This window comes from Myodes glareolus, chromosome 2 (genome assembly GCF_982192425.1).
Source record: "Myodes glareolus chromosome 2, mMyoGla1.1, whole genome shotgun sequence".
In the NCBI taxonomy this organism is placed as follows: Eukaryota; Metazoa; Chordata; class Mammalia; order Rodentia; family Cricetidae; genus Myodes; species Myodes glareolus.
Window position 1 is genome coordinate 24,317,744 of NC_142027.1, and position 144,179 is coordinate 24,461,922.

Here is a 144,179-nt window from a genome sequence, read left to right on the forward strand (position 1 = left end):
AGCGGACACTGTGACTCCATCATTGCTCTTCTTGAATAACTCGCTGTAGTGGAGATTCACTTCCACATGATGGAGTTACTCAGGCAACCAGCGGAGACATTCTTGCTGTCCTGACCTGAGACATACTGCCAACGGGCATGTAAGGGGAACTTCCTAACATCGGGTCCTCCAGACCCAAGTAAACCTTAAGATATCTGCATTCAAAATGCAGCCTTACCAGCATCTTTCTCGCAACCACGAGAGACAGTGTATCTCATGAACATGAAACTAAGCAGTTCCTGCTTTTGTTACCCCCAGAATCTTTGAGATAACCTTTTGTGGTTTTAAGCCACTAAATTTTGAAGCAACTTGTTATGCAGCACCGCGACTTAAAAACTGAGGGTCCCAATTCCTCCCTGTGTCTCTGGCGGCACTATTTCTACCCATCATTACAGCTCTTCCTACTGAGTGTGAAGTTCTGTCACATTGGTGTTTTGATTTGTATTTTCCTAATAGTTAATTATATGAGGCATGTTCCCATGTGCTTTGTGTATGACTTCTTCAGGGAAAAGCCCATTTTGATACTTTGCTCATGAAAAAAAAGAAATTTTCTTTCTGTTTTTGAGTGTTGTGTGTTCTTTACATTCTCTAAAATAATCCCTTTATATATGTATGTGTGTATGTATGTATGTGTATATATATATATATATATATATATCTTTTGCTGTTCTATGTGTTGTTTTTCTGCATATTCTAAAACCACAAAGCATTTAGCTGTCAATCTAGGTCTAGCATGCTCAGGTTTTCTCTTTAGTCTCCAGTGCTTTTCATTTAGACCTCACAAGATTTTGTCTCACCAGGGATTTAGGTCATCAGGATTTACTAAGCTGTATTTTCTCCAGAGTTTTCTAGGTTAGTTCTTACAGTTAGTTCTCTGATCCATTTTGAATTCGTTTTTAATATGAGGTGAAGAGTGGCCCCCGTTTCACTGTGTTCGCACACAGGTATACACATATATACACGTACATCTCCTGCTGTCCTAACCTAACCTGTCCTGACAACCAAAAGCCTTTGTTGAAAAATTATTTTTTTCTATTGGAGCATTGAACTCTTGATGGAGGGTATGTGCATGCATGTGCCTGCTCTGGAGTATGTTGAGTACCAAGAATGAAGATAACCTGGCTTGGATTTGTGAAAAGATAATTTATATCAGACATTTTTTAATTTATTACATTTTAAAAAATACCAATTTAAGTTCCCATTCTCTCCCCACCTCCCTTTCCCTCCATATACCCTCCCACCCCATCCCAATCTAATCCTCAGAGAGGGTAAGACACATTGCTTTGGGGAAGGTCAAAGGCCCTCTCTACTGTATCTAGGCTGAGCAAGGAATCCATCCAAAGAAATTAGGATCCCAAAAAGCCAGTACATGCAGTAGAGATAATCCTGGTGCCACTGCCAGTGGCCCCTCAGTCTGCCCCAACCATGCAACTGTCAATCAACCACATTCAGAGGGACTAGTTTGGTACTATGCTGGATCCTTCCAGGTCCGGCTGCAGTTGGTGAGCTCCCATTAGCTCAGGCAAACTGTTCAGTGGGTGAATCCATCACGGTCTTGACTTCTTTGCTCACATTCTCATTCCTTTCACTCTTCAACTGGACTTTGGGAGCTCAGTCCAGTGCTCCAATGTGGGTCTCTGCCTCTGTTTCCATCTGTTGTTGGACGAAGGTTCTATGGTGATATTTAAGATAATCATCACTCTGACTACAGGGCAAGGCCAGTTCGGGCACCCTCTCCTCTATTGCTTAGGGTCTTAGGTGGAGTCATCCTTGTGGATTCATGGGAATTTCTCTAGATCCTGGTTTTTGCTAACCCTATATTGGCTCTCTCAATCAAGATATCTCTTTCCTTGCTCGCATCTCTGTTCTTTCTATATCTCAACTATCCTATTCCCTCAAGTTCTCCTCAACCCTCCCCTTCTCTCCTTCTCTTCCCCTTCTACTCTCCCTTCTTCTCCTACTCCCCTGTTCCCAGTTTTGTCATGCGATCTTGTCTGTTTCCAAATTCCAATTGAGGGTATATATATATATATATATATATATGTATATATATATATATATATATATGTTTTTCTTTGGGTTCACCTTATTACTTCGCTTCTTTAGAATCTTGAACTATAGACTCAACGTCCTTTGTTTATAGCTAGTATCCACTAATAAGTGAGTACATATCATATTCATTTTTGGGATCTATGTTACCTCACTCAGGATAGTGTTTTCTAATTCCATCTAGTTGCATGCAAAATTCAAGATGTTGTTGTCTTTTACTGCTGAGTAGTACTCTAATGTGTAAACATGTCACACTTTATTCATTCTCTGGTTGAGGGGCATCTAGATTGTTTTCAGGTTCTGGCTATTACAAATAATGCTGCTATGAACATAGTTGAACAAGTGCTTTTGTAGTATGATTGGACATCTCTTGGGTATGTGCCCAAGAATGGTATTGCTGGATCCTGAGGTAAGTTGATTCCCAAGTTTCTGAGAAACCGCCATACTAATTTCCAAAGTAGTTGTACAAGTTTGCATTCCCACCAGCAATGGATGAGTGTTCCCCTTCCTTTACATCCTCTCCAGTATAGGCTATCATTAGTGTTTTTGATCTTAGCCATTCTGACAGGAGTAAGATGATATCTCAGAGTTCTTTTGATTTGCATTTCCCTGAAAGCTAAGGATGTTGAACATGTCCTTAAGTATCTTTTGGCCATTTGAGATTCTTCTGTTGAGAATTCTCTGTTTGGTTTAGTACACCACTTTTTAACTGGGTTATTTAAAATTTTAATGTCTAATTTCTTGGACATTAATCTTCTTTAGAGATCAGTCCTTTGATAGATGTGGGGTTGGTGAAGGTCTTTTCCCATTTGATAAACTGCCTTTTTGTCTTATTGTCTGTGTCCTTTGCTTTACAGAAGCTTCCCAGTTTCAGGAGGTCCCTTTTTTTTTTTTTTATTATTGCTCTCAGTGTCTGCGCTACTGGAGTTATATTTAGGAAGTTGTCTCCTTGCTTTGAAGGAAACAACTTGCCCATGCATTGAAGACTACTTCCCACTTTCTCTTCTATCAGGTTCAGAATGGTAGGATTTATATTGAGGTCTTTAATCCATTTGGACTTGAGTTTTGTGCATGGCAATAGATATGGATCTATTTTCATTCTTCTACATGTCGACATCTAGTTATGCTAACACTATTTGCTGAAGATGTCTTCTTTCTTCCATTGTATAATTTTAGCTTCTTTGTCAAAAATCAGGTGTTCATAGGTGTGTGGATTAATATTCGGGTCTTTGATTCAAGTCCACTGGTCGACTTCTCTGTTCTTATGCCAATACCAAGCTGTCTTCATTACTGTAGCTCTGTAATAGAGTTTGATGCCAGGGATGGTGATGCCTCCGGAACTTCCTTTATTGTACAGGATTGTTCCTTTATTGTACAGGCTACCCTAGGTTTTTTTGTTTTCCATATCAGACTTTTTTTTAACAAAATGAATCTGGAGAATGTATGTGCACATATATTTCCATTGCTTTGAAGAATCAAACAAACTGCATAAATCATATGTGTATATTATACTTCCTCTACAGCTCTCTTCCTATAGACGTATGAATAATTTGGAAAACAAGATAGGTACTTTGTTTCGGTTGGAAGTTAATTTAATACATGTTTAAAAATTAGTTTAATTTTTCAAAGATTATGTCAGACTTTTTAGAAAAATAAGTCTGGAGAATATATGTACATATCTATTTCTGAGTCTTTGGAGAACAAAACAACAGTACAAATCAGGTGTGTGTGTTACAGCTCCTTTACAAGTTCGTTTTTTGTTTTTTTTTCTTGCTATAGACCTCTGAATATTTTGGAAAACAAGCTATTTATTATTATTCAATTTGTTTTAATTGAAGGTTATCTGAATACACGTTCAAATATTAATAGGATTATGTTTGTTACTGAACTGAGTCATGTTTAATGTTACATCATCACATGCATTTGTGAGACCCTGAAAATAAACTTTTGTGTAATATTTATTTTAATTGTTTATACGTTAGTAAACTGATTTACCATCAAAACTGGCAGATTTCTCTTGCTTCAGTGGGAACTCTTGGCTTTCTGGCCTCGTAAACTGTTCTATGTACTTCCTTGTTGGGGACAGAATGAGCCACATCATGTATGTATCTTTGAAATGTCTACCTTTTCCTTGCACACTTTCAGCTGCTTGTAGATCATCATTTCCATTGTCTTTCGTTGAGATTGCATTTTCAGGATCCATTTTAGTGGAGAAATAGAGCGCCCTAGTTTTGGCAGGTTTTGAGACTCGGGTGCCAATGAAAGAGAAAGGGCTAGAGACCCGTTAGCGAAAATGTCACAGAAAGAAAGTCAGGGCTTCTGTCTTCATTCTTGTTCTGCAGACTTTTTCCAGCAATCAGCGAACTGCCATGTTGTAATAGGCCACTTGTTGGTTCCCGGATGCTCAGATTCAAAAATAATCGCACAGAAACTGTGTTAATGAAATCACTGCTTGGCCTATTAGCTCTAGCCTCTTATTGGCTAACACTTATATCTTAATTTAGTCCATTTCTAGTTCTGTGTATCACCACGTGGCTGTGGCTTACCAGATAAAGTTCTGCCAGGCTCTGGCAGGGCTACATGGCTTCTCTCTCTCTCTTCACCCTTCTTTCTCCCAGCATTCAGTTTAGTTTTCCCCAGCCTAGCTCTGCTCTACCCTATCAACAGTTACTTTATTAACCAATGGTATTCACAGCACACAGAGGGGAATCCCACATCACTGCGGCACCTTCACCGAGGCAGCTCGGGAAAGCCAACCGTCTCCACCACTGCTGGCAAGGATCCTGAAGCCCACTTTTAAGTGCCGGTAGATGCCACCCCAGCGCTTCTACAGCTAGGGTGACATTTGACAGGAGCTAGCTCAGAGGTAGTCTTGTGTTCTAGAGAACTTTTGGACGTTTAGTTGTTGTTGTTGTTTAAACTTATTTAACCCAAAATTTATAGCATTTTATTTCTTCTATAAAAAGTTACATTTACCGTCTTCCACCAAAAGTAATAGAAATAGAAACAGTTAAGCCAGGTGGTGGTGGCGCACGCCATTAATCCCAGAACTCAGGAGGCAGAGGCAGGCGGATCTCTATGAGTTCAAGGCCAGCCTGTTCTACAAGAGCTAGTTTTAGGACAGGCTCCAAAGCTACAGAGAAACCCTGTCTTTAAGAAAAAAAAAAGAAAGAAAGAAAAAGAAAAAGAAATAAGAACAGTTGAAACTACAGTATGGCTAATGAAGACACAGTACAAACAATGTCAAGTCTGCTGATTCTCTGATTGGTATCAAAGCCTCCACGTAGCAAAGAGGACTTTGCTTAATAACACCGTATAAACACCAGTAACTGGCAAATAAATTCTTCTGCTTAACAAGCTTTAGATTTTCATTTAATGAATTTTTTTTCTCAATGCCATTAATGTTTCCTGCAGTGGACCTTGTGTAGAACTGCGGGACTCAGTATGGCAGTAGGTGACCACAAACCTGAATCTGGTGAGACCCCAAATGCCGTTTTAGCTGCCGAGTGTTGTGCGTTGAAACGACACCGCATTATGGAGACCTAGTGGTCTAAAGAGAAAAAGAGCTGGGAGCAGTGGTGCACACCTGGAACCACAGTACCGATCATGACTTCCAGGCTAGCCAGGGTCACCTAACAACATCCTGTTTAGTGGTGATATTTTGTTTGTGTTTTAACAAACAAAGCTTGCCTGAAGGCCAGAGTACAGAGTTAAGCCAGTAGAGATCAGGCTGTGGTGGCACACACCTTTAATCCCAGGATTTGGGAGACACAGGCAGAGGGATCTCTGTGAGTTCAAGGCCAGGGATCTCTGTGAGTTCAAGGCCACCTGGGTTACTCAGGGTGAAGGTGTCTAAAAGAGAAACAGAGTTCACACAAAGGTGATTCCAACACTTGGGATCACACGCCCTTAATCCCAGCACTAGGGAGTTGGAGCCTGGGAGGGCAGGAGCTCAGGGCTGTTTGAGGTCGCTTCTGAAGCAGTCGGTCTGAGGAACAGTTAGTCTGCGGCCAGGATGTCTCTGATCTGAGCACTGAGAGAGGTAAGAACTCTAGTGGCTGGGCACTCTGCTTCTGTGATTCTCTGCTTTCACCCCTTGATGGCTGATTCTGGGTTTTTATTATTAAGAACAATTAGAATTTGTGCTACACTGTTTAAAAAAATAGTAAGCTATCTAATTTTGTTGGTGTACACATTTAAATGTTTTGTATATACTGAATTAATTAGAGAATAAAATTCAAGTTAGCAGCATTTCTTTGTACCTGTTGAGAGGCAGCCATGAAAATTTTAAATTGCAGATGACTCTCAGGTTTGTGAGTCACTCTCTGTTTTTATTGGCGAAGGCTGCTCAAGAGGCAAACTGTTAGTACAACTGCACAGTGACTCCATTGGTGCGATCAGCTACACACACACATATAGCGCACAACATGCACTCCAGTCTTCTGGAGGGAAATTTCTACTCTCTCATCACTTTCTACTGTTAATGGTCTAGTTCCTTCCTGAGAACCCCTTTCTTGTTCCGCACATCTCACACAAATATTTAGCAAATTCTTCCAACATTTATTTCATCAGCCAGCAGAAACACCATCTTCCCCATAAAATGTTTTTTTGGACTCCCTGGCCTCATACCCACACCTCAGACAGAAAGAAACACTGTCTTCGAGGGTGTGCCAGTGGCTTGGCCAACAGCTAGTGGATGCCTACTGTTTGCTGAGCGCAGGCAGAGATAGGTGTTGGAGGTAGCTTTGTGTGAGCAACAGGGGGTTTAGGTTTTATACCTGCACAATTGGATCCTAGAAGGAAATGCTGATAAGTGAACATTTATAAAAATGGCTTGAAGGATGCTGGACATGAGAGATGTCGAGCACACATCCATATCTGTCTTAGACTGCTTGTAGATATTCATAAGACGATAAACTAAAATACTGAATTCCAGAGGAGTGACAAACTTTTTATAATACACCCACGTTTGGGTATATAAGCTGAAGGAGAGCTTTTCACATTACACCTGGTTCCAGTGAGAACTGGCTCTCAAATACAAATGCCTATAGATACATTTGTACATCGCATAATCCCAACATCCATGCCATGATCCTCTTAGTCCAGAAATTTAGATACTGCTCTTTTAGAAAGTAAAATTGTTGTGTAACCACTAGGAGATGTTGCTCTGTTGAAGAGACATTGATTAGCCAACAATGATGAGGTTCAATTCCTGAGAGCAGAAAAAAAATGTGCATATGAGCGTGTTTGATATGTGTGGGTTATGTGCCATGCACATTTGTGGAGGTCAGAGGACAGCTTTGTGGAGCACGTTCCCAGGATCAAACTCAGGTAACCAGGCTTGTGCAGCGAGTGACTTTATCCTTGCACCATCTCACTGACCCTATACTGGCATTTTTTTTTAAAAGGAAGAACAAACATAAAATGGTCTGCACACAATTAACATGGTACATTCAAATGAATCCTACACGAGTTATGCAATTAATTTTACACAAATAAATTCTCAAAACTTCCAGGATTTTAATTATTATATTAGGAGTGGGCGAGCAACCTCCGTGCACCATCTAACATCTAACGCTGTTGTTTCAGCCCTGATCTTGGATAAGTCGGACAAGATTTGGCCTGCTGGGCAGTGTCAGTGGTCCAAACCCTGGCTAAGAAGTGAGACCAACACTTCTCAGAGTGCCATTTGAGAGACCCCAATATCTGTCCTTAGGTCTGACACTGTGGTACATGACTTTACTTACTCCTTGGGGGGAGCCTCACTCTCTTGCATGGAGTCTATTACTTAGTTTAACTTTATATTAACTGTGACAGGCTCCCTGGATTCTTAGTCTGTTCCAGAAAGGAAATTGCCAATCAGAAGAGAGGAAAATGTTTGCTTATCGGTAACAGACACTTGAGATAAAACACAAACTCAGAATTCTGTGTGTGTGTGTTGCAGGGGCTTTATGCATGTAGTCAAGTATCATCACTCTTTGCTTCATCCCTAGTACTTAGTTTTACAAAACAGAATCTCTCATTTTGGAACTTATTCCTCGAACTTGCTAAAAAGTCCTGGCTGGCTTCTAACTTCCCACTTTCTGTCTGTCTCTTCCTCCCAATGACTGGGATTATAGGCTAGTATCACTATGGCTAACTGAAATCTCTTGTTGAATCCACTACAATCTACCACAATGATGATTTTTGAGACTGACCTTGAATTTTCAATAAAATGTCAAATAAAGCCCAATAAATTGCTTAAAAACACAGGCACATTTATAGTACATTTTAGAAAGTCCTTGTGTAATATCTAAAACAATTTTTTAATCAGAAGTGTGAAGATCCAATTATGCTGTTCATTTAATTGTAAATATTATTATTTTTTTTCAATCCAGGATAAATGATGCCCCAAAGCTCTGCTGCCTTAGCTAATTTGTCTGAAGGAGATTTTGAACTGTGGCAAACACACATGCTATTCTGTTCCATGCGGTCTACGGTACATTAAGTAACAACAGACTGCATAGGTGAATCACAGGAAGAGATGTTGCGTATCTTACAATGTACCATCACCATTAAGAGAAGTATTCCTAATGTGTGCTCAGGACTGTGCTAGGATATCTCTCTACTAAGAACTAATTTGAAAAACTGCCCTCGTTTTCAAGATTGGGAAAATACTCCAGACCTTACTCACTTGAAAAACCTAAAAAATAATTAGTTGTGAAACTATTACATAACAGTAAAGGGTATAGTTTGATGACTTGGGTAAATTTTGATTTCTTTGTGCATCAATAACTGTTTCCAAATGCAACCGAAAATGCATGGGAGTGGACAGCTTCATCCACAAAATTGTCTTATTCAGGGTGTAGTTTATCCCAAGCATACCACTTTAGAGTTCAGAGTGAACTGAAGATGTACGTTAGTGGTTTGTTTGTTTTTTTTTTATGTTAAACTAAAACCAACTTCTGCAACCACTCTCTCTCTGCTCATATTTCTTTTCATGGCTAGATGAAAGAGAAAAAGAAAGGTGGCATCTGGGGTAGGGGGAGCGTCAGAAGGAGTCTTCACAAGTAAGATGCCTGAGGAGAGGAGAGGATTATAAAGCGGAAAACACGAGAGGGCGAGATCATGGTTTCGTATTATTCTCTCCTCCCTCCACTTTCTCGCTTCACCAATCTGTAGCCCCCCTCAAATTTAGAGGCGGGTTCAGCAAGACGAGACTGCAGGAAACTCAGGTTTCGCTGCACTGCCACCCTGGCTTCGTGATGTAATTGTTATTTATTGAGACTCTGAACCGAGCAGAGCTGCTTAAAGAAGTGACAGCCCATCTCCTAGTCCTGTTGGGTCAGATCCTTCCTGGGGGTGGTGCAGATTAGCCGGCAGACCCTGCTTCGCAGGGACAAAGCAGCTGAAGATAAACCCGGTTTCCTGGGTCCAGCGTCCGTCTGGGGAGCTGAGCTGGGCACTCCTCAGGTCTCCTTCCCAGTTTTCCGCTTGGAATCACGCCACATTAATTACCGGGTCCTACTAGGTGCTGGGCATGGGGTCAAAATCGACCTAGAGTTATAGCGCCGTAGCTTCCGGAATTTAAGCGGGACACAGATTTCAAAGAGGTGGAAATTGAGGGTGGGTAAAAGGGAGCCAAGAGAACGCGTGCTGTTGGGTGAAATGGGAGGAAGGGAGACGCTTACGGTGCCAGCCCCTGGGGAAGGGTTAGGACGCCCTGATTCCCCTGCGGTGCCCCCAACGCTTGCCCAAGCCTGGGTGACATGGATGATCTCCTGGTCCCTAGGGACAATCTGTCTAGGCGGCTGGACGGAGTCGGAAAGCCAGGGCTCCGGTTCGGGGCGCAAGGCACCCACGTCTCCTGGTCGAACTGCGTCCTCTCTCTGCCTTAAAGGCCGCGCGGCCCCGGGGACCCCAACCGGAGCACCCGAGAGGAGGCCTGCAGGAGCTGGGTAGGTTCCCCAGCTCGGGCGAGCCGCCTGGTCCGCGAACAGCCGGGGTGACAATGGGAGGGAGGGGCAGAAAAGGGTTAAGAAACTTGGCTGAAGAGCTGAATGGCGTGGAGCAGCGAGGGGAGGGACCCGGCCGCCGCGAACTCGGCGGCGGAGGGAGGAGCGCGGCTGCGGCGGGCGGGCGGCGAGCGAGGCGCTCAAAGTCAGCCTCGCAGACATTGCAGCAGAGCCCCGAACTCGGGAGGCGACGGCGATCGCGGCGCAGGCGGAGGACGAGCCGGCCCCAGCCCGCCCGTGCGCACCGCCCGTGGCCTCGCGCGGCCGCAGGGCACGGCTAACCCGGGAAGGAGGGAGCGACGCGGATCGGCGGCCCGGAGCCGCGGCGGCCTCGGTGAGTGGCGATCGCGGCCCGGGCTCCGTGCGGAGCTGGCGGAGCGGACGCCGAGCCGCCCGGGCACGGCCTGGGTGCGCGGCCCGTGGAGGCGGCGGAGGCCGGGGAGGCCCACGGGGGGCGCCGGCGACACGGATCCCGGGGACAGCCTGCCGCCGCGCCTGGCTCCGGGTCTCCCCGGGAACTCGCGGGCCCGGCCGGCGCGGCCGCCAAGTTGTAGAGTTCCCAGCCGTGGGCTCGTCCGTGCCAGCCGTGGCGCGAGGGGCGCAGCCGCCCTGGGTGTTCTGCGCCGAGACCCACGCGGGTGGCCGGGTCGTGGGGCCCGGGTCGAGCCCGCTCGGCTGCCCCTGTTGGCCCCGAGCCCCGGGCGCTGGCTGCTGCGCCGCTCGGTCCTGCCGCCCAGCGGTGCCCGCGGTGGCGCCCGCGCTGCTCCCCGCCTCTTGCCGGTGCCTCCCTGCGCGGTGCTCGCCGATTCCGGCAGGGAAAAGTGACTCGGAACAGGGACAGCGCTGAGCCCCAGGCCCGGCCTGCTGGGCAGAAGGTCTTCGCCTACCGAGGTAGGGCGAGGCCCCCTTGTACCCGAGGCCTCAACCTGGTTATTCCCCAGCATCCGAGAGCTGGGTTCGCTTTTAGCGTGAGTCTGGTGAAGTCCTGGGAGACGCTCTTCTCTCGTGCCACTCTCGTCCTTACTACTATTGTTGTTTGAGGAAACCCTCTTCCGTGGAAACACTCCCCAGACCCTCCCATCCTTCCCAAAGTAGTTTCCAAATTTTAATCAGGAGTTGATGTTGAGTCTGAAGGAACAAAGGAATCCACTGTGTTTAAAAGGCGGACAGGCTGTGAGTCTGACACATGTTGATCTCTGAGGCATTCCAGGAGTTTCTACCTTCCATCATGTCAGTAATTTAATTGGATTCTGGCGGTCGTAAACGAAGAACAGAATGTTAGGTAATTTTATGTTGATACATATATATTTTAATTAATGGGTCAGTTTAGTTAGGGGGAAGTCCCGACGTTCTGAGGTGCAATAACTTTTAACTCATTTTTGTGGCACCAGGTTGGAGTCTGTCTGCTAAATGATTGTGACACAGGGAAAACCGTGTTTTTAGAGGAAGAGAGACACTGTCTAAAAGTAAAACAAGGTTGCTATGTCTGCGTCTGTGTACACCTATATATGCGTAAATGATATGTAGTCTTTGGATTTTGTAAAGCAAGGGGCTTCAGTAATTCATTCTGTAAAGTTATGAATTACAGTGAACCTGCTTATTAGTGAATCATGGGTTTTAGCAAGTGGGCGGCATCTTCCCGATGCTATTATTCAGAGTTTAATCATCAGTTTGCCACCTTTGTCTAAGAGACAGTGAAGTAAGTCGACTTTCTAAACAAACGGTGCTTCATGTGCGTGGCCCCTAAACGTGGCTGCTGTCTGGAGTGTGTTGAAATGTTCTCCCACTTCCAAGTGAGTTGCCCTGGTTTTGCCCAGCAGCTTGGTACTGTCCATAGGGTTTAATTGATTCAGGGAGCCTGGCTTCAACACCAATGGGAACTTTCTCTGTTTGGACTGAGTTCCTATAGACAAAGAAAGACAATCAGTTAGTGCAGCAGGCATTACCTGTGTCCTCTAGGACTGGATACTTAACTCCAGCCTGTTTTATACCGTGGTGGGGAGAGTGCTTTCCAAACTTAGCCTTTGAAGTACAGGAGGAGTGTGAGAGAAACATATTCAAGAAGTAAATTGGTTGCTGCTTTTATACCAGTGAGCTCCGTGCTGTGCCTTTGGGATAGTTGAAAGTCTGGCTTGAAGTCCAGGAGAAGACTGCAAACCACTTGTCTGTGTTTCCAAACTTTGTTGAACTTGAATTTTCCTTACTGAGATACCTGGAACTAGTGTGAGTTAGCCATGGAGAAGTGTTGGTGGATGAGGCTAGGGCTCCTCTGAGTTTTCCAGTTTTAAGAGCAAAACATTGTGATAAAAAATAACCTATACCACCACCTAGAGTCTGTTTGTTAGTTTATGGCTCCTGGAGTTTGCTTACATCGACATGTCCCTTATGGGTGCTGTTTAGTCCAAACATGATTGAGAACTTCAGGCTTTCCAAAGGCCGTCCAGGAGAACAATTATTTAAGTAGTAGACAGCCAGTGCCAATTTAAATTATCCACGCCACCTTCAGAATAGAAAATTATGACATATCAACTCAAGTGGGCTGTGCTCCAAAGATATTAATTCAGAAGTTTAGGACGCAGGCTTTTAAGCTTGTGCTGCATGTAAGGTGGCTCGGACTTAGATTTTTTTTTCTGTGTTTTCACAGATTCAAGAGACATTGCGAAATAAGTGTTCTCAGTGCCTTTTGAGGTTCAAGGGAAACGAAAGCAATGGTAAGAATATAGACGAAGGAGTATTGCCCCTGCAAACGTTCTAGACATTGAAAAGGTCAGAGAGAAGTAGACAGTCGTTGGATTTGGGTTCCGATATGTACAGTCACCGTGAAGCAGAGTGATAGTCTGTCCTGCTGGTGGCTTATAAGCAATAAAGCAGTCTGTTGAACAGGGGACCTTTGGGAGGCAGCCTCTGCCATGTGGCTTAGCACATTGTCCAAGGAGGAAGTAATGTTCCTCCTTGAAACGTGTAGCCTGAAAGATGGCCTCCAAGATCTTTAATTAAATATCAGTCGAACAGGGAGAACTAGAGCAGTGTATTAATTCTGTCAAACATCACTATTTTAGAACATTGAGGAGAACTAAAAATGAATTAACTCCTATCTGAAAGCCGAGCTTCGTAGAAGGGTGACAGATGCGGCAAAATATGCCAATCTAATGGAACACATAGGGAGAGCAGGATAGACGTGCCATCCTCGGCTTGTCACTCCAATGGAACACATAGGGAGAGCAGGATAGACACGCCATCCTTGGCTTGTCACTCCAATGGAACACATAGGGAGAGCAGGATAGACACGCCATCCTCGGCTCCCTGGATAGTTGAGAGAAAAAGAAGTTACTGCTAATTGTGCAGATTTCTTCTCAAAGCAGGACGAGAAGACCATGGCCTGGAGGTCATTTTAACTCAGAGTGGCTTAAGATCTAGGAGGTTAAAGGTGTTAGATTTTTTTTTTTTAATTTGTAAGCCTAAAGATTGTCAGCAATTTAGGTCTTCCAGCAAAGCACTAATAGTTTGATGTATGAAGTTAAAAGATCATTCAACTAAAAATACATTCAAGACATTTAAATTTGAATCAGTAAAAGGCGTGTTCGTTTTAAACCGTGAGTCCCTTTTATGTTTTCAAATTTAGGTATTTAGGTTGCGTAACAGTTTTTAAAGCCTGGGTCAGTTTCTTTCTCTGCCCCTACTCTCTCTCCCTCCCTTTCCCCTACACCCTCCTCTCCAGAATAAACAAATCCCGCATCTCTAGCCACTTTCCTCTCCTCTGTGAAAACGGGTTGAGCTTTCTTCCCCATGTGTGGCAGGCTGCCGGTTAGTCTGGCTGTTTCTCCTTCCCTTGCAGGGGACTGCTACAGTCTGAATGGGTTGTGGACTTTCTCATAATGACTTTTATTCTTACAGGGATGGTGACTGGGGCAAAAGTATTTCCTGCCCTTAGCAAAGCCCTGTGTGCCCATGTCTTCCCACTGGAGGCATACTTTCATTTAAAATGCCTTGACTTCTGCTGAAGAGCAGAGCTGTTCTCAGAGAGTGTGGAAGGGTGACATCCTGAATGGACAGAGGTGGGTCTGTGCATTACACAGTTTGGGATTGAGCTCCTGAAATTGTGGCTTTTCAGGAACCAGGGGGATGAGCAGGTTCATTCAGTAGTATTTACATAACAACAGTCAGAAACCGAACTCTACAACGGACCTGGACCTGAGGAAGGTAGCCACCAGGCATGTCAGGATGAAGCAGGCCCATGGCGCGCAACTGGGATCTGTGCAAAAGTTGGAATGAACGAAAACGTAAATGGAGGAGGGAGATCTTGTTTCCCATCCGTGTTTGTATCTGAGGCTGAACGGGGCCCTGAATTGCTGATGGTAATGGATTCCCTTTTATGAGGCCAGCAATATTATATAAACAGTGATTGTTTGAGGGAGTGGAATGGCAAGTTCTCCATTTGTGCAGATTCACAGCGAGTTTTGAAATGTTCCCTAAGTGTATCTGAAATGGAAGGTCAAAATTGGGTACCAGAATAGAATCAGGAGGTAGAGTTTACTCGGAAGAAAATGGATATTATGCCCTTTTCTTTCATCTCTTTTTAGGATCTGGGGTTTTGATAAGTATTGCTGTGGACATGGGAAACTGGGTCCTGAGGTTTGGGGGGTGGACGTCTTCGAGCAGACTCTGACAGAGATGGCTTGGTGTAACTGGCTAAGGGAAGACTGGTTTGTTTAAGTTACTGTCTCATTATTCAAGGGGAGTGGAGAGCAAAGAGACAAAAGTCTCATCAGGGTTCCCCTACAAACAGTGTGCTTAGATGCCCATCATTTTTCTTTTCCTTCTTCATCACTGATATTTAATATTCAATTTGTATATACACTAGATGTATAGAAATTCTGAAACTTGGGTTGGAGTTTGTTTTGGACAAAACTTGTGTGTTGCTCTGGGTATGTGTAAGATGCGTTTTTCATCAGGAAAACTGGTATGTAAACTCCTAGAAGGTCATGCCATTTCTTGTAGCTGTTACTATATATTCTGTATCGTGGGCCCCTGACATTCTGATTAGTCCCACACTTTCTTGCAGTCATGTCAGATAAGACATTATAAAGCTTGTGGTATTTATTGATCATCAATATGCCTTAAACATATTTTTCTATAGGTTCACATAACGGAGAATAGAAGTGGATTTTCAAAACTGATCCATTTTACAGTCATATTAGGAGTTTGAATCATGCTAGGGATACTAGCCTAGAACTCTAGGGGAGCTATAGAGAGAAGCAAAGCTGAAGGCTGGCAACCCAAAGAGCAAGAAGAAAAGCTACTTCCGTCCTGAAGGAGGGCATATTATCTGCATTAGTAGGCTGAAAATATTTTTAATATTATGTCAGTTTTTAAGACAGATTATTCTTGAAGCTAATCAGACGGATAATTAAAAGTTTTGATTCACCTGGTTTGTGGTTGAAGTAATGCCTAGCAGGGTGGCAGCCTACATTGAAACAAAGGCTGGGAAGGTAATTGTGACGTCCCAATCCTGGTCCCCATCCTGGCCCCTGTCTTACTCTCCTCCTTTCCTCTTCTTGGGCCTTCAGTTAAGAGGATGGGGCTCAACCAAGGGTTTTGTTTAGAAATCTGGAAACTGAATTAGCATTGAGCAGAGTGAATAGCTACATTTGAAATTTCAAAGTGTCCTTGTTCACTTTCCCCCAGATTTCTCACTTCCCACACTAGGAATGAAAAACTCTAAGTTAAAACCTACCTTTTGTTGTGGTGGGTTTTTTTTTTTTTTGTGAGCTTTTAATTTTTTTTTTCTCAAAAAGATCTTTAAGGATGAAAGGAAAAATATCCTTTATTTGCCTTAAATTTTGTGTGGCTAGCCCAGAGTTTCAAGAAACATTAAATTTCGAAGCCTGCTAGGTCCTTCCGTTCTCATCCTGAGTTTCCCACCCGGGACTGGGAACCTCATGCTGATGTTTACTGAGAGCTTCGGTGGGGGTGGAAGGGAATCTCTCACTTTGGACTTCTAATTAAGAAAGCCCGTTTAGTTTAATGATAGACAGGGTTACTCCTTTGGAAGCCTGCAATTTCCATCGGCTGGCTGCAAAGGATTGTGGGCAACTGGGGAGCTAAGGAGTTTGGAGCTTGTATTGTTAGTAGTTTGCTTTGAATATTTCCTTTCATGGTCTTCTGCTCTGTGAAGGTCCAAGGTAGCATGGTGGTGATTAGCAGAGTTGGGAGGAAGCTCATGATTGCATATGGTGGTCAAGCTGGCTGCTGTGGTTGTGAGCTTTTAATTATTGAATTTATCTAGACATAACATGTGAACATATTAAATATCATTGTGTTAAAAATGTCAGATGCTAATTTAGCATCGCAGGAGTGAGGTGTGGAATTATGCTTAGATACAAGCTTAGAGTGGGAATAATATTATAATATTGTTTTTAATGTGGTCTGTTAATAAGGTGGGGAAGAACCTGACATATACTGTTGGAATCAAATATTAAGAAGTGCTGTGCTAAATGGGACTTCTTGAGGAATTTCTCTAGAAATTGAAGAAGATGGTTCTGTCTCCCTTCTTTCTTCCCTCTGACCCTCTCTTCGTCCCACCCCCCTCTCTGTGTTTGTGTGTGTCTGTGTGTTGTTGAGGATTAAACCCAGAATCTTCTGCATGTTAGGCATGCATGTGCTCTCCCACTGAAGGACACCTACAACCTAAGAGATGGGACCTTTAAGGAGTGGATGATAACTGGGTGGGGAAAACCATAGTTTAAGTTTTTGATTCCTGAATTTTGAGTTTTCTGTAATCTAGTAACAGAGAGGTTGATTTATATACTGGGAAAAGAAACAAAGTAAGGAATTGGAGACAGAAGGAAAAGTCTTGAGAAATATGAGAAAACTCCAAATTAATTAATTACCCTCACAGTATTTCACCAAAATAACCATTTACACAAAGGGTCATGCAGGATCAAGTTTGATTTTTTTCAAAAAATGCATTAAAATAGTACTTTTTCATTCTGCATTTTCTTTTTTAGCATAATCTACTAAATCAGTATTGGATTCTGCTAAAAGGGAAGTCCTTTTGTCTCCCTGGGCAACAACATCCGTGGCATGAGAGGTCAGATGTGATTTTCAGTTCGGAGATTCTGCGGCTGCATGTCAATACATATTGTTGCTCAGGATTTCAAACTGGTGGTTTTAGAAGGAGCAGAGACGACTGAGTGAAAACTTAGCATGCGCAGAACTTGTGTTGCTACACGCCTTTTGCTGTTTGACCCCCTTCCCGCCCTCAGGAGGAGGGGCAGGAGCAGGGAAAGGAAGTGAACTCATCCTCAGGAGAGGACTGCTTTGTGGCAGGCACCATTCTGGCCAGTTTACATGCATTTTTCACTTTTAATCCTTGCAAATACCCCCGAGACTCATAGAGATTATTTCCTCTAGTTTATAGCTACAGAAACCCAGTTTGTGAGCTGCCAGAGTCACTTGCCAGAGGTCACACAGCTAATTTCATTTTCCACGAGAATATGCCGTCTTTGGAAAGGGAAAATAGCTACCAGCTGACTTTCAGGAAGCCATTAAGAACCATTGCTCTCCTACCTGATAGCCACAAGCCTGCGTTCCAAGGACAAATCTCCCAGCTTGATGCTCACAGTCCAGTTTCTCTGGAAAGGCCCCTCTTTCTTTGGTTCCTCGGCTTCGTACGCTTAACCAGAGGAAAATTGTCCCCGAGGGCAGCTGGCTACTTTCCCCAAACTCGGTCCCCAAGGGCAGCTGGCTACTCTCCCTCCAGCGCTAGCTCTTCTGAAGTGCACCACCGAAGTATTGCAGTGTTCTTCAAAGCCGCGAATGCCGCTGTGTTTCTCAACATAATTCATTAAAATAGCTTGTCATTCTCTTAATCCTGGTGCTCCCAAGACTAAGTATGTTTGTCCACTTCAGGGAGCTGCTGTTTAGCCTTCCTAGTTGAAAAATCGCAACCCTTGACTATCCTTAACGCGATTTTCTTTTTAGTACCTTTTCTTCGCCCACAACGGTTTGTTAAAGGCTATGATATGTTAATAAAGCACCGTCTGAGCTCCCAACAGGAAACAGATAATGCATTTCTGAGTTTATTGGAAGGCTAGAGATAAGGGACAATTGGCTTCATTGGGAGTAGTCCTTAGTGAGGAGAGAGCACTTTGACTTAGGAGGCTGGTGGCATAGAGTGCAGTTTTAAGTACACACCGGTCGTGTGCTTTTATTGTTGAGGCAATGAGAAACGGAGTTATAAACCTCTCCACCTTTTTTTTTTTTTTACTAGATTCATTTAAAATTTATGGAATTTGGAACCCCAAACCACTCTGGCTGAGTGGGTCCCTGTACACTGAAAGGTACAAGCTGAAATTGTGTTGGAGACATAGAGTGAGCTATAAAGTGAATATACATAATATTTTCTGGTGTGCTTTGAATGTTGGGTTGCCAAGTAAATGTTGGGCAACAAAGGATTCCCATAAAAGCTGCAGGAGAATGTTTTGCTTCTCTCTTTTATTAAGAGACTAGATATTTTATTCTGGCTAAGTAGGAGAAGAACTCTCAAAGTGAGCAGTCTGGCGGGGAGATCTTCTGGTTCAGATTATGTACTGGAATTTTTGTCCAACCCTTCCATGACTGTACTGAGTTCATTGAGATAGACCGAATCTATGTGAGAGCAAGCATAAGGGTGGACTGAGAGTTTTGAATTGACCATCTGGTACTTTCTTAGTGTGTCCATGCTTTGTATCATGGAGGCAAAACCACGGTGGAGAATAGCTCTGCCACAGAGGCGGTTCCCCCCGCCTCTGTGTGAATCGGTGTCGTGGTTTCTCCACTGAATTTTGAATCTTCACAAATTGAAATAATATCATGGTGCATTTTCAATGTGCAAGAGAACCTGATATTAAGCCGTAGATGGTGTGATGTTAATCAAGCACACTGTCTAGGGGGTCTCTCAGCCTGCTTCCTCCTTAGTACAAGTATGCTTGGGACTTAGCATGATTTTTTTTCTCTCCATCCTAATCCTTTCTGTTTAGTATTGCTTCCCTTTAATTTTGGAATTTCTCATCTACCCACCCCCGGGAGCCATACGTTTGGGCAAACGATTACTAAATCACTCAGTATGTTTTGTCATTGTTAACTTCAAAATTCCCAAGGGGAGGAAACTGAGCCTGTAGAAATTGAAGTTAACTATAAAAGTTACCTGGCTGGAGGTTGGATAGATCCAGGATGTGGAGTCATGGTGTGATTTTCTTTGAACTCTTTTGTTTCTGTTTTTGTTTTCTTGGTGAAGTTCAGGAAGGAAAGAGGGGAGTGGAGAGAGAGAGAGAGAGAGAGAGAGAGAGAGAGAGAGAGAGAGAGAGAGGCAGGTGTGATGGAATCCATCTTTGGCAGTGGATGCAGCAGTAAAGGACAAGTTAAGGCCAAGGCAAGATGAGTAATCCACACTCAGTGTTGTCTGGAGGGGTGAGCACACGCAGCTACATCTCTGTGGTCTTGGTACTCCGTTTCCCTGTGGTCCTCAGAGTAACCTTAGGATTCACTCTATAACTTGAATATAACTTCTCAGCCATTTTGTAGTACAGGTATGTGTGTGTTCATGCAAATGCTTTGTTCTGAGCCTTCATACGTTTTTCAGTTCTGCTTGAACAGCCACAGGACTGAGGTTCCCTGGGCCTTCTTCCTTATACATTAGTGTGTCTATTGGTGTCATCCTTTTCCAAGTCTTTCTTAGGAAGTCCTGTTGGTGAGAGTTCAGAGGCAGTGTCTCTGACACTTCTAGAAGACATAATCTCAAGGCAAACTCCCTAATCCTCCGGTTCGTACAGCCTTTGTACCTCATCTTCCAGAATGTTTCCCAAGCCTCCGGCGTAGGACTCTGCATTTTGATCAGTTGTGGTTTTATGTGCTTGTCTGTGTCTGTGCTGCAAAGAGAAGTTCCCTTGATGAGAGGGAGGCACTGCGCTTATCTGTGGGTATAAGGACATGCATTTAGGATCTAGTTAGGGATTATGCTGGGTTAGTAAAGTGGTGGTTTCAGGTTCCCCCAGACAAGGAACTACAGACAGCTAAGGAATGCTGAGAGTTGAAGAAGTAGTCTTCCCCAGGGAAGAGCACACCTATTGACTAACTTATACCAAATAGTCAGCTCTGAAAATGTACAGTTAGGTACCATTATATGGACTGAGCGGGTTGTATTTATGTATTTAAGAACACACACACGGGAATACACACACACACACACACACACACACACACACACACACACACGCACCATCACCACCATCATCACCAACAACCATTAAAGAAAAAGAGGCTATGAAGTTTGAAAGGGCAAGGCAGGATATGTGGAAGGAGTTGGGATGAGGAAAGGAAAGGAAGAAATGATGTAATCATAACCTAAAAAAGGTGAAACAAAAAATAATTTTGAAAAGCAACAGGAGAGCTTTCTGTGTGCAGACTTAGCAGAACCAGGCGCCGTTAGTTGACTGGTGTGACCAGGGTACTCCCCACCACCTCGCCTTATGATGACCAATGCTCTAAAACTATCAAAGGAGCTGCTTGGGGCCTTTGTAGACAGTCGAGAGCACAGCACCCGTGGTTTTATGTGCTTTGAGCCAAGGATACCTTACTCTGCACCCCTAGAAGTGAGGAAGAGAGCAAAGCTAACTGTAGCCCTGTGTAACAGGCCTCAAGCTGACAAAGTGCCTCACCCTGGAACAGTCTTGTTTATGGGGACAGTGGACAAGAGAGTTCAGGAGCTACCTGTACCCCCCCAAGCACGATCTTTCCCTCGCTGTTCTATTCACTGGCCCCAATAGCCCCATTTGTCTGTGTCCATTCTCAGTGGACTGTGAACTCCATGCAGAAAAGCTTGCTCATTGGTGCCTTAAAGGAGACTGTCCAGTCCATGAATACTGTTGACTAGAATTGGGCCAATCTCAATCTTTTGTTCATGACTGCTGCTAATTGTTATGTGGAACTTTCGAGTCATAGTGTTCGGCATTTCTTTGGTCTATTTAAATGAGCACTTCTTAAAGGAATAATAGTGTATGCTTAAAATACATCTTCTTTTCAGTTCTATTAATTATGAGAGAGAAAAGTGAACAGTACTGTTGGTGACATTATAATTAATTGACACTTGAAATGAGAATGTGTTTTATAATAAATACTGTCTTCAAATTATACAAATTAGATTAGAAAATATGTTTAGCAAAATCTGTAGACAACATTTAATTTCTTTCTTCATTATTTATTTTTAAGGAAGTGAAACAGTATTTCTGAGCCTTCTAAGCAGTTTTCTTAGTTCACTTCTGGTAGCCAAAAGGACTGACTCGCTGGACGCGCTTAATCATGTGGATTCCACTACTTAGGAAGATGGACACGTCTTTAAAACACATCTTACAGGCTTATGCCTAGCCAGATGTGGTGATCCAAGGGAGGCAGAGGCGGGCAGACTTCTGTGAGTTTTAGGCCAGTATGGTCTACAGAGAGTGTTCCCCAAGGTTATGGGTGGTGGGGAAGGAAGAGGAGAAAGAGGAAAAGGAAGGGGGAGGAGAGAGAGAGAACATGCACTTATGTGAAACAAAACAAAATTTCTGTATAGACTTAATTTTGAGGGTAGGAATGTGGTCACTGGGCAGTACTTCCATAGAGCTCCTTTGTCCCCCTGGTTTTGAGGTAGGGTTTCCTTGTGCAGCCCTGGCTATCCTGGAGCTGCCAGTGCACATCAGGCTGGCCTTGAACTCAGAGATCTGCCTTCTTCTGTCTGGTGAGTGCAGGGATGAAAAGCACGGCCCACTGCACTTGGATAGGTATCTAGGTATGTACAGATGGTTAAAACACTTATTATCACATTGATTTGTGCATGTGTTTGTGGGGGTGCCAACACAACAGGGCACACTTGGTTTTCTTTCACTTCTTGAGCTCTAGCGATTGAACTCTGGGTTGACACCACTTGATTTTACCTGCCAAGCCACCTCACCAGCCCAAGACAAAGTTTTTAGTGAGCACAACGTCACCGATACCTGACAGTGAATGTCAGGTGTTTCTTGAGTTTGACCAGCTATTCATCCACAAGTTTTCCGTTTTACTCGTTCTTGTATATTCCACCCAGTGATGCCCAGGAACTCTTTCCTTGAGGGACTTGTTCTACTAGCGTGAATACTTTCGCTGAGTTTGTTTTTTACCTTTTGTACAACTCCCATCCTTAATATTAGAATGGTTAGTTGTTTTGCACAAGTCTGAATGATACCGCTTTTGCAAACTTAGAAGTTCCATTGCATGGTAGATAACCTTCAACCTGTGAAGTCCAGAACTTAAAGTACTTAAGAATGTTACTTAATATAGAAATGAGTTTAAAACTTGGTCCTTTCGGCCATGAACAAAATGGTAAAATCTTGGTGTTAGCCCTTTGAAAGGCTAAAGGTAACATGTATTCGTTTATTTTTATTTATGGTTATACATGTGTGTCTGTGTGAGTTTATACGTAACATGCATGAGGGTGGAGGTCAGAGGGCATCAAATCCCCTGGAGAAGGAACTGCCCTGGCTTGTGAGCATATGATGGGGTGCTAGGAGCAGAACTTGGGTCCTCTGCAGGAGCAGAAGTTCATCCTTACCACCGAGTCATCTTCCCAGCCCCGCAAACTTGAACAATGCGCATGTCCTCATAGTTGCTGTAGACATTTTAAATTACATGTCTTTTATGTTGTCGTTGTTATGTCCCGGTGGAAGCCATGCAGAATTTTTGTCGTGGTGTGAAGTATATGGAATGAGAATTAGTAACGTCGATTACTGGGTGATAAATCTAGCTTGCTAATTTGGACTGGGCTTGATTTTATTTTACCGTGAAGTTTAAAAAAAATTTTTTGTTTCTGATTTTTGTACTTCTTGTTGCTGAACAGAAATCTATATTTATGGTTGCGTCGAAAAGATCTACTCAGAAATATATATGGGTGATAACTTTGTCTTGGGATGTTGCATGCTGTAGCTCAAATTATTGGCTCAGTTGAGCTTGTCAATGAAACATCAGAGAAAAATTACCTTTGCATGTTTTGCCTTGGGGGCGTTGCAGTCCTTGACTTTCCTTGATGACCAGGGCCCTAGGATTGCTGAAGAGGAAAAGGAAGTGAACCTAGAAGAGGAAGTATTGGTGTCTTGGAGGGGAAAGGAAAAAAAAATCACTTCTAAACTATACTGAAGTCATGCTTTGTTTCGGGAATTTTTTTTTTTTTTTTTGTATCCTAAAGGATCCTGAGAAGTAAAATAGTATTCTTAACGGTGTGCGGGGTAGTTTAGCTGTTCATCATAGGCACCGTGGTGTTTGATAGCCGTGGCGAAGCTATGAAATGGGTGAGTCATTTAATGTTTTCTGCCTTGTTCCTTTTATAAAATAAGGAGGTTGGGCGAGAATGGTAATGTGGTTCTTCTCGACTCTGTAAAATCAGCATGACTTCAGAAGCCAGCCTGATTCTTTTCTTCTTCTCCTCCTTTTTTTTTTTTTTAATGCTTTGAATATCAAGGTGCGCAGAACCTAAAGCTCGAATGATGCCCCTTGTGATTTTTTGGAGCTTGGCATTTAATATGTTACAGCAAAGTTTTTAGTTTAACATAATTGAACTTGTACTGGATAGGGTTAATAGGCTAGAACAAAAGGTCAAAGCATAAGGCATTAGGCTTAATTAAGGGAGAGCCGGAGTGGCAGGGGTGTGTGACAGTTAAATGGGTTTCCCACAGACTAATGTCGGTTACAGTGCAACCATGCCTCAACTTAAGTGGGTTATTTTGTGCAAAGGGCAGCGGTGATTAGCAGTTTGACATGCCAGACACTTCTGGCCAATCCCATCTGCTTTAGAGGTTAAAAAAGCACACCTTTATGAGCCGATGGATTGATTTGTGTGCCCGTCTGGTAAAGATTAGAAGTCCAAGGCCGGTGCTGTAAATGTCAGTTATGGAATATTGTACTTTCTTGGTTGGCTCATTGTTTTAACCGTCAACTGTTTTATAATGGGGATAACTGCTGTTTATGGAGTTGCCTGCGAGATGGGCGGGTGAACAGGTGAGGTACGACGGGGAAATAGTTCCTAGATGAAGCTGTGCTTTAACATAGTCTGTAGCAGGTGCTTCTCGTTGTCTGGAGCGTCTTTGAGCTCTCTCCACAGTCTGTGTCAGCCTTCTCTTGTGTTACCTGAGCAACACCGACAGTCCACGATTTCCTTTTGCCTATAGGCTTGATAGGCACCTTTCTTTAGGCACCTCCTTTTCAAGCATAGATGGTTTAGCCCCCATCATTATATGCCTTTTACCAGGTGGAAAGGAAGAGGAAAATGTGAAAGGCGTCCATACAAGCGGGCACCTCGTGCGCACACACGAGTCTGCATCGGGAATGTGTGGTCGCCAAGCATGGAGAGGCTCGGGAAAATGAAATTATGGTACTCAAAGTTTCCCAGTGCACATCAGGCCAGAGTACAATGATGTGGGAAGGCACCAATGCTGCCAAGAGACCCCATGAGGAGCTAGGGAGGAACCTGCACTTTGGGCTTCATTGGAATTTCCATGGGCCAAGCAATGTAGGGCTAGGTGGAGTAACCAGATTCAAGATCAGATAGATAGTTTTCTGTGATTAGATCCTAATAAGCTAGGCCTTCAGTACTACAGCTGGTGTTGCATAGGACTTAGCTATGGATATATAATTGATATACAGGAGTCATCTGAGTTTGCTTCAATGGTGTGAAGAAAGCAGGAAAATATTGTCTCCTGGATTGTAGGGCCAAATGAAGGGGAGTGGTCTGGATTGATCACTGTGAATCAGAGGCATGCTGGAATTGAGTCCTTGACTGTTCCAAGGGGGAAGACTTCAAGATGAAAAGACCTTTGTGTTGTTGAAACATCTTGAGCTACAGAAAAGGAATAAGAAAAGGAAAATGTATGAACTATATGCACGCATGCTTCATGGGTGGAGTTTCTTCAGTCATCTGAGAGGGAGATCGAGAAGCCCGGCTTCTCCACCTCCTCTGTCTGCAGAGAAAGGTCAGCTCCTTAACTGTGGTAGACCCAGCCCACTTCAGTGAATGCTTCTTCACAAAGTGCATAGGAGAGGAACGCAAACTTCAGTTACATTTCCAAATACACTCCAATACCAGGAGAGCACCTTGATCTCAGATTAGTTTTTATTTTGTGTGATTTTTTTTTCCAGAAAGCTGTGTGATACTGTTAGTATACTTGAATTTCAATTCAAGATTATAGCAATATTTAACAATAAACAGTGATGAAATTATGATTATAAAAATTGGCCTCTACATCTTCTAATGTCCAAGGAATGGAAAAATCCTGACCTTTTTGTGGATGCTTTAGAACTTAGGATAATGCCATCATAATTGACAGGTGACGTGCTAAGGAGCATAAATCACTGTCTCCTGAGATGGGCCAGAAGAAGCGTGCAGAGAAACAAGATGGCCTTTCTGTTAGAAGCTAATATTCCATCCAAGGTGTTAGTGCAAAGAAAACGTAACCAAGAGCATTGGGATCTGTGCTGGAGGCTTCTAGTCAGCCTCACACGCTCTGATGGAAGACTGTGAACCAGAAGTCCCTTTGGCACAGCGACGGGTTGTCTGACCTTGAACTGCATTTCAAAGCTAAGCTCCTCCAGAGCGAATTAATTTATAGACACAAACGAAGCCGTTTGATTTATTATTTGGAAAGGGTAAGGTGTGGGGCAGGGAGAAGAAGGCTCAGTCGGTGGAGCTCTTTCTGTGTAAGCCTGAGGACTTGGACTTAGAACCTGGGATCCGCAGTGGGGACACTGGGATGCGAGACCAGTTAGACTTGCTGGGTGGGTGAGCTCGTGGTCAGGGAGAAACTCAAAAAGTACTGTGCAGAGTAACAGAGGAAGACACCATCATTCAACCTCTGCCCTGCACCCAGAAAAATCACACAATGTGTGATCGCACGGTGTTGGAGTCTATTTAGAAATGTAATAGTAAGTCCACGTTCTCCCCCCATGTTCTTTGTGGAGAAGCCGTGGATGAAGTGGGCTGGGCCTATGACACATTTAAAGTCTGGCCCTTCAAGGCAGAGAGAGAAGGTGAAGTCACACAGATTTTGTAATGTCATTGTTTTCTCTCCCTAAGTCACTTTTAAATTGCAAAAGGTTGGCTTGGGTGATATCATATAAAAGTGCTCCGGTAGTGAATTAAATATGGGAGATTTCCCTAGCTTAACAGACAGAAGCTTCTTGAGAGGTTTTCCTGTGATTTGTATTAAACCCCAACCAAGTGCTTGATGCTCTGCACTGGTGCTGGTGTGTGTATTTTTATTTATTTGTATTAGTGCTGGTGTGTGTATTTTTTGTTTATAAGTAATGGTGTTAGTATATGTATTTTTTAAGTATCTTACAACCCATCTTTATAATTCCTTTCTTTTCTTGGGGTGAATTCAAATGTGGTATCTGATTTATTTTAGAATTACATTTCATTGCAGTTGAGGAAGCTTCTTGTACGGCTGGTGTTTTAGTGTGTTTTGACATGGTCCGGAATGTTGAAGAGCATACACCTCGCGCCCTGTCGTTTATGGTCATGGATTTCTTTCACCCCATGGTATTTCCCTTCTTTTATTAATGTGGGGTAGTTGGACTTGAGACATGGGAAGCGCATCCTCTAGTCGGTGGAATGTGTGCTTGTTCCACTTATTAAAAATGAGACAGAAACTCGTGGCTTCTTTTTATCCTGTTTGAACTGGGGATGGAAAGGTCTTGTGTGCGTTATGCAAGCACTCACCACTGGGCTACAGTCCTCGCCTCACAGATCCTTTTTCAAGGAAGAATGAAAATCTTAAAAGTATAGCTTCATCAGTTTTCCTAACCCCGCCCATGGATCCGCCTCTGGCTCCCATTCCAATTCATGGCCTCCTTTTCTTTGGTTGTTATCATTCTGGATGTTTAAACATGAAAAAAAAAATGTAAAACAACCTGCTGAGTTGCTTTCCTGTTGCTTGTGTGTGTAAGATTTCAGAACCGACCACTTGCTATGGGATAACCAATTAGGAGACTCATCCTGGGGAAGACAATTTTCCCCGCTCTTAGCATTTCCTAGTTATCTGTAGTTGTTTGTCTAGGGGTGGAACCCTGTAAATTTCCCCTCTTTCTTGTTAGCATGTTCACTGGTGGGTTCACCCTTCAGATCTTGTTTGGATTTTTGGTAAAGCTTCCCTGTCGTTTTTTAGCAGGTCCAGTTTCCCAGGAGACTTTTTTCTCTGGCTTTTTTTTTTTTTTTTAAGATTTAAACTGATTGGCCCATTAGCTCAGGTTTCATATTAGATCTTGTTGCTTTTGTTAACCCATTATTCTTATCTTTGTTAGTCAGATGGTTCAGTACCTTTTTCAGCAGGGCAGATCACAACCTGCTTCTTTGGTGATCTGGGCAGGACTGGGAATGAATGGGCTTCTTCTGTCCTGGAATTCTGCTTTCCTCATTGCCCTACCTTTAATTCCTTTCTGGTTGTCCCATCTATACTTCCTGCCTGGCCAATTAGTATTTATTGAAAACAAGATTGACAGAATACAGACAATTCTCCCACACAAATGATGTTAGTTTTTGACTAGGTGTTCCGTGTCAGTAGGCCTCAGGGTCTTCAGAATTCTGTTCCACTGAATAAAGATCCTTCTTTTTTTTTTTTTTTTTTTTTTTTGTTCTCTGGCTTTTACAATCCTTCAGCTCTGCTCTTCCACAATCTTCCCTGAGCTTTGGGTGAGGGAGTTGTCTTGTAAATGTGTCAATTAGGAAAACAATTATAAGCGAAGGGGATTTTATAAGTATTAGAGAGTTAGTGTTTTAGTATACATAACATCCTTTGTTTTCATTTTTTTCTCTAAAACTATAGCTTTTATAGATTGTTTTTAGTTTCCAGACGTTTGTGGGATGGTAGAAAGGAATAGCTGTATTATATGTTTTGGTTTTTTAAATGCCGCTGAAGTATATGGAATTATTCTTTGCCTCAATGTAGTTGGCGAATTTTACTAAGAAAGCTGTGGTATGTGATAGACTTATTCAAACATATTCTTACTGTTTTGTTTAGGTTTATAAAATCGGTGACTTCATGTGTGTGTGCACAGATGTCGGCACCTGTTGATTGCATTAAGCATTTGATGTCTCCTAATGAGGGATAGAAAAGGTGCTTCCGCGCAGTTTTAAGTGGATCTTTTCTCCGAGGTGAATTGCGTACATTCTACATTCTGTATTCTGTGACCTTGCAGTCATGACTTCAGCCCAGAATAGTTTCAAAGTCATGTAAATGAATGCAATTAAGGTATTGCTTATCATCGAACATAGTTCAGAGGGATCCTTACTGGGTAGAAAGGTTTGCTGGCCCTATGAGAAAGGTCAGAAGAAGGTTAAATTTTATTACATAAAATGATATGGCACTGTTTTTATTTAGCTGGCGAAAAACTAGTGTCATAATAAAAAATCATAATGGTTTATTTTTCTTCTTTTCTCTAGTTTGCTGGATGTCTTCCTTAAGTTTTGTTGTTGGTTGGTTGGTTTTTTTTCTTTGTTTGGTTTGCTTGACTATTTATTTTTTCTCTAGAAATAAACTCCTTTAAAGGAGATACTTTGTGTCTCCTTGTAAACGGCATGGGACATTGTACTCAGAGTCCTAAGTCTAGGTGTCTTTGAGTAACACATGCAAGCTGAAGTCCTGGCTGCTAATAGTAGGTGGCTCTGGGCTGGCTAGCGGATGTCCTTAGAGGACTTGTGACGTGCCAGTTCACAGAGCAGGTGGCACAGGACTTTGAGACGGTAGGAACTGGAGTTCCACCACGTGGGTAGACCGATTGTGGGGTGGAGAGACACTGGAGAGAGAACTGACCGTGGGTGTCAATGTGTGGATGGGAGATGTAGTGGTTGCGAGCTGGCTTGGTGAGCGTGGGAAAGCATCGCACGTGTACGATTCTAAGGAAGCTGAGAGATGCCAGCAAAATAAAGATGGACTAGCTGCCTCTTTTCGGTAGGTTTGTATTCTGGTTGATGGATTTCTGTTTAGTGTGGCTGTGATCCTGGAGAACTGATCATAAGTTATGTATCAGACACTGAAGAGGTCAGCAGTGTGAACTCCTCGTGTGTCCAGTGGAACAGGGCTGTAGTGAGATCAGGGTGTGTCTACTGTACCTTCCCCGCCTCTGGCTGACTGCATCGTTTGCTGGCCCATTGATCAGCATACCGTTTACAAAGCTATTGACTGGTCTGCAGTGGAGGTCAAGTCTCTGCTGGCCAAAGTTTCTGGCAGCCAAGCGTGTTCAGCTTGTAGCCCTTGGTCTGCCTGCGCCCCAAGATAGCTATGAATAGGGCCCAACACAAAATCTTAAGTACTTGAAACCCAGAGAGGAAGAGAAAGGGGTGGGGAGGGGAAAATGAGCCGCAGTCCTGCAGTTCTTGAACTTGGCCTTGTTGAGTTGGAATTTCGAAAGGTTGGACACACCTGCAACCGTTCCCAAAGCACTGTCATTCTGAATTGGGGATGGTTCTGATTCTGATGTGAGCTGACCTCCTCGGAGAGGAGCAGCAAGGTGTTTCAAACTCTTCAGTGAATGTCGAATACTTCCCAAGTGCTTTGTCCCAGAAATCCTCCCATGGTCCAAACTCCTCTGTACCCTCAACATTAACTTCTCACACCTTGGAGAGCGGGGGTTGGTGTCCTGTTAGTGTGAAGACAGGTGGTGTCTTTTTGCAAGTAATTCTATGCCACAGGTAGTTGAAGTAGATGTGGTCAGCAGCCACACTCGGGGAAGGCATGTGTGCGTGAGAATCTCTCACAGCAATACATTTATGTGCTGTTTCCTTGAGATTGTGCATTTTAGTCCATAGCTACTACGCCATTTTCAGACACATTATCGAAATCATTACATTACTCAAGGTAACACGTTATCTCTCCTTCTTTCTTTCAGAAGTGTGTGGATTGCGAGCTATTGCAGAACTCTGTTCTCAGGATCCATTATTTTAACATTTGGGAGAAACACATCCGAAAGGTATTGCACTTTGTCTCGTCGCTCCATTTTTAAAATAAATTACATATAGTGATAGGAACATGAGACTATTATGCTTTATTCTGTTATTTTCTTTAACTTTGATCTGTTGTTAAACTTCCATCCCATCCAGTCCCATTATTTCTTGGGCTGTTAGGAGGCGCGATGCAGTAGGTTCTGATGGCCTGGGTGTGATGGAGCAAAACCGCTCCCATCTTTCCGGAGAGGGAGCAGGTGTAAGGTGGGGGTTGGGTGGGGGTGGGAACAGAAAGATGTACCCTTGGAAGCCACATCCCTAGCAAACTTCTTCTTCTAGCCTAGCCAGGCCCACCCTCCTAATCACCCATTCAGTTGTGAATTCATCAGAGGTTTAATCCATTGATGAAGTTAAATCCCTCATGATCCATTTCCCTCTGTAAAGCCCTGAGCGCTGGAACAAGCCTTTAACAAATGAGTCTTCTTGGGGACCACTTCATAGCTAAACCCCAGTGAAAAGGTTTTCTTCTTAATGGCCTGTTCCGTCCTGCTTCTATCTAGTGTGTCTCCCTTAAACAACATTGCTGGCTCTCTTGCTTGGAACAGAAATAGATCATGGAAGACTACATAAATATAATTGGTGATATAATGTGTCTGCTAAGGTTACAGTGAATAATGAGCTGTTAAACTATGTGTTCACTAACTGAATATTCATGGTCCACACTCATGGGAAACAGCAAATACCAGTTTAATAAATTATCTTAATCAGTTCCCAGGCACTATGAATACTGAGGACAGGGTGAATATTGCTTTGTTTCCCAGAGTATGGGAAATCTTCGTTCTGAGATATTTTGCTCTGAAAAATTCTTAGAATTTTTACTTGGGGAGATTATATGCTTAGACATCTTGGAGTTTTAAGGAATTTGAAATTATTTTTATTATTCAAAAATAAGAATTACCTATTATAATTGCACATTTAAAGATAGAAGCATTCAAGTATAGAGGTAAAGAGAATTGTTCCACTCTCCAGCCCTCATTCATGGAAATGTATCATTATCCCAGGATAATCAAGGACTGTACGATGAGCCTCGAACTGGACGCCACTATTAAAGGGAAACTCAGTATTGAACTGAAGCATTAAGTGGAAAACCCCTCTTAAAAATTCAGAATAGGAATTGTTTTGAAGCAATGTCTTTGAAGATATAGTATGTGAGGCCTCTTTTTTAAGAAAAAAAAAAAACCAAACCAAACAAAACAAAAGCAAAAACTGTCCACTTATAAGACATTCTTTCCCTGAAGCATAACTTTAACCTGCCAAGGAGCCATCCTTCCTTGGGAACTCTGTGGAAGTGTGTTCCTCAGTTACCCGCCCACGGGTGTGTCCAAGTGTCTTCTATGCAGTGTGCAAAGCAGTCCCTCTGGCACTTGCTGAAAGACACGTATGACCGAGATTCCATCTGGTGAGCACAGAACGTCCCTTTTTTACCCTGTTAGCCACTCACTAGCACGGCCTCTCTGTGCCTTGGTTACTTTGATGTCAAACGCGGATCATTATTCAGACTTAACTTTTACACCCAGACTATAAGGAACAAATACAATCCTTCTCTGCAGTGGATTTGTCCCAATCCCCAGTGGATCACTCGGCGTTAATTTTGATTTCTGTGTACTGGCTTCACCTGTACGCAAAGCAGTGTGGTACCCTTCCTCTCTTAAATAAGCCTTTCTTGTACCCATGACGTCTGCAGTTTGAAGTATTACAGCAAAACCAACACAGATTTCTTCTTAATTTCCTGGGTAGATTTGTTTTTCCCCAAGACCACTATAGCAACCTCAGTATGAGTATTTTTCTTCTAAGTAAGGAATTTTTATGTTTTCACCGAAGGAAGCTCCTCATGGTTCCTTTGATGTACAAAGGGCCATTACTAAGTCAATAACGCGGTACTATGACAGTGACTCTGATACCGTGTGGTTTCCTGACGAGGGCACAGGTAACCTATGCAGAGTGGACACGCGGGACAAAAACATGCTTCTCCTCGTGGGAATAGATGGCGAATTCATCATGTTTTTCCGCCGTGTGTAGTTTAAGATTTAGGACTTGCCCGTCTCGACTTCTCCAGCTATTATTTTTAGATCATAGTCAATCAGAGAAAACTGAATTCACTGGAAGGGAAACTCTCATTCATTCTAGGTTCTTACATGAATTATCCAGAGAGCTCACTTCATTCTTACTGTATTTTAAATCACTTCTAGAATTACCCAATACACTGTAAGTGGCATGGAAATCGCTGTGTATGATACAGTTTAGAGAATAATATCATAGTTGTTATTATTATGCAATCATTAATATATAATACTTAGATGTCAGTACTCTAAACTGTATCGGGGGTCAGGACAATCTCTATGCTCTCAGGAAATAGACACCCCCACTAAATATTTTCCATCCAATTTGACTAAATCCATAGATGCAAAACCTTTATATATATATATATATGGGGATGGGGGCACCCCCCATATTTCTCTTTGACCTGTGCAGACATGTGGGGTAACCACATCACAGCCATGTTTACTTGAGGTGTATGGAGAATGCTGGCCTTAGGAGTCTGAAAGTTACAGTAAGCCCAAGTGCTTCATATAGACTCTTCATCAACGTGTTCTTGCATTTCCTGATATGTAAACTGAGGCTACCCCATACATCACTGAATCCTGTGACAAGTGACCAAGGTAACAGAGTGTGTTGTCCCCAGCCTACTGGCAGAGAAGAAGATGCTGCGGATACTGCGGGCCGCTTGGCATTTTAGTCCATCACTGTGACTCAGTTGCACATCCTTCTGAATCAGGACTTGTTCCACACGTCAGCTTTTCTTTCTTGTACTTTTTTTTTCTTTCCCTATGCTTACGAATGTGTAGCCTTAGTTTTTCGAACTTAAAAAGCCCATTTCCCTTTCACTACATTTTGCCTCCCAGCTTTTTACCTTTCTTTATTCTGTGTTTCTTGGTTTCCTTCTTACTCTGTGGCTGGCTGTGTGGCTGGGTGGCCAGGTGGCTGTCTCCCAGCATCCTCCTCTCCTTCTTGTGCTTTTAACGGTGGTCCCGACGCCGCTTACTCTGTGCTTTCTAATTCCTTTCAAGTTTGAGCCTGTGAAGTTTGCACGGCTGACAGACAGTTCCTGGCTCCTCGGCTGTCCTCCTGCCCCCTTGCTTATTGTGTAAACCAGCCCTGCTTTCAGCTCTGCCAACATCTCAACCGCACAGGGCTGGAGATGGCAGTTTCTTGGGTTCGAGCTGTAAAACAGAGCAGTGTATTGGAAACAAGGATGATTCTCCTTTTCCCTCCTAGGAAATGGTTTTCAGGTAAATGATTAGTAAAACCTCACCTGGATTTGATTTTCCTCTCATGGTAGGGTGCTGGTTTTCAAAGCGATTTCTTCTGACATATCCAGGTTAGAGGAAGCCTTTCAGTGTAAAGGGTGAGTTGGGAAGTTGACTCACTGCACATGGAACCGCTTCAGGACACATGCCCTGGACTACTGTTGGTGTTCTTACGGGTTTTTAGATTTGCTGACTGCAACAAAATGAAAGGCCCGTAGTTCTTACTGGGTCAAGATGTATTTTAAAATATCAACTTTTTTTTTTTCTTTTCTTTTTATCATACTTATAAAAATTCTTGGAGATTTCCCTGCAAACGTTTTAACCAGCTTCATTCCAGTAAGGAAAATCCAGAGTATGTGTTCCCTGGTAGTAACAGAAGCAATACATTCACTAAGTTTGCGGGTCGGAACTGTTGGAGGCAGAGTACTCTAAGAATGTGTTTTTATCTGAGGTGTCTAGAGGAATCATCAAGGACTTGGGTGTGTGTTTGTGTCTGTGATGTCGTTCTTGGTGCAGAATACAGTGGCTTGCGAGTAGGTTGTCAGTCTCTGACATGGGTGATTGGGGTGATGGGACAATATGGAGGATTTCTTTGTGGTGTCTGTGACTTGCATCACAAACCCAAACTGGCTCGAGTTGAAATCCTGGCTTTACCTCTCACCTACAAGCTACTCGAATTAACTGAGCCTTCTCCTTACCATTACTTGCCCTCTACTTTACAGTTAAATGAGACAGTGTTTGACTTCGCACCGTTGGCAGTGATTGACATCCCTGTTAGGGTCGCTGCCGCTGTGATGAAACAAATGACCAAAGCCCCTTGGCCAGGAAAGGGTTTTTTTCTGCTTACACTTCCAAATATGTCTCAGGGAAGGAAGTCAGGACAGGAACTCCAACAGGGCAGGAACCGGGAGGCAGGAGCTGACACCGAGGCCTTGGAGTCGTGCTGGTGACTGGCTTGCTCCCCACGGCTTCCTCAGTAACAGTCTTCAAGCCTCTCTGCAGAATTACCCGCATGCCGCTGTTTGCTGCCAGGGAGGATGACGAGAGAGTATCGATTGAAACAGCTGCTTTAAATATTGGCCTGAAATAGTTTTCTCTGTGCCATAATTAACCAAATAACTTTTTTTTTTAAGTGGTAGCCCAGGGCCAGTGAGATGACACAGCAGGTCAGTGCGCTGGCCACAAAGGCTGATGGCCTGAGTTCCCTCCCTCGGACCCCAGTGAGGAACGGGAGGACTGACTCCTGTGACTTCCACATATGTGCGTGCACACATACAAATACATAAATAAAGTAAAATCAAATAACGACAAAATATCATCAAATGTTTGTTAAAACATATGAGACCTATTAAAATATTGTTAAGTATTCGTGGTCTAAATTTACAGATAACATAAATATAAGGTTAAGTTGAACCTATAGTAAAACTTTTTAACATCGCCTTTTTGGGTTCAGTTATGTCTAGAATAAGTTCTTTTGCTAGTATAAGAATTATATAAATTTGTAAGGTTTTTTTCTGACATTGTGGTGCTTCGTTTCTTGTATTGAAACCTCTTAAGCCTGTTTAAATAGTTGAAGTTTGGGCCTTGTGGCTAACTAAAGGTATGGCTTTAAATTATTAAATTAACAATCAAAGGGCTTTTGACTTTATGGTCCAGGCTGCCTTGAACTCACAGAGATCTGCCTGCCTCTGCCTTTGCCTCCTGAATGCTGGAGTTAAAGGCATGCGCCACCATCCTCAGCTAATTCCTTAGGACAATAAACATCATAGGGGCATGATTCCATTAGTACCAGAAGAAGATGGCATCACATTAAAATGCCTTGCTTCCCTTGCCATGGCACGTGTTGTATTGGCATGCATCGTTAATTGAAAAGTCCATGCCCATCAGGTGAATGTATCTACTTTTTAATTTCACCTAGAACGTTGTCGGAACCTGCATAGTTGGAAACGGTTTCTGTGCTACCTAAAATGCATGCTTTTGAAGTCCTTGAAAGTAGCTTCCGTCGTGAGTGGTCCTCACCCCACACATGGAAACTGTGGGCAGCTAGTTTCCAGGGTGATGGAGCCTGGTGCTTTCCCTCCTGGTGACTGCTGCCTCGATGAGAAACTCATCATCGTTGCAAGGTGTCCGTCTGCCTGTGCTGTTTGCTTGTTATTTAAGAGTGAGAAAACAATTCCTAGTAGACTCAAGGGGCAAAGTCTCATTATCTACTCATACTATGACCTTTATGATCAGAGAAAACATTACTTGTCAATCATAGGTAACTCGACGTAGTTTGACTTAATTGGATTCACCTCCTAAGAGAAGGTGCCTGCTTTTGGCTGGCTAGTCGGGAAGGCACAGCACTGTTTCAGTTCTGTTGATTTCCAGAATCTGTCTTGTGTGGTCACAAAATGCCATCGTGTTTAGGCAGTGACACACTCTTCTGGTTGTTCTTTTAGCCTGTGGGGATAGAGAACTCAAAAGCCAAAAGCTCTGCTGTCTTCCCAGAGCGTGCTCGTTGTTGGTGAGACAGACAGAACAATTCAACCTTATGGTGTCTTATTAAGTGCTAAGTAGAAACTGAAACAGAATGCAGCATGGAGGACCCGGAGGACGGCAAGTGCAAGTTTAGATTGTCGTCCTGGAGGTCTCGCCTACATGAAGGCTGAGACAGGGAAGCTGGAGACAGCTCTTTGGATAGAAGCATTGCTGTCAGGAGGCGTGTGGCTGCTGCGGGTGAGTGAGGGGGAGTCACAGGGGATGTGCTGGGGATGGGGGGGGAGGAAGGGAAGCCGCTAGACAGTTTGCAGCAGCAGATTGACCCGATATAGCATCTTAATGGATCATTTTCACAGCAGTGTAAAACCATAAATAAACCTACTATACACATTTACAAAAAAAAATCCAATGTAAATAAAAAAGAAACTTTTATAGGGGAGTGAGTAGTCTGTGTTCCATGTAATAAATGGAAACAGTAGAAATCACTTTAAAGTAGGCAAAGAATTTGGATGTTGAATGTAGATTTTGGGCGCATTTTTTAGTCTTGTCTTAAAGATTACATATTAAATGTATTTATTTCAATCAGAGCCTCATTTTTGAGGGCACAAACCCTGTAATAGATATAGTAGTTTTTAATACCTCTCAGAACCTGTAGTATGGATTGTTATCATCCTTTACCTCAGTAATGAAGTGCAGTAAACCTACAAAATTATATACAGATAAAATCCCCACCAAGCTTTTCCTAGGTATTGCCTGTTTCCTTTAAGGTTGAAACATTCTATCCTACTGTGGAGCTCCTTAGACAAGAAGGTAAACCATTCAGAATAGCTTCAGGAAGTCCTTGAAACTGACCAGATTCACGAGGCCTCTTTCTGCCTAAGTAAGCACTGAAAGCAGAGAGTCCCTCAGACAAGCCATGCTGCAAAGACAACTTGGAGACCCTTAGAGAAACAGAAGCCAGTGGAGCTTCCGGGAAGAGGTTAAGACCCACTGAGTGTAGGGTAAAAGGTCCAGGGAAAGAACACTCTGACCCTGAGACCAGGGCTAAGGAAAGAACACCCTGACCCTGATTTGACCCCAAACACCTGGGCCAAGGAAAGAACACCCTGACCCTGATTTGACCCTGAGACCAGGGCTTAGGAAAGAACACCCTGACCCTGACTTGACCCCAAACACCTGGGCCAAGGAAAGAACACCCTGACCCTGACCTGACTCCAATCCCAAGACAAAGGCCAAAGGAAAAACACTCTGGCTTGACCCAGAGCTCTGAGACTTGGAAATCCCTTCACCCATGACTCAGACTCAGGGCTGACAATCAGTGTTTTCTGTGGTCGGATACTTTCCCAAGAAGCTCTCTCTGCACACAGTCTAAAAACCCTATAAAAGCCGTCCCTTCTGCCCAGACCTCCTCGTCTTTCTTCCCATTCAGAGGCAGCCAGTATTCTGTTCTCCCCAGGAAATCTCTTACTTGGTTTGACTTTGTAGTATTCATTGGCTCCCGACTGCCCAAATGCTCTTGTGCTGGAAAAACCCTTCCACGGAGGCACCTAGAAAGGACACTCTGCATCCCGCTAGGCTGCCTGCCCGCTGTGCAGTGTGCTCCACGTTCTCAGCTGTGCGAGCTGCCGCTCCAAGTGGCGTGGACCGCGGTAAATCAGCTGTCTTTGAGTCATTTCTGCTTCTGTAAGTAACCCCTCACCCCTTGTCCTACACGTAACCCCAATAAGACTCATTGGTTCACCAGGTTAAACTTTGGCTTCCCTACTTTGGTCTGTCATGGGATCCTGATCTCTATCTGGAGTGAGTAGACCTGTGTGTTGCGTCACCTCAGGAAAAGCTTTGTCATACAACATAATTGACATCAGAACAGGAACATAACAGAACCAAAGATGAGCTGGGGGGAATGAGTGGATGGTCCTGGCTATGGGGCTGCAAGGCAGGCGACCAAGGGCAAGTAGCCTGCGGTGAGAGCATCCACGAAAGGAATTCTGGCCCAGTTGTCTTTTTCTATGTGGTGTGTGTGAATGTGCTTTCGTGCTGTGACAGGGATTGCACGGTTCTTGCTGTGTATAGTGAGACCTGCAAGGAAGACTGAGTCATCGGATCGGGACTAGGAGTGTTTGTGGGAGGAATCCCAAGATGGCAGCCTTTGCTGTGTCGTATGTGATGGCATGCCTGCGGGATGAGTGGGGTCTAACACGTGAATATGGAGATGCCTTGGAAATAAAGGGTCGGAGGAAAATTTTCAGTCATTTTAGTGCACATTTAATTGTCAACAAGCAGCCGCAGAAGTTGCCAGGCCAATGTTATCTGTAGTTTGAAATAGGTCTTCGAAGACAGCCAAGATGTACTTGTTGTGTATGTCAACAATTGCAGTAAGGAAGGAAGATGGGGCTAGCATCCTCCTCGTTAGCTTCTAAATAGGCGAGTAAATTAGTTAAAAGAGAAAGCTGGTAAAATAACAATCGTAGAAAGAATGGGGACGTCTGTGGTCTGTTGTGCAGGTGGAACCCTTTATGATGGGCCAAGAGAAGAAACAAGTGTGACTAGGAAATACTCAGCCTTTGCAATGTTGAAATTGGGGGATACTTTTAAACAAGCAGCCAAGGCCTGTCACAACCATGGGAGCATACAGGATCCTTCTGACTGCTATGGAGGCAGAGAAACAGAGTAACATATGACTTTCCATCCTCCCTTAAGACAAAGGCTGTATAATCTGCGACAATATGAGGGAAGTTAGTACCTGATGTGTAAAAGGAGCGGCCGCCTGGCTCCCCTGCTAGTTTACACCTGGAATAATTACACGGAAATCATATTCATTTAGACACTGTCTGGCCCATTATATCTAGCCTCTTGGCTAACTCTCACATCTTAATTAACCCATTTCTAATAATCTGTATATCACTACATGACTATGGCTTACTGAGATGAGTCTAACCTATATATCTGTCTCGGAGAAGAGAACCATGGCATCTGCCTGACTCTGCTTTCTTTCTTCCAGAATTCTGTTCTGTCTACTCCACCCACCTAAGGGCTGGCCTATCAAAAGGCCAAGGCAGTTTCTTTATTTGACCAATGAAAGTAACAAATAGACAGAAGACCCTCCTGCATCACTGATGGACTGACTTATCAAATCCATTTGGAACACTTGGTTATTTCCATCAGAGGTCCCTATGAAGAGCAGGGACTGGAGGGCCATAGAGGAGGGGGCAGATGCTCCTGAGGACACTAGGAAGAAGAGAAGCTGTGTTGAAGCACTGAGCTGTATAGAGCAGTGCTAGCAGGGGAGTTGAAAGGTGATTCAGCAGGGAACGTGAGACTGGTGTTCAGAGGTAGTGGCTTTGCTGGCTCCATGGGTGGGACAAGATCTTTATAAAGTAGGAACGTCTTCGACAGATCTCAGTAGCTTAGACCAGTGTGTAAAGAGGGTTGTAAAGTGAGAGACCATCTAAGAAAAAGGTTAAACAGAGGAAGGTCTGTCTGGATTACTGGAGGATGCACCTGACAAGACTTGTGTCGAGCTGGAGATCACAGGGGAAAAATTGGTAAAAAGTCAAATTGTGTGCTAAGAGCTGCTGGAAGGCTTGAGAGCCGGGGAACAGTTCATGGAGGACACCTGTGATAGTGCAGTGTGGGAGAAAATGATTAAGCCGGTCCCGGTGCGGGGTGTAGCCTCCCAGAGTACGGGCGGGGGGGGGGGGGGAATACATTTCCCTCCATGAAGAGGGTGTGCTACGCGTGGAGATGGTTTCCCGATCCAGAACCTCCCTGACAGCCAAGTATGAGGAGGCAACTTCAGGTACAGCTGCTGTGCAAATCCCAGGGAGCCAGCAGGTACAATGGGGGAGAGCGCCCGGCCCCCTTCCCCCTTGACCCCGAGTAGGTCTGGGCAAATTAAATTGCACCCATGAGGTTCATCGTAATTGGGGGGGGGCATGGAAGAGCTGCAGGATAAGAGAGAATGACCGAGGGTTACAGGGAGCTAATTAAGTTAGTGCCTCCAATCCAGCTCTGATCTGTGGAGGACGCCACTAATAAAAGTGGATAAAACCATCCCATGCTCTATTAGACCTTGCTGTGTTCGACTCTGGGGTCCCCTGACCCTTGATTAGAACAGACGACACCTGACTAAGGCTAACCTTGTAATCCCACTGTTTGTAATTGGATGATGGTTCAGGGTGTTGGCTTGTCTGGCCCATCCTCTGGAAAAAAGATTTTGCTGTATAGGTGACATAATGATAGCCTCTGAGTGTTTCACAGATTTGGAAAGACAACCAGGGATGACCGTTTGCCCACCTCCCTCGTAATCAACCCTACTGGGACTGGGCTAATTGGGGAAAAAAAAAATCCAAGAGTGGGTGGAAAACGATACTCCCAGAAGCCATAAGGTTATTGAATGTAAACCTTGGTGCCAGGGGTGGGTTACCTCTCTGTGAATTGTTGGTCAGGGAAGACCCGGAAGCCCCCAAAACCTTAAAGGTTGCTGCTACTGCTGTGTTTGTATGCCAGAATGAGGAGGTGAGCCTTATTGCTTGCTGTGGTTGCTACAGGAGGAAATTAAGCTGGGACTGAACTAGAAAGCCCCATTCGGGAGACTAGCTTTCATGGTAGTAGACGCAGCCGTGCAGGCTGCTGTAGAAAACTGTCCCCAACACTCCTGCTTGGCTGTGGATCCTGCATGCTAAAATACCACATGTCAGGAAAGAGCGTCTGTTTGTGCAGTAGTGCCTCGGCTATCACGGGGAAGGCCAAAGCCTTCGCATGGAATTTAAGGCCTGTTCAACAAGGAGCACACCATGTCTGGTACCCTAAGTCAGGAGAAAAGCTGTGCCCGGAGAGGTCACAGAACCCAGTAGAAAAACTACTTAATAAATACATGTTTACACTCGTCGATCACTGTTGTTGTCAGTCTCACGGCGTCACCACTGGGAACAGGCGACTGTTGCTAGGGCACAATAGCCTGTTTCTTAGGGCCTCTTGCAGACAAACTAAGCTACAAAGAAGACTTGGAGACCCTGGAAGAAGCAGACAACTGAGCTGCCTGGAACATGTTTAGACCAACTGATATGTGTGTGTGCTGTGTCCCCAGGAAAACTTTTGCCACACAACACTGGCATAGTTCCTGGTTGACTTGCAATTCAGGACAAATGAAAGCCATCAGCGTGAATCACTGCCATGTCTTCGTGTGGTGTTGAGATGAGTGGCTTTTGTTCCCTTTCTTCTGGAGAGGAGTCGGTCGCCATGTCGGGTTCCTGTACTCATCTGGACTTGACTAGGACTGTACTGCAGTGTGCATATCCCATGTCATGCTCGGAGCCTTTCAAAGTACCTGTCACGTGATAGACACTGTGGAAATATTTAAATAGAAAACTTGACCTAGAACATTCTTATTGTTTCTTATTTAAATTTTTAAAAATAATAATAGGTTTCCTACAGTTTTTCCTTGAGTGAGAGGCCCCCACCTCTGAAGCAGTGCCGTTGGGAACACTGGATTTTATTTGCTTTGGGGCTAAAAGTAGTCTATAAGGAATTCTTTGTTGGGCAAGTCCTTTGCTGTAAAGGATGAGTTAAGCTTCTCTTCTGACCCTTTTGCTGACATTATCTATGACTGTGTCACCGACTGGGGAGGACAACCTGGGAAGACGTGGGAGCTCCTGAGGAGCACTGGGTGATTCCCATGACTGTCTCCCTTGAGATACTCTGGCATGAGCCACAAGCAAGCGGGCATTTATATCCTTTGGAGACCTCAGTGCCCCGATGCTAATGAGTTATCCTTATTCTTAGATTAGTAAAGCTGTAAGCAGGTCTGCTCCCATGTTCCTGTGAGTGTGTGCGTCTCTTCATATACTGCTGCTGTTATTTATTTATTGCTAATTAGGGAAAACCCTGTTGCCTGGTGGTTAGCGTGCATGTGTGGAAATTTTTGAAACGATGCCTATCTCAACAGCTTCTTATCACAGTCGAGTCCCATTTGCCAAATAACAGCTGCTCGTTTTATTTTTATTGTGGCTCACTGCACATGGGGACACACTTGACTATCCGCTGCCAGGGGTGCTCCAGACTTCAGAGTTCATGCCATTTTCAAATATGTGCATGGATTTTGCTGGGGCTCACAACCTAACAATATGAGATGCTCCAAAATTGGGATTTTTTTTCGATGTCATGCCAGGGGCTTTAAAAGTTTTAGGTCGTGAAGAATTTTGGATTTCATATTCTCAGATGAAGGATGCTCACCTGTGCTTACGTTATGAGGCACAATATTGAAATGCTATCCCAAGAACTGGCCGTCTACTGCGGAAGTCAGCGTCAGTCCTTCCCACACCTTTGCCCTACCACTGTTCGCAACCCCAGACCACTACTGAACTTTATGTAAATAACCTGCATTGTTCTTAATAGTGCTGCTTTCTTTTTTTCACCTGGATACTTAAATAGCTATGTAATTTAAATTGTGCTTTTGCTAAGTCTCGTGAAACATGGTGTTTTGTACATAGTCTCCTGAGATCTTTTCTTTTTAATTCATTGTGGGGTTTTTGGAAATCCTTTATGCTGCTGTATTTCTAGTCCATTTATTTTCTCTACTGGATAACACTAGGCTGTGTGATGTGTCTGTTCCCTTGTTGGTTGATGTGTGAGTGTTTTTGTTTGCTTGCTTCATTTTGGTCTTGTATTCGTGACATTCCTGTTGCCCTGATAAAGGACTTTACGGGAGAAAGTTCATTCTGTCCATGGCTGTTCCCAAGGTTAGAGTCCATTGTGACAAAGGAAGATGAGGTAGCAGGAGCAGGAAGCTGGCAGGTCACATCTTCCATCCACAAACAGGCAACAGAGAGAGAGGGAGGGTGTTGTCAGGGTTTCTGTCCTGCCCATCTCCCACAATCTTTAAGTCCCAAAGAAGTCACACAGAGGTCTACATAAACTATAAATTGATTGGCCTATTAGCTCAGGCTTCTTATTAACTCTAAAACTTATATTAGCCCATTATTCTTATCTGTGTTAGCCACATGGCTCAGTACCTTCTTCAGTGGCTGGGCCAGGAATGCAGAGGAATGGACTTTCCTCTTCCCAGAATTCTGTTATCATTGACCCGTCTCTATTTCCTGTCTGGCTGTCCCACCTATACTTCCTCTCTGGCTACTGGCCAATCAGCGTTTATTTAAAATATAATTGACAGAATACAGACCATTCTCCCACACCAGGAGCGCACACAGGAAGTGAGGTGAGGCAGTACATCATCAAAGCCTGCCCGAGGGTGCACTTCCTCCAGTGAGGCTGCACCACCTGAAGGTTCCATAACCCCCTTAAACAGTGCCACCAACTGGGAACCCAGTGTTCAGTTATGTGAGCCTGTGTGGGACGTTGCTCTTACAATGACAACAGCTGTATCTGTGTTGATATATACAATGCACTTCACACACACACACACACACACACACACACACACACACAATAGCTGTTAGAAAGCAATGGCGGAGTCAACATTGGTTTTTATGTGTTTTCATACAGGTAAGACTTGAGGTTATATACCCAGTAGAGAAGTGTAGACCGTATTTTGTTATTTGAGACTGTGCTAACTTGTTTTTAAAAAGTGTTAGCCCAATTTATCTTTCCTGTATTATAGCAGAAGGTGCCATTCAGCTATGGCATTGCCAACTCTAGGCACTATCAGGGGTGAACAGGATTTTTCTTTTTGTTTTTGAAGCCAGTTGTTATTTATTAAGTAAAGAAGTATTGTATTTATTTAGTTTTTTAAAAGGATAGTGGCAGTACATCCTGAGGGCTTTAAGAGAGAGAGTCCTGGGAGATGGCATCTTTTTGTGGTATTCATTTGCTTTTCTGTGCTTCCTAATGAGGCGTTAAACATTCTTTTCCATCATTGTTTATGATTGTTATGTTCTTCCCTGAAGTGTTTATACATGAAGTGTTTATACGTGGGTCGGGGAAGAGCTCAGTCGGCACAGAGCTTGCTTGGCACGCACAAGGTCTTTAATCCCCAGCACTACAAATAATAATGATTTAAAGTTTTGCTATTGTTGTTGTCTTGTTTTTGTTTTGTTTTGTTTTTCTTTTTAGTGGAGGAAAGAAAGACAGGCTCTTCTTGTCTACTAAAACTTTTTATTCAATAATGCACATACAAATTGAAAATTGCTTAAGGCTACCTTCTCTGCATTTTATTTTTAAAATAAAATTTTCTGGGAAACACACATGTATATTTGCATACAACATAGGTACTATTTTTTTTAACCATGAGTTTTATGGCTTATATTTTTGTTTTTCCTTATTATATTTATTAATGAATGGAAATTGTTAATGTTGATGCAATTGAATTTATTATGCTTTCAAGGTAGCCCTTCTTGTGTTTTTAAAAGCCTTCCCTGACCGTTTGTATTCTCTTTCTGTCTTACTCTCTTGCTCTGTCTCTGAGACAAGAGCCCAACTGCCCTTGACCCTGCTGTATAGCTGAGGACGGCCTTGAATTCCCCAATTTCTTTGCTCACCCTGCACAAGGCCCAGCTCAGGGTTCATAATCTCTTATGTATCATGTGTAAAATATTAGACTCTTACCTTCCTATTTGAAACTCTAATTCCTCTGGAATTTGTTTTTTTTTTTTTTTGTGATAACAGTAGGGATTCCGTTTCTTTCGTTCAGTCTGTAGGTAACTGATTGTTTCAGGACACGGAATGACTCTCTTCTCTACAGTGATCTACAATGCAGCTTGTGTCCCATGTGATAGCTCCTAGCCAGAGGTCACTTGTCTATTTCCCCAAGCACACTAACGTCACTAACTTCACTTTGAGAGCTCTTTAGTGAGCCCTGCCTGGTGTTTGTCAGAGTGAGGCCCCTCGGTAGTTAGCTGTTTACGGTCTGATCGGAGTCAAGTTTATAAAGCCTTTGAAAATTAGATTGACATTGTGTGGCACGTTGGCTGGGTTTAGGAGGAATTGTTTTCTTCCACTGGGGCTTCCTGATCATGATAAGGTAAGTTGTTTAGTTTCTACTGTTCACGTCTCCAACATTCTTTCCCAGACAACAGTGGGGCTGTTTAGAACTTACTTCTGTTCTTCAGGTATGTTTTGTTGAGTGTTTTCATGCATGTTTTGGTTTGTTTGTTTATTTTTCATACCAATGTGCTTTTTTTGTTAGCACTGTTTTTCGTAACTGTAATACAGTTAATGTGTTTGTAGAATGCCTGGAAGCTTCATTCGTTTTTTATGGTTGAATAGTATTCCATTGGTGAGATTGAACACGTATTATTTAACACATGTGTGGATAAAGGACACTTGGATTGTTTCCAGCTGATTGTTGCTATGATAACTCTGGTGGGATGATGGCAGTTCTTATGTGAACGAAGTTTTCATTTCTTTTCTCCATATAGCTAGAATTTCTGGGGAATATAGCAGCTGCTAATTTTTTTAGGAACTATTTAACTCTTTCCGGAGTGACTGTGCAATAGGCTGTGATCCCCCTGCAGTGTTCATGGAGAGCCAGTTTGAGGCTGCGCCAGAATTCTCTAAGGAGTAGTTGTAATATGTTGTATTTTTTCTTAGGTTGTGTTTTTTTCTTTAAATAATGAAAAAAAAGCATGACTTATTTTAATCAGATCCCTTTTAAGGCAGTTTAGTTTGCTAAACGTTGTAGTGTGTGTTTTCTCAAGTCTTTGTTCCAGCCAATGCTGTAATTGAAGCATCACATAGTTCACACTCTAGCAGATATGGAGTTTGATGATTTCAAGTAAGTTTTCTAGATATCAGTAATTCAGTCATTGCAACCGTCTGTGTGTGTGTGTGTGCGCGCATGTGTGTAGAAGACCAGGGTCTTCTCCCCAGTGCTCCCCTGATCATCTACAGTGATCATGTCCCCTCTCTGCCTAGGTAGTGATCTCCTTTCCCTACCTCAGATCAGCTCCTCTCCCTGTACTGTGTAAGTGGACTAAGGCAGTACAAATAAGGACCTTTCTCCTTAAGCTTATCTTTAATCTCTGAGCCTTGTTCCCTAGCCATTATTGACTTGGGTTTGTTTTTGTTTTGTTTTTGGTTGCCACCTTAGATTTATCCCTTCATCAGTGGATGTTTGTTTTGCTTACTGTCTTGGCTAACAGGATTGATACTGATCTCATTTGCATACAAGTTTTGAACGGGGCTTTGGTTTCTCTTGCTTAAATAACCATGTGTGACATTGTTGGGACATTGTGAATGTCCGCAGACACGTAACTGTATGAAATTGCTCTTGTTCCAAGTAGCCAGGCCCTTATGTTCTCATCAGGAGTGAAGGACTGGCCTGGCCACTTTTTTGTCAGCTTGACCCAAGCAGGTAGGACCTTCTGAAAAGAGGAAATTTCAGTTGAGAAACAAAACAAAACAAAACAAAACATCTGCCTCTACCAGACTGACCTGTAGGCAAGCTGGGGGCATTTTCTTACTTATAATTGTTATGGGAGAGCCCAGCCCACTGTGGGTGGTACCACCCTGGATAGGTGGTCCTGGGTAGGGGCGTAGGCTGAAAAAGTCTGGAGGAGCAAGCCGGTGAACAGCACTCCTCCATTGCCTGTTTCAGTTGCTGCTTGAGTTCCTGACTTCCCGCATTTATGGACCCTAACCGGATAAAATGAAGTGACGCTCTTCCTCCCGAGTGTGGGTTTTTGCTGGTGTTTTATTACAATAGAAAGTGAATTAGTACAACAAAAAACACCCTTCATCTTTTCCAACTTTGGTTTTTTTTAATTGAAAACATGAAGTATTCTCGTGTATTTGCACTTTGATTCCGTCATTTCATCTGCATTTCTAGTGCGTAGTTATGATGGCCACCTTGTCGCATGTAGGCTTAGCATTGTTTGAAGTGCTCTTCAGTCCCTGGCCAGCTTACTTATTTTTATTTGGTTAGGTTATCTCATTCTTCAGTCCTAGGATGTAATGTCTTTATCATGTAAAGAGTCGCAAACACTTTCTCCCACTCTGTTGCTGGCTTTTTAGATAGCAGATATCTCTTGAGGACTTCCGGTGAGGTTCAGTTGTTCGCTCTATGGGCTGTGTTTCTACTGCTCTGCATAATGAACCTTCCTCCAACCTAAATTCCCCCATTCCTTCTTCTCGAAGTACTGGTCTTTTTGTTGGCTCAAACAGTGGTCCAGATAATTAGTTTTATAGCTAGTAAACTAAGGCTTAGCACTTACTTATTTACTCCTGTGTACTTAATGCTTTTATGACCATCTACTTACAAGATTGTGCTTTCTCCCTGAAATTTCTATGGCACCTTTATCAAAAATAAAACAACCTTGGGTCTGAGTCTTTATTCTGGTGCCCCCCCCCACTTCTTTTTTATTGTGTAGATCTTGCCTTATGCCTGCACTACATATACTGTGTTGGTTTCACGCTAGCTTTATAGCAAGGATCTTAATGTTAACCTTCATTTTTTCAAAACTGTATTTGGTGTGTACTTGTACATGTGTATGGAGATATGTACACAAGAGCACAGGTTCCTGCAGAGTTGACAAAGGGTGCTGGATTCTCTAGAGCAGCGGGTTCTCACCCTTCCTAGTGCCTCCACCCTTTAACACGGTTCTCATCTTGTGCTGACCCCCAATCGTAAACTTATTTTCACTGTTACTTCATTAGCTGTAATTTTGCTACTGTTATGAATTGTAATGTAAATATCTGCATTTTCATTGGTTTTAGGTCACCCTTAAAAGGGATCAAGGTTAAAAGGTTAAGGACCACTGCTCTAGAGCGAGTTAGAGGCAGTTGTGAGTTGCCCAGCAAGGGAATCCAACCTAGGTTCTCTGCAGGAGCGGCCAGTGCTCTTAACCACCTAGCCACCTCTCCAGTGTTTATCTCCATGTTCAAAATGGTCTTAGATCTCCTTGCCTATGTAAGCTTCCACTTCATTCAGGTCTGATGTCTACTAAAAGAGTCATGATGATGTTTGCTGGGTCAGTTTGGAGTGACTGAGAAAAATCATAATTTTCCTTGCAGTCAGACTGAATCTATAGTCCCCTAGAAGAACAGTGGTGTGTGTCTTTCGCTAGATCATTTTCATTTCTCTTAGCAGGTTTTAGTAGTTGACAGAGTACTGTACTGATTTTTCACTGATGGCAAAGTTGTTCTTATCTTTTATTTATTATTTATTTTTTTTAACTTAAGCAAATATATCCAGTTTTTGCAATCACTTTATTGTTAGCAAGTAGATGAGGTGCAATTCTTAGATCTTGTTATTTATCATCTACACTTGTAAACTTTTTCTTAAACTTGTAAACGTTTTCTTAATCTCAGGAGATATACAGTAGATGATATACAGGATCACACTACCTAGAGACAAAGAGGATAATTTATAAAAAAAAAAAACTTTGTGTGGGTGTATGCCTGCACGTATGCCTAGGCACCTGCATGTGTGTGCTGGGTGCCTGTGAAGGCAGAGAAGGGCGTCAGATCTGGAATTGGAGTTACTAGTGGTTGTGAGCTGCCCTGTGGGTGGCTGCTGGGACTCTACCTCAGGTCCTGTGGACGAGGAAGTGTTCTTACCCACTCAGTCATCTCTTTAGCACCCAGATAGGATCATTTTAACTTTCTCCAAGCTGTCTGCATATTTCTTGTGTTCTGCATTGACTGTACAGTACTTTTCCACCTTAGGGAGCAAAGTATGCAATCTTCTACCATTGGTATGAATTGACCTGTTTTCAAACCAGCAAGGAAGGGTGGTTTTAACTCTGAAACAAATAATACAGTGCACATTAGTGATGGCAAACCACCTGACGTAAGAGCTGTATAGTAAGAGCAATTGGCGGTGTCCAGCACAGAGGTAAAGCAAGTGAACGAACGCAAAGCCGAGTGTGAACAGCAGCACACAGATCTTCTGATATCATAGCTGATAGTGAATGAATATTTTCCTCTCGAAAATGTGTTTCCTATTGTTATAGTTCAAAACACATCTGAACCATTGAACTCTGTTTGAGACTCACTTAAACATTTATTCCCATAACAACTTTTTCTGTGGTCCTACATAGCTCAAAAGACATATAACAATACTGGTGGAAAAAAAAAAACAATACTGGTGGAGAGCAGTCATTGAAATAGATAGATCTGATTTTTTTTTCCAGTGTCTTTGTTATTTGGGTAGGCTGTAGATAGATATTACTATAGAAGACTTACTATTAATGTTCCGGGTAATTTCCAAGGTTTGGAATTTTTTTCAAGTAAAATGTTCCCAGGTTTTGGTTTCTTCTTTTTTTTCTTTTGTTTTTGTGTGTGTGTGTGTGTGTGTGTGTGTGTGTTTTCAGACAAGTCTTAGGTAGACTAGGCTGACCTTGAACAGAGCTCTGCCTGCCTCTGCCTTCTAAAGGCTGAGGTGCAAACCTGATCTGGGTTTGATTTTTTGTTTAGCTTTCTTTAGCTTTGTTATTTGGGATTACTTAATTTCAGTTTTCCTATCCATTAAACAGCACTAATAGTTTTATAGGGTTCTATGTGCAGGAAGCTTCGGTTGTGCCGAATTGTGATAGCTCTCTGCCCTTGGAGTGTAAGCAAGATGCATGCTGTGGAGGCTCCTTATGCTCCACCATCATCACCAGACCCTGGACAGCCACTTAATGTGGCACATTACAAATCTTCCTTTTGCTCTTGTCAGGAGTGTGTGGTATTCTTCATAGAATATCCGTGTTTGGGGACCCTGCTAAGGACAGTATTCCTTGAAGCATAGGATTGTAAAATTTCATCTGTGCTGCATTCCTAAACACTGTCAGGTCATGCTCTTCTTCCAAATTTAAAGACCAATGGTACTTCTCAAGAAGAGAAGAAATGTAAGAGCACTCAAAGCCTGCATTTAGTAGGATGTCAGAGGTTTGGTATTCTCTTCCAAGGCAAGGTGGACTTAGAACTTTTATTGGGCACAGCTCAAAAGCTAAGCATTAGGATGTAGCGAATCTCCAAGGTGCCTACAGTATTCTAATAAATATAATTGCAACAGTGGGTTGTTTTTAAGTTCATATATAATAACTTCCTTCTGTATATAGTCAAGAAACGCGATCCTCCCATCTTACTTCTCTGAGCACTCCTTTCTGAATTTATCGTCAAGGTCTGCTTTGACTTTAGAATATAGAATTTGGGACCCTCCTCCATCTCTTTATATATGTATATCCTCACTATAACGATCAAATATGCTCAAGCCTAATAAACTGCTGGGTAACCGAGAAAACATGCGGCTTAATGACTGCTTCCATGTTTCCGGTTCGCCCTCCCCTCCCTATTTAGGTCACTCTGGTGGAGGCAGCAGAACCACCTCTGACTTGGGTTGCCTCTAGCTGCCTTTGTTTTATACCTCTACTAGGCAGGCACAAGCTTTCCTGGTTGTTATTTTCATTTTTTATTTGTCTGTTTATTGAAGAAATTACAAAATATATATCAACAGAAAGAATATTCTTTTCGAAAGGGGAAAAGATGCCTTCATTTTTGTATAGTTTTCATGCAAAAGTCCATTTATGCTAAACATAGGATTGTTTCTTTAATTCTTAATAAATATCGTTCAGTGTAATTTAGTTTCCTTATATAATCCTTTATACATAAGACACTATACCTTACATACTATCCAGTGGTATAATAGTTTGTTATTTAACTGGTTTCAGGAGTTTTTTATATCAACATATGATAACTATTCCTAATTTTTGCTGTTAGAAATAATGCATATTATAAACATTCTTTTTTGCTAAATGTTTTTACATGCCTTCCATTGTTCTTTTCTTCTAAATTAGGGTAAGTCTTGGGTTTGCAATTGACACATTAAGGGGCATAAACCATTTTGTGGCATTTTAAGTCAAAATGAGACCATGACCACAATTTAAGATGACACCTGTTGAATTCCCTCCCTGTGTAACATCCGTTTCCAGGAAATCCCATTTACCTCATTTTTTTCATAGTAGGCTAATTTACATTGTCTAGGATTGTATGCAAATGAAATTACAATTAGCATGTTTGCTTTTATCTAGTTTCTTGTTCAAGGATAATTTCTCTGTTCATCATTGCTGTATTGATATAGTAGTGCTGGGCTCTAATAGTTGCGTGGACATGAGCCTCAGTTTACCTCATCTGGGCAATGATGTTTTTTGTTTGCTTGTTTTGTTTTTCTAATCTGACACTGTTCACACCAAACCTGGTTCTAACTTTGCCCCACCGACTTTGTACAAACGTAAGGCAACTAGTGTTATTTTGGAAAAGTTAAACTGCTGGTATTTTGAAACTGAAGAAATGTAATGTAAGGCCGGGCAGTGGTGGCACATGCCTTTAATTCCAGCACCTGGGAGGTAGAGGCAGGCGGATCTTTGTGAGTTCGAGACCAGCCTGGTCTACAAGAGCTAGTTCCAGGACAGGCACTAAAGCTACGGAGAAACCCAGTCTTGGACAAAGAAAAAGAAAAGAAAAAAAAATTACTATAAGAAAACCTCCAGCCATTTTTCTTTCTTATATTCGTTTTGAAGATGTCTTTAGGGGTACATAATAGCTATGGGGTGGATCATAACGTATGAATTTGTCAGAACACTAGGAAATTTGCAATTAAGTAATTGAACAGCACTTTGTAGCAACAGCACATCCTTGTTGTGGTTCGTTTTGTCGTAGCACCTTCTAAGAAGCTGATGTATTTCTCCACAGCAAGATCCTTTTCATCCCTTTAATAATTTGATAGTCATAAGAATTTTACATTTGTCTGTCAAATATTTTTGCATTGAATTTGAACAATGAAAGATTCTGAGATAAATGTATTGAATGTCACAAAATAGTATTCCTAAATCCGGTTTGTAATGGTTGCCAACTGTCCTCTTCCTGCTCTTAAGGTGCACCATTGACCGAGGAGGCCGGGAGAATCTGAAGACTCCGATGACATCAGAGCCAGTTTTCAGCAACCTTCTCAGCTTCCTTTCCCACATAGCAGAGGCTCAGCCCGGAGACAGACGGTGAGAATCCTTCGCCTCTGTTCTTTGGCTTCCTCATTGTGGCTTTAATGTGTTTAAGACAGTTCTTTCTCAGTTACAGTTACCAGGTCTGTAGTCTGTGTTTTACCTGTTTGAATTATTTCTTTAGGCAGTGTGGTTAAGAAAACATATGAGATCCAGCCTAAGGAATTTGCAGTAAAATGTAAGCAAATGGTGAATTCTTGTGAACAGAGACGGGTAGATTACTTCTGTAGAGATGGCATGAACAAATAGGGTTTGTGTTGATGATACTTGATTTGTTTTCTGCCCTAATCCATAAAAAATGCAAGGTTAATATCGGAAATAGTAATGTAATTTCATGCAAAAAGTTATTGTTTGAAGAAGAAAATGGAAGTGTTTAATTATTGTGAGCATGTCATAGGCTGGGTCTGCCATTGCTTGTATAAAGTGGTTACCTCCTGTAAGGCATTTTTGAGAAATGATGAAACATTTGGTTTGAGTTAACAAAGGAGGTGAGTGACCAGTAAACTCCAATCGAAACGACAGACTAGTAACGAGTGACTAGTAAACTCCAGTCAAAACGACAGACTAGTAACTAGTAACGAGTGACTAGTAAACTCCAGTCGAAATGACAGACTAGTAACTAGTAACGAATGACTAGTAAACTCCAGTCGAAACGACAGACTAGTAACTAGTAATAAGCGACTAGTAAACTCCTGTCGAAACGACAGACTAGTAACTAGTAACAAGTGACTAGTAAACCCCAGTCGAAACGACAGACTAGTAACTAGTAACGAACAACTAGTAAACTCCAGTCGAAACGACAGGCCTGCTCTTCAGCCTTGGTGCTCCCATGATTTATTCCGGGTCTTCAGCAGTCCGTGCGAGCGAGAGAAAGGAAAGCCATCCATTATTGTATTTGTAAGTTCTCAGGAGGAGTTTGCGTTCAGCTAGAGAACTAGAGACCTCTCTGGTCAGAAGAAGTAGCTGCTGCACCCCAAATCCATTTTGTTTGAACTGATGTGATACTGGGAAACAGGAATGGTAACTTTGAGCCAACTTCTATTCAGAAAACCTAGCAGTGAGGGTAACTTAACTGTTCTCCTTAATGTTTGTCTTCTCGCCAAGAAAATCCATAAAGCATTGTATTTTGAAAACTGCGTAAAATTAGCAGTGTTTGGTTGCTTCTCATTTTTCACATCTGCTCGCTTCCTCCGAGGAAGAATTTACATGGACCCTGCTGCTGTTTATTAGCAAGAGTTATTTTGTTGATGCATGTTATGTGTTCTCATGCCAAACTTTATTTATTTATATGGTGAAACCTTGGACTCCCTTCTCAACTTTAACGTTGGCCAAAATGAATTTTAGAAGAGGGCCCCTCCCAGGTGCAATGAGTTTGTTGGCATTTGCCAACACCCTTGTTTTACTGAGTTACCAGAAGCCGCAGTCACGCTGGTGGTGAGCGGATAAACATATAGGCAATACAAAAGGCTTAGGAAATCAGCAAGTTTAGCTGTTGCGGTGGTCCTGGAATCTGGCACTGGAGACTAAGACAGGGGTATTGACCCCAGGCTGGGCCGCCAGGTAGTGGTGAGAGGCAGCCTATCCCAAGAAACGATGTGGGGGAGGGGTGCTATCATGTAGATTTTCCTTTTAAGTAAAGTAAGATTACTGAGAACAGTGGACAACTTTGAATATATAAAAATTCATCATTGATAGTTATTTACTTATTTATTTACTTTTGATCTTTTCCATACACTTAACAATTTCAAGATTTTTAAGGTGGATATGTCTGGTTTTTATTTTCTAAAATGTATTTATTGGGATTGGGTATGTAGCTCAGTTGATAAAGTACAAGCACAAAACCCTGGGTTCAATTCCTAACATTGCATAAAACCAGACTGAATGCACAGGGCTGTACCACCAGCACAGAGGAGGCAGAGGCGGGAGACTGGGTACAAAACCACCCTCGGTTACACAGTAAGGTTCAAGCCAGCCTGAGGCACATTATACATACACATATACATATATATTATACACAAATTTATATATATATATGTATACACACATGTATATTTGAACACATGTTCATCAGAGCCATGGTCAAGTAAGCTTTGATATGGCTGGCCAAGTAAGCTTTGATCTTTCTGATATCTTTAGCAGGCTTGACATCAATAATGGGACAGTGTCGCCCTAAGCAAGACCTGGTAGGCCAGTGTGTGACAAGTTGAAGATATTTATATGTTTTCTTTATCATAGTTTATTATATAAACATACACAAAAAACCAGTCATACTTTTAAGAGCGGTAATGTATTTTTTTAATGAAGAAGTGGATTGAAGAAATGATTAGATTATTAAATATTAGAAACTGTATAAAGCATGGAAGGTGTCTGGAGCTTTTAATGTCCTATGTTATTTTTTTCCATATTTGTTAGCTCAGCTCCTTCAAGAAATGGAGTCATCCTAGGTAGTAACTAACAAAAGAAATTGACCCTTAGTAGGTGAATTTTTGAAGGACTCTATACTGAGCTCAACCTGCTTTCTTTGTCCAATAATCATTGACTTATTATTATTAAAAAAATTAAACAAAAAATGAATATCTTGGGTAGACTTGATGTTAATTGACTAGGAGTCAGTTTATCTTAAATATCTGAACATAATAATTTTTCTGCAGAAGGAACTGCTTTTGAGATAGGCCTTTACACTATGAAGATTTGTATATTATGTAATTTTCCTAGTCTGAGTAAATCATAGGTGACTTTCAACCAGTTTTTAGAGTATTCAACTTTTATGTTGGAAAAGCGATTTGTATAAAGACATAAAAATGGATAAAGATTTAGTTGGTTCTGATAGGTTGGGATGCCGCTGGATTGCCTGGGTTAGCAGAAAAAATATGTGGAAATGTCTTCCTAAAACTTTCTAAAATGCTACTGGGGCAAGCGGCACCGCAGTACATAGGACGTGGTCTGCCGTGCCTGAGTTCAGTCTCGCAGACCCACGTGGTAGGAAGAGACCTCACTCCCGCCAACGATTCGCTGACACACACAAACTCTGGCATGTGTTCTCACGTTAAACAAATAAAAAAGAAGACTTAAAAAAATAAATAGTCTTAAAAAAATAATACTCCTTCAGATCCAGAGAGCACCCCCTCCCCAGTGGAGGCCTGACGTCAGCTATTATAGAATTCTCTAGGTACTATACACTGTGTTGTATGTGCCCACCTGTGGTAAAGTCTAATTTAAAGCTAACTGCAGTGAGAGTTTAACAACAATAATGATAAGAAGAAATAATGTAGAAGTATGGTGTCAGAAATCTTTTGTGGAGCTGTCTTGGTCTTGAAGCACCTCACTTTGCACTAACCGTGCTGGCCCGAGGTGACTTAACCTGGAAAGCAACCCCTTGGCTGTGTAGAGATAATAATGCATTACCGTTTGCTTAGCACATAGCAGTTTGTCAGAGCATCTCAACTTCTGCACAAGGCTGCAGGAATGTGGTCTAGGCAAAACCCAGATCAGTCAATTTAATTGGAATTAATTACCATAAGTCAAGCTGGCCGCCACCAACCGGTTTGGCTGCCCCATTGGAGCGTCGCTGGCTGTGGGCAACCCTGGTAAGAGGATCTTGATGCTTGGCTCAAATGAAGTGTTGTTAATTTCCAACATTACTCCCATCTACTTATAATTCCCTTTCTCACAGCCAGCCATCTGATTTCAGAGGCTTAGCCTTGACCCTTTACCAAGGTCCTTGCCCCAATGTCTTAACCACCAGATTCCTCCAAAACTGTGATTTATTTGTGTTGTTTTTCTAGACATTTGATACTTGAGTGGTTGTCACAGCTTAACCATAGAAAGCCAACAAAACCTTCTTAATTAATCCTGACATCATTACAATGGGAAAAGCATAATTAACATTCCTTCTGAATTTGATATCTGTAAAGAATGGTTGTTCCTTGACTCTTACGAATAATTAAAACGACTAGCGTCATTTGGGAGGGAAATCTTTCCTGTACTAAACTTCCGGATGTGCTTGGAATTTCTGCTATTCTGTGATGGGTCCACATGACGTCAATAAAACAATAATGCGGAACCAGCTGTAAGCCCACTTTCTTGAACAGACCCTGGTCTTTTTCATTTGGGTGGCTAAGTGTCTTGATGCGTGCACTCTTGGCCATCTGAACATGGCGTGTTTCTAACAGCAAGGGTTCTTTTTTTTTTTCGGTAGTCACGATTTCCACTTCTGGTATCAGACTTAACTCCCATTTTCAAGCTGCTGATCCCATTGTGTTTCCACCCAGAAAGCTGGTTCCCGGGGTGGCCTGAGCAGCAGTGAGAAGTCCTGTGTCCTACATTCCCCTTGTCATACCTACCAAGTTCTCCTCCAGGCCAGTGCCTTCCCGTGTGTGCACAGTGAAGGCTCAGTTTCTCCCGTGTTTGCAGGCCATTTCTGTGCTCTCATAGCGTCCACTCTGATTCTCCAAGGCTTCTGGTGTGTCAGTGGAAATGAAGCAAAAGGCATACACATTGCATGTCCAGATATTGCACCAGACACTCGCAGGCCATGGTAGTAGTGCCCCACCCGGGGAAAGTTCCTACTTACCAGCAGGTTCTGTTCTTTGAGGAGGTGACAGGGATTTTAGAATGCGCTGTGTTTATCTTTTATTTCTTGATCTCATGGTCCTTCATCCCCTAAAGCGGTTCAGTTGGTAGCGCCCTTGGCCCAATCACGTGCCACCTCCTGGACTACTGCCTTTAGAACCGGTTCCCTTCTCTTTCTCCCCCGCCCATGTGTTTAACCTCAGTGCTTTCTTCATTTTCTTCGTGTATTTGTTTGACCGTTAGCCCAGTATGTTGTTGATTGGAAAGCTTGTAAAACTCATGCCAACAGGTGTGCCATTGGTTATCCTTGCAGCCTCAGTTCTTACCAAACAGCAGCTTCTTCATCAGCATTGACCAGACCATCTTAATGGTGAATTTGGAATGATGTAACTGCAAAGATGGAAAATGTTCCAACTCCCCCTTCGTCTTCTATTCATTTAAAACGGATACCCCTTTTCTTTCAACCAAATCTTGGGGATATTTCAACACAGAGAATACCCCCCCTTTTCTTTTTTTATTTGCCTTTTGTGGTACCAGACATAGAATGTATCTAAGGATTTGTGCATTTTAGGCAGTTCTTCCACCATTGAGCCACACCCTGCACTGGGGACATTCTTTATCTGGCATAGTTACAATGGACTAGAAAACAAACATTCCATTTGAAGACTGTCAACATGCTGCTCCCGGCCTTTCCCCCCAGTATATCATCAGTGTTGCTTAAACTTCCTAGATCTACTTTATATTCTTAATCATTTGAGGACCCAAGTGAGTTTTTGTTTTTTCTTTTGTCTAGGTCAGCTATAACCCCTGTTATTTCCCATATGAGAAACTTTAACTGAGAAAAGTTTGAAATGCAAAAATGCTCAAAGATGCAATTCCTTTGTCACTAAAACAATGGCACGTGGCTTCTGAATGACTGCACACATCATGGTACACACATGAAAGAGGCGCCAGAACACACAGCATTTACTCTCATGAAGGCCTTCTTGACCTCTTGTGAACCCTGAATAAGGACCCTTGAGCACCCTGGCCCATATTCTGAGATCACTGTTATGAGTATGCACTTTCCAGATTTCCAGCAGAATGTTCTTTGCATTTTTTTTAAATGGGACCCAACTTTTGTGTTTTAGATTTGTAAGTTTTCTTCTGAACTTCAACAGAGTTCATCGTGTTACCCACCCTTCTATTAATGTCTAGACATAGAATGTGCTGGAACCTCTTACCAGTGTCAGCGTGGCAGTCATACGACAGAGATGCCTACTCAAGGAGAAGTTATTTTATTTGTGGACATTCATAAGGTCAATCCTAGTCATGCACTGTCAGTGACCCTGGCTTTCAGGAGCTGTCCCTTTTTATGACTGGTGAGACTCCATGTCCTTCTCTTGTGGAAATTCTTCCCATTCGAGAGATTGTGGGAAGTTCGGCCATTAATGAAGTCTTACGATGAAGTCTGCGTTCTTTGGGGACAGTTGTAGGCTCCCCTTAAAGTCTTTCTTTCTCTTCTCCTCTGCGTGTCCTTCCCTTCCTCTTGCCTCAGCCTGACCCCAGATGCTGGCTCTCCTTTTGCTCTCTGGCAGATACTTCTTTGGCCCTAGTGACTCCTGCTTTTTTTTCTTCACTCCCTGCTCCCTTACCTTGGCTGATACTCTGTTAAATTCTTTCTGAGGTCTTAGCAGGACAGTCAGTCTCTAGAGGATTTAACGACTCTTCAATTCCCTGAGTACTGGGTCTTCCTGAGAGTTCTGGGAATGCAAGCGTGGACCTTGCAGCTAAATGGTAATCCCAAAATGACTACTCATCAGACTCTTGATTTACGAACAGCTCATAGCCTGTTATTGTATGGTGATGTCATGGTGGGAGCTGGGGATTTAGGATGATTGCCAGCGATAATCTCAAGGCACAACACGAAGTCCACAGAATATTGGGAGTCTTCTATTCTCTTAATTTTTTCTTCTAAACATAGTAGGCTCTCAGTAAATGTTTCCAGGTAGGTTTTTCCCTCACTAATGTTGTACGAAACTCTTAGCTTCAGCAACTGTGTAATAATTGAAGCCAGACCTCTACTCCACTTGCTCACCAGAAGGATGAGTTCAAGGTCAGCCCAGACTGTGTAGATTGTTAGACCCTTTCTCATATAAACAAAATAAACAGGAAGGAAAGCAGAAATGTGCCTTCACATTGATATAAAATGGTATATACTGCTTTTATAACAAGCAAAGCCTTTGCCTAGTAATAAAGATTGTGTTTGAATTACATCCAGTTAATATTTTAAATTCTTACTTCCTTGAAATTTCATGCAGATCTTATCAACACAATATTTTATACATCTAAGAAATCTGGTAGTTATTTTGTTTTCCTCTTTTACCATTCAAGAACATCATTTTTGTAGCACTATTTGTGACACAAATTGTGTCTTAAATCTTCAATCCTGATTTCATTATTTTCTGAGATGGTTTTGACTTTGCTGCCTGCAGCTTAACTTGACTGATTTCTTCTCTGAACCAACTGGTCTACCCATCTTCTCTCTAAACCATCAACAACCCTACAGCTTCTTTTGTTTGCTTGTTTTGTTTTTTTTTAAACATCATTTAATCAAATCATTTCCTCTAAACCTTCCATTCCCACCAGATAAAGGCCTAAGATCCTTGGCATGGCCTTGACTCAAAAGGCCTTGGTCCTAGTAGCATTGTTAGCCTAATCTCCAGACACAAGAGATAGTCACCCCTTCCTGTTCCACCTCCTCTGCTCTGCCTTCAAGTACATTTCTGTGGCCCAGAATAGTTGCCATTCTCTTCTGGTGGGTTAGCACATACTCCTATCTTTAGCCACCGTTCACCACCATCTGCATACACACAGGGAATAAAACCCAGGATATTCCTACCCGGTATGTTCAGTGCACCTGTTACATGTTTCCATCCTAATACATAGTAGTTACATGTTTTCATCCTAATGCTTAGTAGTGTATGATCCCCGACTTTTTGTGCTGAGAGCAAAGAAAGGATCTGCACGTGCAATGCGCCATCTTGGTATATGCTCACCAGGCATTGCAGCCCTCGCCCTCTATTTTTGGCAACCACATACCTGAGTTCAAGTGAGTGTGCGACTGATAATCCAGCAGAATCTTGAGTTTACGTATTCTGTTTTTCGGAAGGGAATAATTTCCAACCTCTTGGGCCGACATGAATTCCAAGCCTTACACTAACTACTCTGTTTTGTTCATTGTGCGGATGGAGTGCACATGTGCAGGTCAGGGAGCAGCTCTGTTCTCTCTCTTTACCTTGATTTAGGTTCCAGGCATCAAACTCTAGTAGCCTCGCTTGTGCAACAAGCGCCTTTACCTGCTGAGCCGTCTCCCGGTCAGAAACAGCAGTGCCCGGTTTATTCCTCTCAACTGCGTTCTGGGTGCGAGGACTGTTTTGAACAATCTTTTGTTTCAGTTTTCGAATAAGGATTTGACAACTTGCCTGCTGTCACTGCTCAATAAACTACGAAGGCCTTGCCTGGGAGAGACCAGACACCCGCTTCTTTTTCTTCTGTTTTCTGTTGGCTCTAGCAAAATAGCCAAGGCTCAATGGAAAGGGGAACAAAAGTGTTTCTCGGGGTCCTGTGTACAGATCAAGCATTCTGTGACATTTGCTTGGCTTCTGGTGAAGGCTTCTTGGGACATCTAACATAGCACAGAGGCCATCACATGGGGAGAGAAAAACCCCACCAGCTAAATGCTTATTTCTTCCATTATAGGGGTCTTGCCTTCATGACATCCTTTAATCCTAATTCCTTCTGCAGGGAAGGCGCCACCTGCTTAGCACCATTAGTGAATGAATTTGAGGATGCAATTTCTAACTTATAAATTTGGGGGAGACACGCTCCGGCCATGGCGAGCCTGAATTGCCGCTATCTTCTCTCTTGTGGTCTGTGCGTGGAGACTCTAAGAACAGTGACAAAAATGGCCTGCCTCTTACAAAAAAGAGGACTGGGCATTACCACGTTTTCCTCATGTCCCCTCTTAGTATGCTCATGGTCCTTTCCAGGATACATGATACTATTTGTCATTGTAGCGAGGTCTGTGCCGTTGCCTGATGGCTGTGGTTTAACCAGCCCAAAGCTTATTCTTCACAACCTAAAACTGCTAGATTAATGTCAGTGGAATGATTGTCATAGACTTAGGCTATCATTGTGCTACAAAGCTAAAAGATTGAACTCTAGGTTAAGTTTATCTCTATGACGCTAATGTATAGTCACTTGAATTCATTGTAAGCAAAATGGAAGAACTGTTTACTTTTGAGGGCTGATAGTTGCCCTATCCTGTTTGTGTTTTCTTGCTTACATTATTTGTTAGGGAAGAATGCTTCCAGGTGAGCCATCCCTCCAGAATGCCTGTGATTTGTTCTGTCCTGCCCTGGAAGGGTTAAGGGGAGACAACTTCCTGTCAAAGACCTTGTTTTTAATTTTGCTTCTCACACTGGCACTGATCCTGCTAAGAGCAGCCCAGATTAGTTCGGGAAACCTTTGAAGAGATTTAAGATGTCCTTCAGCCAGTTTGAAGGTTTTTGTCTTGCAAATCCAGTACAAGGGCGCCTGCAGGCATCTCAACCCTTGCTGGGTTGCTGCTGCCGCTCAAGGTCACGCTAACCCGCCCTGTGACATTCAGCAACAACAACAAAAAAATTATGCAGTGAAACTGCTCCAGCATTCAGTCAACCAAAAACTTCCTTAGTGAGAAACTGGGAAAGAAGTCTGTTTCCCCCTCTTCACTCTTTCTTTTGGGGGGGGGGGGCTTTATGAATTTTTTTTTCTGTAGGAAATAATCCCGGATTTCTGGTGTGTGTGATGACAAGGTCATTTCTTAATTAGAACACATGTAAAGAACAAAGCTAAATGGTTTCAAAACAGCTTTGTAGTTGATGGAGAGGATTTAAATTATTTAAAGAGATAGTCACCCATGTATGATGGAAACTGAATTCTGAAGGCATTAACTCTTTCCTCCCTATCTGCTTGCTGTTTCTTTGCTTGCTTCGTGTCTGACATTGCAGGGTTACATTCTAAAATAAAGAAAATTTGTGTAAATGCCTAGTTTATTTATTTGAGGCAGAACATAATTTGTAAATCTAATCTCAGTCCCGAGACAAACTTTGAATTGCGTTTTCTCTCCAGGACACCTAAATCCAGGAAATTTTATCAAATGGCCCCAGGAAGGACTCTTCCCTCTGGCAGCTGTGATTTATTTGTGCTGTGCTGGAGGGAGGTGAGTATAGGACAGCTGGGTCACCTTCCTTTCTCCTCCTGACATCACCCATTTCTGACGGAGGTGGCTCCCACAGCATTTTAGCCTTTTTCTTTAAAATCACCAGTCTCTATCATTCAGGTTTTTTAAGTTTCAAAGAATTGAAATGCATTTAAAATGAACTTTACAAAATTTGTTTCTGACCGCAGTTGACATTTGAAGGCTGCTGATACCATGTCCGTTAATCCGCAGCAGCCTTATTGGATTCCCTTTTCACAGGGGCTTGGTACTCTGCATGACTCCCCTTCTGTTGTGGGCTGTGCAAACTAACCAGTAGCCAGCATGGTAGAGTCCAGCAGAGTTGGCTTGTTCTACTTGAGACTTCTGCGTGACACTGCTGTAGTATTGAGCCCCAATAATGAAAGACAGTAATTGTATTGTTATCTTTATAGGTTGTATATACATATATATGTATATGTATATATACATACTATTAACAATAGTTATTTCCTTATATAAAAATTACATTTGGGTAGAGAAATTTTATATCAATTTTATGATATTAGCAGAACAGTTTTCTCGGCATTCAGACCTTGTTGCTCCCTCAAATAGGGCTGAAGCAGAATCTAGCCAAGTGGTTTATAATGATGTATAGTATGTTCACCTTGACTGTTTTAACAGATATTTTTGATTTTGTGGTCCTCACTAAAATTTTTAAGTTTGAGAGCTTAGCATGGTAGATTGTATAGGACTGTCTAGATAGAATTCATTAGACCTGTTCTTCTGCAGGATTTTCTTCCTGTCAAGAAACATGTGTTTGAGTCCATGAAAAGAAAAAGGATCCACATATCAAGACATATATTTTTAGGTGTGGATGGATATCTTAAAGGATTTCAGGTTTGCCAAAAGACATGTTGGAAGGGAATCTCTATGCGAGGACGTGCTGTGGTTCGCTGAGTCTTGCCCTTGCCTGGAGTCTGGTATGCCCTAAATGTCATGTATGACCCATGCTCACCTGCTAGTCATTTCTAATTTACTGTCCTAATTCATCGATTTGTTATCACTAATTGTTCTTCATTTACTTCTGTGTAGTTTCCAGTACCTAAAGGGTTGAAAGGTTGCTCTAATTGGCACCCGCAGCTGCTCTTTCTTTTGACAGGGGATAATTTTGCAGCCTATGCTTTGTGTGACAGCTGCCTAATTGGGCATTCTCCCCTTGTAGCAAGCCTGCCTCCTCCAGCCTCCCTGCTGACAAATGGAGGTGGATTATAGATGAGGACAAACTGACCCATTCGACCTTGCTGAGACAGCGGGGAGGGGCCTCCTGCTCCTTGAGGGAAGCTTTAGGTCATTTAGAGGACAAGGTCAGGAGCCAGGTGGAGAAATGACATGATATCACATGACAGTAGCCTTATGACTTGGTCAGCATGTCAAGGACAAAGGTATCCGTATTGATTAAGCATTACTGCAATACTTGACTGAATCCCCTAGTATTTCTTAGTTGTTGCTACTGATTTTTTTTTAAGAATAGGGAAGAACGCAGAGTAAATAAAGGAAGCAGGCAGAATAAGATAAGCAGTATTTTAACAGTGGTGCAGCATTTGTTTATATGAAATAGACTTGGTTGAGGAAGCTTCCTAATGAAGTTTGTTCAGTTATATGGAGCTTTCTATTCTGTTCTTAATTATAGCTTAGTTTGCAGCCCTTTGAATATCAGGACTTTTCAAGGTATTCAAACGTTAAGGCAGGCAAATGAAAATGAGGTACTGTGTGTTGTTAGAAAAGTATTTAACAACTTCTGTCATCACCCTGCCCAATGACTGGCATGCCTTTTGTGTGTTGAATAAAAGAAAAATAAGCCAAATGAGAATGCCTAATTAAGAAGAACCTTAAACCTCTAGATTTAAGGTATCAAATACACTCCTGTGCCTTCAAATTATCCAGTGTTACAGATACTCTTTAAACCATTTCTGAGACCTGAAAATATTGTTTAAATAGCATGGACTTATTCTTAGTGTAATAGCTTCAAGATAAACGGATTATTTTTCATTGTTATTATTAAGGCACATGCTTTTTTTGAAGTAGGTTTGAGCTATTCCATTTTCAGTGTAAAATCAGAGGAATCCATTGCTGAATCTATTAACCCTTTCATAATACTTGAAAATTCTATCTGTGAGTTATGTAGTGGGTAGGCCAGTGTGTAATAATGTCTCATTTTAAAAAACAGTATTTTAACACAATAGATCATGGGTCTCTTCAGTGGAAAAACGCTTGTTTTGGATGCTGTTAGATAGGAGTCCTCCGTTGAACAGTGGCAAATTTTATCCCCCTGAGATTAAAAACTGAGGAATGATAAAATATAATGAATTGTTTCACAGAATTAGACACATCTGTGTTTTCATGGCGTGTGTGTGTGTGTGTGTGTGTGTGTGTGTGTGTGTGTGTGAGCGCGCGCGCGTTGATTTTGCCTGCGCTGTGCATGTGTTGAGCTGTTCTCAAACCCTGACTCAGGCTTGGTGAAGGTTTAATCCTGTGCCCTTGTACATGTACACTTGATTAGTAGTTGTGGTTTTCTCAGCAGAAGACATACCGCCCTCCTCCTTGTTGGTCGGGACCCGGGCATTGGGGAGCTAAGGCAAAGGAGAAAGAAAAGAGGTTTTGCATTAGTATTCTATGAAAGCCTTACTGTCTGCAGAACAAATTGATTGCTCCGGTGTACCTGTGCTTGGCACCACTGCTGTGAGAGAAAGGTAGGGCTGTGATCTGTTTGATTGTATGACATATTGTGACACTCCAGGGATATTTAACATGCGCTCTTTCTCTGGCACGTGCTGTAAGTCTAAGGAAAGAAAAAAAAGAGAAAGAAATGAATGAGCGTGTATAGGAGGAGTAGGCTAAAGCTTGGTTCACTTCAGCCATGAGTTCATTCGAGTAAGATAATTTTGCTAAAAGGCAGCCACTAGGAACGTAAGCTGATTGATAACGAAACCCTGGAAAATCTTGAGGCACTAATGTGTTTCCTTGCTCGAAATGTGTCAGGCAAAGACGCGATTCACGCTAACTCTGGGATTTTAGCTATGAAGTAGGAGGGGTCATGGAAATTGTTGTGTATGTTTAGAAAATTATATTCAGTACATCATATTCTTAAAGGTGCAGTGGAGAGCAGAGGATCAGCAAGATATTTTATTTTAAAGAGAAGAGAAACAGCTGCTATGTTGTCTTAAACTGAATTAAGGAATGTGATATTGAGTTTATTCTTTCGATGGTTCCTCTGTATAAACATTATATTCTTAGATATCTGTGGTAGGAAAAGAAATTACGTGATCTCCTTTCTGATCGCTTTAAATGCAAACAAACCAAAACACTGAATTCTTTTCAGATTGGGACTTGTAGTGGGCAGTTTGGGATTGTCTATATGAACTGATGGATATTGTACTATGTTTAAGTATGATTCACATTTTTGCCGTAGAGTTGTGTTTGCTATTCCGAGGCGCTCATGAAGCATGGTCACTGCATATCTGGCAGTGTGCACATCTGTCTTGTGAGGGAAGAGAAGTGATCCATCCCTCTTGTCCCCAGTCTCTTGCCACATGTGAACTGTGGCTGTCCTCTGCCTCCTCTGCCCACGTCTCAGGCTTCTGAATACAGCGCAAGCACTCGATCTCAGAGCAGAACCATCTGCTAATACAGCGATGAATTAAAGTTGGTTCGTTATTTACTCTTACATTGCTGAAACGAGTTACTGCTTTGCGTGCTTAGATTAGGTTGTGCTTTCATGTAAAGGAACACATGTGTCCTATGTATACTTACTAACTTTGAAGCCTCATAAAGACTTCCAGCTACAGATGGATCTGTCCAGGCCATGGGCAGTGATCTAAATCCCCGCCCCCAACCCGTGTAGTTTTAAGGACAGTGCGGGAAGGGGGGGGGGGGGTAGAACAGCATTTCACACATTTGCTAACCTCAAAAACAAATATGCAAATTCTGACATAAAACAGTGATAAAAATTAGATACTTCAGGTCTTGATGTCTGGTGAGGATATGATATATTAAAATAAAATCCTTTTATATTACACAGCAAAATTAGCATTAGTAAGGATATTTTTAAATCAAATATAGCTATTAATTGTCTTAGTGCTGTGTTTTAGTGCAGCTAGTTGGTGGATTTCCAACTCTCAGAAAAGACAGAGAAGACATAAGCACAGAAGTCAGAACAAGAATGTTTTATTTTCCATAGTAAAAAAAGGTTGTTAAAGTCTTTCCTGGTGATAGCTTTAAAATTTTTAGGTACTTTTAAGATTTTGATTTGTTTTAGAAAGTTTTAAGTCTTTGTATGTATGTATGTATGTATGTATTTGTTTATTTAACCTCATATTGACTTTGTTCTTTGCCAGCCGCACACAGGTATTTCCTGTTACCCTTCCTGCCCGTGCTCTCGATCTCCTTCCATTCCTGTTCACCCTCACCGTCCCACTCCCACTCTCTTTGTCTTTCTGTTTTGTGACCCAGGCTGTGCTAGAGGCCACTGTGTGACCATGGGTTTGGCACTGTTCACTGGAGCCCTGGTGGGCTCACCTTAGGAACAGGACGGCAGACAAAGGATGGAAGTTGCGGGGCAGGGAGGAAGGCTCACCTTATGGAAACTGCTCTATTATATGCCAATTTTGAGAACATATAACTTGAAAATACTAGAGAGTTGGCAACATACATTGGCTGGAAGATGCTGGCTCTAAAAGCCAAGGGTTATTAGACAGAATTCCCAAAACATCCCCTTATGAGTTGTTAGTCTTTCACACTTTTGAAACAAATATTAGGCGTGCATATGTGCACACACATGTACAATTATGCATATAGGTACAGAAATACCATAATAAATAACCAAGGAAAATAGGGAGGGAAGACTACAATTACCAAAGACAAGTTGGATTTTTATATTTTCTTGTTTCTTATCAAAGACCAAGGACCACGGGCTATGTTTTGTTCTTCAGAGTGTCCGTGATGCTTCCATGTTGCCTGGCACATACTAGCTGTTCAGTAAATTGTTTTTGAACCACGGCAGATAGAGACCCCTCCTGCCACACACTTCCTTTCCCTTGTCTGTCTCCATCGTTGGTTTGTACTGAGCCTAGAGAAATGAGCTTTCCATGTCGGTTTTGCTTCTGAAAGTACTGTAGGGATTGAAGAAACAGAAACTCAGTTTTTCTGAACCATGTCTTTAACTTCTTTGGCTTTAGTTGTTGAGATGTCTGACTGAGCCTCATGGTGGTCCTCTGCGATTATATCCCTGGAGTCCTTTACTACAAAGTTATGACTTTCTTGTAGTTTCATTTGTGAACTTATGTGTCTTAACTAAGATCAGTTAGTTATTTTAACAGTTCAGGGAAACTCTATGCCAGCTTTAGTCAACAAGGCCTACGTAATTAAATTAGGAAGGAAGTTATGGCAATTAATTGAAGCCGTAAAGTGAAAATTATTCATGAGGACATCATGTGTGTGACACCTTCCTAAACAAACTACTTAATAAACAAACTTCTTTCTTATTTGGCATTTAACTTTTATGTGGGCCCGGACCAGTGCTCCTTGAACACCAGAAACAAGGAAAAGTACAAATACCAAAGTGTGTTGTCGGGGTTTCTGTCTTGCCTGGTTTCTGTCCTCCCACCAGATCCCACAGCTGTTTAGCCCCAAAGACATCACACAGAGGTCTATATTAATGACAAACTAATTGGCCCATTAGCTCAGGCTTCTTATTAACTCTTATAACTTATATTAACCCATTATTCTTATGTATGTTAGCCACATGGCTCTGTACTTTTTTCAGCGGGGCAATCACATCTTCCTTCTTCTGTGATTGGGACAGGACTGGGGAGGAATGGGCTTCCTCCTTCCCAGAATTCTTCTGTTCTCGTTGGCCCACCTCTACTTCCTGTTTGGTTGTTTCACCTATACTTCCTGCTTGGCTACTGGCCAATCAGCATTTATTTAAAACATAATTGACAGAATATAGACCATTGTTCTGCACCAAAAATGAAGTTTGCTTTTTATATTTTCTTGTTTCTTATTATAGAAATAATAAACACAGGAACTGGCAGAGTTAACGTCAGAGTTAGCGTAATCTTGAGAGCACCAGACTCCTGTAGGTTGCTGCTTTGCTCAGCATCCAGACTGGGCCTGACTCATATGTCCTCTAGCTCCTTGAAGCTACCGTTCTGTCATAGGATAGCCACTGTTTATTGATTTCACTGACATATTCGTGTTGCTCAAGTTTTACACCTGTAGCCACAATTAAACTAGTTTATGACTAAATAGAATATAAACTGAAGTAAATTGACACCATACATGAACATACACGTGTTTGCATTTGTGTGTGTGTGTGTGTGTGTGTGTGTGTTTTATGTTCATATATATCACTTACTATTATGGATCGCTGCCTGAGGATATAAAACCAGAATTACCTTTATGCCAAGGATAGGTGACAATATTGTGAAACACCAAGAAAAACAAAAGTTTTAAAGAAGATTTTATGGTGATCTGTAATAAATTTCTGAATAGTCCATTCATAAATACAGTGTAGTCTCTTGATTTTTGTTAGGGCGGTGTCTTCTTAGGACTCCAGTCATCCTGAGCTGAGAGGGGCAGCACTTGCTGAATGGAAGCAGAGGCTTTCAAGGCAGATTAAATACTGAGCTGTTGTCAAGGCCGTGAAATGGGCTGGCTGTAATCTCCTAGAGAGGTCAGACTTCTGGGGGTGGAGTGGATGTCTACCGGTCTGTCCCTCCAGATAAGAATCCAAGGAGGTCCGTGCAGCTGACAAGACTTGATTTCGCCAAGGGCATGTAAGTCCCATCCACCTAGGTTGATATCAATGGCGAGGTATTATTTGCAGGGGAGAAATGAACAAAGAGTTAGAGATTCTTGTAGGAAGCCAAATCAACCAAGCGTGGAGGCAATGAGGAAACCAGTGTGTGCTGGACCCGTGGTTTAGGGACTTGATCTGTCACGTGAACACAGATAAGGTTTTTAGCTTACGCATCATAGAGTTGGTGGTTTAACTGTTTCCAGTCCATCCCGTTATGGGAAAGAAATCTCCAGGTGGGGTCCTTTAGTTCAACAGCTGGGCAAAGTGTCCCAACAAATTAATCTCCTCTGCAACATGGGCTGTTTCAGCCTCTCTCCTAATGTTACCACGAGGATTAGTTGGAGAGACATAGAAGAGTCATGGAGCATCACGTATGAGATGTTGACTTTGCAGTCACATTTCCCCTTTAGACAGACTTGCCTCCACTGAGATTTGCTGATGGCACTTTTTGCACTCATTGCTGAGGGTTTGGCCAGGTCACTGTACTGTCATGCATCCAAGAGCTGTTCTGATGGTGCAGTTTCCCCCTTTCACTGAGGCTGGGTTTTTACTGATGTTTACCTATTAACTTTTGCTTCCGCTTAACCTAATATAAAGCCTGTGGCTTCAATAATAATACAAATTTCCCCAATGCACGCATTTTGTCTCTGTCAGTTACATAGTTCTTATTTTTGTATTTGTATTGTTTTTATTAAGATACTTATCAAGTCGGTACATAATTTTTAGTGAGCAGATTTCCATATGTCAGGGAATTATGTATCTCAGTCAAAAATACAGTAATGTTCTGGAAACGAGCAGTCGGAGTGGAAAGGGACTTTTTGCCCAAATCGTTGCTTTTGCTTTCTTTAGGTGATGCTCGGTTAACAGACTCTAGGCTTCTTGCTTCATTTTTTCCTTTAATCGTGGAAATTTCTGAGCAGTTAAAGAATTTGGAGTCGTTTTTAAAATGATTATTTTAAAGAAAACAGGGGCAATATGACTTTCGAAGAGTGACTGTCGAATTGATTAGCAGTTGGGTGGCTCCTCCAACAGACAAGAGCGTGGAATGTTAGGCCTACCTGATTTGCTGTGAGTTTAAATAATGTTTTTCTTTTTCATCATACAGTATTCTGATTGGAAAAGAAGAAATTATTAATTCTGTGGGGCATAAAAATAACCATTTCACTTATATAGTGTAAAACACTTTAGTGTTTACAGGGCAGTTTGAATAGTTGTGGGGATCTCTTCCGTTTCACCCCCTGCAGGGAATCCGAACCCATTGTTTCTCGGAATTCTATGCGTGTGTTTGTGTGTACTTCATGACTAGACATGCATTTGCTTGATAAAATGTGCCTCGGATGCCCTATAAAGAACGGAATAAAAATAGCCTTTCCTTATAGCCAGGAAAGTCTGGCGGTGGTGGAAGACTGTGGTGACTTTTTTTAAAAAAAATAAAACGAGGGAAGAAAATTTAGACTGTGAAGAAGGCCCAGCACAGCAGGGTCTCCTGGGCACATTGTCTGGGAATGGGTGTAGAGACTATTTAGTTGTGGAAACAGGGTCTCCTGAGCACTTTTCCAGGGACTGGGTGTAGAGACTTTGTTGTGGAAAGGCTTGTTTCAGGAAGTCACATTTAAGTTGGCGAGGAGAAGCAGGCTGTGGAGCTAGTCATGAGAGGAACCAAGAGGAGCTCTCTGGGAAGGAACTGCACACATTGAAGCCTGAGGTAGAAAAGCACTGTCTATCCATGGTCAAAGATGCAAGGGAATCTGTGTGACGTCAGAAAGCCACGCATGGCTGTTCCCATTGGGGAAGACAGTGAGGATGAAGGACACACAGCATACAGCTAAAACATTCCAGTAAAGCTTGAGGATTTGTATTGGTTTTTACATGTTATGGATTAAATAAAACAATATTTGCTAATTTTACCTTTCTTCCAGCGTTTAAAAGTGTTTCTATTAGGAAAATTAAAATTCTATCTTCTTTACAGTTTTGCTGACGTTGCCTGGAGAGAGGGCCTGGATGACGTGAGCTCATTCTTCAGGCTTACTGTGGCTGTCAGGCCTTGGATTCTCAGTAGTGGGATAGAGAGGAACTTCAGCTTTAGCCCAGATGCAGTCAGACGCCTACCATGGGAATGGATAGCATGTGTGACAGTGAGCTCTGGCTACAGTTTGTAGGATGTGCTTTAGGGGTCTGGTGAGGAATAGCGCGATAAAACACACATGCGCAGGCACAGCACAAAGCCAGTCAGCACCACAGTCGTCAGATGAAGGTGTGGGTGTCGGCCTTGGGTCGGATCACAAGCCTGAGAGCCAGCTTTCTGTCATACAGTCAAGATTTGCAATGTTAAATCTCTCCCAAACTCCCGCAATCTTGGATTCACATTAGCATTACAGTTTTAGAATAGTTCATAAACACGCGCTTATGATCTAAGCGTGTCCTTATTTGTTGGGGGCTGTATCCACCTCAGCTCTCCAAGGCTTACACATCTATTTGTTTCATGTTACTGACTTGGGCTGGAGCTCACTGTGTGGGCAAGGCTGCCCTAGAGCTCATGGCAATCCTCCTGCCTCAGCTTTCCAAGTGCTAATACTGTGTGAGCCTTTCTCCCTGACTTCAACAGTAAATTTTAAGGAAATTAAACTGTTGTTGTCTTTTCTTCTCAGTTAACAGTGCTAAGTTTCTGTTGTACCATCTGTCTGCTTACCTTTTACAGTTATGCAGTTAAAAGGCAATGCAAAGTAAACAAGAGTTATATATATAAATATATATATATATCAATATATAAATCTTCATCCACATATCATACCATATATGATATTGCCAATATCATAGATTTCTGTGTTTTCATCTCACAATTTGTCATACAGATGTGCGGAACTCAACTTGACACTTATTCTGAATACAAACTCCAAGAAGTTCTATTTTGTAATGTTCATGCTATCAAATAATCACACTAGAAAATAATTACCAAATTTAGGGGCAGTTTTAGTGAAACATAAGTTTTTGTTTCCATCAGAATGAATTGTTTTGTTTTTTGTTTTTTGTTCTTCTGCTTTGTGACAAACTTTGTACAGTGTACATACGTTTTTGGTGGGTCATCTTCCTCCACGAATGAGCTTTTTTATTTTGTCACAAACCCATTCTGCAGGTAGACATCTTGAGGCAATGTCAGGGTTTTTTTTGTTGTCATGCAAGTTCGGTATTCTTCCCTATAAATGAATGGAGAAACCTAACCGCTTTCATCATATTATAGTTCAATATCCATTTTTATATAAACCATACACAGAGTGAACTTGTAGATTGTTCAAGTGATGTCTTTGTCTCTTTATTTCAAAAAGAGTTTCTTTAGGTTTTGTAATGTATTCATGAGGATGACTTCTGAGTACTTATTCAGTAAGGACTTATTCTGAGTAAATAGCTCAGGGTAGGGAGAAAAGGAAAGAAGAGTCCTCGAAGGAAAGGCCTGGATGAGGTTTCTTAACCTGTTAAATGTAAGCAAACAGTATTTTCAGTCTTCTCTCAGCTTCACCCGTAGGGTGCTTTGTAAGCCTTTGTCCTGTACACACGGTCTCCAAGACTGTTGTGGGGAAACTGGGCAGGAGAATGACCACTTGTGTCTTTTTCTTTTTCCTCCCTTTCCATACAAGAGTGTATTAATGTCTTTCAAAAATAACATTCATTTTACAACTTTTAATTGCTTGTATGTGTGTATGAGTGGAGGTGTGTGCACACGAGTTCCCGTGCTGCAGAAGTCACAAGTATGGAGCCCCCTCTAGCTAGGGATCCCCTGTAGTTAGAAACAGTGGCGAACTGCCTGCCATGAATGCTGGGAATCAAATTCAGGGTCTCTGCAAGAGGAGTACAAGCTGTTGGCCACTGAGCCATCTCTCCAGACCCCCTATATTAGTCTTTTCATTAGAAGCAAACTTGGAATCATATGTAAATGTTTCCCTTTTAATGCCAGTCATAATTATCAATAAAGCTTAACTGCAAAAGGTCTGCGGTGTTACCCGGAAGTGCTGTTTCCTTTTTAGAAGCGAAGGAACATTGAATAGGCGTTTTATACCATCTGGAGTAGGAAGTGCATGCTTGCGCCTGGAAGGAACATCTGTGCTAAAGGGCAAAGCACAGCAGCAAAGGCCAGGGATCACATCCAGCTGTGCTAACCCTTTGCAATAAGGAGGTAAAATAGCCAGAGCCTGGGCAGGAGCTTGCTGAGGAATCATCCAGAGGAACTTCTGGAGCCCTCTGCTTTTAAACAAGTAGAGAAAAGGACACGGACGAAATAACGTGCTTTGTTTTTCTTCAGTGTCTTTGGTAGCAACAGAATTCAAAGAAATCTGTCCACGTGGCCTGATCTAGGTTTCTGTCTCACCCCCTCAGCCGAGTACTGTTAGCAAAAAGCAAGGTGCATGAAGGAAGTGATTAAGTGCAATGTGGCCAGAGAGCTCTAGCCGTAGAACTTCTGCCTCTGTTTTTCCACATTGTTCTATCATGGGTCTGTAATCTACGATTAGGAACTTTCAAAGTTTAGGAAGAGCTGGAGATGTGTAAAGGCCCCGTGGTTTACAGAAGCAGAAGAAACGAGCTGCTTCTAGTGCCCAGGTACAGGCAGCCTTCCCTGGCCGAGAGTAGCCCTTCTCCTTACTCCCCTTCACTGATGAGCTTTGATATAGTGGGAGGGCTGCTTGCTGTTAGATGTCATGTCTACTTTCCATTCAAAATGGGGCCATATTTGTCCAGTGATGGTGTAAGTCGGTTAAATCATGATCTATCTTACCGTCTATCTCAACATCTTAACATCTGGCCTTGCTAGCCAGTGTCAGCTTCACATTCACCCACCATCTTCTCAAGTGTAGCTTGGGATTTTATACATCTGCCTACCCATACGGCTTGAATTCCGTGGTCTCCTTTAAGACCCCATCTCTGCCACTCTGTTCTTACTTTTGCTTCCTGACAGGGACTCTTAACATACCATATGCATAACACCAAGGCTTCAAAAATCGCACTCCCAATCACAGTTAAGCATTAATAATTGCATTGCTTAAGAGAAACCCATGGTCTCAAGGGATGGCTCAACCATTAAGGGCGAGTAACCCATCCCAGTATAGCATTTCCCAGGGTTATTTATTTATTTTTAGGTGCTTTTTTGTTGGGAAACCGAGATGAACGTGTTAATTCTGTAATGTAGTTCTTCAACCACTTTTCACTTCAAGTTCAAAGTCTTTCGAGTTCTAAATGCCAGGAGTTTAAGCCCTGAGAATTAGTATGGTGGAAAACCAATGAGTCAACCACGTAAGAGCAGGAATGGAGGGAGGCAGGAATAAAGGGGAGGAAGAAATGTATGCCTACCTCATTCTGGAGTGGAACTGACGCTGGTGCCGCTGAGAAGCATTACTGAATCTCACCGGATGGGTGTCCTTCTGGTCTCCAGTATTGGGCAGCTCTCTTAAACTCAGTTGTCCAGATTCTTGTCGTGTAGTAGACTTAGAAGGTGAGCGAAGGAAAATGGGCAAGGAAGTAGGATGCTTATGTTCTCTGACATCTCCCTTTCCTTGCGTTGATGGGAGGAGCCACATACTTAGGTTCCACGTGAAAACGCTTGCCCAAATCTGAGTATTTACTGGCAGGAGTCTTAATCATTCTCTTTGTGAGTGAGAATTTTATATAAAAAATTTCAAGTCCAAGTCCCCCAACACCACCCTATTCACACATACATACACCACATGCATGCATGCTTGCCTATAATATGATATTTCTATCCATGTGTATGCACTAACTTCAAGTCACTAAAATTGCCTAACTCATATGAAAATAAAGAATTATCTACTTTTAAATTTCACAGGAGAAAAATTACTAGATGCAGGTAATGGTGACTTATAAAGAGGACATAAAGATAATTGTCTAGTCTCACTCTGCCATGTTGGTTGTTAGTTTTGGTGGTGGACAGGCGCATGCAGACATCTTCACTAATGGAAGTACAAAATCCATCGTGTAGCTACTTTGGTCTGGTTAATTTGACTGTGATGTGTAATCATTTTTTTCCACGGATTTTTTTTTTTTTTTTGGACGGGGCAGGGGCGAGTGTTACAGTACAGTTAATATAAATTTTTGAGGTACATTTATTGGGATAGAAGGGAAATAGTAAAACTATTTAAAGTCAGAAGTTCTTCACCATCGTTGAGTTTCACACAGCTGCAGGGCTAACTTCAGGAAAGGACATGTGGAGCCAGATGGCCTGTGCTGGCCTCCTTCCCATTCCTGCAAAAGATATGTTATTCCCTCCCAGGGTAGCGCAGGCAAAGAGCTGATTATGGAATTAAAACAACCAATGTCCAATTAACCCCTGTTTTGGTCAGTGTTTCCTACACAGTTTGAGTAATTGGCATCCTTTCATTCCATCAGGGGAAGCAGCTGGATTCTTGGTTAGTGCAGACCCCCGGGAATAAGATAGCTGAAATGCTCTTATCATCAGCTCTGCCCCTACCAACTTAAGAGTGACCTTGGACATCTTATTTCCTTCTTTGTGCCATTAACTTCCCTTATTTGAAAAGTAGAGATGTGCATTGCTCTTTAACCATTCAGGAGGGGAAGTTGCTATAGGAAAAATGAGAATAATAGCACTTCTATTGGCAGAATTCTCTAGGGTCGTAGATTTGATGTGTGGTCTGTGTTTCACATTATGAATACAGTATCTCAGCAAAGGTATGGTTGCATGGGGCAGACACCACCTCAACCAAGTCTAGTGCAGGGGAGTTTATAACAGACATGCACCGGCTCTTCAGGAACACGGCAAGAGACCTCTGCTGCTCCGTGAAACCCCATGGCCAGGCTTCATTTCTGCTGGTTTTCTTTCTCTTCCACCTCTCACTTGTGACTCTAACTTCTCCACTCTTCTCTTGCTGCATATCACTTTTGTGTGCACTTGTGAAATGTGACTTCATCAAAGCCACAAGTAATGACATTTTCTTTCTCGGCATTCTACATCCCAGGAGAGCAAATGATTGGTGCATTTTGGTTAAGTTTACAAGTGGTTTAAGGAGAAGGGCTAAGCTCGGTGGTGGTGGCTCACGTCTTTCATTCCCGGAACTTGAGAGTTCAAGGCCAGCCTGGTCTACAAGAGCTAGTTCCAGGACAAGTTACAAAGAAACCCTGTCTCAAAAAACCAAGGGAAAAAAGGTCTAAGGAAAGAAATCTTACTAAGCATCTTTCATACATACAATTTCTCCTTGATTTAAACCTATAGCAAAAGATTATACAGTTACAGAATTTTCTGGGTTAATTACCTTGTGTCATGTATACAAATGTGCCCGCCTCACAGGTCTGCATTGAATATACTGAAAGACTCAGCAGGTAGTTTTCACTACCTATAAAATATCAGGCATGGGAAGACAAAGGCAGGTACAGTTCACCCAACATCTAGGACCTTGATGGGGGGAAGAAGCAGGTGTCAAGAAACAAGTTAAAAAAAAAAAAGCCAGGCGTTGTAGTTTGTCTCTGTAATCTCAACACTCAGAAAGCTAAGGCAGGCTTGGGAATTCAAGGCCAGCCTCTGCTACTTAGTAAAACTGCCTCAAAACTAAATAAACAAACAAGCAAAAACTGAGAGTAAGTTCCCTAGCTTGATGATGTCATCCATCTATAGATAACAGAAATTACTAGGTAAATATAGTCAATATTTATAGTATATATTTATGAATATAAATGAATGTATGAAGTAGATCCTATCATTCCTTTCTCACAGCTTAAACCAAGCCCCAAACTAGAGCAGTAGATTGACCAGAATTGCTGGCCTACTTAGGTGCAGAGTCAAGACTCTAGAGACAGCCCTCCTCAGCGTTGTACTTTGTAGTCCTTCTAGAATAAAAAACAAACATTAGAATAGCAGAAAAAATATTTTCAGATAGGAAATGTTATCTTACAATTTCCAAGTGCCGTGAAAGCTTTTGGTGGAGCTTGGACATCCAAAGGCTGGAATTCCAGGGACCTTCATTTGGTTTTGGCTTAGCCACTGACTGAAGCCGGCAACCAGACTCTTAGTTGTTCCAAACTTTAGTGCCCTTGCCTGATAAAATGTTAATGAAGGTCTCCTGAGGGAAATCCAGGAGAATTGTATATACACACACACACACACACACACACACACACACCCTGTATTTCCTCAGAGGAGGGAATGGAGCTGCAGCATGCCCATGGAATGCAGAGCTTTGAAAGGCATAACACACTTAGTAGGAGTCAATAGTTCATGACACGGTGTTCCCAGGAGTTTCTAAGTCGCTATTTTGACCAGTCAAGAGTTTATGAAAAATCGTGACTTTATAGCCCCCAGAGACCTGAGGATTTGTCATCTCTCTAGTGTCCTTTCACAGACTTCTCCCAACAGGAGACTTTTACTGTCTCACCTAGACCTCTGGGTGGAGAAAGCTAGTCAGTCAGTGGCGTGACACAGTTTGAAATTATTGCCTTTGTTCGGTGACTCCCAAAGGACTGATGATCCGACTGAAAAAAGCCCAAAGCTATGTCAATAAAGTGTGTGCTGGCTTATCTCAGCACCCAGAGGCAGTCCAGCGTACCAAGGCGGACGAGGCAGGAGGATCTCTGGGACTCACTGGCCAACCAGCAATTGTGAGCTCCCAGCCCTAAAAGACCCTGTCTAAGAAAAGAAAAATATGGATGGCTCCTGAGAAAAAAAAACACCCAAGGTTGACCTCTGACCTCCGTGGACACACATGCATGTGCACCAACACAGATGTGAACACACACAAGAAAGCGAATGAGAAAAAGACTAAATTAATACATAAAACGAGGGACCGATTATAGACCAGTACAAGGAAGAATTTATCTTTTCACCTGTGCCAACATTGAGCAAATTCTCTGAACAAGTGTCCCTTCGGAATGTCTCTGCTATGTCCAGACTGTGTGTGGCCACATTTACTCCCCAAGATGGTTCTGTGCATTTATAAACAACAACACATTAAGGAATGACTAACTTGCCCAAGGGTAAACAGTTGATAAATCAAAGACCCAGAAATTGAACACAAGCCTCCCAGCCTTGAACCCCTGGTTAAGTAAGACTTAGCACTAATATTAAGAATGAATAGTCTGTACTTTCTGTCACAGAATAATTAGTTCTTTTGGTGGATTTTTAGAAATCAGAGAGTTAATTTTATTTAATGCCATTGCGGACTCTGCTAACGGGAGTGAACCCGGACCTTTGATTTTTTTAATGCAGGTCCCAGAAGTGGTTTTCCCACAGATGAGTGTTTTCCAGGCCCACAGAGGTATGCTCGTCATCCCTGTCAGTATTCAAGGAAGCCCAGCTTGGGCTGTGTCGGTTTTTGTTGAATTGCTTTTCTGATTTAGGTCTTAAAGGGTGGCTTTCTTGTTAGTACCTATTCATGTATGCTTGTGTGTGTGTGTGTGTACTTGCGCGTATGTCCAGTGCATGTGTGCGCACATGTGTGCCCATGTACATGTTATGAATGCTGGTGTATACATGCCAGGATATGCATATGGAGGGGAGAGAAAAATCTCAGTGTGGCTCCTCACCCTCCATCTTACGTTAGACAGGTCTCTGCTGTTTATCCGTTGTGAGTGCACGATTACCTGGCCCACAGATTCCCAAGGAGTCATAGTCTACCGTCTATCTCTCCGGCAGGGGTGATCGGATTACAGACACATCTGCCACGTGTCAACTTTTAAGTGGGTTCTGGGATTTGAACTCAGGTCCTCACACTTGCACAGCACGTGCTCCAGCGCACAAGCCATCTCTCCAGCCCCACTTTTACACATTCTGTGGAATCACTTTAGGTTAAGATACTATTTTTATTTAGTCAAACTAAGTGAAAGCCAATATTTGATACTGTTCAACTATATGGGTATAAATGGAATCTAGGTTCTTTAATGAATGAGTGTTAACTTCAGTGTTTAATATTTAAAATGGGCATAAAGAGTACTTTCTTGGTTATATTTGATACAGTAAAATCACAAGGCTTTTATGTTAGAAAAGTTCCCTTACTTTGCCCCATCATAGTTATTTTTATAATATATGTGATATCATCAGCTTTAGACAACAAGTCTCTTTCAGTGTGAAACTTCCTTCCTTGATATATCGCCATCCAAAAAATTTCACAAATACTATTTCAATTACAAATGAGTGTTTTCATCTTTCTGTATGGGCAACTGTTGGAAAGGGGGAAATGATAGAAAACACAGGGTACCAGTATTTTGAAACATAGGCTTCCTCTTGACGTGATCTTTGTATGGGTCTTCCTAATATGGCTGACACAACATCAAAAAATGATTGTTTTAAAAATGCATATTTCTTCTTCTTCTCTGCCAGAATAGCAAGTAGTCACTCATGTCAGATTAAAGCAAGCAGCTTTCATTACTTCTGGGGATTTTTATTGTTGTTTGTTTGTGTTACTATGGACTGAGCCCAAGGCCCTGTATTTGTTCCCCAGGCACTCCACCACTGAGCTAAATTCCTAACCCCAGCCTTACTTTTGTATTTTTGTTAGTTTATATTCAGAAGAAACAAGTCTTGAATTTGAAGGCAAATGTTAGCAATAACACCATATCGTTTTAAACACTGAGGTCTCTCTCAGTTATGATGGCCCACACCATAGTTAGCAAAACTAAGACTCCCAAAGATGACTTTTTGCACATTCTAAAACCATGTCTCCCCAGTCCTGGACACACAAGGATGAAAACATCTAGTTCTTGCCTATGAGGAATTTACCCTGTATTGAGGAACCAGGCGTGCACAAAGAAAAACCGCAAATGAGCTGATTGAGAATTCCTCTGGTGCTGTGGAGTCACAGAGATAAAGCTACCTCTGGTCAGCAAGGTAGGGAAGGTGCCTGTCTGCGCCTCTCTTTTTAACCATGACAATGTCTGAGAAGAAGGCGATAGTAGGGATTACATGGACACATGGGAAAAAAATCATGGAGCATGATTCTCTCTCCCATATCCCAGCACTTGTCCCTGCTCGCTTATTATTATGTCCTTGTGTGTTGTACGGAGGAGGAGTGGGCCATGTCCCGCCGCCCGGCTAGCTTACCCCCAAAATAATCACATGGAAATTGTATTAATCAAAACACTGCCAGACCCATTAGCTCTAGCCTCTCACTGGCTAACTCTCACACCTTGATTAACCCATTTCTATTAATGTGTACCACCAGTTGACTGTGGCTTACCGGGATGAGTCTAACCAGCATCCATCTTGGGCAGGAGAAGCATGGCGTCTGCCACACTTTGCTTCTTCCAAGCATTCTGTTCTGTGTACTCCGCCCACCTAAGGGCTGCCCTATCAAACGGCCAAGGCAGTCTCTTTATTAAACCAATGAAAGCAACAGACAAATATAGATGGAACGCCTACACCACTTGTGTACATAAAACAAATTAGCCATTTATATAAATGCTCTAGTTAAGACAAAAACTCGAAGCGACATGTAAATATTCCGAGCTCTTGCTGCAGGAATCGGGGCAATTTCAGAGTCGAGCGAATTGAAGAGTGAAGAGCCCTGTTAGCACCGCACACACTGTCCTCCTGCCGGCCTAGCCAAATGGTGAGCGATTGCCATAACGCTCGGGTATTTGGCTCCTTAACGGTGGCACAATTAATTTTACTAAAGTGTAAAAATAGTGAAAGTTAAGTATTTTTTATTGTCTTCATTGTTAAGTAAAAAGTCGTCCAGGAATATTCTCGGCCCCGTGTGTCAAGTCACAAAAGCCCAACCCGGGCCACTTAGACCTCCGCTCTTCCTGTCTCTCCAGCGGCTCGTCAGAGTATTCTCCTGAATCCCCCTTCCTACGCCTGACCCCAGTCTGCCTCTGCTTCCTCGTGGCAGCTGCCGTGGCGCGGGCTAGCTGCAAGCCACCCCATGGCAGAGACTTCAGTTCCAACGGCAGCAAAGCTGTTTCAGATTAGCAGTTCCCGGCTGCGGCCGCTGAGGTCACCCCAGACCCTGAGACGCACGGGCAAGAGAGAGGTCAAAGAAAACCACACAAGGCAGTTTCTTAAATGCGTAGGAGGGTGCTTAAAGTAGCCTGACACTGGTGTGCCAGGAGCTTCCACTTACCAGTTGAAGGCCATGGTGACCTGCTAATATTTAAAGGTGTGGGACTTCTCCAAGAGCCTGTGCATGTTGTGTTCTTGGTCTGTGGCTCATGTTTGGGCTCAGGTTTGTAACGCCCCCTTTACCAGTGCCATCACTATGTCTGTCCGTCGTAGATTGTGTCTACTGAAACCTGTTCTCTAGCCTGCTAAAGCTTTCACTCTAAAGAGACTTGGGTTCTGGGCCAGCACTGGCAAGAGCTGTGGTACATTATGTTTACCATTTCTGGAAAATTATGGTCGGTTCACAGCAAGTCAGCACTTTTACCCAGGCAATATGTAAAAAGGGACACATCATTCACGGATAAGTGTTCCCGCTAAGACAGCTTGGATGGTGTGTTTTATGAGGAATTTTTCTTGTTTTCCAAAAGAACTCTTCAGTGGAACTTCCATTACTTGACAGAAATAGATTGTGTTTTTTATCAAAATAATTAATGTATAATAACTTGTACATTATACATTAATCTTTCTTATTTACTTACTTATTTGTTTATTTGAGATAGTCTCTGTTATGTAATTCTGGCTTTCCTGGAACTTGCTGTGTAGACAGCCTGACTGTGGACTCACAGAGGTCTAGGTGCACCTCTCTTCCCGAGCTCCAGGAGTCGGGGATTATGCCACCATGCCAGCTACATGAAATCTTAAATCTTCACCACAGCGTTGAAATTAGCCTACAGGTCTGCGTTGCACCCTGTTCCTTGCATGGCCGTGATTGTGTTAGGTAATTGTACCTTTGTAATAATTTTATTATAAAGCACTTTTGTAGCAGTTGTTACTGATAACTAAAATTTCTTCCCAAATACGTGCTGGAAATAGTGATGGAAATATTACAAGATGTTCCTATAGAAGCACTAGTCAACAACTGAAATTATAATGGTCTGAGATGTTGGGATATATGGCATTGGATTCAATCCCACATAGATGGGACCTGTAAGTGAGCAGGATATGTTTAGTGATATATACAAGGTAAACTTATTTTCAAAATCATCACATGACGAAGAAGAATTACAGCAAAATAAAAAAAACAACACAAGCATAGATATGCACGTGCTTCTGTGCATGTGAGCAGCCACAATTCTCAGACACACAGAATTCTACTCTCGCTTTGCGGCAGTGTATTTAGCGGAATCATGCTTCGTATGAAAACAGTACATAGATCCTGTCTTCAGGATGTAAGGGATATTTGTAAGACAGACTATATGCTGTGAGTAAAGTCACAGTGTCTGCGAGGTGTACTCAAACCGTGGGAGCTCTGATCAAAGGCCAGCTGTTACATCCGCTCCCCTGGGGATCTTTCTGGCTGATCTGTGACCTTGAGCTTGGACTGCTGTCTGTATATCATCTATTTTAAGGATGGAGAAGCTGTAGTTGAGTTCAAGAGAGATTATGCATCAATCTCAAAAGATGCCTCTGCGTTTACATATCAGAAACAGGCAGTGCTGAGCAAAAGGGGCTCGTTGTTTGAGCTACTCATTATTTTGATAGAGCCTGGGAAATAGACTAAAAAACCAAAAGAAGAAATTCGTTACTTTGAGGAAATGTTAAAGAAAGTCCCCTCTATGTTATTATAGATTTGGATTTTTAAAAAAAAGAAAAAAGAAAAGAAACTGGTGTTGCCACAGTAATTTGTCAATGATTATTTTCTATTGTTTCAAATCTTGTGAAGACAGCTCAGGATTTTATGACATGGACCTAGACACATTCATTTCTGTCATTGGATGATTGTGTCATCTTCCTTGCATTTACCTGGGTCCTCAAAGATCCTGACTATTTTCTTGCAGCTCGTTTATTACATAACCGTGATGAAATAAGGGAAAGTTCCAATGTGCATGTAAATTCGTATTTAGCTTTTAAATAAACACAGGTTTATCATATTGTGAACTTCAGAAAATAAAATGTGTGGAAATAAGAAATTTGGAGGGGATTGAGAGGACTTCAAAGCCATTTCCTTCTTCCAGGATTCAGTAAGAGAGCCATCGACGATGTTTCGTCTTCTGTACAACTCTATGACAAACACCCGACTGGTTAAAGTGCGCGTTACTGTGTCAACTCCCGTTTGACAGATTGCCTGGGATGGTGGAGGGCTGTGGGGTCCTAAGCCCGGTCTGGGCTGAACGCTTGGGTCTAGTCCAGCAGCCGTGTCTCCTGAAGCTCTTTAAATGGGGAGTCAAGTGACCGTTTCAAACCTGTGCAGACCCGCAGCAGGCAAACTCCAGCCATGGACCTGGAAGTTAGGAGCAACTGTAGCCCTGAGCAAAAAAATCTATAAACGTGCCCCCCCCCCCATTTTCTTTAGAGAACAATTTGTGTGTCGGTGGGAATTTTCTGTCTTCCCTACCTCTGTGGTTCATTTCTACAAACCTCACAGGAGTCAGGTAAGGAACTCTTAATTTTAACTGCAGAGGGTGAGGGTCTCATTTAAGCAAACTGATTTAAATAAGTTTATTGGGGTGGTACCTATTAAAACTGTCCAGCCAGCATCTATCTTTTGACGAAGATAGCACTGTGAAGGACGTTACCTTGGCGTTCTGCTTCCCTCAAAGTACGCCCATTTTGATGAGAAATAACTGAAAACTGAATTTCGGGCTTTTGCTTTTACCTCCCAGTCACCATCCCTGCTGTGAAAGAGCTGCGAAGGAATGCTTCTACTCTTTTGAAAGGTGTTTCCTAGCAACATCCTCAGTTCAGTTTGTAGAGGGGACTCATTGTACCCGTGCCCCGCCCTGCCCGGCCTTAGTAAAGTCTAGGATCCTCATCTCTGGTGTTTTCTCCTTTGCTGCTCTGTTGAATTACGTGTTGAGTTCTTGTTCTTCTGTAGGTTCTATTTGCTGCTGGCTCGGAGCCGCACGTTCTGCCCTCTGGACAGAATGCTGCCTGTTTTTGGCATTTCCCTTGCATTCTCAACTTGAAACTTCTTTTCTCGATCAATAACTAGGACTTTAGGATGTTCTTACTACTTTTTCTACTAATACTTTATGAAATACTGTAATTCTTTTTTCTTTTTTTCTCCCCTTATCTAGAAAGAGCCCTCAAGGGCCGAAAGTGTAACCCACGGTAGATTATTGTCACAGAAGTTATTATTGAGCGGCACAAGGAAGTAATTCCTGAACCCTTCTATATGTTATAGGAATTGGAGCCAAGGATCAAAATAATCTTTAAAGCTTCAATGAAGAAATTCCTTGAAATTTAATACTCAGATAATTATGACTGGACCATGAAGAAAGCGGGAATTTTCATGCATAAAATCGGAAGTCATTCCTTAGACTTACTTTAAACAGCACGCTATGTGGCATGATGGGTGCCAAGTCACTTGAGTGTGTGTTTCATGAAGCATTTGACTGAAAGAAAGATTTGAATCTTGAAGCAGCTGACTAATGTTCTTTGCTATCTATCTTCAACCAAAAGTAGTCTCATAAACAAGAACTCAGTTAGCTACATCTTTCAATAGCTAAATACGACCTCAGTATTTGGTTTTACTCTTTTGAAGTACATAAAATTTCAGCAAAGTTTCCTTTCCTTAATAAGCAGTTTATAAATGGAGAACATAAAACATTGCTTTGGAAATAATCTAGTTACTTCAAGGAAACAATATTGTGACCACTTGTGAACTCCTCACATGTAAAGTACTTACACCATTTTTTAATTATTTTTATTTATTTATTTATTTGGTTTTTCAAGATAGGGTTTCTCTGTGTAACAGTCCTTGCTGTCCTGGAACTCCCTTTATAGACCAGGCTGACCTCAAACTCACTGAGATCCATATGCCTCTGCCTCCAAGTGCTGAGATTAAAGGCATGCACCACCACCTGGCTTTTTTTAAATTGATATATTCCTTATAAAACATACACACACATACAAACACACACTTTGAGCTAAACAATCCTTTTCAAGTACTTTGTTAAATACCAAAATACATTCTTTTTGAAAATATACTCTTACAGTTCAAACATTAGTAGGTTTTTCATTAAAACACTATATGTGTTGAAATATCTGCCCAATCATATGATCAAGATTCCATAAATTTTTTATAGTTTTTATTTTTTTAGAATTCTCTGAAATATTGTTCTTTCTACTACATGTTTAAAAAACTCAATGATTTTTTTTCATAAGAAACGTCTAAAAGATCTAAAAGGTATTTACAAACAATTTTAAATCAATGAAGGCAGGGTTTACTTTACAGTTTTAATTTTGAATAATTGACATGAATTGAATTGAATTTCTGTGAGATTCTGTGAGTTCTTCAGTACCTGGAGAACTGTCATAGTCTTCAGACTCAGTTCTGGTTTTCAATACTTCTTTAAAAGTTTATTAATTGATAATAAGGATTGTATTACATGAAATTCTTTTTTTAAGTTACATCTTTGTGTTTGTATGTATGCGTGTTTATATGTGGTGCTAAGGATCAAACCCAATGCCTTGGACTGTGCATTGTACATTTAAAGTAAGGATTTAACATTGAACTGCATCTCCAGTCCAGGAATGTGTTTATAATGGAGCACAATATTGTATTTTGCTTTCATTTGTGTATATATATGTATATATATCATTTATATACATATAAATATCCATTGGAGCCTTTTATGCATTCTTATAAGTTTTCTTCTTTTTCTCTTCCTCCTCCTCCTCTTCTTCTTTGTGCTTTGGCCATTTTGCTGCTGTAGGAGCGATATGGGACTTTTTGATGACTCTGTGTTGAAATAGCAGAGCGAAACAACTTAAGATTAGAAAGATTCAGGCTTCTGTAACTCACACTTGCAAAGGTTTCTGTCTTCCAGATGGAGGGCACCTCCTATCATGGCCGACAGGCGCAGAATCTGTGTTTGGTAGTCCCTTTTTTCCCACTTTTTTCCAACCTGGGTTCCTTGACTATGGGATAGTGTTGCCCACATCACGGTGGCTCTCCTCACGTAGTTAATCCTCTCTGGAAATGTTCTCACAGGTACACCCAGGGATGGGCTTTACTAATCTAGGTATTTCCCAATCGCACCAAGATGACAAGATTAACCACCACAGCAATTCACTGGGCTTAAAAAGACAAAAGGAAAATAATTGATTCCCTTGCAAAGTGAGGCAATCCTGAAATGTCTTCACCACTAAAAGCCATCTGCAGAGCCATTGTGCAACCCTTTATGCGGCCTCATCTTTCAGAATGCAAAAAAGCTGCAAGGTCCTACTTTTGTACTCATCTTTAAAAGTTTTTATTAAACACAAGTCATAATTTAATATTTTTCACCTTCTGTCCAGAATGTATTACTTTGAGAACTTTTAACATCCAATTATGCTGCATAAAAGTCTGAAACCATTCTTTTCTTATAATTGATAAATATTTTTCATTTTTAGATTAACTGTAACTGCAGTAACCAGCCGACTAAATGGTCTCATCTTCACCTCATCTCTTTCCTCACAACTTCTTCTTGGCGTGCTCCTGCCTTCGGTCTTTTCCCACTTGATGAAGAGTCTCTCGTGCATTTAGGCTGCTCAACATCTTGGAAGTCTGAAAGATGGTGGGCAGGGAGGTTCTGGCTTCAGGATAGCAAGATGAATTTAATGTCATCTTCAGGACTGCATTGTCCTCTCATTTTACCCTTGAGTTTGAGAAAAACCACCTGATATGAAGCTATCTGAGCATTAGTCAAGGAGTGGCATATACAAGTCATCGTTGTTCATGGCCAGGGGTTAGGCGTCTCTGTACTCAGATTCCAATTCATCCAATGGGAACCCTTCCTACATCAACTTTCTTTGATACTTTGGGCAAAAAAATGAAAACTATTTTTAAAGAGTTTTTTTTCTTTCATTAAATTTTCTTCTTAAAAATTTAAAACAATCTTAAAATACTTTCTGAATCACTTTTTAAATGTCTTTGTATCTGTTGGGATGTAAAAGGAAATAGAAGAGGTGGGGAGAGAAGGACTTTATCTTGAGACTAGTCTAGAAATTGGGCACGGGCTCACCTTCCCCTGTGCTAGTGTTCCCTACTGCAGACCCTGCTTTTGTGTCCGTCCATGGTCCTAAAGCAGATGGTCACGCAGACTGGGATTGGAGAGCCTGAGCCTGAAAGGAGCAAAGCGAATACTCGAGATGCCTTTGCCTGCTGTTCTCCTGTGCAGTCCTGATGAGGTGACAGTGCACAGTTTCCAAGTTGTGCCCTCAGCCTTCTAGGTTCTCATTTATCCGTACTTCAGAGAGCAAGAGCATGTGTGTGTTTATGGCTAGTTTTCTTTCTAGAATTAATATATAAAGTTTCATATCTAGTGTGTTATGTGTGCTAATTACAATTAGCATAGTGGGCCTCATACTTAAGGAGTTTTTATTTGTCGTTTCTGTTGTTGTTCCTGAGGTTAAGCTATACATCCAGTGTGCTTTCTGATTTAGGAAATTATGGTTATTAGGCTGTCACCTAGTTCTTCTGGTAAGGGAGGAAATAAGCAATGAGACAGGTAACTGACTGTTCTGTACAACATTGGGGCGTGTTTGCAAACTCTCCTATGAATAATTGCATAGCTGCTCACAAACTCTTATCTCATCCTTCGGTTGCAATTGCGTATGGTTAAGGCTCCTTGCCTACTACAAATCACGTATCAAATGGATGTGGCTGTCATGTGTATGTGTGCTTAGTATCCGTGTGTAATTTCTATGCATAAACTCATGCTATATTTTATTCCTTGTAGGTAATAAGCATGATTCAGTTCTGTACCTCCTTAACTGTTTTTATTTATTTAATTTTAGATACTGACATGTACATTTGGTGAGCAACAAACGATGAAGAAAGACCAACAGTATAGTCCCTGAGAAGGGCTGCCTGCGTGCCACTACATACCTCTGTGTTAAGGGCGGAGTTCCGGCTGCTCCTTGCCTAGCTGCTGATGAGTGCTGGGGTCTGCATTGCTGGCTGCCTGCCTCTTGCCTGTCACTGCCAGACGACATCCCGGTCAGAATGTAACTGCACATCCCTCCCTGATCGCTAGTGAAGGTGACCGACTGATATTGACTTCCTGAAGTTGGGTCTTACCAGGTGAAACAAAGCATCTTCAAAGTGAATAGAAGCCACGCCCCTGTGAACACTTGTATTGAACATGACTCATGGAGAAGAGCTTGGCTCTGATGTGCATCAGGATTCTATTGTTTTAACTTACCTAGAAGGATTACTAATGCATCAGGCAGCCGGGGGATCAGGTACTGCCCTTGACAAAAAGTCTGCCGGCCACAACGAAGAAGACCAGAACTTTAACCTTTCTGGCGGTGCCTTCCCCTCCTGTCAAAGCAATGGTCCCACGCTCAATACACACACATACCAGGGATCCGGCATGCTGCATCTCAAAAAAGCCAGACTGCTGCAGTCTTCTGAGGACTGGAACGCGGCAAAGCGGAAGAGGCTGTCTGATTCCATCGTGAATTTAAACGTGAAGAAGGAAGCTTTGCTGGCTGGCATGGTTGAGAATGTGCCTAAAGGCAAGCAGGATAGCACGCTACTGGCCTCTTTGCTGCAGTCATTCAGCTCCAGGCTCCAGACTGTTGCTCTGTCACAGCAAATTAGACAGAGCCTCAAAGAGCAAGGATATGCCCTCAGCCACGATTCCTTAAAAGTGGAAAAGGATTTAAGGTGCTACGGGGTGGCCTCAAGTCACTTAAAAACGCTGCTGAAGAAAAGTAAAACCAAGGAGCAAAAGTCAGGTCCCACCCCCCCTGATGTGACTAAAAACCTCATCAGAGACAGCTTTGCGGAGTCACCTCATCATGTCGGACAAAGTGGGGCAAAGGTCATGAGTGAACCTTTGTCATGTGCAGCGAGATTACAGGCTGTTGCCAGCATGGTGGAAAAAAGGGCTAGTCCTGCCACCTCCCCCAAGCCTAGTGTTGCCTGCAGCCAGTTAGCGCTGCTCCTTTCGAGCGAAGCTCACCTGCAGCAGTACTCGCGGGAGCATGCTCTAAAAACCCAGAATGCACACCAAGCAGCAAGCGAAAGGCTTGCTGCCATGGCCAGATTGCAAGAAAATGGTCAGAAGGATATCAGCAGTTTCCAGCTCCCCAAAGGGGTGTCTGGCCATCTCAATGGACAGGCCAGAACCTCCTCATCAAGCCGACCGGTGGCTAGCAAGAATAACGCAACATCATTTCAGAATCCAATGGGTGTTGTTCCGTCTTCCCCCAAAAGCACGGGCTATAAAACCCCGCTGGAAAAGAACAACATAAAGCAAGCCGCTAATAACAGTTTGCTCTTACACCTGCTCAAGAGCCAGACCATACCCACGCCGATGAACGGGCACAGCCAGAGCGAGAGAGGCAGTCGTTTCGAGGAGAGCAGCACACCCACGACAATGGACGAGTACTCTGATAACAACCCTAGCTTCACAGATGAGAGCAGCGGAGACGAAAGCTCCTACTCCAACTGCGTTCCCATAGACTTGTCCTGCAAACACCGCATTGAAAAGCCAGACGCCGACAGACCCGTGTCTCTTGAGAACCTCACTCAGTCCTTGCTAAACACCTGGGATCCCAAGGTCCCTGGGGTGGATATCAAAGAAGATCAAGATACCTCAAAAAATTCCAAGCTGAATTCACACCAGAAGGTCACTCTTCTTCAGCTGCTACTTGGCCATAAAAGTGAAGAAAACGTTGAAAGGAATGCCAGCCCTCAGGAAGTCCACTGTGATGTGACTAAGTTCAATCCGCAGAATTACACAAGGACTTCTGTCATTGAAAGCCCCAGTACAAACAGGACTACCCCTGTGAGTACTCCACCACTGCACACAGCCGCCAAAGCCGAGTCTCCCATCAATCTTTCGCAGCCCTCGCTGGTCATCAAGTGGAATTCCCCGCCATATGCCTGCAGTACCCCCACTTCAAAACTAACCAGTGCTGTGGCTGGCCACTTGATGGACCTCACCCAAAGCAAAGAATCGCCCGCTGAGAAACCAGCCCCAAGTGAGAGTGCACAAAATTCGACCACGTTCAGTGCCAGTAAACTGTTACAAAATTTGGCCCAGTGTGGAATGCAGTCTTCCATGCCCGCGGAAGATCTCAGACCCAGCAAACAGCTGCTAAGTGGAAACACAGACAAACCTCTTGGTGTGATTGATAGGTTAAATAGCCCTCTGCTCTCAAATAAAACAAATGCAGTTGAAGAAAACAAAGCCTTCAGCAGTCAGCCAGTGGGACCTGATCCGCCACTTCCTGGTTGTGAGATAGAAAATCTGCTGGAAAGACGCACGGTCCTCCAGCTGCTCCTGGGAAATTCCAGCAAAGGGAAGAACGAAAGGAAAGAGAAAGTTGCTTTGCGTGACGAGGCTACTCAGGAGCATCCGGAGAGATCTGGAAGTGAACAAATACTGATGGTGAAAATCAAATCCGAGCCTTGTGATGACGTCCAGCTTCACAGCGCAGGTGTGCATTTAAACCACGAAGCTAAGAGCGCCGCCTTCTTCGGCGCCACTCCCACCATGCGGAGGAGTACAGCTGCCTTACCAGTATCCGAGGACTTGAAATCGGAGCCCACCTCGCCTCAGGATTTTTCTTTCTCCAAGAATGGTCTGTTAAGTCGGTTGCTGAGACAGAATCAAGAGAGTTACGCAGCAGAAGATCAGGAGCGGAGTCACAGAAATAGTGAGCCGACACCCCTGGAATCGAAGAACTTCTGCATGGTCCCCAAGAAAAGGAAGCTTTATACGGAGCCGCTCGACAATCCGTTTAAAAAAATGAAAAATAGTGCAGTAGAGACCGCCAGTAATCACAGCGCCCCGGAAGTGCTCTATGGGTCCTTGCTTAATCAGGAAGAGCTGAAAGTTAGCCGAAATGATCTTGAGTATAAGTACCCTGCTGGTCATAGTTCAGCCAGTGAGAGTGAACACAGGAGTTGGGCCAGAGAGAGCAAAAGCTTCAATGTTCTGAAACAGCTGCTTCTCTCAGAGAACTGTGTGCGCGATTTGTCTCCGCACAGGAGTAACTCGGTCGGCGACAATAAAAAGAAAGGACACAAAAACAGTGTGCCCAGTAGCAAACCCGAATTCGGCATTTCTTCTTTAAACGGACTGATGTATAGTTCCCCTCAGCCCAGCAGTTGTGTGGATAATAGGACATTTTCATATCCGGGAGTGGTAAAAACTCCGCTGAGCCCTCCTTTCTCAGAGCACTTGGGCTGTGTGGGGTCCAGACCAGAACCTGGGCTTTTGAATGGGTGTTCCATGCCCATGCCCAACGAGAAGGGACCCATTAAGTGGGTCATCACAGATGTGGATAAGAGTGAATACGAGAAAGACTCCCCAAGACTGACCAAAACCAACCCCATCCTCTATTACATGCTCCAGAAAGGAGGAAATTCTGTTACCACTCGGGAAACACAGGACAAAGAACTCTGGAGGGGGCCTTCCTCTGCTGAGAGTGTCTCACAGGTTACAGTCAAAGAAGAGCTGCTTCCTGCAGCAGCAACTGACGGCTCCTTCTTCAATCTAAGAAGCCCTTACAATAGCCATATGGGAAATAATGCTTCCCGCCCACACAGTACAAATGGAGAAGTTTATGGGCTTCTGGGAAGCGTGCTCTCCATAAAAAAAGAATCAGAATAACGCGTACCTGCCATATCACTTTGGATCTTTTTAAAATTAATCAGTATGAACTTGAGATCTGTATAAATAAGAGCATGATTTGAGAAAAGCATGGTATAACTGAAACTTCTTCATTTTGAGAGTATTGGTTACTGGTGATGTTTCAATATGCATACTAATTTTTGCTTAACATTAGATGTCCTGAGGAAGCTATTGAGCTAGAAGTTGGTTGTTTACTGCTTCTGTATGTGTCAGATAACAGCTGTGAGTAGCCAATGAATGGAACTATTTTATAACCATAAATCTGAGGCATACGTTAGAATGCAAAACTCCATCAACAGTGGATTGATGCAGTTTGCTTGCTCTCTTTATTAGGGTACTTCATTTCGCATCTCAGAAGTCAGCCTACATAGCGTGTTTTTAAAGTCCAAATTGTTAACTATCTGAAAGATAATCAAATTAAGAGAAACACAGAAGCCTTGTGCTGAGTCACATCTCCTCAGTCCAAAAGTTAGGAAAAGGAATGCTTACATTTTTCAATTTTGCTAAACAAAAATTCTTTTTAACTCTTGGAACAAGTTTTGAGATTCCCATTGTCTGCCCCACCCCAGACCTTTTCAATATGTATTTCTTTGAACCTTGTACTATTTAGTAAAAATTGATTACAATTGAGGGGAGTTTAATAGATCCTTAACAATAAAAGGCAGATTTCCATTTTTTTATATTTTGACTACTAAATTAATACCTCCTCCTTTTGCAAATTTCAGGAAGGCAGTGTTCATCCTCAGGCGGTTGCCTGAATAATTGACTACTTAGAAATAGTTTTTAACAAAAGCAAAACAAATTTTCTTCTGACAGTTTTCACCATCTCTTGTGAGAGTTACTCCTCACCATCCCTGTGGTACCTGGAAATCTTAGGACCAGGATTTCTTAATCCTGGGCACAGAAACTGCATTAGGACCATCTGGAGCAGATTGCTGGGCAGCATCTCAGGTCTACAGAACAGGTTTTCTGCTGGACCTGGGAGGCTCCAGCCTGCATCTTTATATGTTCTGTATGTGTTTAAAAACCACGGCCTACAACTTTGCCGGAACATGGAACTTTAAAGAAACTATTTGATGCCTATATTTTCCCCCAATACAGTCACACATCAACTCAAAATTTGCAATATTGTAGTTCCTATATTGCTGTTATATCTTTGGAAATCAGGTTCAGAATACTTTTTATGACAAAACAAATCAGGTAGAGGGGACAATTTTCCTATCTGGGTCAACATCTCAGGAAAAATCTGTGATTATTTATTTGTTCTAATTAGTAACATCGACTTAATTAGCCTTAGGGATGGAATAACAGGGCCACTTAGCAAACTCAGGTGATCCCAGGATGGTTAGGAAACTTCTCCTGAATACATCCTTCCCTTCTCTTCAAACCATCTTCTGCAGAACAGTGCTTATGAAGATAGCAGTTTAAACCCAAGGAAGACATTAAACTCAGATTGCCTGGAAAAAAATCACAGGGCACTTTTCCATGACAGAACCTACATGGTCACTTCACGACACCAACTCATTCTAGACGTATTGAAAGTAAACACTGATAGTGTCTTGGAAGATCTTACTCTGTAATTGAGCCACATGGAATTTCGACCCTAAAACAGGTTGGGTTTTGAGTTCAGTTTTACAGCCCACAATTCACCTACCAGACAATATTTTCCCTTCGGTCTTGAACCAGGTTAGCAACCGACTTAATCAAAAAATTACTGTGTACTCTATAATTAAGTAGGAGGAAGTTTATTTGAAGTTGTTGTATGTACTTGAAGCTGTTTCTAAGGTTTTTTATATTGCAAATGGACATTATTTCTTAATTATCTAAAATTCTAAATGCTTATTTTTTTTCTCAAGATGATTTGTAAATAGTTAATGGATATGTTCTATGGTAATCGGAGTGTATATTATGCTACACAGAGGGAGAGGAAAGCCTATGCTTATTCTGATATGAAAAATTCCACTGGCCAGTGAAGATACTTTACTCCATGTCCATACTGTGACAATCTCATTGTCTACACTATATAAATAAGCTTTACACTAAGTCATATTTCTCGGTTATTGTGAAAGGGCTAGGGCCTTAGAAATCTGTTGTAGGATGCTGGTGTTCATCCTCAGTTGGAGGCAATGGGCTTCTTACAAAGTGACGCAGCACTTCGGTCAGGGAACCGTCCAGAGCCACCATTGCTTTGTTTTGTTTGTTTTTTGTAACACGAAGGCCGTTGTTGGAATGGGAATATGTAATGCAGAAATAAATATGACCGTAAAGAATACTGTTCTGACTTACTAGAGAATACCCGCACAGTGAGGTTAGTGTAATCTTAATGAAGAGAAAGGGCATACATCGTCCAATTTACTTTGTTTATGCGTATGTAGATTCAAATATGCACACATACACATTTTCAAGGACTATTTTCGATATCTAGGCAATTTCTTCCTAATAAAGTCATTTGTGAAAGGGGACTGCAGCTCTCATTGACATCGGTAAGGTAGCACTACCTGTTTATTCTCTGCACATCTTACAGAGGGATAAACTGGTGAGAATATATATTTTCTATATATATATATAAAATGTGTATATATATATATTGACTTGTTAAATGAAGATGTTAAAATTGGTTTTTAAAGGTAATGTAAATAGTGATTTCCTTAATGAAAAAAATACATATTTTGTATTGTTCTAATGCAACAGAAAAACCTTTTAATTTCTTTGGTTCCTGTATATTCCATGTATAAGTGTAAATATAATCACACAGGTTTTAAAAAATTGTGCATGTATGTATACAGTTGCAAGTCTGGACAAATGTATAAAATAAACTTTTATTTAAGTTGTGATTACCTGCTGCATGAAAAGTGCATGGGGAACCCTGTGCATCTGTGCATTTGGCAAAAAAAATGTCTTACCAAGTCAGATCAGATGTTCATCCCAACACGACAGTATTCCATTTCTGGACATGACTTCTGTGGCTTACACTTTGTGAGAGAATGTGCTTTCAATCCAAGGGTCTTAATTTAAAAAAAAAAAATCAACCACTTTCAACATAAGAATTCACAGAACTTCACAAATCTTAAAATCCCATTGGAAACATTACAGCCAGTGTTCCTGCAGGCACAGTACCATTTATGGTTTGAATTCTGGGGTTTGCAACCAGTTTCGATGCAATCCACTTAGTAATATAATTTGCCATTTTTATTAGAAATTTAATTTCTTCATATGGTATCATGAATTGTACATACTGCAGTGTGAATTTTTTGTTTTGTTTTTTTTTAATCTTTTAGTGTTTACTTCCTGCAGTGAATTTGAATAAATGAGAAAATGCATTGTCTCTAACTTGAAATGACTTATTTTTGCGGGTTCTCTCTGGTCTTTAGTTTTACATTACTGTCCAAGTCCCAGGTCATTTAAAAAGAAAAAATAAATAAAAGCAATATATCATGTATTTTGTCTGTCTCAGAAAAATGAAGGGGAAAAATAAGCAACAGACCAGCCAGTTAGTATATTTAGAAACATGTAATTAAAGCATAGCTCAAAATGACAGTTGGCCTGTGGTCTGTCTTCCATTTATCACTGTGTAACTCAATGACCACTACATTTTTTTTTTTAGACTGAAGTTTGTACAATGTTCCAAAATAAAGCTAATTAGATACATATACATTGTCTTAAGATTTTTGTCAGGGGTTTTATTTTATTTTTTTCTGGGTTTTGTTTTTAATGCAAAAAGTTTGGATTACTTTCCAAATAAATCTGTATATAGAAAAAGAGTTAAATGTGGTCAGCTGTATACGTCTGTGGTCAGGGACTGAGACATTTGCTTCATGTCTGTTGGCAGTAGTAAAGACTGAGCCCGAGGCCTCCATCTGGGCAAGTGTTCTGCCACCGAGCTAGATTCACAACGTTATTTTTACTTTTTATTTTGAGACAAGATCTCACAAAGTTGCCTAGGGTATCCTTGAACTCCCTTTTTTGACCTTGAATTCTTGTTTAAGGCCTCCTAAGGAGCTAAAATTTATCGTTCTGAGCCATCAGACCCAACTAAGACCAGCTTATTTAGGGAGAAAAACAGTGAAATAAGCCTCTCTTCTCTTCAGTTTCCACTTAGGTCTGAGTTTCGGATTATTGAGAATGGAGGCATTGGCCCAACAGCAAGTTCTGTTTCCTTGGACCAAAATTGTCCCCAGGTGCAACAGATTTCTCAATGGGTTTGTAGACTTTTCAACTCAATGGCAGAGCCCCCTTTAGCACACCCAAATCCCCAGCCCAACTTCGCTGTCCATCACTGCAGAAAAGCTCATGAGTCAGCTCAGGTCTTAAAGACACACCTTGCTGTTGCACGCTCTCTGTATTGATAGAGTCCATCGCATTTGTGCACATAGATACTGACTTCAAAATGAAGGATGGAAAGCCGTGTTCTTATTTCCAAGGCGGGAAAGCCTAAGTGCATTGCCCGAGATGGATTTTTAAAAGATCCACCGGTTAATACGTTTTTTGAACTTTAATATGAAGAGTCTTCAAAACCCAATCGAGTTAGAATTACCCATGCTCTGCCAAGTTCTAGTCCATGCTTTTCAGTGTGGTAATATCAAGAACAACAAGCAGAAATTTCATTGCCTGCCACTGGGGCCACTAAATTGACCTGTTTGGCTACAGAAAGTAGATTTTAAATGTTAAATTGGTAAATGTGCTGTACCGTTTTGGTTTTTATTCCACAGAATTAGTAGGTGAGCTGATGCTGTGCTGTCTCTTAAGGGCAGGTACTTTGTTGGCAGCATGCAGCTTTGAGTTAATACTCCAATTTCGTACTTTGTTAATGCAATACTATTAACGTTTTCAAGATGTCTTCTGGAGTAAGTTAAGCATGCCTGCTCTTAAGAATCAGATAATGTATTTCTAAGTTAACAAGACAGTTGGAAATAACCTTAAAATCCCATAAGTTCTGCCACACCTAACCCTTCTATGAGCTTCTACAAGTAAATGTATTGGAATTCTTGGGTTTTTTTGTTTTGTTTTGTTTTTTTGTTTTTTTTTAATGACAGAGACCCAGAGGAGCTGCTGTTTGCCCCTGGGCTTCACCAAACATAGTGAACATGATACCCCAAATTGAGAAAACTTTTTCTTTTCACTTTTCAGTCCTTTTTCACTAATCTCTCACTTTTGCGGATAAACTCTCGTTTTTGAGACCACTTGCAAAGGAGGAAGTATATTACTGGTGTAGGAGTTCCTTCTGTTTATGTGTTGCTTTCATTGGTTAATCAATAAAGAAACTGCTTGGCCTGATAGGGCAGAACTTAGGTAGGCAGAGAAGACAGAACTGAATTCTGAGAGGAAGAGAGCAGAGAGAGAACCACCATGGAGCTGCCAGAGTCAGACATGCTGAATCTTTCCCGTTAAGCCATGACCTAGTGGTGATACACAGAATTAGAAAAGGGTTAGATTAAGATGCGAAAGTTAGTCAATAGGAGTCTAGAGCTAGTGGGCCAAGCAGTAATTTAATTAATACAATTTCTGTGTGGTTATTTTGTGTGTAAATTAGCTGGGCAGCCGGAACAAACAAAGGTCCCCTCTCCCCTCAACATATTACAGATATGGATCCCACATCTTTGGAGAGCTGTGTGGACAGCTCTGTAGAGAAGAGGGCTCCTATGGGCTTGTTGCCTGAGGCTTTTTACTTCAAAGACAACAACGGGATGGTTTTCTCATCTAATCAGAAAACTACTCCTTTACCCAGAGTCTGAAGGCTTTCCTCTGACACCTGTTGTGTGAATCTGCGGAAAATCCTGAACACCCCATTGTGTTAGCCACCCTATGGTCCCTTGTAGTGTGCTTGCTTGTCACTTTGCTTCTGACCTGATGTTGTGAGTTTGTTTTCTATCACAGTCACATCTGCACCTCCAAATAGTGGTTGTTTCTGGGGGAGACAGAGATCCTCATTCTGTCCTCTTCATAACTTCAAAGACTCCCTCTAGGCTGGCTAACTCTGTTAACTTGACATAAACTAGAGTCATCTGAAAGGATGGAATCCCACATGAGAAAATGCCTCCATGGGATCAGGCTGTGAGCAGACCTATAAAACATGTTCTTAATGAGTGATTGATGTGCAGACCCAGCCATTGTGGGTGGGACCAACTCTAGACTGGTGTATCTAGAATCTATAAGAAAGCAAGCTAAACAAGTATTGAAGAGCAAGTCAGTAAGCAGCACCCTTCCATGGCCTCCAAAAGAGCTTCTACCTCCAAGTTCCTGCCTGATTGAGTTTTTGTCCTGAATTCCTTTGATGATGAACAGTGAATGATACAGAAGTATAAAGTCAAATAAACCCTTTCCTCCCCAAGTTTCTCTGGTCTCGGTGTTTTGTCACCTAGTAATAGTAACCCTAAAAGGCCCTCCAAAGTCAGATTGTGGTGCTTACCTTTGCTCTTCCTCAGCTCTTAACTACAAGTCTCTCTTTAATGTCACCCAACTCGGGGCATAGTGTCATTCACTTATTTAAAGAGAGTCCTGAAAACTAAGCATGTATGGAAACAAGATGTGGTTAGTCAAGGGAGCTTTTCCAGGGAGTGTTTGAGGACTGCAACTCAGATACACATTAGCTGTGAACTTCCACGTAAGGCCTTCCCTTTTTCCTAATAGTTTTCCTACTGCTCATGAAAAGAAACTTTCCCTCTCAAGATCTTGCTTTGGGTTTGATAACATCTCCTACCCATTTTATCATTTTAAAAGCTTTAAACGCTACGGTGGGCGCTTTCTATAAAGTGTTTTAGGTGGAAGTGGTGGGATGGAGTCTTACAATGTAGCACTGGGCTCATGCAGTGTGGTTGCCCTCAGATTTGCAGAAAATCTTGCTGCTTCATTCTCTTAAGGGCTGGGATTGTACACATGAGCTATCACACCTTGCTCATTCTTGCTTTTCTAAAGGCAGGTGGTTTGTATAAGGAGCAAGTCTCTTTCATTCCTCCATACTTGCAACACCACACAGACAATTAGCTTCTTAGAGTCTAAAAGAGTCTCACATAGATAGTTCTGATTATCTAAACAGAGGCTATACCTCACTTTGCCTAGTGTGATGCTAATAAAACTCGGTCCAGTCATCTTCCTGATATAAAGAGCATGACATGGGGGGTTTTCAGACCCCTTTAGGATTGCTTGCTGCTCATGAGATGTTATGTCCTCTGAATCAAGTCAGTTCCTCTGCCGTCGAACATGGTCCTGTGAAGGGGATGTTTCCTGTTCCCTTTAGAAATGTGTGCTTAGAAAGAACAGAATTGCTCCAGAGGGAAAGTTCTGACCTGCTTTTTACAATGTTGTGCTGGGAAGTCTACGATGTGACTTCAGCAATCCTCACAAATTAAAAAGATCACACACAGAGAAACTAGGCAGACACCAAGTGCCATCACTCCCTCCCATCCCAGCCTAGGGGATCTATTGGCATGTGATCTCTAGTTTCATAACCCTTCAGAGTACTAAAATCATCTCTGTTCAACATTCTCTGCCATGAAGGTTCTTTCTTCCTGTATCTCCTTTCAGTGATACCAACTATCCCTGTCTTTAAAGCTCAGACTTCAGGATCCTGCTAGGTATATCGCTGTCCTAAGGTTTGTCACATTCCTCTAATTTTTGTGTATCTACTCACCTTGTCATATTATTAATATATGAAGTTCATCTTTCTCCAGTCTTGAATTCAGCATGCATGCTTTCTTCCATTTTGTTCTAACAAACGGAAAATCATTCTTGTCTAGAAATTTTATTCCTCCATAGCATTGGCTTATGGTCACTCTTGCTCACCTGAGACTTCCTTAATCTGTTTGTTGCTCCCAGCCTATCTCCTATTCCAGCACTCTGAGATTTAACACATCTCATCTCAAGTCTTCAGCATCTGCTTGGACCTCCTCCTTCTGTATCAAAAGACATTCTATTTCAAAATGTTTAAGAGCTAACTGTATTGCTCAAACAAATGACTATTGATGATAACTGAAGCTTAGTGTGACTTCAATTAGATACTTCCATATTGTCCAAGGTCTTACTTAGCCCTGACTGTGTTTTCAGACTTTCTGCTTCCTCCTCTCACACTCTTCTCCCTATCTTTCTCAATCATGCAAATAAGACACTTTGCAAATGGTTCACTGACTCTGAGCACTCCTGCTTTCATGCCATTGGTACATCATTTCTTTACCAGTCTTTGCCAAAGGATCTTGTCCTTTCCCCAAGTGTTCCCATCATCAGAGTAGTAAACTGCTGCTTCCTTTTAAAGTCTACCTTGCTGTGGGACATTGGTCTTGTAATTTGTAAAGATTTGTCAGTTGTATTGTTTTAATAAAACGCTGATGACCCAGTAGCCAGGCAGGAAGTATAGGGGGATATAATTAATGTTAATGTAAACCTTTATGTGTTTCTTTGGGACTGAATGACTGGGGGACTAGATGGGACAGAAATCTCAGGCAACACTACATTCTTAAAAAAAAAAAAGTCCTCCATAAAACATCTTTAACAAATGGTGCTGGCATAACTGAATGTCAACCTGTAGAAGAATGAAAGTAGATCCATATCTATCACGATGCACAAAACTGAAGTCCAAATGGATTAAAGACCTCAATATTAATCTGACCACTTTGAACCTGATAGAAGAGAAAGTGGGAAGTAGTCTACAAGACATAGGCACAGGAGACCACTTCCTAAGTAGAACCCCAGTAGCACAGACAATAAAAGAATCAATGAATAAATGGGACCTACTGAAACTGAGAAGCTTCTGTAAAGCAAAGGGCACTGTCAGTAAGACAAAAAGGCTACTTTCTGACTGGGAGAAGATCTTCACCAACCCCTCATCAGACAAAGGTCTGATCTCCAAAATATACAACGAACTCAAGAAACTAGACACTAAAACTCTAATTAACCCAATTAAAAAATGGGGTACTGAACTGAACAGAGAATTCACAACAGATGAACTTCGAATGGCCAAAAGACACTTAAGGTCATGCTCAACCTCCTTAGCGATCAGGGAAATGCAAATCAAAACAACTTTGAGATACCATCTTACACCTGTTAGAATAGCTAAACTCAAAAACACCAATGATAGCCTATGCTGGAGAGGATGTGGAATGAGGGGAACACTCATCCATTGTTGGTGGGAATGCAAACTTGTGCAGCCACTCTGGAAATCAGTGTGGCGGTTTCTCAGGAAACTGGGAGTCAACCTCCCTCAGGACCTAGCAATTCCACTCTTGGGAATATACCCAAGAGATGCCCTATCATACTACAAAAGCATTTGTTCAACTATGTTCATAGCAGCACTACTTGTAATAGCCAGAACCTGGAAACAATCTAGGTGCCCCTCAATAGAAGAATGGTTAAAAAAAGTGTGGAACATATACACATTAGAGTTTTACTCAGCGGTAAAAAACAATGACATCTTGAATTTTGCATGCAAATGGATGGAAATACAAAACGCTTTACTGAGTGAGGTATCCCAGACCCAAAAAGAGGAATATGGTATGTACTCACTCATAAGTGGATTCTAGCCATAGTTAAAGGTCTTTGAGTCTATAATTTGTGATCCTAGAGAAGCTAAATAAGAAGGTGAACCTGAAGAAAATCATATAGTTATCCTCCTGGATATTAGAAGTAGACAAGATTGCCAGGCAAACTTGGGTGCACGGGGGTGGGGGTAGGGGTGGGGGGGAGATGGTTAGGGAGAGGGGAGAGGGGGAGGATTGGGGGAATGGGAGGGGGGAGGGAGGAAGGATGGTTATGGGAGCAGGGAAGTTTATATCTCAGCTAAGGGAGCCATTTTAGGGTTTGCAAGAGACTTGATTCTGGAGGGGTTCCCAAGCCCAAGGAGAGGTCCCCAGATTGTTCCCTGGGCAGCAGAGGAGAGGGTGCCTGAACTGGCCTTGGCCCATAACCATACTGATGAATATTTTGCATGTCACCACAGAACCTGCATCTGGCGAAGGATGGAGATAGAGACAGAGACACATATTGGAACACTGGACTTCACTCCCTAGATCCAAATGAGAAGCAGAGGGAGGGAGAACGTGAGCAAGGAAGGCAGAACCAGAGAGAACCTTCATCCGACGATGGATGGAGATAGAGACGGAGACCCACATTGGAGCACTGGACTGAGCCCCCAAGGTCCAAATGAAGAGCAGAAGGATGGAGAACATGAAAAAGGAAGTCAGGACCGCGAAGGGTGCGTTCACCCACTGATACAAGGGGACTGATCGAATGAGAGCTTACCGAGGCCTGCTGGACTGGGACTGAACGAGCATGTGATCAAACCGGATTCTCTGAATGTGGCTGACATGGGGGCTGACTGAGAAACCATTGACAATGGCACTGGGTCTTGTTTTGTCTGCATGTACTGGCTTTTTGGGATCCTGGTCTGTTTGGATGCTCACCTTCCTGGACCTGGAGGGAGGGGGAGGAACTTGGACTTCCCAAAGGGCAGAGAAATCCTGAATGCTCTTGGGACTGGAGAGGGAGGAGGAGAGGGAGTGGGGGGAGCGGGAGGGTATTGGGAGGAGGGGAGGAAGTGGAAATTCTTATAAATAAATAAATAAATAAGGGAAAAAAAGTCCTCCATATTATTCTGCTATGGACAGATGTGTTGTTGGGTTTTCTACAAATACATAATGCTTTCTATAAACTTCTCTTATTCATTAGTGTAAATAATACACTGCAGACTCCTTTGAAAAGGCAATAGGTAGGCAAACGAAGTTCATAATGATAAGATTCTGACCTAATGGAAGCAGCAATTATTATTAAACTGCTTCAAATCCCTAAGGAAACATGAATTCCTGTGGGTACAATAATGCCAACCAATATCAAATGTGGATTAGTTCACTAGTTACTTGTTGGATTGTTTTAAATGTAGCAACTACCCTATTGGTGTAGGAGGTCCTTATTAATGAATAAAAAAACTGCCTGGCAGAACTTAGGTAGGCCGAGAAAACAGAACTGAATTCTGGGAGGAAGAAAACAGTCAGAGAGAAGCCATGGATCCTCTGCCTGAGACAGATGCCAGTTAGAATCTTTGCCGGTAAGCCACTGCCACGTGGTGAAACACAAATTAATAGAAATGGGTTAAATTAGTATAAGAGTCAGCCAATAAGAAGCTAGAACTAATGGGCCAAGCAGTGTTTTAATTAATACAATTTCTGAGTGGTTATTTCTGGGCTAAGCTAGCTGGGTGGCCGGGATTAATAAGCGGGTCTTCCTCCTCTACCCTATGATGAGCAAATCACTAGGATTTTGGTGGCTCAGTCCATGACAAAAAAAAATGTGCATGGGTTAATGTAAAGCTTATCTCACCTGTAAAATTAGAATGTTAGGTATTATTTTTCTATATTCTGAATCCACAAAATTGACATAAATGTGTTTAACAAGTTCATTCTGTTTGCCTGGGAGCAGAATAAAAATTCATTTCCCATCCTTCAAGAGAAGAAATAGAATCTTGTCTGAAACTTTGTTGTACTCATAATCTTTGCAACTGGCCCTGGAAATGTAAACCTGGAGCATATTCAGGATGAGTGGGTGTTTCGATGAAGGTGAACGATAGTTCATTTCTCTAGCCAAGCAGTGCTGATGGCCATCATTCCTGATTTCTACCCATTGGTGTCCAGCTTCAAGGCTTTTTAAAATAAGAGGGATATTTAAAAGTTCTTGTGTAGTTGAAGGACCATGAGGACAGGTAGATGGGGTAAGAATGAGAGGAACAATTACAAGTCCAGGTTCCCTGCCTTTGCTAAGAGTGAGGTCACTTCCTTATGTTCTAGGTTTAATTTCTAGGGCTAAAAAGAAAAAAAATCCTTTTCTACTTGAGAAAAGTAGAATATCTTTTAGTTTTAACTATTTAAAGGATAATCCTACTTCCTTCATCAAAGATAAGAAGTTTGTTGTGAACCCATACATTTAAATCATATTTATTTCTAGTGTCCTTTGTCCTAGGGTAAGAGTGTAGGCTCACAGAAACCATGAGCTCCGTGGGGATAAAAGGCCCTATAGATAGAATTTGGACCTGGAATGTGCTCCCAAAGCACATGGGGTTAAGTGTCTGAGCCCCAAAGTGACACAACTTGAGAAGGCGTGGAACTTGAGCAGATGTTATGTTACCTAGCAGGAAGCCTTCACGTCATCTCTTGGCCAAGATGTTAATGGTTTGCTCTGTCACATGCTCCTCGTCATGTCGTACCATCACTGACCCAAAGCAACAGGACCAACTAATCACTCACTAACTCTTCAATCCCAAACAAACCACTCTGCATCTTAAGTTAGTTGTCTCAGGTGTTTATTACACATGACTTTGCAATGATTCAGTGACTTTTCAGTATCTTCCACGTTAAAGCACTATTTAATATTTAAGTTACAGAAAAACTGAGCAGAAGCAGCCAAGATTTACCATATATTTCATCTAAATGTCCCTTCTATAAATAACATTTTTAATAGTATAGTATAGTTGATATAATTGGTGAACTAAAAATATTGTATTATCAACTAACGTCCACAGTTTACATTGAGTTTTAATCTTTGTATCTATTTATTACATAGAATTTGATGAATGTATGGTATATAACACTATTATAGTATCATATAGAACAGATTCACCACCCCAAGACTCCTGAATGCCTCCACGGCCCCCTCCTTCACCCCACTACACATCTCTGACAATACTATAGTACAAGCATTATTCCTTTTATAGAATGTCCTAAATCAGAACCTATCAATATGAAGCCATTTCAGAGTTGCTTCTTCAACTTAGTGAAATGCACTGAAGATTTTTTTCACATCTCGTGGTTTGATAGTTCACTTCCTTTTATTGATGAATAACGATCCATTTCTAAAACATACCAAAGTTTGTTTAAGTGTTGACCTATTGGATGATGTATTGGCTGTTTCCAAGTTTGGACAATTATGAGTAAAATTCTATAAACATTAGTGTGTGATTTTTATGAGAACACTGCTCTCTCCATTTCTTCTTCTTCTTCTTCTTCTTCTTCTTCTTCTTCTTCTTCTTCTTCTTCTTCTTCTTCTTCTTCTTCTTCTTCTTCTTCTTCTCCCAGAAACTCCAGTCTTTCTATAGTTTAAATTTCCCAGCTTCTTGACAATCAAGTGAAGTTTAACTGTCATTCCAAATCTTTCAGGTTAATTGGCTGTATCAGAATAGGCTAAATTCAGTTGTAGTATTACATAGCTTCAGATACTTGATGACTATGACCCACACAGTTCTAGTTCATGTTTGTGATACCTGTCCATCCTGAATCAGCAGAGGCTCTCTTCTTCCCTGTTCTCACTGCAGAGTTTAGGAATAATGGTACATTTACTATCTCTAACTATCAATTGGATAGTTACAACAGAAGGGAGAGAAAATGGTGAAATGAGTGCTGAAATAATGAACATAAATTTTCACCAATACATTTCAATACGTTGTTTTCTAGTGCACATTATTGACTTTTTAATCACTAAGTTAAATTTGATTATACTTGATGTTTACCTTTCTTCTTCCAACTATGGAAAATAGTGTCTAGAAGCAAAAATTACCTGGTATTGAGGATTGAAAGCAATATTTTCTAGCTTTAAGAAGAGACTTAGTTTGTGAGACAGTTTTTGGAGGTTGCTAGAAGGAAGATAAGCACATCTAGCAAGACATTGAGTTTGACATTTCTGACACCATAAGATTCAAAGTGTATGAGAATAAATGCTTTTCATCTAGTCTCAGTATAAAAATATAGTGGTATTAACTTGTGACCCACTGTAAATATTTATCTAGCAGACTTCATTTTAATATCTTAGTTTTTCAAAGTTTCTTCTAGTTTCAGAGCAGAATATTCCATTTGAATTTAAATATATCTGTGGTGAATTAAATGAAAATGGTCCACTAGAAGCCCATATGTTTCTATGCTTTGTCCTCAGTCAGTGACCATTTTGGGAAGGATGAGGAAGAGGTGTGAATTTATTGGAAGAGGTTTGTTTTTGAGATTTCAAAGCCCATACCAAGCCCAGTGTTCCTCTACCTGTTGTGGATCAGAATGTAGCTTTCAGCAACTTCTCCAGCACCATGTCGGCCTTCCTGCATGCCTGCTGCTGTGCTCCACACCATGATAAGAATGGACTAGCCATCTGAAGCCATAAGCAAGTCATCAAAGAAATGCTTTAAAAAAAATAAGAGTTGCCTTGGTCATGGTGTCTTTTCACAGCAATAGAACTGTGCCTAAAGCAACATCCTAAAGCAAATTTTAATTCAAAAGACAAATGATGTGGAATTCCCCTCTGTATGTTGTGAATATCATTGGTTAATAAAGAAACTGTTTTGAGCCTGTATCAGAACAGGGAAAAATAGACCTAGGTGGGGAAAACTAAGCTGAATGCTGGGAAAAAGAAGGCAGAGTCAGGAGAAGCCATGGAATCCAACAGAGACAGACATGCCAAAACTTTTCTAGTAAGCCACAGCCATACGGTGATACACAAATTAATGGAGATGGGTTAGTTTAGGATATAAAAGTTAGCCAGAAATATGCTTAAGCTATTGACCAAACAGTATTGCAAATAATATAGTTTCTGTATGCTTATTTTGGGAGTCTGGGTAGCCAGGAACATACAAGCAGCCTCTTACAACAAATTGGTGCTCTAACATATGCTAACTAAATCCACATAAAACCTGAGAGGGCTTGGAAAGAAATTCTAGACACTAAAAAACAAAGTTTAGTTGCATTTTTTTTTCAGATGAGCTCTGCTTGCTGACAGCATGCTGCAGCTCCTTTAAGAGAGGTCTTCCTGATTCAGTAGCAGAAAAAAAAAAGCTGGATGGTATTGAAACAGCAGCTTCCTGGGCTGTGCTACCAGCATGAATTCTGGCTCTTTCAGGAGACCGAGCATTTAAATGGGTTCTGTGAGCAGAGTGCTATGACTTGCTTAATGACAATATAGACCTACTATGTTCCTAAAAATAGGGCAATGTACATGACTCTCCCAGACTTCCGCCATCGTGAACTGGGTGGAGCAAGCACGCAGGGTCATGTTTGCCCTAGAAATACCACTGCTTAGGATTTTAAGAAGTGCTTAGCATTTTAAGAAGCCTTCCTAATCAGAAAAGGATTACAGATATGCAATAAGGACAGATTCAGACATAAAAGACCTCTAGATGAGATATAGTGTGTTTAAAATATGTATGTAGGCTTGGGAGAGAGAAAAAAGAATAAAGAAGCAAAATATAATATAAAATAGTACAAACAGTCATAGATTAAAGGAGTAAAAATAATGAAATAAAACTTGTAGAAAAAGTAATAGAGCAAGAAAAATAAGCCATGTAAAGATGGAATATATACAGAGAGTCTGGATTATGTATATTATTGTGTTTTCTTTCAATTTTTTGACTGTGATCTAAGTAACCAACATATATACTTTAAAGGTATCTTGGTTTTAAAATTTAAGGATATGTTGCTTTAGAAAAGAGTTTCTTCTTTTGTTTCCAGAGAGGATGAGAACCTGTGGATTGCTTCCAGACTAATGTGGTTCAATTGATCAAGACCCCCTGAAAGGTTACCATAAGCACCCCCAAAATTACTTTACCCAACAAAAATCAGGAAGCCCTTTGGAGAGAACTACACACAAATTTCCTAAATTTGTTTATAAATGTTTGTTTACATTTAAGGGGGGATATGCTATAGATATTTGTATTGGTGTAGATCTTGGTTTATTGATACAATTTTAATATCAATTTTGTTATATGTATATATTTCTGCTCTTGATTAAGTTATTGTGTTTGTGCAACTCACTTAAAAATATAATGTATAATTAAATATAGGTTAATAGACAGTTATCTATTATCTACAATAATCACGTTTGTAGTCATGTTAGCTTTTCTAGATATATAGAGATACATTTCAGTTATATGGGCACTCTTCAAATCTTTCAGAAACTTCAGAATATGGCATTTAAAATGTTTTAAGAACTTAGGACTTTTCACAACAATGAGACACATCTGCTTATGGCAGCACCAATCTACTTCAAGAGGATGATGGGCTTTGAAGAGGCTCCTGACGGAGTTTGTTGGCCATTTGAACAATAGACTGCTCTTGCCTGAACTGCTTGATGGTGTGCTGTATGAACTGGTGGTGCAGGACCCACAGAGAAATGACTGCTGAACTTGCCTAAAGGTGAGACTGTGCTTCAGGGTTGCTGCTTCATAAAAGAGTCTGCAAGACATTCTATAGAACTCAGAAGAAAGTGATTGACAAACTGCCAATATAGATGGAATTGTCTTTAAAATTTCCTGCTTTGTAGAAAAGTCTGTAGGATACTATGGGCCAATAGGCTGAAGATAAATGCTCCAATGCTACAGAAGAACAGGTGACTATCTAGGCAGCAAGATGTGTCTGTCAATTCTAGAGTTTAGGAAGTGGCTTACAATGCACTTCCTGTTAACTTAGGTAATATTCTGGGGTCTTTGATGGAGTTGAATAATAGATAATTATAGTTTTTCTTAATTATGATAAGAGATAAAGTAGATATAAATATTGTAACTGTAATTCTTTCTTGATACCTGTTTTGTTATATGTAATTTTTCTGTGTTAAAACTAAAACTTTCCTTTTTATTTAAACAGAATAAGGGAGGTGATGTGAGATTTCCCTCTGTATGCTGTGAATACCATTAGTTAATAAAGAAAATGGTTTTTTTAAAAGATTTATTTTATTTATTTTTATTATGTATACAATATTCTGCCTCCATGTATGCCTGTGCACCAGAAGAGGGCACCAGATCTTATTTCAGATGGTTGTGAGCCACCATGTGATTGCTGGGAATTGAACTCAGGACCTCTGGAAGAGCAGCCTAGGCTCTTAACCACTGAGCCATCTCTCCAGCCCTAAAGAAAATGTTTTGAGCCTATATCATAGCAGGGCAGAGCAGAGCAAGGTGGGGAAAACCAAACTGAATGCTGGGGAAAGGAAGGTGGAGTCAGGAGATGCCATGGAGCTGCTGCCAGAGACAGACAAGCCGAAACTTTGAGGGTAAACCACAGCCACGTGGCAATTCACAGATTAATGAAGATGGGTTAGCTTAGAATATAAGAGTTAGTGAGAAATATGCTTAAGCTATTGGCCAAACAGTGCTTCAAATAATATAGTTTCTGTGTGATTATTTCGAGAGTCTGGGCAGCCAGGAACACACAAGAAGCCTCATACAACAGACATTGTAGGACATTGTCCTTGAATTCTTCCCCTGAATAAATGGTTTCTGTTTCAATATTTGCTGACAATTTCTGAATTACCAAAATCTAGCTTGTGAAAGTTTTTTTATTGTTGGAACCATTCTGAGAACTCGATGTTTGCTGCTTTGTTCATTCATCTGGAGAAACTTCTCTTCCACCCTAACCTGCTGCCCTTGGGTGATGACTCTTGTTTCCTTCTTTCTTTTTCGTACGTTTTCTCAGCATTGCTGTAGTCAAGAATAATTCCTGTCTCTGCCAAGCTCTCCCAGTGCCATCTGAGCCTCACTTCAATCAGAGCCAACATCCTGATGTTCCTACTTAGGTCCCCACTACACAAGAATAATCCCTTGAACCTATCTCAAACTTCACTTTGTTCCAAATGAGATTTTCCCGAAACTTCTCCAGGGTTTTCGGTTCCCTATGTTCCCAACACTGGCCTCTAGGGAGAAGCAGGCAAGGAGCAGGAGACTCTTTGATTTATGAGTGAGGCAACTAGGAGCGGGAAGGAAACAGCAGCCATTATACCTCCAGTGTGATACACAGTAGCTGCCATTCTAACCATTTTTAAGGAGGAGCCTTGGGATCTAGAATACAGTAGAATACAAGCCTTTGAATGTAAAATCTTGAATTTAAAGATACTTAAAAATGAAAGAGAATCTTTTTGGGTTTTAGAATTGTGATCTGAATATGACCTTGTTTTCCTGAATATGATGTCTTCTGATCAGAAAGTTATACAAATTGGTGTCCACCTCCTCCCTTTTCTAAGTATGCTTATGTTTTTAATCATATCAACTGTGCCCATTCCTGAAAACTAACAAAATTTCAGAAGAGTACGTGAAGAAAGCATTGAGATACAATTCTACCATCACTAGATTGAATACTGTCTCTATTAATATGAAATAGTACTATTATTTTCTTTTAATCTTTTAAATAATTATGCATGTGCTTCACATTGTGAAAATCACACTCTGTTTGGTGTAAAAGGAGTGGCAGGCAGCGTCCTGCCACCCGGCTCCCAGCTAGCTTTACCCGAAATAATTACACGGAAACAGTATTCATTTAAACACTGCCTGGCCCATTAGTTCTAGCTTCTTATTGGCTAACTCTCATATCTTGACTAACCCATATCTAATAATCTGTATGCCACCATGAGGTCACAGCTTACCGACAAGAGTCTAGTCAGTGTCCGTCTTGGGAAGGGGAATCATGGCGTCTGCCTGACTCTGCTTCTTTCTCCCAGCATTCTGTTCTGTCTACTCCACCTATCTAAATCCTGCCCTATCAAAAAGCCAAGGCAGTTTCTTTATTAACCAATGAAAGTAACACATAGACAGATGACCCTCCTACATCAGTTTGGAGCTTGTGTCCTGTGTGCAGACTCTGTTTTCCAAAAATGGACACATGCTATTCCTCAGTGGGGTCTTACTTTTCATTTTCCATGCACCCGGTCAAACTCGTGACTGCCTTGATGACTAGACTATGGTATAAGTACCTCTGCATTAGCCCATAAGGCTGTTATAGCGGGTGATGCAGCAGCTTCTGTTGGCTCTAATGCTTAAGCCACTGGCCCTGGGACCCCAGCCACTACTCTGTGAGGAGGGCTAGGTCACAACGAAAACCTGTGTGTAGCTGTTCTGCCCAACATATCAGTTACGGTCATGAGTAAGCAAGCTTTGGATGGCTCCTGCTTTAAGGCTGCTTTAGCCAATGTCAAATGAAATGGAAAAAAAGTGTCCCTATGAAGCCAGGACATAATGACAGATTCTTGAGCAAAACAAATACTATCATTATTTCTATTAAATCCTATGTGCACATTGTCTCATGTTTGTCACAATTTTCTATCAACTTAACATGGTGGCATGTCTGTCATGCCAACTACATCTCTTTGTGATGTTTTATAGTTACATTATCCTCGCTCTGTGTGTGCACATATTTTGTTGGGTGGAGGGGCTAAGGAATTATCCCACTACATAGCTTAGGCTGCCCTCATTTTTTTCATCCTTCTGCCTCAGCCTCCCGTATCCAACTTTCCCATTGCTATTGATGCATAAGATAGCTAAAAATGTCTTTTCACACAGTCTGTTGAATATTGCAATTCTCATTTTTTTCCAGAAAAATTGACTTTAGAAGATAAAAGGAAATGTTTCCCATCCTCAGTTGCATTAATTAACTTTATTGCCTCAGTGGAATAAAAATGGTCTTAAGTATTACTGTTTCTTTGGGGAGCTTGAACCCCAGATGAAACTGGATTTTAGTGAAGCAGTGCCCTCATCACATGCAGTAGGGGGCATAAGGCCTCCAAACACCATCTAAAACTCACCGGAGCCTACAAACTGACCTTTGAAGGTAATATAGATGCATGCCCTATATTGTAGATATGATAAACATATGCATTGTATATTTGATATATCTTGTATAGCTATGCAATCAAAGTTGAAGTTTTCAGATAGAATACGTAATATTAATAATGCAGACAAGTCCCAAATGCAATCACCTGTCTTCTTATAGGAAGAAACAGTGGGGAGGAGACAGTGTGACTATGGAAGCTTAGAGTAGCTGTTTGAGGCACACATGCCAAGGCATGCCCAGAGTCAGCCCAGGTTGGGAGAAGCGAGGAATATAATGTCCTTCCGTGACTCTGCAGGGCGTGTGGCCTGCTGACACTTTGACTCTGGTCACTCACACTGACTTCAGACAGCTAGTCTGCAGAACACTGTAAATATCAATTTCTGTTATTTTAAGCCGCTGAAAATTTCTGTTGGTTTTGGTTTTGGCCTTGGAATCTATCACTTCCTACTTTATGAAACAGAAACAAAATATGAAAGAATCCATTTCTATTCCTCCAGAAGCTTTCTCGGGTCGGTACTGGCTCTGGGAAGCATGCCTGGACAAAGTCCCCTGGAGATTTGTGCTCTGTGTATGTGTGTGGGGTGGGAGTAGATATCGTGTGTTTGCTATCCTGGAACAGCCATAAAATAAAGATGTGATTCTTGTGCTTAGGTATTTATTAGATATAGAATCTAAGCTGAGATTCTCATGCACATACATAAGCATGCATGTGTACAAACACACACACACACAAACACACACACCACATACATACACCCCAGACTCCTGGGTGCTCTATTTCCTCAAGGTCCTCCCTGAGGCATACACTCTGATGTACGTGGTAACACATAACACATACATATTCAGAACACATAACATGAAAGGATAGCTTGACTCTTTCCCCTTTGGAGATAGAATTGCAATCAAGGAATGGAAAAAAAAAAAACCACAAGGAATCCCAGATAACAGAGCCCCAAAGATCCTAAAGAAATAGGTTAATCTCACTGTGGCTCCTAGCATGTCATAAAACATCAATGCCCACTGGCTTCCCCTTTCCTTCTTTCATGAAAACTGTCCCTTTATTGTCAAAGCCTAAAAAAGGCAAGGCATACCAAATGAATCTGCAGTGACGTTTGAAAAATACGCCCTGACACATTTAGAACATACCCACTGTTCAAAATCTGCCAGCTAAGACACGCTGATCAGAAGAGCCCACGGCCCACGGGAAGCCCCAGCTTGGTACCTGGTACCTCTGCTGTCAGCTCTGTGTGGGGTCAGCATGGCCCAGGACAGCTAGCTGTCCCAAATAGACAATCTAAGGAGCTAGTCCCCTTCCAACCGTCAGCCTCAGGCTTTAGAGGACCTCTCCTTAAGGAAGAAAACACCCGGTTTGCCTTGGCTTTGCAAGTTTTGTGTATGCCTTCATTTGTAATCGGAAAATACCCTTCTCAAACCTCTTCCGTGAAGGTTGGAACCAAGAGAGAATTAGAATGATCATCTCTGTCGGTGTGTGGATGTAAAATGAAAAGGAGAATTCTAAGGTTGGCCCAAAGCCCTGTGTTCCATCACCGCATGGTAGATTTTAAGTGTATTTATATCCCCCACTTCCTTCCTTAGGGTGAAAAATAAAACCTGCCAGATTTCATTTAGCATGTATCATTTTTATACTATAATACATTCCGAAATAAATCATTAATATGATTATGAATAATAAAACATACAAAAAGTTCTCTAGGAATGAAATAAGTCAAAATGGAACAATTGATGTTGTAAGCCATGGGCAAAACAGCCATGATCCATGGTACAGAGCAATTCTAGTTGGAGGAAAAGCAATTCATACATATATTCATTCTTCCAACAAAATACTTGCTAGCATCCACTTTGTAACAGCACTGCACAGAGTCCTAGAAATAGAAAAGACTAATACAGAGCTGGTGTCTGTGCCTACTGGAGAGGCCAAATGAATCACCAGTTAGTGTTGGGACAATGTCCAGTGGGAAAAGCATCTAACCGAACCGTGAAGAACAGTTACACGTGAGAGAAATAATCTTTCCTGTGCTTCTCAACCTTCCCGATGCTCTGACCTTTTAATACAGCCATGATGTGGTGACACCTGACCCAAAATTATCTGGTTGTTACATAATCTCCCTACTTTTATGGATCGTAATGTAAATATCTGGCATGCAGGATATCTGATATGCAACACTTCAAGCGGGTTGTGACCCGCAGGTTGAGAACCACAAACTTAGACCGTAGTAAACAGAAGCAGCAGGGGCCACTCAGAACAGAAACCCTGAAACATGGGCCTTGGTTTGCATTACTATAGCTCACTCGTGCAGCACTTGCCTGTGTTCAAGGTCCTGCATAGGATCCTTAGCACTGAAAGATGTGGTGTGCATGTGTGTGTGTGTGCATGCGTGTGTCTGTGTGAGATCTGACACATTAAATAACTGAAATGGTATCGCAGTGACTGAGATCTTTTGCTGTAGGTCTTATAGTAAAGGAATATAGAGATCATTAAATGGAGGTACTCCAGATAGTTGATGTGATGCAATCAATATTAAAGTTCCCCAACTGTTACGTGTGAGACAGTGGTTGAACATACTGAGGTGAAAATACACGCATACACACCAGTGGAGGTAATGGCTGATGCTGAAGATGGAGAGATGCGGGTAATGGAAGGGTGTTTGTGGGATATGTTGGAAAGACTTGGTGATGGAAGAGACAGCAGAGAAAAAGGAAAAGGACCCTCTAAGAATGTCTTCTAGTTTTCCAAAGCTATCAAGCGGTGAAGCTAATGAACTCAATTTCAGATAGTAAATAGGATGCATCTCAATTCGTTTTAAGAGATATTCAGCAAAGAGTTGTGTTGGTGGAGGGTGCTTGGTTGCTCCTGGCCACCCAGACCAGAAATAATAACACAGCGACTATATTAATTGCAATATTGTTTGGCCAATAGCTTAGGCATATTCCTGGCTAACTCTTATATATTAAATTAACCCATTTCTATTAATCTGTGTATTGCCATGTGTTTGTGGCCTACTGGTATGGTTTCATCTGGCGTCTGTCTCCTGCCTGGCTGCATGGCATCTCTCTGACTCTGTCTTCATTTCTCTGCTTGGAATTCCTGACTTGCTTTATTCTTCTAAGCCATTGGCCAAAAGTAGTTTCTTTATTAACCAATTGTGGCACGCCGCGTCCGCCAGCAGAAGAGACGACCACAACAGGATTCTTCTCAGAATGTACTTTTATGGGGAGCACACAACTTGAGGTTGATGGCAAAGGACCCCGCACCCTGGCACGCACGACTTATAAGCCGTGCAGAACAAAGCCTGAGACGTGTCCGAGTCTGAATGGCTCTGGCCGCTCCTGATTTTACGAGTCAGCTCACGATTGGTGGCTGGATCGTGCCATTCGGGAAAGCGTGCCAAGCACCTCGGGGCGGGGCCGAAGCTGCTTGAGAGGCAGGAAAAGATGGCAGGGTTGTGGCGCCTTGGCGCCCTACAACCAATGGCAATAAACATATTCACAGCATACAGAGGGGAATCCCACATCAGAGTTGGATAAATAAGTGATTTCACAAAAGAGACTTTGGGTCGAAATTAAAGTCTTGGGATCTGTCAGCTCACAGGCAGTCGATTATCAGGAACCATTGTAAACTCACCATGCCAGCTTGCCAGAAGCATAGACAAATGCGTCTGTGTTTTTCTTCAATCTCAGAATTTTTTAATTTAGTGGTTTAGCAGTTTCAGTGATAGCAATTTGTCATGAAATCTGTTTTATTTGGTAGCCTGGCTGAGGAAAAGCAATTTCTCAATATCTTAATTACTACTATCAACTCTCAGGTCATCCATCACACAGTAAACAGGCCCATGTCTGTCTGTCTGTCTGTCTGTCTGCCTGCCTGTCTGTGTGTGTGTGTGTGTGTGTCTCGTATGCACATATGGTGGTAGCAGAAGACAAGAGAGTTAAAGGTGTTTCAAGTGGACTGAGAACGAGCCTGTACTAAAAAAGATAACAAACTGGAGTCAGGTTTGAGAAGGAAGCTGCAGAATTCAGCTACAAGGTAAAACGTCCATCATAGTCTGAAACGAGAAACAGCAGGTGACGTCCAAATTCAGATGGACAAACAGGTGGCTAGGCAGCAGTGGACAGTGTGGAGCTGAGCTGTGTTGGGTGATGGTATCAGGTGACAGGTCGTGGCGAGACCATGCCATTGCAGTGTTAGCTGTCTATCACTCTACGCGGTGCAGGAGAGGGAATTACACTCTTTCCTTAGTATGGCCGGAAGGATAAATTCTGGTATTCCTGTTGTGAGATTAATACACCTGTGTGCCCTCTCTGATTCACTTCTTTCAAGGGATGTATATGGCAGCTCCGTTTCTACTCCCAGGAATTAGATCATTTATGTCTATCATGGATAGGTGATCCCTAAAAGAAGCTGTTATTTCTAGATCCACACAGGGATGTAGTTGTCATTCTTTCCCAAAATGAAGTCGAAGCAGCTTGTAAGAAATATATATATATATATATATATATATATATATATATATAGAGAGAGAGAGAGAGAGAGAGAGAGAGAGAGAGGGGGGGGGGGAGGGAGAGAGGGAAGGAGGGAGGGAAGGAGGAAGGAAGGGAGAAAGAAAGAACAAAAGAAAGAAAGAGAAAGAAAGATAGATAGAAAGAAAGAAAGAAAGAAAGAAAGAAAGAAAGAAAGAAAGGAGTCTCCTAGCACACTGTACAGCCTAAAAGCACACTTGTACAGTGAGGTATTACTTAGAGTAGGTAGGATAATCTCAATAGAGACCTTATAGTTAGGAAGCAGTAACTCACACAGGAACTTAATAGATTTTATATTTTAAAAAAACAGGAGTGCGAATCTTGCAAAAGACATGGGAAACAGAAGAAAAATTGAGGGCATGTGTATCATGGAAGACCACAGAAAAGGAATGTGGAAAGATGGGAGAGGGGCTTGCTTATTAAATGCCACCTTGACCAAAGGCATGCCAAGTGCGCAGGTGACCCTTTCTACTCAGTATTTCTATTACAAGATGAAGCCCTTTATGTTATAAACAGAGATGAATTAGCAGTCATTTTTTCTTAATCTTTATTTTAAAAGTGAACATATTTTTAGAAGAAAAGTCTTTTATATTAAGGGTTTCATCCAAATTTGGTACCTATTTCAAATATGAATTTTAGTTCATCCCTATCAACCAAGTCAACAAAGCACTTCTTAGAGTTTATACTTCTTTGTTGTTTCAAACACTGATTGGAAAAAAATATCTCTTGTTGGTAGCAAGGTGTTAGAATTAACCTGTTTCTGTGTCTTTGTCTTTGCATCTCCGGACTGCCCTTGTTTATTTTGTCTCCATCAATGAAGCAAAGGCTTCCCGCTGCTGAATTGTGTACCCCAAGATTGGAGATAACCTCAGCCCAATGTTAGCTTCAGTGATTGCAAGTCATTATTAATTAAATAATTATTAATTTATAAAAGAGACAGGTTGGTATGTAGGAGGAAACATGAAGTCTGTATGTCATGATCACATGTAGTTGAGTGTGTAGTGGAGTTCATATGTGTCCTGGGTAGGCAATGTAACTGAAAACTCCAGAAATCAACTTCCGGGTTTGTGTCAGGCATATTTAGGAATTTGTGAAAGTATATTTATTAGAAATTTGAGGTTGAAAACACAGCTCAGCACTGAAAACAGTTTTCTACTGTTCTAGAGGCCCCAAGTTCGAATCTCTGTACCTACTCTGACAGCTCAAAACAACTTAAAACCTAATTCTGTCTTCAAGCCTACAAGGGCAACTGCACAATGTGGCATATATACACAGATACAAGGAAATCAAAAGCAAAAGCAAATGATGTTTTTAAGAAAGTTAATAGTAATGTGTGCATGATATGTCTTACGGTAGTATACATAAATATTCATATATTCTTTAATATAAATCTATCTACCATGCTCTTCAACAAGAGTTTTTGGAAGAGATTTTTATATCAGCGTTGCTTAGAATTTTTCATACAATGTGATCCTGGAAGCTGATAATTTTTGATCAGATCATTTCTATTATTTTTAGAATCTCTGCAGAGAAGGCCCCTCCTTATCCCCTGTATCCAAGGTGCAGGGAGCTCACTGGCCAATCTTCGTTTCAGTGATGACCTATAAGACACTAAAATAAAACCTGAAAATCATCCCTGGAGATATAATGAGGTCGCCAGTCACCTTGACAAAGGCAGTTTAGAGAAAAGGAGCGATTAAAGCCTGGCCTTGCACGGTGTGTTGAGAAACTAGTGTGTAGAAGAACGGTCCTCACTGGTCCCTAGCCTTCCAACTGTATAGTCATCGCTTACTGTTCCTCTCCAGGCCTGAGTGTCCATCCTACTCTCTAGGCATTCTAAATATTTCCGCATTTACCCAGAAGCTTCATGAGGACAGCCAATGCTTACTACCCCAGTGCTCAGGAGCCTTCATGGCTACTGTTCTTATCACTTAACGGTAGTCTTCCTCCCAATCCTTTCCTTTCTGATCTCTGAGCCGTGATTCACTGTGCCATTTTTCAAGATCAGTGACTCCATACAGACTCTGCTCCGTGTGGTTCCAGTTGATCCAGTCTGTCTCAGAATCTTCTTTGTCGCAGGTGGCAAGTGTCATGTGCTTTGATTTTTTTTTCCTCCATAGTCAACATTAGGCCTTCCTGTTCTACTCACAAAGATTTTTGTAGAGAGTAAAGATGGCAGAAGTTAGAATGAATGAGCAAATGAAGAAAAAAATAAAAGAATGCAACGAGGAATAACAAACAACCAAACTGATGACCAATTAGAAGTCTGTAGGAGCGGTTAAGGGAAAGAAACCGCTTTCGCTGCTCCTGGGGAAACATAGCCTTTCTCGATCTTCCATGGTCCTTAAAGAACAGATTAAAAATATAAAAGTGATTACTGATTCATCTATGTTTACCACTGTAACACGAGGGGCCAGCTTGTTGGGGTTTCTGTCCCGCCCAGTACCCCGCAGCCGGCAAATCCCAAAGAGAAAATCACACACAGGACTCCATAAGGTTATAAACTGATTGGCCCATTTGGTCAGGCTACTTATTAGTTCTTATGACTTATCTTAACCCATTATTCTGATCTATGTTAGCCACACGGGCTCAGTACCTTTTTCAGCTGTCAGCTTACATGTTGCCTCTTCGGTGGTCTGCGCAGGAATGGCAGAGGAACCTCCTTGCTTCCCAGAATTCTCCTGTTCTCATTGCATCACCTCTACTTCCTGTCTGGTTTTCCCGCCTATACTGCCTGCCTGGCCAATCAGCGTTTTATTAAAATATGATTGACAGAATACAGACAATTCTCCCGCATCATACCACAGAGTGGATTTCACCTGGAAACAGAGAATCTTTGACAAGTGTCGGGCGTGCACCAAGTACACCTTGGCCAAGGTGGCCTTTGTGTCCTAGATGTATCGCTACCAGAACTGGGTTGGTGGCAAGATGTTGACAAACCTAAGTCACAGGTGAATTTGGTTCTGATCAGATGACTATTTAAATCTGGATAGTGTCATGATACCACAAACAAAAGTGACCAAAGCATAGGCCAAAAGCAGCCCTTTCAGCTCCCAGACACTGTCCCCTGTCCTCTAGTCTGGGTTCCTTGGCTCGCTTTCTGGACTTTTTCTGGCACCAGAATTGAGAGGGGCTGGGGCACTCTAATTCCATAGAGGAAAGGAAGCAGGGCCAAGTTTCCGCCAGAGAAGTTTTCTTAGACCCATCAAGAAAGTCATTTGAGCAAAGCAGAGGTTATTGTTGCTTAATCTGTCCTACCTGACCAGGAAAGGCCCCGCTGGGGCTGGGTTTTCAAAGCGAGTGATTCAGAGGCATCTAAGGATTTACATTTGTTTGGGGAAGATTGAGATTTCAGGGTGTAATTTGATACACACCTTTCCCCCTCTTACCTCAGCCTCTCTTTTCTGGGGCTTTGTTCCCTGTTCAATGACATGGAACCATAAACTACGAACAGCTCCGAGCAGGTCGTCGTCCCTTCTGAAGTCAATCATCTGCCTGAGGTCAAGAAGGAAAACTGGGTTGTGACTTCATCCCCAATACTTCCGACTGAGGGGTTTCAGGTCTTTCCCATCCCCACATTCACAGACCTTTCAGGCATTTTATTCATCGGTGTAAAACGGGACAAGTGTGCCTTAGGCACCGTGGAAACTCAGAGTCTTGAGGTAAACGGACCTGCTTGAGGTGAGTAGAATATGGACTCTTTGTTGGAAATGCTTGCTGTCTGCGGGATGAAGCACCTTTCTCCTTCCTCTGACTTACCCCAACACAAGCCTTTAAGGTATTTCCAGTGCACTTCTCTTCACTCAGTGCAGTTGAATGAACAGTTGAATAAATAGGGAAAGAGGGATTTCTGTAAAGGAACAGTAGTGATACTCCATAATATCCCTTAAAGTGTGGCAACTTTTATGGCTTGCAAATATTAGAAATCTTAATAGCATGCAGTGTGGGTACTATGACTCAAATACAATATTCATGAGTGGATTATTTTCTCAGAGACAAAGCTATGTGTAGCTATTCTATCTATAATGAGAGATACACTTGATTGGGAAGGCACATGGCTGCATTTTCCTTGACCAATTTCCCCTCCATGAATTGCTTGACACAGGTCTGTCTAAGCATCCTCAAACGTGGGCCAATCCAAGCTTTGCACACAATTCTGCTCTTTACAAGTGTCTCGTCCACAGCAGAGCACAGTTGGGTCAGAACGAGAACAAGGGGCTCCTCTTACGGGGCGGCGAATGTCTGGTTCGGGGGTATGTTTGTGCCACCTGAAACTTGAAAAGAATATTGATGTAGTAGAGATCCTGACTCCAGTTCTGTCTTGACCATTTAAGTCACCATGTGACTTTAGGGAAATCAATTCATGTCTCTGGGCTTGGCCTTTCTCATTCTTTCAATGAAAACACTTGGGTTAGACCAGCAGTTTTCACCCATGGCCCTGAAAGACACAGAGTCTTTTAGATGACGTGAGGTCACACAAGGGTTGTCTTTCCTCTGACATCTCTATGGCTTTAGTTTCCTCGGACGGAGGCTGTGGTTTTACTCTATTTTGTAACTGGCCAATTGGGTTTGAATTTTGCCATCGTTTGGCATTCACTGAGTGTTTTCTTTCCTTTCGCTCAACTCCCACTCTCAACCTCATGTCTCCTTCCATCTGTCCACGTCAAACAGCTGCCACCTCGACGGGAATACGAGATCACATATCCAGGGCCAAGTCTGCACGACTGTGGCCCAGGATCAGGGGAGCAGATTGTACCAAATCACACAGCCCAATGTGTACATGGTCAGGTGAAGTTTTAGAGTCAGAGAACAGCAGCAAGCCATAAATCATACAACTTTTCAAACATGTTGGTGGAATATCTGGGGTATGGCAAAGCAGGGAAACTCTATTACAGGTTTCAGATGCTATTTGTTGACATTTTTAGCTTTTGGGTAAGTAGAAAATAGTGATTTGTTAAGTTAATATGTTCTGAGAATTTTACCTGATAACTGAAAGGATGTTAGGGCTGAGGCAGAGGTAGAATTAGCTTTTACGATGAGAAGGTGGGCAGAAGCAAAAACAAGTCAGGAAGAGTTAACTTTGGAGATCTAGTACTCAAACTCCCCACCATCAGGAAGCTCTACCTAGTCAAGCAGTCTTACAGGTTCTCTAAGATAAATAAACCTTTAAAAAAATAAAATAAAAACCACTACATGTAAGAGTGTTTTTCTTGCATGTATGTCTGTGTACCACATGTGTGCTTGGTAACCATAGAGACCAAAAAAGGGTGTCAGATTCCGTAGAACTGGAGTTAGTCACCAGGTGGGTGCTGGGAATTGAATCCCAGTCTTGTGCAAGTTGAGCCAGTGTTCCTAACCACTGAACCATTTCCCCAGCAACCTTTAAGTAAGCCCCCCCCCACCTCTCTGGAAATCTCACACCAAGTATCTGAGGACAAGCTCAGAAGCTGCCTTCTGTGGTACCTTCATTAGCAATCCATTGCAGGTAACTTGTTTTTTTTTTTTTTTCTGTGAGCCTCAATGAAGTCAAATTTCCACTTTTTCTTTACACAGTTTGTTTTCTTGCTCACTTCTCTGTTATTCTTGGCTCAACAAGTTGATTGCAAGATCCACGAGAGCCCTGAGAACACGATGGTAGCCCTTTTCCATTGTCTCCCTGATCCCGGGGGGCACAGCTCAGTGGAGCCCTGGGCCATGTTTTCATCTGAGTCTGATGATTCATGACTGGTCTAATCTGGTTATGGGAATCCGGATGCTCCTTCTCAGGCTCTCTAGACCTGAGCTTGACCCTAGGATCCAGTTCTGGTTAGCAATGTGTAAACCAGTTCCAAGTCTGTAGGAATCATTAGGGGAAACAAATCCTTTATCTTTTCCTGGGGAAAAATAGCCTTTCTCCTTCTTCCCTCCTTGATTGTATATGTGATGCCTGGAACAACAGCAGTCATGTGCAGGAAAATATTAGAGACACATGTGCCTGCCCTCACCCTGTTAAATTATAAAGCCAGTGACCCTAACTTACCATTGGAGTTCTCTTCTTTAATAAAAAACCTTATTAAGTAATAGAATTGCAATACATCCTTGCTTGTGCCTTCATCCATCACAAACCTTAAGATATTCCTATAACACCCTAACTACAGTGAATAAAATAGATTAGAAACTCAAAACATTAGTTTCTTCTTGGTGTTTTCTGATTTTTGTTTCTTTTGGGGAGGGTTGTTTGTTTGTTTGTTTGTTTTTTAGAGACGTGTGACTTTTCTGTGTAGACTGTCCTGGAGCTTGCTTTGTAGACCGGGTTGACCTTGAACTCACAGGCGTCTGCCTTGCTTTGTCTTCCAAGTGTTGGGATTAAAAGTGTGTGCCACTACCACCTGGATTAAAACATCACTTTCCAGCTTCACAGAGCTTACTTTTAGTAGGGAAGTAGATAAAGAAAGAAAATTAGAGAAAGTCACAATAAACAAATTATTAGCAGAGTTAGAAAATACTAAGTGGTCAGGGAAACGGAGAGAAAGGACGTGGGAATTATAGAGCTCAGAGTTGCGGGGTTAAGTGCAATTGTAAGTAGGATAGCAAAGCCCGAAGAGGACGTGTGATAAGAAATTTAAGGTGGTATGACGTTTAGTCAAGTCGGGGGGAAAGCAGTTCAGACACTAGGTGTGACCAATATAAAGAACCGAAGGAAGTCCAGTCTTCCGGTCTGCCTGAAGAAGACCAATGTGACCAAAGGGAAAAAAAAAAAGTTGTGTGTGTGTGTGTGTGTGTGTGTGTGTGTGTGTGTGTGTGTGTGTGTGTGAGAGAGAGAGAGAGAGAGAGAGAGAGAGAGAGAGAGAGAGAGAGAAAGGGAGAAAAGAAAAGAGGTTGGGAGGCCTGTGACAATTTTTTCTATGTACACAATGCATTCTGGTTACTACCTCCCCACCTTCCCTCATCTGCCCCCACTCCCTATTAGCCTCCAGTCGCCTGGAATCGTCTCTCTCCCAGAGCCACAGCTTTTGGTTTGGTTTTGTTAGCTGTTTAACTGGAGCAATTTGTGTGACTACTGGATGGCAGCTGTCCATTAGAACTTGGGAGAACCACTGGGAGGTCCGCAACTGAAGGCAGCAATTCCCCTCACCCTGAATCCATCAGTGACAGTAGCTCAGCAGCAGCAGCAGCAGCAAGGGACAGATACAGCAGAACCCCCATCCCCACGCCTACCTGTTGACAGGTACAATAGAGCACACAGTGAAAGCATTTTCGACCACTGTGTTTGCGATTGGAGTACCTGGGTCTGCCCAGAATGTAACTGCTCACAGTCTTTCCCATATCTTCATTCTTTACGTTCCTTCTGCTCCTCTTCCACAATAATCCTTGAGAAAAGGTAGTGTAAATGCTCTGAGGACTGAGCCCTCCTCCATCTCCTATTCTCTGGATCTTGTGCACAAGGCATCTCTGTATTCACTGCTTTTCACTAGAAGGAAGGAAGGCTTCCCTCATTAAGACTGAGAGCTGCATTTGTCTTTGGGCACAAACGTAAATATTTAGAAATCAGTTTGGCACTGTGGCAATTTATCTGAGTAACTGGGTTCAGTTCTCCTCTAGGGCCCGTGATCTCCCCAGGCATGGGTATTTCACCAGGTTTATAGTACCAGTCAGAGAATTCTGTCTGGTGGAGATCACCTCAAAAACCAACCATTTACCTCTCTAGCACAACACTACTGCTGCGGGAGCAGTACATCTTGTCTGCAAGATTGGTCTGATCGTTGGAGGGATTCCCAGTTGGTAAGACTACTGATGCACAGCACTTTCCGACGATGGAAACTAGCGAGGGGGTGGGGTCTTTGGGCCGATGACAACTTGATGTCTCTATATCACTCTATCAAGGTGTGAGGTACCTTCAACAACAGGTTTTACCCTCTAGTTCCAGTGGGCGACCAGGATGAAGGGTACACTAAGTGTACCACATCAGGAAAGGCATGTTAACAGGAATGTGAAGAGGCTGGTCTCGTTGCAGCCACATCCAGGGAACGGAGACACAAATGGTGGTACTCAGCTTTACTCTGAAAAACAAAAACACAAAAACTTCAGTCCAGTCTCCAGCCAATGGAGAGGTGTGATACACTCAGGGTAAGTATTTATACCTTCATTAAACCTTTCTGGAGAACTCTCACCAACATGTCTCCTGGAAGATTCGGAATCCAGTCACACAGTCAAAAGTAACCATCACAACCATCACTCAGTTGTATAGAACAGAATCACAATAGGGTCTGATTTATCATTTTCAAATATCTGGCCTACTCTGAGGAAAGGAGATGCAGTGGAGAACCAGGAGGGAAGAGAGGTTTAGCCACTCACTGCAGAGCTCTGGTAGAGAAATTATGTTCCTGGAAGTTGGAGATTATTAAAGATATTTTGACATTGTGGGCAGATGCTTAATGGAAAAGCCTCTACCGTGAGAGGAAAAGGACCTGAGTTCAGATCGCCAGCACCCACGGAATTAGATCAACATGCCAGATGTGACAGCATATGCCAGTCATCCAGTCCAGGGATGTGAAGAAAGAAGGCTCAGGGTAGCATGCTGGTCTGCCACCTAGCCAATCTCTGATGACGGGGTTCACTGAAACAAGGTCTCTAAAGATAAGCAGAAGGCCATGGAGAAAGTCGCCTGTTGTTGACCCATGACCTACGAAGGTGAATGCATGGTTGTGCACACCCCAGGAAGAGAGATTTCTTACTTTGGTTAGGATTGTAGTGAGATAAATGCAGGCAGGTGTGATGGTTGATCTCTAGTGTAAAGCTGGCTACAGTCAGGAAAGCACATTTCTGGATGTGTCCATGAGAGCTATCCTTAGGTAGATAAATAATTGAACAAGGACATGTCCATGAATGTAGGCAGTGTCTCCAACCGTCGGGAAGTCCAGATGGAGTAAAGAAGAAGGAAGAGTGGAGGGGGGAGCGCCACTCTTCGGGAGCAAATGTATTTGACTGTTGGGTTCGCCTGTGGACATTAGGTATCACTCCAGCCTCTTTGAGGCAGATTCGTACCAGCGAGTCTCTACAGAGTCTGTCACCATCAAATGGCAGCTGCATCGCTGGTACATGTGAGGCTTCCAGCTTGCTAGAATCAGCCACTAGAGCTTGCTTCTACCCCTCTTGAGCAAAAACAGCCATTGTGGGGACCATCCAGCCTCTAATCAAGTAAATCTCTCCTTTATAATTGTACGCATGCACAGTCTATTGGGTCTAGTTCTCTAGAGAGCTCTGACTAATCTTTCTCCTCTACCTTCACTCCTCCTCCTTCTTTACTTCTTCAATGTATTTTAAAGGCAGAAAAAATAGTTTGAAAAATATTTTACTTTTAATATAAATGTGTGTGTGTGTGTGTGTGTGTGTGTGTGTGTGTGTGTGTATTGGTGGCAGGGGTCAGGGTTTATGCACATGTGAATGTAGGTGCCCAAGAAGTACAGGAGAGGATCTGCATTCACTAGCTCTTGAGTTGTAGGCAGTTGTGAACAACCTGATATGGATGTTAGGACTTAAACTGGAGTCTTCTGTAAGCGCAATATGTTCTCTTAATTCTTGCGCCATCTCTCCATGCCCACAAAGTATTTCTTAATATATTGGAGTGCAAGTTATTAGGTACTATCATTTTTGGCAGTACATGCACATTAAAGATGAAATAAATATTACTAAATATAAAATTCTAGTCTTTAGGTTAAAGGGGTTGCATGAAATTTTACCATTCAACTCTTGGAAAACATTTCATTCCACATTAAAATGTAACATTGCAGGCAATGCTTATATGGAAACAAATACTTATTGATTTTTGAGACTTAATCCCATTATCTCCTTTTAATCCTGTTAGAGTTGCCTCACAAGCAGCTTGAAAACTTTGCATACATGAGACTCCATCTGTTAAGGAATGCTTCTTACATACAGTGATACAAATTGCACACCCAGTTCTCTTTTTTGTTTTCCTATTGCTGAGCTTCAGTTGTTTTTGATTTTTAGTTTTTGTAAGAGGCAAGCTCTCTTTTATTTTAATGTGGAGGAAAGGGGGAGAGTTCAAATTGATCAAAGTAAGTTTCATTTATTTGGATCTAATGGAAACAATTGTTGAATACCTGTGAAGAGTCCATACCATTCTGTAGAGGTTATATGAGTTCCTAAGATATACTGAGCATTGTAAAAACACTATGGAAACTGTGTGTATGCCAAGCATCTGACCTTGGTAGAGCAAATCAAAGGAGATGCTCTAAGGTGTAGTTACTAGTGAGACAAGGGTGCTAAAAGACACCGCATACATCTAACCGCATGTGAGTTGTCCAGTATGACCTATGGGGTTAGGCTGTAAAAGCAAGGGCAATGATAATGTGTACATGTTTAAGATATGTCTATTTGCAGCTGTCAATCTTTAATAAATGTTATGTTTAGATCTAAATGACCATCAAGATTCACACATTCAAGGCATAATTTAAGACATTGATAAGCAGGTACTTGGAGGGGATACTGTGACCTTGGCTCCTCCACTATCTTGTTTCTCCAATTCTATGAGGTAAGCAGTTCTGTTCAGCTACCTGCTCCCTCCCATGATGTCCTGCTCCACTACAGGTCCAACATAGCAGGGTCAAGCCCATTGTAGACAGAAGTTTCCAGGGCCGTCAGCCAACACAAGTTCTCATTTCTCTTTAGCTGGTTATTTTAGGTATTTTGTAAAAAAAAAAAAAAAAAAAAAAAAAAAAAAAAAAAAAAAAAAGAACTAACTCCATGAATTAATCAAGAACTGCTGGAAACACAAAGATCTTTCAAACTTTTTAAAAACTAAATATATGGGAAGAAACAGAAATCATTACCAGGTCTTTCCCTTAAAAATGTGTCAGTTGTTGATTAAATATTTATCTGTTCCCCCTGGAGCTTCCTTCTGAAACATTTAGTTTGAATTTTTGTTTTTGTTTTCAATTTAAGGAATGATCTTTTATTTATATTTAGGGAAGACATGAAAGTTGGTCAAGTCCTGAGTTCTGTAAATGCAGCAATGCGTTAGATCAATACTATTTATATTCTCATTTTTTTGGTTTATTTGTTTCTTTCTTTTAATACTATCAGAATAGGCATGGAAGATACAGGAATGTCTGTAAGATAGAAGATTAGAGTTTTAGATATGTAAGAGACCCCTGGGACTTCGTGATTATAAAACCCAGTTAAATGTCTTCACTTGGACATGCAGTAGGAGAATTCAGATTTCAAAATGTTAGTGTTTTATTCTCAGAGTTATGTGCAGTTGGTCCAGAAGAGATCATGTCAGGGGAAGGGAGGCTCTTAAGTTAATTAGCTAATTTTCCAACAGTATAAATACAAATTTAAAGATTAGATCAAATGAATATGTAAACATTTATAAGTAGATCTTGGAACCAACCCATCGTAGTTTGGAAACTTGCCTCAGTGGTGCAACTGAGCGTAAACAATGCAGCTCCTGATGAGACATGTTCTTTGGTTACAAAACTGTCCCCACCTTCTCCAAGGAGCAAGAAGTTTGACTTTGTATTCTCTTTGTTTGTTTATTCTGTTCTCCCTCTATAAGTGTGCTGCTAAAATGGCTCCCATAGAAAAAGTTCCTTCCTTCATTCTTTTCTACTTCTTAAAGGAATAAACCATGTATTCCTGTTATTTCATAATGTTGCTGGGAAGCAATTCAGAATATTGAGAGACACTAAAGTAGGGATGGCGAGAGAGAGAGAGAGGCAGAGAGAGAGAGAGAGAGAGAGGAGAGAGAGAAGAGAGAGATATGTTACTTGCTCATTTTACAGTGTGGCTCTCCAACCGGTAGCTGAGAAAACTTGAATTAGTGACTTAGCCTCTCTGAGCCCTAATTTAATTGCATTGAAAACAGATCATAGAGGCTGGGGAGATGGGTCAATTAAGAGACCTACTGCTCTTGCAGAGGACAATGTCACGGTGCTCACAATCACTGTAGCTGCAGCTCCAGAGGCCCTCATAGCCTCTTCTGAACTCCATGAACATCACATGCATGTGCACAAGCCCATACTTTTACATCCCTAAACATAAAAACTAAAAAAGTAGTGCTCACAATGGGATCATTGGAAAGACTGTGTTAATATAGTAATTAGTTACTATATTAATTAATTAATTAAGTTAAACTTAAATTAATTAATTAAAATTGCATCTCGATATAGTCAGATGGAGACAGTCGTTCTTCGAGTACTCTCGAAGATGGGGTACAAATAGGTAGTAGTGAGGCATCATTGAGAAGTATGAGAGGAGAGAGTTTCTGTGTTGCTTTACATCTGTCTCTGCAGAGTGGAGCAGTGTGAGACGGAGAAATGTAGACATTCTCAAGTTTGTTCACTTCCTGCTCATGTAAACCCTCTCACCTTTCCATTAGGGACACCTTCCAAAGTAAACATTTGCTGTGTAGGATTGCTCCACTTCCACAAGTCAGTGGGCCCCACTCCAGCTCCAGCCTTCCTTTTCCACACACCAAGAGGCTCAACATTGGGTATCATTTGAAATATGATACTGGGTCTCCTATTTCCTGGGGCTATCGAGGAGGAAGTACAGATCCACATCCCCATGACACCCTGTTATGTGAAGCAGGGCACCCCACCTATGTGCTCTTGTTCTCTGGTTAATTCCTTTGTTGCTGTTCTTATGCAGCAAAAGCTTGGCCTGTGAGGAGGGTCTTGCTGGAAGGAGAATTAAGTCAGTCAGTCTCCAATTATTCTTATTTTATTGCCAAGGGCTAGTTTTAATATATAACAGGTCTCCTGTTGTGAATTTCTGGGTGGTGATATAAACCAAATATCTGCTTATTCATGCAAACACTGTATTCTTTGTTTTATTCAAGTAATGTCAAGTCTAGGCATTGCCTGTAACCTGAAACTGAGGGGTTGGTTGACAGCAACCCACTTTCCGTAGTAGTGTAGGAGGTTCTTCTTTCTATGTGTTACTTTCATTGGTCAAATAAAGAAACTGCCTTGGTCTTTTGATAGGGCAGAAACTTAGATAGGTGGGAAAGACAGAACTGGATACTGGGAAGAAGGGCAGAGTCAGGCAGACAGAGCCGCCATGGCGTCGCCAGAGTCAGACATGCTGAATCTTTCCTGTAAGCCATGACCTCGTGGTTCTATACAGATTATTAGAAATGTGTAGAATCAAGATGTGAGAGTTAGCCAATAAGAGGCTAGAACTAATGGGCCAGGCAGTAATTTAATTAATACAATTTTGATGTGGTTATTTTGGGGGTTAAGCTAGCTAGGCGGCAGGACATGGCCAGCTCCTCATACAACACCATAGGACACCACTGGTTTCTTAGGTTTATTGCAATAAATGCACAAGGAAGGTTTTGTTTTAAATTTTATGGATTTTGTGAAAATTGATGCAAGTTCTAGAGTTATTGGCAGAAAATTATCATTAATATTGCAGGTATATATGAAAAAACTGGGGCTTGAGATATAGCTCAGTAATAAAGTGCTTGCCTGGAATAAATGAGGCCCCGAATCAGTCTTCACTGCTACCAAAAACTAGACCCAAAAAATAAACCAAATTTCTGAGTATCATAGAGCTCTAGCTTTTCTTCCAAGTCCACCCTTTCCCCAGGATTCTTCTTTTGAGCCCCTGGAAAGAACTTCTGCTTTTGTAAATGGCTACTTATGGAAATACACTGGAAGAGAAAGAGCTTGTGATTTTTTTTCTGAATTTTGACATGTGTGAGCATATGAGTGCATGTGTGTCTACATGTGTCAAAATGGATATATAAAAAAACTACACTCTACATCCTAAGATATATTCCCTATCTAGGTGAATGTCTTTCTGTCTGGAGATTGTAACACAATGTGTGGACTGAATGCTTTCCAAAACTTTATGACAACTCTGCTGGGGACCAGTTCCCCCTCTCTAACAATGGCTACAGTGACAGATTGCAGCCACATTATGGATTAAACTTAGTTTGAAGAAAACTAAAGACTCAAAGAGCCTGGATCTAATAAACTGGGGGAAATCTAATAGCCTTTAGCTTGAGAGAATTTTAAGTTGTCAGGGCATTCCTGGCATTGGCAAGGTGTAGCATATATTGTAAAATAATAGACTTTAACGGACAAATAGTGAGCAAACACTTCAGCAAGGGGAATGTGTTCTTGGCAGGAAATGACCACCATTGGCATCAGTCTCAAAGGGAGAGAAGAAAGATGGGAAGCATGACTCTTTCATATCAGCATGTTCTTCTGAGATACCTTTCTAAACTCTGATTTGGAAGCCACATTTCTTAATCTTTTTCAAGCTTTTCATCATAATTTTGGAAGATTATATTTTCTATTGATATACAGGCTTATTTAATATCTATGTCCATTCCTCCACAAAAGTCATTTTTTTTTCTATAGACGTTACTACAGTGTGTTTAAGTGTAACTTTTATTTCTGTTAGGTTTTGGTTTTGTGCTGTACATTATTCACTGTAGTAGATGCTCTGCATTCAAGAGTTCAACCAACCGTGAACTGAAAATATTTGGGAAGGGAAATAGCAACTATTTGTCATTATTTCCTAGCTAGCACCCTATAGCAGCTATTGACAGTCTGCTAGAGACTCTAGCATATCAGGAGGTGACTTAAAAGACAAAGGAAGATGCATAAAGGCTATATGCAGATATGAAAATATTTTAAAGGAGTTGTGAGGGTTTTCAAATGTTGGTACTCAAGGGGAAATACTGGTGCCAGTATGCCCATGGCCACTAAAGATTCTGCTTCATCAGAGAATGCTTCAGCTCAGTGTTTCAACTCTGGAACTCACCGAACATCCTGTGTTCTTGATTCTATCACCCAAGTACCAACTTTCTTTATTTCTGTGACCAAATATTTGACAGGAAGAAGCTTAAGGGAAGAAAAGGCTACGTGGGCTCACAGTGTGAGGGGACACAGTCTCTTACTGAGAGGAATTCATGGTCACTTGTGGCTGCATGATGGCAATTATATGCTGCTCTGTCTAGTCTCCTCCTCAAACCTTTGTGAGACAGGAGGCAGACAGTAGACAGGAAATGGAGCTGGTCTCTGAAACCTAGAGGTTCACTCTCTTCCAATAGGCTTCACCTCCTGAAGGTTCCACAGTCTTCATAAATAGATTTACAACCTGGGAAACAAGTGTTGAGATACATAGCCAACAGAAGGCATTTCCCACTCAAACCACAGCAACTACGTTTAAGTGTTATAGCAAGTTTGCACACTTTTGAGTGTTGAGGGCTACATGATACATCTTTGGATTCAACACCTGTTTCTTAGTATTTCTCCTCAAGAACTTCTTTCAAGGTTGCTTAGTTTGGTAAGCCCTGAATCTCTGCTTGTCTGCATATATACGCTTTGTGTTTTCAAATTTCACTTTGGCTGATCATAGGAGGAAAGACTTGAAGTCATGCCTCCTTTAATTTGGAGGAAGCTTATTGCTGACCTTTTGGAGCTCCGGTGCATTCTGGGGAAGTTATACTGATCTTTCTTCTTTAGTTTTCATGTGTGTTCTAAAATTCTAATTTTCTTATTTTTCTCCAAAATTTTCTAATATTATTCTTTGTTTTCTTTTAGGCTCAGAATTAGTTACTTGGTGACATGGTCTGTGAAGGTTTAGGGGCTTCAGCATTGCTTGATGAAATACATCACTCTGGTGACTTGCAATTAAAATCTTTGCATCACGTCCAGTTTGCTCTGTCTGATGCATGTTTGTAGTTGAGGATGTGAGTTCTCAGCTTCCTTCTCTGGCCACCAAGTCTGCTGTGGCACTTCCCTGCCTGGATGGAGTCTGATTCCTACAAAACCATATGCGCAAATAAACTCTTCTTTCTGTAAGTTGCCTTGGTCATGGGGGTTTATTGTTGTGTCTTGTTTTGGGGTTTTGTTGTTGTTTGGTTTTGAGACAGGGTATCTCTGTGTAATAGCCCTGGCTATCCTTGAACTTGCTTTGTAGACCAGGCTGGCCTTGAACTCACAGAGACTCACCTGTCTCTGTCTCTGGAGTGCTGAGGTTAAAGGCATGCACCACCACCATCTGGCTGACCATGGTGTTTTATTACAGCAATGGGAATCAACTAACACAGTCTCTAAAAGTCCACAATGACACATGTGGATTTGCCTCTTAAAGCCTGTCAGAGAACTTCTAATTTGAAGAGCCAAATTTTCTTCAGATCTGAGAATATTTTTTCTTGATATCTATTTGGCTGCATATACCATTATACTTCACTTTCCTCCCTCTTATTCTGAAATTCTTATGATAGAGATTTGAGGATTTTTTTTAACTCCTTTGTCCATAAGTTCTGCTCCTTCTGAACATGCTTCAGTTTTGAGTTTCAAGATAGGAACTCCTGGCACAACCTGTGTTTCTGATACCATTGCACAAGTATCAACATTTTCATGTCCCCTGTTCTTCATTTGTAAGTCCTGAGATTCCTAAGAGGTACTTCTACATATAAACAGTTTCAAGTCTTTCTAACTACAAGTTAGCTTATTATGTCTTTGGTTAAAGTTATCATATTTCCTGGAGATGGGCTTGTTTGATGTAGGAGGGCCTTCTGTATTTCTGTTGCTTTCATTGGTTAATAAAGAAACTGCCTTGGCTTTTTGATAGGGCAAAATTTAGATAGGTGGAGTAGACAGAACAGAATGCTGGGAAGAAGGCAATGAGGCAATCGCCATGGCTCTCCTCTCCAAGAATCACATGGGTTAGAATCCTCCCAGTAAGCCATGACCTCATGGCGACATACAGATTATTAGAAATGGGTTGAATCAATATGAGAGAGTTAGCCAATAAGATGCTACAGATAATGGGCCAGGCAGTGTTTAAATGAATATAGTTTCTGTGTAATTATTTTGGGGGTAAACTAGCCGGTCAGGCCGCCGTTCCTTTTACACTTGTTCTTAATTTTGTCAATGCCTCATTACTATACTATTAGTTTTTAAAATGTTTAAGACTCTTGGCTTGGCTGCCCATAGCTTAGTATTTGAGAATCAGTTTTACAGGAGATTTATATTACCAATGTCTGTGTCCAATATTCATAAGACACATTTAGAATGAATGTTTCTTTCAAATGAGAAAGTTTACATAATTCTTAGAATTGGTTACAGAAGTCATCCACAGTTGTGACCTTTTCTAGCCAATTGTTTAAGGTCATCAAACATAGACGGCAGAGAGAAGAAGGAATAGGACTAAGCTGTCTTCCAATGTAGCTTTCCAATGAACTCTCTTTGACTGTTTTATGAGTGACTCATAAATTTTCAAACTGTTGATACTGGGCTTAATACCTTTAAATCTTAGATTTGTGTACGATAGCATACATCTCCCATCTCCTTAAGTTCCCATCAAAACGTGGCTCACGGATTCCACTTGATACTGAAGCGAACTGTTTTATTCGTCAAAATGGACATTCAGAATATTTTGATTTGGAGTGAGAGGTAAAATGCAAATACAAACTCAATCTACCTTCTTTGAAAAGTCATCCTCATGAGAAGGACTTACAAAAGTAAACTTTATATTCTCCAAGCTCAGGGAAAACCCTTTAATTAAGAATTCATTTAGCTTCCCAGTGCCCGTCTTCATAAACACAGGCATGGTATATCATAAACTGCAGCAATCTTGGGTCACAAATATTTTCTTACATCTTACTGGAAGGCAGTAAGGTGAAGAGAAGGTGCCTTCAATTCTTCTCTTGACCTTATACCCTGCTATTTTGAGATGGTATTTCCTAGCAATGTTCTCATTATAATAAAGTTTCACCACAATAAAAGCAAAATCTCCTTCCAGCTCATTGTAATTGGTGGAGGTATTAATTTTTAATGGAGTTCTCATGAGGACAAGAATATATCCTTTGGGATTATGTGGTGGTTTTATCCTTAGAGAAGATGAAGTCATTTTGAATATAGAGCATCTCCTCCCATGCTTAATGGGATCATTGACCAGTAACTTTCTATCAGTGACCCGACTTGACTTCATTGCAGAGTTGTCTGAAATATATGCAAGACTGTGACACTTAATTACAACACGGATTTCAGAACTAGCATCGTCACATGTTAGCCACTGGATCATGTACTTTTGGCAGTGGATATGGTCTAATTTCAACAATGCAAGCTTCTTTTTTTTTAACTGCAGTTGCAGAGAAAGCACAGACATTTTTGTGCTCTCTTTATAGCTAAGATAGTAGATGTGATCATTGTAACAGCTGGTAAAGTAATACTGAATACTAATTTCATGGACTTACACCGTCTCATCCCCCATTCTAAACTGTATTGAGGATTACATCATAAAGGATGTAAATTGGCATGCTACCTGCCTCTCAGCATTTGCATTCATTAAAATATTTATAAATGGCAGGCCACTAAAATTGCAAATAATAAAATCATCCAACAATCCCTACAGTTAATTTACCTATTGCTCCTATACTTTTTTTGATCAATAAGAATGACATTATTTCTTTACTCATATGGAGATGGACTATAGTAGAAATACTGTAAAAGTTTTGCTGACTAACCAATTCATTCAATAGGAATGGGGTTTGAAATGGTAAAGATGGGGAGAAGAGCACTCAAAATATTACCTTTTGATTTTATATATCACATTTGACCTTTCTCAGATCCTGTTTAATCAGAGCAACACGTGTTTTCCTCTGTTTGCAGGTTAGATATTTAATATATTTAAAAGTTCTATTATGGGAGTCCATAATTCCCTTATTAATAAGACAGGAAATCTCACTGGCTTCACCCTAGTCGAATAATTTGCCATGGGTAGGTCCAAAGTTAAAAGTCAGAAAATTTGACAAAAACAAAAATAAAACATTTCAAAGACAAAAAGAGAAGTCTAGTAAAAGGCATGTAAATTCTGTAAATTTGGAGGGTGGAGGCAAGCAAAGAAGGGAAAGAGTGAGGGGAGGCAGAGGAAGGGATCGAGAGAGAGAGAGGGGGGGGGGAGAGAGGGATGTGAAGGATGTGAAGGAGGAAACAATTCAAAAGTCTAGATTCTAAATAAAATTTAGGAGGGGACTGACTTGATGACTTGTGGGTAAAAGCACATCCTGGACATCATGATGACCTTGGTTTGCCCCGGATCCACAGTGGAGAAGAGACTGCCTTCCCAAAGTTATCCTCTGATTTCCTGTCATGATGTGGGATTCCGCTCTGTATGCTGCGAATATCATTGGTTAATAAAGGAACTGCTTTGAGCCTATATCAGAACTATAGGTGGGAAAAATTAAACTGAATGCTGGGGAAAGAAAGGTGGAGTAAGAGAGAAGTCATGTAGCCCCGCCAGAGATAGACATCTGTTGGAATCTTGCCAGTAAGCCACGGCCATGTGATGATACATAGATTACTAGAAATGGGCTAAATTAAGATGTAAGAGTTAGCCAATAAGAAGTTAGAGCTAATGGGGCAAACAGTGATTTCATTAATACAGTTTCTGTGTGATTATTTTGGGGCTGAGCAACAGGGAATCAAACAAATGGCCTCCTACTACACTGTCATTCTTTGGAAAGCATGTGTCCCCCAATTTTACCCCTGTGCACCCACATTACAAGGAAATCTGTGCTGGAATTCCTAGGTGCTGCTGAAGAAAATCCTGTTTTTCTTTCTCATATAATTTTAAGCCGGTGATAAACTGAATATCATTAAAGCTGAAGAAAAAAGTCCAAATATAGTTTGTTAAACATCAGTCTGACTCAGCTCAGGAAACTTCAGTAAGACATGAGAAAGGACATGATATTTCTTTAAGAAATAATTTTCCTCTAGTCATTTCAGCTCCTTCATACTTTATTCAGTAAAAAAATTACTAAACATGAGACAAAAGAAGAAAATACATGCGAGTTGAAAAGAATAAGTACAAAATTGATGCACTTATTTTGTTATTTTATTGTAAATCAATAAAACAATAAATAAAATACCCTGAAGTTGACATTGTCATATAGAAAAAAAATAGGACTGTCAATATAGGAAAAGTGAACACTGTTTATCAACAGAAAGGGAATTTTATTTAGATGTGAACATTTTATAGCAGTGAGATGAAACACCTAAGATGAAAAACTTTGTGAGATGAGGCTCTCATTTAATGAATTTTCTAGGCAGAGACTGCTCATCCGTTCCCAGCTGCCCAGACTCAAATAATCACACAAAAATTATGTTAATTGCAACACTGCTTGGCCTATTAGCTCAGGTTTCTTATTGACTAGCTCTTACATCTTAAATTAACCATTTCTATTATTTAATATTTTATAATGAGGCTTGTTGTTTGTTACCTCTTGCTTCTTGGGCAGTAATATGGCATCTGTCTCTTTCAGCAGTTACATGGTGTCTTCTTGACTCCGCCTACTCTCTCTATATCTCTGTTCCAATTTCCTGCCTGGCTGTACTCTGCTAAGTCATTGGCCAAAACAGTTTTATTCATTATCCAATAAAAGCAACACACATACAGAAGGACATCCCACATCACTTGACAAGTGAATAGAATGTATACGGTGATTGGTGAACTTAGATTTGGATCAGTAGACATCACCTAAATGAAACAGGGAAATATAGTGATATTTCATTTGTATTTTAATAAATAAAGCTTGGTTGAAGATCCAAGAGTAAAACAGCCACACTGGTCAGCATTTTGGACAAGACAGTGGTGGCACACACCTTTAATCCCAGCAGCAACACTAATTCACCATAAAAGCTTGGTGGTGGTTGTACGAACCTTTAATCCCAGCACTAGAGAGGAGTATAAGACAAGAGAAACAGCTCCCAGCTTAGTTTCAACTGAGGATTTGTGGAGGCAGGCAGGATTGCTCTTTCCGTCTGAGGATTTCTTCCAGGTAATAGCTCTCTAGTGGCTTAGCTCCTTTTTCTTTTCTGATCGTCAGTTTGAACCCCAATATCTGTCACTGAGCTTCTATTAATTGTGCTACAGAAACACAGTTGGAAAAAACAAACAAATACTGAACAGACAATCTAAAGGCTACGGGTCAGACATCTCGTGATTTAATATGTCTACATGGACCCTGCAGAGAGAAGGACAAAAATGAAGTAGAGGAAATATAGGAAGAGAAGCAAGGAAAAAGTTTCCAGACATAGTTGAAAGATATCAAAGAAGTGCAACCAATTTCTGTCAAATAGAGGCCATAAAAAGCAGTTTTGTCTGGGTACATCATAGCAAAATGGCTACAAACTGAAAAAAAAAGTATAGAATGTCTTAAAAATAGACAATTTACTGAAGAGAATTATATGGGGGGAATAATGATAAGAATAATGTCTACCTTCTTATTAGGAAGGATGAAGACAAGAAAGTAACTGAGTAAGGTCTTTGAAATGATAACAAAAAAGTTGCCAGGCTTTAGCTTCATATCTGTAAAGATAGACTTCAGAGGTGAAGATGAAAATTTCTGAGGAAGGAGGACTGTTGGCGTGGGCAGAACTCTTATCACCGCCCAGCCCTCTTCTGCCTGCACTGTACTTAAAAAAAAAAAAATCCCGTTTTCTAAAAAACAAATAATAAGTAAATAAATAGATAGGTAAAAAGAAAGAAAGAAAGAGCAAGAAACTAAGATCGAGCTGTGTCGAGGGTAGGCAGTAGATCTGTTCCAGGCTGTCGCTGGCTGTAAGCAGTAGTCCACTGAACTATAATCCCGGGCTTTTAAAATCAAATTTGTGTGGTGCCCATCAAAAAAGTCATTTTAAAATTGCACTTTATATCTGTTCACCTTCAGCAATGTAAAATAAAACTGGTGTTAAATATTTGTTTTATCTTAAGACTTTGTCAAATTTGCTATTTTACTAGTTATTGATATGTATGTGTGAATTACAGGGATTTCTACATGTCTATGTAACATTGGTGAATAAGGATGTGTTTAATTCTTTCTAACTGTGCCTGTCTCCTGGTTCCTTTTGTAGATTCATGTCAGGTATGATCAACCACTGCTCTCTCTTGGGTTTCCTCCTGGTGTGTTTTCGGACCACAAGGATGCTGAGCACAGGATTTCCAAAGCTCAGCAAGGGAGAAGGAGCGGGTGAGGTAGTGCCACCTGTTTCTGGCACTCTTCTGACTAGACAGCAGATTGCCCCGTGCCTCCTTCCAGCTTTTCAAAGTGCAAGGAAGGTGGCAACACTACCAGGGAGCCGCAAGCCGACAAGATGGACACCATATGTTTTCACCAGCGTTTCGGAGCGGTCCTCATCTGTCTCCTCCCCTTGCCCTTTTAGCATCTGAAGTCTGGTGACCCCCAAGCACTTAATGCAAGAAGACACTGAATGTCAGTAATTTTTTTATTTTTTTAGTGACTGTGAAGCAACTTATCTTTGCCTATTCTCTGCAGTTTTGGATAGCTTTCACGTACGACATCATTGCCAAAAGTTTCAGATTGGACTTGTAAAGTATGATTAATAACTCCAGGACATATAATTGAAAGAGCACAACATAGGAATTACAAATTAAAAATGTTAAATGGGCAGATTTTTTTCAGAAACAATACCAAACACTGAAATGAGATATTGTGTCTGTGTGTACAGTTACGTGCATATGGACTTCAAACATGCCTGTGGGTTTATGTGGAAGGTCAGAGATCAAACTCAGAGGCATTTCTCAAGAGCTGTTTTTCTTGTCCTTTTGAGGCAATATCTCTCTCAGGTTGGCTTGGATGGAGTTCATGGACTGGGCGAAGCTGGCTGGCCAGAGAGAAGCAGGTGGCCTGCCTGTCTCTATTCTTCATTGCTGTAATTGCAAGCATGCGTCACCACACCTGGGTTTTACATGAATGCTGAGGGTCAAATTCCTGTCCTCATGCTTTCATGACAAGCATGTGATCAGCCCACCTGTCTCTCTAGTCCCAAAGAAATTATATTGAAAAGAGGATTTCGCTGAGCCTCACACTATGGAACTTAATTTTAACTGAATCTTATAACATTATCTTGTTTGTTATAGTTGAGCTTTTCAAACTCCCCCAAGCATCCCTTGTTTGTGAAGCTTACCTCTTCTTAGCTACTGGAAATTGTTTGATGTTTGAGCTACGTTGTGGTCTGGTGCCCACATTATAGCAATAGAGCAATGCTGGCTAGCATGATGGCTCCATCAGAAAAATGCTTACTGTCCATGCATGAGGACTGGAGTTCTGATCCCTGGCACCATGTCAAAAGCTGGGCCTCACAGGGCATGCATTTATTTTCAGCACCGGGTGGGTAGAGACAGGAGGGCCTTGCTGGGCAGCGAGTATCCCTGAATCAGTCAGGTTAAGATTCAATGAAAGACTATGTATAAAAGAAGGAAGAGGAGAGCAGTTGAGGAAAACACCCAACATTGGCTCAGGCCCCCACATGCATGCACGTGTATGTGTATGCATAAACAAAGGAAAACAAAACCTTTAAGTCTCTGCTCCCCACAGCCCTAATTACAATCACAGAAGCACCCAGAAAGGGCACAGAACAGTCTGTATCACCTTTCCTTCAGTGTGGGAAATCCACCACCCCCGAAGCGTAAGGAAATAGCTTCTCTCCTACCTTATCCACAAAATGACTTCTTTCCCTCATTATTTTATCTCTTTATCTGTTCTCCTACACTGTCTTTCTAACTCCCACTTTGGTTTCAGCCTACTCTTACTTTCAACTTTTTGATGGGCCTGATTATAACTATTTATAATGTTCGGCTTCAGTTCAGTGTGTTCTTGGGTTGCTACAAAATACACTGCACTCAAGAACAATTGATAGAAGAATAGAGTGCCACCACAGAAAATAAATATTGGTTAAGAGAGAAGTGTTAGGCCATTAGGAAAAGGTTTTCAGATCTCAGTTGCAAATAAAATTTGAGCTGTGGTCTAAATGAAACAGTAGACAATGTCAAAACTTGGGTGATGAGGGGCCTCTCTTCACCAGAGAAAGCCATTGGTTTGCAAAAGAAGACAAAATCCCTCTGCCTTCCACATTCCTATATTTCTAACCCAAGGTAAAGCAGATTTGTCCTTTTGCTGTCTTCTCTAGCAGCATGCATTTTTGTCAGAGGTCACAGGGTAGAGGACTCTGGTGCTATTAGGCCAGATTCCTGCTCCCTCCACCTGCAAATGTCCACACAGTGTGCCATGGTCTTCAGGATGCGTGGGAGACTGTCCTTGTTAGGATGCTGAATGACTGTGTTTGCACTTGCAGGGAGTGTATCTCCACACTGCCAGTCAGCCTAATTTTCCTTAACATTTATTTCTTGGGAGGGTCAAGTGTTTACTTGTGTGAGTTTTTAAACTTATGGGTTGCTCATTTAGTTGTCAAGGAAAAGGGAAGGCAACCGCATTTTTTTTTTTTTAAATTCATTTTCTCTTAGAGTTTGTCTTTTAGTGAAGGCTTTCTTTGCCCCAACATGTTTTAGAGTCTGTAAAGACTAATATTTCTCAGAGTAATGTTTGGTGTTTGTCCCTTTGTTTTTGCTTACTAAAACCTGAACCCGAGAAAGAATGAATCTGAAAATTCATCCTGCCCTGAGTACTGTCAGGTTTTTAGAACATTTGAAGTCTTTCTAGGTACTCACAGGGTTAACTCTGATTTGTGTGACCAACGAGACTGTAGCAGTCTGGAAGGAGGGCCCCCCTCGCTCTAATTGAGCGTTTCTTGCTTTGGCTTGGCTTATAATAATCCATAGATATTTTGAGTGCAGCTTTCCTGATGGTAATTCTGACCCACTTACTCTACAGAAACTTTTGGTGCTGTGAAATGCTGCAAATATTCTTTATGATGTAGTTTATAAAGTTGGTATAGGCTATATTTGGCCATATTAAATTTTTATTGTGTATAATCTGTATGTTATTCCTTACTTCAAAATATTTTGGGCAACTGTGGGAATATAGCTTAAAAGAAACACAGATTGGCAGCAGGTAAAAGCGTACATTGGCCAGAATATATTTCATTGACCCTAACCTTTTGGTAAAACAACATGCGACCATGGCTGATAAATAGGAATGATATAAATCCCGCTATATTACATAAATATTGACAGAACTAGTTTAGAGAAGAAGTTACCAAATGAGAAGGAGGGATAACAGCACAGAAGGAGGGCCGTGTCCCACAGTGATACTTTCATAGGTCTAGAAAGGATTTCTGTTGTCTCGCTTGAAGGACTATCCACAGCATCAGGTGGGCAATGAGTAGAGATTAGATGTTTAGATGCTGCTAAAACATCTTATAACGTTGCCGTGGGACAATGCTTTTATCCTGTAAAGATTTGTTTCTCATACTTATTTAATAAAATGTGGAAGAGGAAAACTTAGTCTGCAGTCCTCACCCAGACACAGAGCAAGCAAGATGTGACTGCCTTGCCTTAAAAAGGTACTACGTTACATGGCTAACGCCCAGTGTCTTCTGTACTAACCTCTGACCCCCATTGAATATTATTACTTTATTATGGTTGTACCCTTCCCATCACTTTTGACTTTGATGCAACTGGACTTTCAAAATAAGGATTCTGTATTGTAGAGAGCAAGCTGTATAGGTATGGGTAGCTTAGGATTCCTCTGTCTGTATAATAAAATTGAAAGAGTGAAATGAAACTCCGGGGTTATGTCTAGATTTCAGGGATTTCTGACTTTATTCTACACCCTTATATTGTATTGAATAATCATTTGCGAAGCTTTCAAACCTGAGTCAGTAGTACTCCTCAGAAAACTTCATGATAGGCAGACAAATTGTGCATAAGCAAAGGGGGCTGAGCTGATATAATTTTAGGAGAAAGGTGTTATGTCAAGTGCAAAATCTGGAATGTGATGTAAATCTCTTTTATTGATTCTCACAAAGTTTTGCTGGAATATACTTCAGTTGCAGAAAGCCTGAACTTGAGCTCAAGCCCCCAAAATTAAATATATAAATAAAATAAAAAAATAAAAAAAAAATCCCATATAGGTCTGTCAGGGGCCAGTCTCAAGAAAAATACCTCTTGGCAGGGTAGAAGTGAGGGGATTAGAAAGTATAAGTAAAGAGTACAAAGACATGATAATAGTAAAACAGAAAACATAGAATAGTACTGGGAGGGAGTTCCAGTGGATACTGAGATCACCCATGTGTAAAATTTCCTGTAGATGTAAACTGCTTGTTTGTTTCCCCAGCTGCCCAGAATTGAAATAATCACACAGAAATTGTATTAATTATAACACTGCTTGGCCAATAATTTATGTATATTTCTAGCTAATTCTTACATCTTAAATTAACCTGTTCCTATTATTTTGTATTTTACCATGAGGCTCGTGGTTTACTAGTAAGAATCTGGGGCGGGCATCCTTCTCTTTCGGTAGCTACATGGCACCTCCCTGACTCTACCGACATTTCTCCTCTATCTCTGCTTCGAATTTTCACCCTGCTCTATCCTGCCCTGCCAGTAGGCCAAAGCAACTTTATTCATTAACCAGTGGCAACAAAGCCCACTCACAGCATACAGAGGGGAATCCCACATCAATTTCCAATTGCTTAAAATACCTCGATCCCAAGAAATGGGAATAAGATAAAAAAAAAACTGCATTAACATGATACAAGAAAATGAACAGACCAGTTGAAGGTCACGGGCTTCATTCATAGTTAAGCATTCTGTTGATAGAACGGAACAATTCACGCTTACATCCTAGACCAAAACATTCTGTAGCAAACCGCTCATTGGGTGGAATCCAATGTTATCTCCTTAAGGGAACTGGAACCTTAGTTGGATCTTTAGATTTTTGTTTGGGGGTAGAAACATATCTACTCCTTCTTTCCTGAAATACAAGGACAAGATATTAGCCACACCTGTTGAGAGAGCAGAAGTTTCTGATCTAAATCTAGGTGGGACCTTTGTTTGAGGTAGAAATACAATAACCTTGAAAGACTAGAGAAAAGTTCCAACTCTCTGACCTTGGTCAAGGTGGAAATAGACTCACATTTTTGGGCCTCCACACAGATCATAGAAAAATACACAAGTATTAGTAGTCACAATTCCATATCATGAGTTTAATGTAATACTTTTAAAGGGACAGAATTTGTAACAAAAATGATCTAATAATATATAGAAAACTAAAATTTCTTGTCAATGTATCTGCAGTGTGGACCTTCTAATAAAAGTTTAAAAGAACTCACTAAAAGAAATTTCAGACTGCAGTGTGTTATCTTTTGAATTTATAAGGGAGTTCTATAAACACTTACAATGATACTCAAGAACATAGGTGACACATACATACATAGATAAAGAGAGAAGAAAGTATTGGGTCCATTATCTGGGGAAAAAGGGTACAAATGAAAGGAAATGTGTATCCATTAGTCATTATTTGAAACTGGGTTTTAATTTTCTAATCCAACGTGTTATAATTGTAAAATTTTTCAATTTTTCTTTGGTAGACTTTAAAAAGTTATATTTTCTGTTAGTGCACAAAATAATGGGTTTTTCTAGACATTTTTTTACATGTATACCATGTACCTTTCTCACAAAGACTATTTGCTACTAACACCCTCTCCACCTTCTAGGTCTCTTTCTTCTCCATCAATAAGTTCACCTTCTGCTATCATATATAACTGTAGATGCCACATATGAAAGAAAACATAATATTTTTATTGAATCTGGTATTTTTCACCTAATATGATTACCTGTGGTTCTATACATTTTCCTATAAATGCCATGCCTCCATTCTTACTTGTGGTTGAGTTAGATTCTGCTATGTACATATACTACATTTTCTTTATTCCTTCATATGTTGATGGGCATTTAAGTCAGTTCCATGTCAGTTGTCAGTAGTGTAACCACCAACATTGATGTGCAGTCTCTCTGGAGTACGCTGACTTAATGCCCTTTGGTTCTATACTCAGAAGTGATACATTTGGATCTTATAGTAGTTCTATTTTCAGTTGTTTGAGGAACCTCCAGACTGGCCTCCTTAGTGACTGCTTCTGTTCACATCCCTAATAACAATATATAAGGGTCCTTATTTCCCCACAATGGCTGTGATCTGTTTTTTTCTTAATGATAGTCATTCTCAGTAGGGTGAAGTGGAATCTTAATACAGATGTAACTTAGAGTTCCTCGACAGCTAAGGATGTTGAACACTTAAAAATATTAACTGACTCTTTGCATTTCTTCTTTTCAGAACTTTTTGTTCAACTGATTTATTTATTTTTCATTGGATGATTTTTTTTGATGTCTACTTTTCAAGTTCTTTATAGGTTTCAACTATTTATCCCAAGTTGGAGGTCCACAAGACTCCCCTGGAATAGACTATCTCTTCAGTCTGCTGATTGTTTCCTCTTTAATTACATGAAATCAATTTGTCAGCTGTTGAAGTTATTTCCTGATCTATTGGAGTTCTTGAGTAGCTCTTTGAAAATGATTCCTTTGGGGGAGGTACAGATTTGAGGTGCTGTATTAGAAAGTATAGAAATAAATGAATTCTACCTATGTACTTGTTTTGACTGTGGCACAGATTCCTCGGTTCTATTTGGCCTTTTGAGGTGCTTGTTTTCATGCTTAGGGGTTGAGCTCTGGCAGGAAACCCAACAAGCCACTGGGCCTTGACTGCTTTACAGCCTCTTCGTGGAATAAGTATTCCAAGAACAGAACCACTAGACTTCTGCTTTCCACCGCTAGTGTGGTCATCAGTTACTTTAAGATCTCACTTCTCCTGAGCCTGTGGACATGCACCTTATACTCTAAGAGGCATTTGCTTCTTACCCCCAAGTGTTGGGGAGACGTAAGGACTCTAGGACCTATCTTTTCATCAAGCAGGTACCCCAATGCACTTTCTTAATGACGCCTTCTAGGAGCAAAGTACAAAAACCCACAGGCAGCAGGGCCAGGTGGTTTCTTCCCCGTGACTCACCTGTCTGGTCTTGTTCCAGTGTGCCTGGGATAAAGGGTGAGTTTCCTAGAGCCAGCCATTAGCTCAGTTGACCCAGATCACGCCCGTGACTGAAGTGTGTAAATCACCACGTATCCTTGGGC

The 144,179-nt window shown here is 41.6% G+C and overlaps 1 protein-coding gene across 5 annotated transcripts; it reads left to right on the plus strand.

The window, feature by feature from the left end:
• Positions 1 to 10,279: 10,279 nt before the first annotated feature.
• On the plus strand, positions 10,280 to 91,862 carry Nrip1 (nuclear receptor interacting protein 1). 5 transcript variants are annotated; one of them, XM_085685700.2, is made up of 4 exons: positions 10,296 to 10,416; positions 30,006 to 30,086; positions 51,722 to 51,841; positions 87,329 to 91,862. In XM_085685700.2, exon 4 carries the CDS (start codon positions 87,676 to 87,678, stop codon positions 91,159 to 91,161), a length of 3,486 nt encoding a protein of 1,161 aa, XP_085541826.2. In that variant the 5' UTR covers positions 10,296 to 10,416; positions 30,006 to 30,086; positions 51,722 to 51,841; positions 87,329 to 87,675; the 3' UTR covers positions 91,162 to 91,862. The 5 variants fall into 5 exon arrangements, with proteins under 5 accessions (XP_085541828.2, XP_085541826.2, XP_048278330.3 ...); XM_048422373.3 differs by lacking the exon at positions 10,296 to 10,416 and adding an exon at positions 12,775 to 12,793; XM_087899561.1 differs by lacking the exon at positions 10,296 to 10,416 and adding an exon at positions 14,119 to 14,137.
• Positions 91,863 to 144,179: the final 52,317 nt, after the last annotated feature.

Coding starts and splice junctions, on each gene's coding strand:
- Nrip1 (XM_085685702.2), top strand. CDS start 87,676: ATGACTCATGGAGAAGAGCTTGGCTCTGATGTGCATCAGGATTCTATT.